Genomic DNA, 144,179 nt, shown 5'->3' with positions numbered 1-144,179 from the left:
CCGCTTCATAGAAGACATTCCTCCTCTCCCACTCACCAATGTAAATATTCGCAACACTAGGAGCACAGGAAGCACCCATGCTCGTGCCCTTTATTTGCTGAAAAAGTTCCTCATTGAACTCAAAAAAGTTGTTAAATAAAACAACCTCCAGACATTCCAGTACAAATCCATCCGGTCTGTCACCTGAAGTCCTGGATAGGAGGTCAGCCACTGCCTGTAACGCCTGACATTGAGGTATGTTAGTGTATAACGCTTCAATGTCAAGCATTACCAAGATCTCAGTCTGTGGGTTAAATGGCATACCTTCCAATTTCAAGATGATGTCACCTGTGTCGCGGATGAAAGAGGTATAGGTGCGCATAAGTGGGCATAGGAATGAATCCACAAACTTTGAAAGAGGCTCTGTACTCGAGCCAATTGTCGAAATAATAGGCCGCATCGGAGGATCCGTCACGCACTTGGGCGTTTTGGGAAGCCCATAAATTGTACAAGAAGAGTAAGCCTCTCCTAGATGATAAATATAACAAGTCGGGTCCCTTCTGTCTTTTGGGCAACATTTGAAGGTAAAAGGAGTCTTTGCCGGTTGTTAGTTTCAACATGTATTAAACATCGAGAAGGGCAAAACAACATATTGTTATTGTTGTGCTTTTTCTAGTAATAAATTCCTCCGGCCTCTGACAAGAAGAGTATGAATAAAGTTTCCCTCGATATCAAGTACACTCCGGAGGCAGTGACTAATCAGGTAACTCAGGCTGGTATCTATCTCCATTAGGTAGCTCGTTACTATTGAGACATATGCCAATCTGATGGTCATTATGGTTTTTCTATATTCTTCCTACAATTAGATCGATGATGTGATAAGGCCAATCCAATAGGACGAGGATTTACTCTGTGCTCCCACGAAAAGTGAGATAGTCACTATAGTGTGACAGATATAGCTTGTATTAAAAAGGTACATGCTCTACAAGCATAAGACCATGTGGGTTTATATGAGAACGATATTGTTAATAGAACGTTTTTCTTTTTCTATTCCTTTGAGGTACTGTGGCAACATACACAGATTCACCCTTTTTCTGGGGCTATAAGGTAACACAATGTGGTGCAAGGTTGTGTGAGTTTGAGTGTGTGGTGGTCCAGTTTGTTTTCTCAAATGTAAATGATTAAAAATAAATAAAAGGGCATACCAGTAAATCTTTTTTTACACGTATCTTTTCAGACTCAAAATCCAGGTCTAGAGATCCCATATTGAATTGTTTCTGGCTGGTCCTGATGAAGGTGGTCTCCATTGCTGTTCTTCCACCGAAACGCGTTGGCCATTTTCTCCATATTTAGATCAAATGACTACGGTCACATATTGGACAACAGATACAATGCGACAGGATGATTAGTGTCTGCTTTTGACGTGTTGTATGTTTAGAATGTATGTGTGAGTATGTGTGGTTGTGGCTCTCTACCTGGTTTAGTAGAATTGATTTTGTTTTTAGAATATATGAATTTGTGTAATTCATGTACTGGATATATACTGATGATCCAAATGTGTTGATATAATATCTTTAATGAGTTTTTGAGCAATGCACATTTAATAATTTTTGTACTTAGAAAAAGGATATAAAGAAATTAAAAAAGTTTTTAAAAAAATGAAATAAATGAGTAAATCCCAAAAAAAGTGAAGATATGTTTTGTGTATGCCTTGTGGTTAAGAGGTATTCCCTATGATAAAAGTATTTATAGGTCATGAGGGAGTCTCTTAGTTGTTGTGAAGACGGCTGAAATGCCAGAAACCGGTCCTAGGAAGCTTGTTTCCAGTCCAGGGAAGGCATGGCTTGGCAGTTCGGGCTGGACTGTTTCCATGAGGCACAGGGTCAGACTGATTTGCATATGGCCATGTCTGAAATGGGGTGGGAGAGTGGGCTAAAGAACGGTGATGGATTAAACCCAGATCTTTTGACTGGGTGTGAGTGTTTGGTTGGGTCAGATGCTCCGTCCATCACCACCCCCTTTTGTACCGCTTTGTTCGCCATAAGTTGGCAGGGTATGCTCAGACGTGAGTCCCTTGCTCACTTTGCCACTGGATTCAAGCAAGCCTGGCTGAAGACGGCTGAAATGCCAGAAACCGGTGCTAGGAAGCTTGTTTCCGGTCCAGGGAAGGCATGGCTTGGCAGTTCGGGCTGGACTGTTCCCATGAGGCACAGGGTCAGACTGATTTGCATATGGCCATGTCTAAAATGGGGTGGCAGAGTGGGCTAAAGAACGGTGATGGATTAAACCCAGATCTTTTGACTGGGTGTGAGTGTTTGATTGTTTCAGATGCTCCGTCCATCACCACCCCCTTTTGTACCGCTTTGTTCGCCATAAGTTGACAGGGTATGCTAAGACGTGAGTCCCTTGCTCACTTTGCCACTGGATTCAAGCAAGCCTGGCTGAAGACGGCTGAAATGCCAGAAACCGGTCCTAGGAAGCTTGTTTCCGGTCCAGGCAAGGCATGGCTTGGCAGTTCGGGCTGGACTGTTCCCATGAGGCACAGGGTCAGACTGATTTGCATATGGCCATGTCTGAAATGGGGTGGCAGAGTGGGCTTCAGAACGGTGATGGATTAAACCCAGATCTTTTGACTGGGTGTGAGCGTTTGATTGGTTCAGATGCTCCGTCCGTTACCACCGCCCTTTTGTACAGCTACAACGGGATGGGCAACAAGCGGCTAAACTAATGATTTGCTGTGGAATGAACACAGCTGATTCTGTAGGTCGGGTTAGGGCCTCTGCAGTAGCGCTACGTCAACTTGCCTGGTTGCGCACCTCAGGGTTTGTGGAGGCTGTTCTGGCTACCTTGATTGATATGCCTTTTGATGGCGTCTGTCGATCTGGCAGACATCTAGCCGCAGTTTCCTTAACCACATCGCTGCGGCGGCTATTCCGCCGCAGCGCTAAGGGGGCGCGCGGTGGGCGCATGCTGGTGACGGAACCGCTCCGTCACCAGCCATGGTTGAGCTGTGCTCATGATGGAGCGGTTCCGTCATGGCCCCACCCGCTCAATAAAATGCGCCGCGCTGGCGCGAAATCAGCGCCGCGCAGGCGCATCGGGCGGGCCATGACGGAACCGCTCCGTCATCAGCACAGCGCCACCGCGTCTGATGACGGAGCGGTTCCGTCATTAGCACGGAACCGGTTAATTTTTCACTGTGTTGTATAGCTTTGTGATGATGTCCACTCCGGTTTTGATGTCAGTGGAGCTAGAGCCATATAAGTGTCCCCTTTGGTCTGCAAATGTGCCAGTTTCTTCTAACACGCACCTGGAGAAGTTTATCTGGCCATTTTTCAGCCTGCTGTGAGGATTTTTCATCTGAAACAGTGTGTCAGCTCTCTATGCCTTTTGGGTTAAATCTTGAGGAATGTGTTGTATGCAGATGTCTGGTACAGATCCTCATTCTGTTAGCATGCGGTGTTTGGGCGAGCGCCACAACGCCGAAGAGTGCTGCCCCTACCAACGGCTGAAACAAAAGGTGCAGTGGGAGCGTCGAATGAAGCTCCAGACGGCGCGGTTGGTCGGCTACGATTCAGCAATGGAGCCGCTCCAGAGCCAATTCTCGTGGGCGTCGCTCTCCATCCCATGAACGGAGGAAGCAGTCCAAGTCTCTATCCACATCCCTCGGTAAGTGTTATAAGTGCTCGCAGTCGCGGTTTTCAGTGGCTTCTTCGACTCACTACGTGGTTTCAATCGGCACCTCATGCCCTCGTGCTGAGGACTCCGCGCTAGAGATGCTTCCATGCCTCCCTGCCTTTCCTGGACTGCAGGGACGACTCGGGCCCAGATAAAAGAGTATAATGTTCTTCCTATCATATTTGGGTCCTCACCTTACCCTGGATCGTCTTTGTGCCCCAAGGAGGTGTGGGTGCACTGACTGCGTTCTTGCCAACAGATTCATCCTCAGCTGCAGTTAGGCCCTTAGACACAGTGATGCCGGTCCAAAGCCCTTTGGGGTTCACACCTGTCGCGCTGACTGACTCTGGAGCAACGTCAGTTGTTCCTCCAGGATATGTTTCGGTGGTGCCGATGGGCTCCGAACCGGAGTCCGTGCACAACCCTGCTAAAAGTCTTGAGGCGTTGATTTCCCCTCTACTCATTTTGTCGGCATTGCTGTCGGTGCCGTCCAACTTGGTTCCACTTTCTCATCCCGAGATCTATACGGCGCCATGTCTGCATCAATCAACGCCATTTATGGAGCCAATAATTCATGGTTCTGTGGGGGCTTCACAAGAACGGTTTGTGGACGGAAATGAGGACGGGGTTCTTTTTGTGCAACCAGTGCCTGCAGATCCTCCTATGAGGGATAGCTGGATTAATGAGTTAGGCGAAGCAAGCGGGTTAGAATCATCCCCGTCTTCTGGCCTTCGGTCTCCTCCTGGCCAGTCCTCAGAGGCCAGCTGTTCCTTGGCAGATACGTTAACAAGCATTTACAATGCAATGGTCTCTGCATTATTAAAGGTAGAGCTATTGGCATTGCTCATGGCATTTGTTTTTTAAAATCATAAATAAATGGCATTGTCATTTACATTGCTAATAGCTTAATCCTTAAATAAATGGCATTGTCATTTACCATGCCAATAGGTTAATCGCTGGCAAATGCATGACCTATTGCATTTACACCCACACAGAGCCACACATACAAAGCCACCCACACACCCACATACAGAGCCACCCACACAGAGCCACCCACACAGAGTCATTCACATAGAGCCACCCTCACACAGACAGAGCCACACACACATAGAGCCACCTACAAAAAAAGTTATCCACACATAGAGCCACCTACAAAAAAAGCTATCCACACAGAGCCACACACACAGGGCCACACACACACAGCGCCACACACACACAGCGCCATACACACACAGCGCCATACACACACAGCGCCACACACACACAGCGCCACACACACCCAGCGCCACATACACAGCGCCACACACACACAGCGCCACACACACACAGCGCCACACACACAGAGCGCCACACACACACAGTGCCACACACACACAGCACCACACACACACAGCGCCACACACACACAGCACCACACACACACACAGCGCCACACACACACAGCCACACACACACAGCCACACACAAACAGAGCCACACACACACAAACAGAGCCACACACATACAAACAGAGCCACACACACACAAACATAGCCACACACACACAAACAGAGCCCCCACACACACCCAGAGCCCCCACACACACCCAGAGCCCCCCCACACACACCCAGAGCCACACACACACCCAGAGCCACATACACACCCAGAGCCACATACACACCCAGAGCCACATACACACCCAGAGCTACATACACACCCAGAGCCACATACACACAGAGCCACATACACACAGAGCCACACACACACACAGGAGAGCAAGCACAGCAAGGGGGCAGGAGAGCAAGCACAGCCAGGGGGCAGGAGAGCAAGCACAGCCAGGGGGCAGGAGAGCAAGCACAGCGAGAGGGCAGGAGAACAAGCACAGCGAAGGGGCCGGAGAACCAGGGGGCTAATGTTTCTTGCGACATTTAACAGAACGATCTGTTATTTAAGCAGTTGTCCTTTTACTCTGTTTCTGACAACAATTTGGGTGCCTTTGTCGAGGCCAGCTCACACCTCAGCAAATAACACACCTGCCAAAATTGTAACAGCCGAGGAACAAGCATCCAAGTGTCAGCGTGGGTGTGCGCACAGAGAAGGGCTATGCACTTGTGTTTGTGCCGCGAAGCAGGGGGGAGTGTGTCTGGGTTATCTCAGGGTGAACACAACCAGCAACGAATAGTCCTTTTCGCAAGCAACATAAGCACCAAAACACGTCTGTGCAAAGCAGCTCACACAAAGCAAACAGGGACCAGACTTTACACAGTCTTAATTGTGCACAGAATTGGTTTGTCCAATAGGCAAAGACCCCGACGCACGTATTTTGCAAAAGGGCACGCAAACAGCAGGATTCTACAGCAAAATATCAACAAACCCCTTTAGATGAGAAAAAACCCACTACCGGGCCACTTTTGAAGCGCTTTGAAGCTTGTGAAAGTGAGAGGCTGCCCTGCTTTTGCAACAGCGTCTAAACGTGAAAAGTGCAGGACAGTGTCTCTATGAAGAACTAACTTCTCGGCCCTATGATGCTCAGCAGTAGCTTTCCTTGGGGAGCACAGCGCCAAGTTCACCCTTGGCAGGCAGGGAGACGTCCCTCAGCTTTGTGGAGTGACAAAGAGTGCCGACCAGTACAGGGAGTCCTCTCAAAATTAACAACGCTACCCTATTCTTAATTGGGCCAGGGGGCAGTGCTTAGAGGACAAGTGCGCCCTAAATCCATGCACTCGGCTACGACCTCCCCGACCCCTCCCCCCGGATGCTCGCCAAGCAGGCTTCAAAATACAGTCATCAGGCTTCAGGGTAGGTTCCAGTAATGTTTTAAAAAATGCCACAGTTCTTATTTGCCAAATTAAGTTCTTTTAGGCAAGTTCAGTGCTTTTGGTAAAGTTCCTGGAATTGTCATCCCTACGTAGTTTTTCCCGCAGGGACAGGTGATCATGTAAATACATTTGGTGCTATTACAATTAGTGTGTTTTCGCAGCTGCCACACGAAGTTATCGGTTATTCTTACTTCTTTGGCTTGTGATGTCTGTGGACAAACTGCGCACCCACCACAAGGGAAGTGGCCTACCACTGGGGGAAGTCTCCACAACGTACTCGGATTGACAGTTGTGTTTCTCTTGGGTCGTGTGTGGATAAGGGCATCTTTGAGGTTAGGTGTCCTTTTAAAAGCGAACCTCGGACGCGTGATATCTAGTCCCCCAGAATTCACTATGGACCAATGTTTGTTGATAGTTTTCTTCAGAAATGATGAATTAGGAGTGAAACTCGTGACACATGTTATCTGGTCATCTCTACTTTTTGGATGTGGCTCTAGCAGGCACTCTCTAGGGTTGTTAGATGCTCTCCTATAAGATTTCTTGAGGAGTCTAGTAGGATAACCTCTTTCCTGTAGCTTGTGTTGCAGGAGCGTGGCTTCTCTTTGGAAGTCTGTTTTTTCTGTACAGTTCCTCCGGACCCTGAGGAATTGTCCAAAGGGAATGTTATCCCTCAGGGCACGGGGGTGGTAGCTTTGGTACAGGAGGAGACTATTTCTGTCGGTGTTTTTACGGTAGAGGGTTGTGCTCAAACCCGTTGGATTCCAATGGTTCCGCCTGAGATACTAACTTTCGAACGAGCAGTACTTAGGAGCCTGGACGACAGACCTAATACATCCGCTCATAAAAATCTGAGCTCGAATGAAAGACAAGCTGTCCTAGCTCTGGGGAATGACACCAGCATAGTCATTAAACAAGCAGATAAGGGTGGGGCAACTGTCATTCAAAATACTGGTGACTATGACAGGGAATGCAAACGTCAACTTTCCAATGTCAAGCATTACAGACCACTCACGACAGACCCCACCAAAAGACTGGCCACTACCATCTCCAGCCTTGTACTGGAGGGAGAAACGAATGAGTGGATTTCAAAGAACGAAGCAGCCTTTCTTATCACCTCAGACCCGGTTATCCCATACTTCTACACCCTCCCTAAGATTCATAAGGGAGTGGTACCAGTACCGGGAAGACCAATTGTTTCAGGTATCGGCTCCCTACTTGAGCCTCTATCTAAGTTTTGTGACTCTTTTCTCCAACCAGTGGTCAGAAAAATACCGTCTTTTTTACAAGACACCAGAGATGTGCTCCGCCTCGTCGAATCCATTGAGGGGAGGGATGATGTTGACCTTCTCCTCACTATGGATGTCGAGGCACTGTATACCAACATTCCCCAACAAGCTACTTTGGAGGCAGTTGAGATGACCCTATTGCTAGAGGAATGGTCCTCCGCCACACCAATATCATTCATCATGGCATGTGCTTCTCTAGCCTTGACAGAGAACTTTTTTCAATATGGCACTCAATTATACCACCAGATCCAGGGGACCTCAATGGGTTCTACCTTTGCTCCAAGCCTGGCATGTATTTACATGGCAACCTTTGAGGAGGGCTTCATTAGATCTGCACGTAATCCCTACCTGGACAATATTACCCTGTGGCGCAGGTATATTGACGACATCCTAGTCCTATGGAAGGGTGATCGGGCTACCTGTGAAGCATTTTGCATGTGGATTAACCTGCAGAACCCCTTTTTGAAGTTCACTGGGAGCATCTCAGCAGACAGCATCCCATTTTTGGATCTATGCATCAACCTAAATCCAACGGGCTTGAGCGCAACCCTCTACCGTAAAAACACCGACAGAAATAGTCTCCTCCTGTACCAAAGCTACCACCCCCGTGCCCTGAGGGATAACCTTCCCTTTGGACAATTCCTCAGGGTCCGGAGGAACTGTACAGAAAAAACAGACTTCCAAAGAGAAGCCACGCTCCTGCAACACAAGCTACAGGAAAGAGGTTATCCTACTAGACTCCTCAAGAAATCTTATAAGAGAGCATCTAACAACCCTAGAGAGTGCCTGCTAGAGCCACATCCAAAAAGTAGCGATGACCAGATAACATGTGTCACGAGTTTCACTCCTAATTCATCATTTCTGAAGAAAACTATCAACAAACATTGGTCCATAGTGAACACTGGGGGACTAGATATCCAGCGTCCGAGGTTCGCTTTTAAAAGGACACCTAACCTCAAAGATGCCCTTATCCACACACGACCCAAGAGAAACACAACTGTCAATCAGAGTACGTTGTGGAGACTCCCCCCAGTGGTGGGCCGCTTCCCTTGTGGTGGGTGCGCAGTTTGTCCACAGACATCACAAGCCAAAGAAGTAAGAATAACCGATAACTTCGTGTGGCAGCTGCGAAAACACACTAATTGTAATAGCACCAAATGTATTTACATGATCACCTGTCCCTGCGGGAAAAACTACGTAGGGATGACAATGAGACAAATTAAAGTTAGAATCATGGAGCATAAAAGCAACATTAGGTGCTTGAAGACACACACCAAACTATATGAACATTACTTCCAAAGTAACCATGCTGCTGACAGCCTTAAATGGCTAGTTTTGGAATCCCAGCCAGCAATCACGAAACGAGCCTTGTTCAGGATTGAACAAAGATGGGTCCATCGACTACAACTAGACTCACTGGGGCTAAACGACTCTGTTCCGTGGTATGCACTGGGTAGCTGAAGTGAGCCATTCTGTGAACATCCTGTGTGTTTGATATGAACTCAACAATATCTTCCTAATAATTAATTGGAATGTTACTCGTAGATAATCCCGGGGCAGGTGAACACACGAAGTAATCCAATTTCATATGTATCTCTCCCTTCTTACCCCCACCTTTAGTCCATATCGAGTGGTTATCCCCATGTGACGCTGCTTTTACCATTGACTTAACTCCCCTCTAAGATGGCCGCCACTCGCACCCCACAGTCCTGGGCTTCCATCCATGCGCAGTCACGGCTAGAGAAAGAGGAGGGGAAAGGGGCGTGTACCCGGCAGCTCAGGTGACCGAACAGAATGGGACATCCTAAAGGTTTAAAATCAGGGAGCTTCCCGGCACTCAGCTACCAGCTGCTGAGCGCCTCAAACGAGACGCCGTCCGGGGGTAGGTGCAACGGCCAGGACCGTGGGCTGCCGTAGGTAAGGTCGCCTTATTTGTTGTCGGTATCCTTCAACTGCCTGCCCCATTTCCCCGTGATAGATCTGCCCTATCTGGCAGAGGACATCTCGTCACCAGCGAGGGGAGCCGTAATCTTTCTTGACTACCCCCGAGTCAGTGGGTGCCGGGTGAACGGTCGTTACCTGGCCATGTTACTTACTGGGGGGTTTGATGGGCCGCTGTGACGCTCGCTCGTTGCCGTGCGTTCGGCTCTGGCGCGCTGTCCTGCACCGCGGTGCATTCGTGAGTAGGTGGTGCGGCGGCGCTAACGCGGGGTGCGGGTGTTCTGCACATCTTGGCGGCCATCAATGACCGGTTCGTTTCAAGCCATGGAGCAACGGCACTCCGAGACACATGTAGATTGGTGGATGCGAGGATACACGTTTACCTCCTGGTGTGCGCCCTCATAGGGGTCCTTTAAATTCCCAGATCACACCATGTTTACTCTGTAATAGCTCACTGGACTATCAATTTTCCCCCGTCAGGTACCATACCTTTTCCCATTGGCTCATCGGAAAGCAGACTGAGAAGCACTTCAGGGAATCTCCTGGGGTGAGCATGATGTCTTCGGTCTCCTTTTACCCTAACGAGCAGACCTTTTGCTTCTTCAAGTAGCTTTGCTAAATTTTCAGTCTGTTTACGGGCACAAACCACTGGTTGTGTGAATTTCTCACCAAATTCGCTATATCAAAATTATCGTTTTATGCCTGTTTCACCCTCCCACCAGAGGTGTTCGTGATGTGTGTATGTGTGTTTGTGCATGGATCGTCAGGGTGCAAATCGACCTGATGGGATTGGCACTTCGCCAGTTGTAAACCTTGTTTTATTTACTTCTTACAGGTCTAGGAACTTGAGTAGGACCAATCGGCCTGCTATTCGGTATTACCGCCCATAGAAGGTTGTATACCACATTGCAAGTTTCTTATATTTCATTATTTTTCATCACTTTTTAACTAATTTTTCACTGTGTGGTACACTAGAATTAGGTCCTGAAGAATTTCCTTCGCGGAAAGAAACATGTCGACCATACACGAGGGTAGTAGCTAACTTGCTAGGATAGTTCCAGGGCATTTAGCTCCCTTCCCACCCCCTTTTAACCAAGGAAATCTACCACAAGAATAAAATAGGTTGTGGACTGATTTACCTTTTTTAAACTTTACTATTCACTTCACGCCCACACACAAAACCCCTCCTGCCCTCTCACACGCATGCACCATATGGCCAGGACAAAAGATCTCCGATAAAGAGCCCCGGTTTGGGGAGCCCGTCAGACATTGCAGCGCCAGTCTGACGAGGAGCAGAACCCATATGATGAAGCATGACACCTAGCTTGCTGGGTGTGTGAGGGTTTTAGTCCCAACAAGGGGATTCCCCCCTCATCCTAGCACTCACACCACTACTACTTCACTCTTCCCGGGGAACTTTGTACTCTCTTTGAATTACTGTGCCTATATAACCCATAGTCTAAACAGTGGAAAGACAAAACAGTGGCACTTTGGCCTATCGGCCCGCCGCGCACCTTGATAGGCAGGTGGAGGCTGGAATGACGCGCGCGGCGTGCCCCGCCCGGGTGTCCAGGTAGGTCAAGTGCATGCGCAGAGACTTCCACAGCTGCGGAATGCGGGGCCACTTAACCCGAGTCCCTAATGGTGCCTATTGGATCAGGTGTTTCTGTAAATCTCCATTAACCACCTGATGAACCGGTCCCCTATCTGCCGTGAGAGGGTCGCGGTGCACCCTGGTTTGTGGAATGGGGCAGGGCAACGCCTGCAGCTTCCCTGGGAATGGTGGAGACCTGCTCCTCACTCGGGACGGTCGGGTTTGAGTTGGATAAACAAGGGACACAATTAAGAACAAGAAAAAAACGGTACACAAAAAAAATGGCGGCCGCAAACATCTGAAAATTTTCGGAATCGGGGGCGTTTTTTGGGCATTTTGAGTGACGGATGATGTCACAGTCCAAAGAACGCAAAAAAACACGCCCCCGAATCCAAAAGCGACGGGGCTTCATTGGAGTGACTCCCTTCTCCTCCAATGGCTGGCCTCCGTTTTGGAAGCCAGCCAATGGAGGAAAATGGAGGAGAGAGGCGGGTTCCAAGCCCCCTAACTCCAAAACATTAATTCTTCGGGACTCCGCCCTCACTGCTTCGCAGTGCAACGGTCCCTCGACCTAAAAAGGGTGATTGATGTTTTACATTTGACTGCATTCGGTGGAGAAATTTACAGACCCCCTCATTGTGGTTCTTCATCCGAGTCAGTCAGGGATTGAGCCAGTGCTACCCTTTTGTGAGTCACTATATGATATTTTACTTGAGCCATGGGCTAGGCCTGATACTGGTGTGCCTGTTGACCGTGCTATTGCCAACAATCACTGCCCTGCACCCTAACATCCTGCGTGCCTTCTTTGTCAACCTACACACCACAGTTTTGTGGTTCAGGCCGCTACAGCTTTCCACAATGTGGATAGACTTCCTCATACTCTTGATTAATAAAGATTCCCGAAAGCAAGACTCTTGTGGAAAATGTATCTTCTCTTCCACCTGTGCGGCGTCACGTTCCATTAACACAACTTGCGTCCTTGGACGTTTTTCTCATGTCTTATGGGATTCGTTGCAACAGCTATTGCCATTGTTTCCGGAGGCTAATAGGAACAAACTGAGTCAATTGATTACGGATGGGCAACGGGGGGCTAGATTAATCTTTAGGAGTGGAATGGACACCACTGATTCGATTGGTCGAGCCATGGTGTCTTGTGTGGCATTAGCCCAGTGAGCTTGGCTTCGTTCTACTGGATTTTCAGAAGCAGTCCAGTCAGTTTTAATAGACATGCCGTTTGATGGTATTTATTTGTTTGGTGCTCATGCAGATGCTGCAATGCTTAGGTTTAGGGATAGTCTGGTTGGCTCAGACCCTTAGCCCTGTTCCTTTCTTTCAACTTTTGTTGTATTTTAGGGGAGGTGTTCCTGTACAGAAGGCTCCTCTTGGTTTGTAAGTTGGCTCAAAACTACATTCTGCTATGCTTTTTGCAGTGAAACGTCACCAGATGTGATGTTGCTGCCTTTTCAGGTCTTATTTTTTAAAGTATTTTTTGCATTTGTTGACAGGTTAGCTTTCTTAGAGACCCTACATGGGTTTTTTCCTACCCGTAGGTAGGTTTTCGGTTATCTCTGCTGAGAAGATCCTCACTCCAGAGATTTGCTTCTATGGTATATTTTTCATGTGAAATTGATTACCTATGTTACCTGCTTGTAGAAGCATTTGCAGGAGGCTTGTTGTCTTTTCTTTTCCCTAAGTGTGGGTCTCGGTTGCTGCAGAACCTGACCTGTTATTTCATTGGAACGTCTATTTCTTGGATCTGTTTTCTTTTGGTAACTTCTTGTCTTATTTCAGCAAGTTGTATCCCTTAGACGTGATGGTTCACAGTTTTTAGTTCCCTCCTTTTGGAGTTCTTTTTTTCCTCCACTTGTTTCAGGGGTCTATTCAATCGTTGCAGATTGCGACATATTTATTCTCGATGCCTTCCATTTGTTTGGCATCAAGGTATTCTTATTCCTGCAGGTTGCCATGTTCCTCATGTAGGATAAAGGGTGTATCCATCCATGTGGATTTTTTGTGTTTCTTACACCTATGTTGTTTGTGTTTTATTTTGGTGGTTTTCTTTCTCAAGAAACATCTTTTCTAGTGTTCTTCCAATGAGAACACGTTACACTTATCACTCTTAAGTTTGAAATGTTAGGTTGGGAATTGGTGCCAATTAGCGGTGGCAGTTTTTCCCTTTCTTCTTGTGATCCTCATCTGATTTACTTATGGGCTAAAGCCAAATGGTTGTACTGGTATTATGTCCTGTTGTGGAGCTCCAACTCCTTTCTATTTTAGGAGTGTGTATTTCTATTATGTACAGACAGGTTTTCTGGTTGTACATTTTGGGTATAAATCTGCTCTTCGTAAGGGTGCAGCTTATGTAGCAATATGTTTGCCTGTCTCTGGTTAGGAGACAGCGAGTGTCTTCTTCCCTGTTCTTTTTATGTATGGTGTCCATATATTGATGTACACATAAATTGGGCAATGAATATGCAGATTTGATAGGTGTTTTGTAAATATGTGGATACACATATTTATGGCTGTATATCTGTATAATCGTTACCTCTCTGTTGGTGTTGTACTTTAGAAATGTGTTTTTTAGTTTGAGCGTATTTATATATGCTGTTGTTCTTCTTTCCCACCTCTGTATTGTTACATGCTAGGTGAGCCTCGCAGTTCACTCTGGCAGTCATTCTTTTTTTTCAATGATAGGTCTTGATTTTAGCTGTCCTTTATCTTATATTTTTTCTCTGTCAGACATTTCTATGCTACTTCTTTATCCATCTTACACTAAAACCATGTTTAGAAATACTTTGTCTGGGGGGTCTCTCAGACTCATGGCTCTTAAGTCTATCCTGTCAGTGATTGTTACACATGACAAAATATGATTATCCATCTTCAGTTGTGATTAAGAGGGTACTTTAATTTTGCCATATTTTTGTTGGAGACACCATTGTTTAAAAAACAAATAAATAAATAAATGACTGTGGTGTCTTCCACTCTGTTCATCCTGTTCCTGCTGATTTTTCTCTAGATCAGCGGCCCATTGTGAGTCCCTAGTTCTCAATGTCTTGCTGTCGGGAAGCTTACATTGGATTGGCGTTTTTCACCTTCCTAATCCATGGTTTCACTTCATCCATGGTGTCATGTAATTGTTGGTACAACTGATCGTTGGGTTTGGATGAAGTTTATCTTCCTCAGGAGTCACAATTTGCTGAGCCCTTAGGTTGTTGCACTTGATTTATCTGTGGTCATTGCCACGGTTCATATGAATAGTCTTTCCTACATGTGTCTGATCTCTCTTTAATTTAGACTGGCTGGTCCTCTATGAGACCTTTTGTAGGACTGACTTGCAGGCCCACCTCCAGGTTGGGTATAGCTATGGTATTGAATTCAAAAGTTAAGGAACTCTATCAGATAGAAAAGTTACATTTTTCTTTATAGTTTTAACTAGCGCGAATTAGACCCGAGACATCTGGTATCAGAGCGCTTTACATAGCACCCGTTTTTTTACAGAAGGACACATTCATTTTGTTAGTCACGGGAAGATTAAGTGATTTGCCCAGAATCACAGGATGTTGAGCGTCGTTGCAGAGGTTCCCCAGCTTCGAGGTTGACTGCTCTAGCCGTAAGGCTACATCCTCTCCTTTGGTAATGATTTATCTGATAGAGACATAGTCCAGTTGCAGATTCCTTAACGCCCTGCAACTCCCCCCCACTCTGCAAACGACCCGTGATGTAGGAGTTATTCCCATTTTCAGTAGTGTTTTTATACTCCAGTGATCACTGTTTCATGTGGTGGTGTGACTCAACAAACCACATAGTCTTGCCTCATAGGTCTTGTTCTGGTATTACCATACCATTCATTTCTATTTGTGAGTGACTGGTAGAGTGAGTGGTGTTTTCTTTTGCAAAGCTGGTTTATATACCAGTGCGCAGGGTTCCAGATAGCTTGTGCTGCATTGAATCATTTGCTCTTTTCCTTAAAGTCCTTGACTGGTGGTGACGTACCATTTATTGCTACTTTATCATTATTATTTCAAAGATTGTTGATCTTTTTGGCACACTGTTTCCACAGGCAGTTTCTATAGTGGCTCCGCATTCCGTCGCAGAAGGTTTGACAGAAGAAACTGACGTCAGCGCGCCAGGGGGGACTTATATGGCACCACTGACGTCATAACCGGAGTCAACGTCATCACGGAGCCATATGACTCTGTCCCCCGAGGTCCGGAGGTACTGCTGAAAAATTTCTGGATCCAGTCTGACGCCTGAGGAGAATTCAAAAGTTAAGGAATCTACGGCTAAACTATGTCTCTACCAGATACATCGTTACCGAAGGTAAGTAACTTTTCCATTCGGTGCACATAGTGACTCTGCTTTATGGAGATTTAGAGATAGTCTGGTAAATCAGATTCTTTTCTAGTACTCTTGTACCTGGTTTGTTTAGGGAAGCTCTTTTCAAGGGTGATGCCCAGTAAGATGTTCCTGCTTGCTGCAGGTACCTTTATTCTCCTTATTCTGTCAGTGACAGATTGTTTCCATTTATCTGTGACGTATGTTATTTTGTGACTTTATGTGCATATGTTCTTACAGGTTTCTTACTGAAACTACTGTTTCTACCTGAGTCCTTATTCAATTGAGGGTATTTGCTTGCCTTGTTTCCTTTTATCTGGGACCACCCCGGTATGCCTTGTAGGAATTTTAAGATCTACTTCTGGTGCTTCGTATCTCTTATAGGGACTTCAGTTTATCTGTGCCTGAATATTAGGTGTTTGTGACTTTAGTAGTGCACCAGTGCGATAGAAACCTCCCCCTCCACCCACGACCATCATAAGGATTATCTCTTACATCCATGAGGAATGTATTCCTTTTAATCGGGTCAATCATTCCATATAGGGGGTAATGGAATGAGGGTCAGGATTCTTGGCCTAGGTAGAATTGTAGCTTGGGCTAAGGCTTTTTTTAGTGAGTTGGCTCTTCTTGTTGTTCGACTTTCATTATACATTAACAAGAAGGTTTCCTACCACTGATTTCTATAGTTCCTTGTAGACTATAACTCGGTGATGCATTGGGTATTAAAGGCCAGTGGTTAAGATCCCACCAGGTGACCTTGGTCCTTTGCCACCATCCTTGCTGTCTGTTCTCTGCTTCACCCCTGCAGTTGATGTTATATCTTGTCACATTCTGGAATGCATTATTTGTTTACCAATTCTGATTACAGCCATGGAATTTTCTCAAAGTATTGAGAAGAGTTGTTTTTCAGATGTCGCTATCTTACCCCTTTTGTTTACCTATAGACGTAATAAAAACGTACGCGATTCGGTGGTTAGAAATGATGTCACTGTATATCCCTCTAATATACAACATGGCCTAGTTGGTTCCTACCCATGCGGCCACTGCAAGGACCTTTGGACCTGGGGCGCTTGCCCGTATTGGGTTTCGGGCCATTTATGAGGAAGGAGATTCATATGGGATCTTAATACATTTGTCTACTTTTTTCTGATATACTTGATAGAGTTGGCAGTTAAATAATAGTGGGGCACTGGCCATTACACTGTTGCAGTATACATTAAGATCAGGCATGTATTTTATATGCTATGGTTCAGGTGATCACTCTCGCACACGTACTAAACGTGCCAACCTTCACGTATTCTCTAATACTTGAGAAGCATTATGATTCACTTTGTTTTTACTCCAGGTTTTGAGTAATCCTTTGTGTGAGTGACATTTTATACTTTATAATTTATTTTATATTGTATACTGCATTGATACATTATTCATTAATGTTTGTGCACATTGCTTTCTCTAATAGCACTATTGTGGCCTCTCCCTGATATTTTACCCTTTCAAATATGGCTGCCACTGTGGCAAAACGAGTGGTCCTTTGTCGATGTTTATATAAAACTTTATCAGTGCGAGTTTGTTTCCAACACATCTACACGTGAACAAGCTGCAAGGCGAAACGCGTTGTGTGGATTAAACCTGTGATTTCCATTTCGTGGTATTTTCCTTATTTCCTGAGAGCGCATGGTGTACTTTTTTCAAAACACTTTGGATATATATATATATACATATATATCTACATATATATCTTACCTACTGGCGGTTGCCAGTGGGTAGTTATAGTTAGGACCTTGTTTCTATTCAGAAAGCATTTTTTCTTTTCCCAATAACTTTGGCGCCAGTTGACGAATCTTCCTGAAATTTTCAAAACTAGTGGGGCACTCTAGTCAGCTCCTATCTTGAAAGTTTCGGGGTGATTTGGCAAGCGGAGGCCAAGAAAAAAGGGGGGTCCCAAAACGTGTTTTCTCCATGATAATTCCCGTAGGAAACTTTAGACATGGCTACAACCCGAACTGCTGAATGGAATTACACTAAATTTGGCAAAAAGGTAGCCCTTGGTTCAGAAAGAGACCTTTTTCTTTAATGGTGTAAATCCGTTCAGTAGTTCCGGAGAAATTCAAAAAATAAAAGTAAAAAAATCAATTTCCCATAGGAAACTTTAGACACAGTTATAGCTGAAACTGCTGAACAGAATTACACCAAATTTGGTACAAAGGTAGCCCTTGGCTCAGAAAGAGACCTTTTTTGGTGTAAATCCGTTCAGTAGTTGCTGAGAAAATCCTAAATAAAAGTTTCCATATTTAGAGGCACAGAGGATCCGCGTACCCTCCCGACCACAAGCTTTCTGCTAATTGGCTGTCAACACTCCAAACCAGTAAGTGTTGGCAGCCATCTTGTGCCTCTGTAGAAGGCACAAGAAAACAGTAAAACAAACGTGCAAAACAAGAAAAGAGGGCAGGGTAGAAACACCCTGACCCCTAGGCCTGCTCAGGGGGTCCCACAAAGACCCCCACGGCCCAAAAAAGTATTTTCTTTTTTAAATATTCGTCCGAATTCACGCTGGGTGCGCAAATCTGACAGAGACTTTTTTTAAAAAAAGGAAGCGCGGGCTCCGGAGCTTCGTTTAATTGGCCAGGTCCCGGGGCAGTAAAAAAAATGTGTGGGGGGCCCCAATACCTCCCACACTGCCCCGGGGACTGCCACCCCGGGGCTTTTCATAAATATTTGCGGGTGGCACACGGCCCCCTGCAGCCCCGGGGACCGCCACCCCCTGGGGCTTGCTTATTACTCTGTGGGAGGGGCCTTGGAGGCCCTTCCAAGCTCCGGGGACTGCCACCCCCGGGGCTTTTATTAATTAATTAGGGGGGCACACAGCGTCCCTGCTGCCCTGGGGGCCGCAACGCCCTGGGCTTTTTTTTTTAAATCAAAACACCTGTGTGGAGGGGGCTTGCCACACACGCCCAGGGGACCCCCACCTCCCCAGGGCACTTATATTTAAATGTGGGTGTCCGTAACGGACCCTGAGCCCCGGGAACCACCACCCCTGGGGCTTTGGCAATATTGGGAGGGGGGCAGCATGGCCCCCCCTCTTGGAGCCCTTCATGGCCCTAGGGACGCCACCCTCCAGGGCCGGCTCCTGCAGTGTCCCGGGGTGCCCACCCCAAGACATTGCGGTTTGCAATGACAGGGCAGGAGGCCCCGGGGGATGGGGTCCCTGGGCCAGAAGTGGCCCGGTAGGGGGGCCACGCGTCCCCCCCATATGAAAAAAAATATAAAATTAAATAAATAAATAAAGGCCGGCCCTGGGGGGATGGGGTCCCCGGGGCCAATAGAGGCCTCAGGAGGGGGCCACGCAGCCCCCTCCATAAAAAAAGAATAATAATGTGGCCATGCCCCGGGGGATGTGGTCCCCGGGACCATATTTGGCCCCAGGCGGCCCCCTTCCTGTTCATTGATTTATTTTTTTTTTAAAAAGGGGTCAGGCCCTGGGGGATGGGGTCCTCAGGACCCCAAAAAATGGTAAAAGGGGGGCCACACAGCCCCCTTCTAAAAAAAAAAAAAAAGACACAATTGGGTAAGAGGCCCGCCCCCTCCCACCAACACTCTGCAAACGCGCCCTGTGGCATGTTTTAGGTTGGGGAATTCATACCCCTTTCAATCCTGAGGGTTCCTAGGGGCCAACTAGCCCATCTGGTACCTCCAAAAAGCGCCAGAGGCCTGCGTTGTAGAGAGGTGGTCCAGGCCACGTCCCTTTTTACACCTCTCTTCAATGCAGCTCTGTGGCGCTTACTGGAGGTACCTGGTGGACTAGTTGGATCCCAGGAACCCTCAGGATTCAAGGGCACTTTATAACCCAGCTTAAAAGGCGCCATGGGGCGCGTTTGCACAGTGGTGAAGAGAGGGGGCAGGGCCTTTTGGCACCTCTGACTTAGAGGTAGTTTTAATCCCTCTGCCTTATTATGTACTAGGGCATTACAGAGGAGGTCATGCTAATCACAGGGGTACCCCAACGCATAGTGTTCCTTAGTGTATGTAGGTGTTTTTATGTATTTTAAGTGTCTTTTAGCATAGCACTGGCTCTCGGCCTGGTTAGTCAGAGTCAGTTACCACCAGTACCCGTCTGAAAAAATTGAGGGCACAGGATGATTTTGCAACAAGGCCTCTTTCTGCTCCTCTGTTTGTTCTTTCTGCACGTCTTGATTCTTCCTGCACTTTTCTTCGTCTTTGAGGACTTCTGTTGCTTCTTTCTGCATTTCTTTTGCTTCTTTCTGTGCATTTTTTCTTCATTCTTCACATGTGGTACCTCTGTTGGCATAGTTAGAAACTAGCATTTAAAAAACTTTAGAAATTCACTGACAAAACTATTGGTTTCAGGCATGTTATAGTACGAAATTAGCATTTAAAAAACCTTTGAAATTTACTGAAAAAACCATAGGTTTCAGGTACGTTATAGTTAGAAATGAACATTTTAAAAATCTTTGAAATTCACTGAACAAAACCATAGGTTTCAGGTACGTTATAGTTAGAAATGAGCATTTAATAAACGTTTGAAATTCACTGAAAAAAACATAGGTTTCAAGGGTGATATAGTTAGCTGGACATTTCACTCGTACAAAACCATAGAAATTCCTCAGTTTTAGTTTGTTCTGCTAACTATAACTCACGCGCCCACAATGCACTGCTGATGATGTCACATATTACATCATTAATGACATCACTGATGATATCACTGATGACATCATCCATGTGACAATCTGATGCACCTCATCACACAGTAGTATAAACTTTGTTGACTCGTAAAATACAGAGAACTATTTTTGAAACCATTGACACACCAATAACAGTTACTACATACCCACTCACTGATTCCTAGATCTACAAACACAACTACCCATTCCCCCACAGAATCCCTCATACATGGAGTCACTGATCAATAGAACACTATCAAATGCACTCATACACCTATATAGACATTGACACACCAGCACTCATCCTAGTTGTTTATATAGTTCTCCTACTCACTCATGCAAAGAATCAATCACACTTCTATTTACTCACCTACACAGTAATACACACACCACCTCATGTATTCATATAGTAACTGATACTTACTGTGTTATAAAATTACTATTACAAGTATACACTCATCCATACAGTCACTCTCACAATCACTGACTCCTACATATTGTTATTTATAAACACCAACTCTCACAAACACTGCCTTTTATATTTGTACTTCGTTGGAGATCTACTACTGAGACATATATTCACTCACGAACACACCCATACACACACACACTCACCCACCCATACAACTGTTTCCACATGCACTCTTAAACTCATACAACTAGTCAATCAACCACTCACACATCTATGCACAGAGTTACACCCCCCCACCCAACCACACATACACTCACTATTCCATGCAAAAACTCAGCCAATTAACCAAAAACTGGTATAGACACTCATGTAGTTAGTAACCAACTGATGCAGCAGGATACACAACAACAGAGACAGTGATGCACACATTCACATAGTTTAGTTACTAACCCATGTATTTAGTAAGACACTTTTAATTACTCACTTAAACAGACAGACACACAGCTACTAAGTCCTTCATCCAGACACTTACATATCCACTCATTCTTCAAAACAGTTTGGTATATATATATATATATATATATATATATATATATATATTCAAGCTCAATTCTACCAGAGGTCTCGGGGCACTCATCGGCAGGTGCTATGGCGCGCTGGTATCCGCGCATCAAATGGCAGCTCAGTAATCAATTTCCCTTCGTGGAAATGACAAAAGCACTCCGGGTAAGTGGCAAAGTTTTTATTTCGCCAGCAACAGCAGCAGTGATACAGACAAACGCGTTTCAGACAGCAAATCCTTCCTCAGTGTCAATTAGCATGCTGCGCGCGGCTCTTTTTGTATGTACGTATATATATATCCTGCTCCTTCTTTCGCCATCAGCGGGGCACTTCGTGGTCGGGTGCCAGTACGCGTGGCGTTCCGCGGTCAATATACGGCTCAAAAATTCCTTCTCGACAAAGGAAAAGGATGGCACTCACGAGGTTTCATTGGTTCGGCAGCAGTTTATTAGACAAACGCGTTTCGGATTACATCCTTCGTCAGTGTCGTATTTACAAGTGTTTGTTACTAGCGGCCATTTTTAAGGAGAAACGTGTCACATAAGGTAATCAACAACGGACTGTATCTACCCTTCCTATGGATGGGCGCCATCTTTAAACAGTAAATGCTTTGTTTATATGCATATGCTTTGTCGAGAGTCGGTTTGGCATACCGGCATATCGACAAAGTTTCATCTTGTTTTTTAAAAATAAAAAAACAAACGATGCAATTCCAGACAATACAATTAATATTGTTTCATGATCTAGCCGTCGATCGGCAATTGCAGCCTTTTTGTGTTAAGGCTGCTTGTCCTAGATAACCAGATGAATTATCTAGGACAAGCAGCCTTAACAAACGCTTGTAAATACGACACTGACGAAGGATGTAATCCGAAACGTGTTTGTCTAATAAACTGCTGCTGAACCAACGAAACCTCGTGAGTGCCATCCTTTTCCTTTGTCGAGAAGGGAATTTTTGAGCTGTATATTGACCGCGGAACACCACCGCGTACTGGCACCCGACCACGAAGTGCCCCGCTGTTGGCGAAAGAAGGAGCAGGATGTGAATAGCGGAGGCACCGCTTTAACACGGACCCTGGGGAACGCCGAATCAAATCAGATCATAAGGACACCGGGAGGAATCCGACTAACCGTGACATACTACGGTAAGCCCATATGGTGTGCCTGATGCCAGTGCGAGTCTGATGCGAGAGCGGGTCGAGAGGATCTAGTTCGGCGGAAGATTTATTGAGCCAACAGCGGGCTCCAGGCCTTTTCCTTTGTCGAGAAGGGAATTTTTGAGCCGTATATATATATATATATATATAAGATTATGTCCGACCTGATCACATTCTAGTTTTGTGCTTATGTCGTAGGTTGGGTATTTCCCAACAGTTTCTGCTGTCTTAGCCATGCAATGTACTATATTTATACAGTACCTGGTTACTTTTCTTAAGACACCAAGACAGCCGATACACGGCAGTATTTACATGTGGTACAACTCACGAGTTATCAAACGTTATATATGTTAAATGTATACATTCAAAGATGGCGCCCCGAGCTGCAAATTAGAATCAGTCCTTTATTTGTTTTCCTTAATGTTTTGAAAACATTCATAATGGCGCTGCGCACGTCTTGTCTGATGAAAAGACATTGAGAAAGGGAGGGCTCTCCCGAAACGCGTCTGTCTTTAATAAATTTGCCCTGTGAAACGAGCTGTGCCGTGCCTGTGAGTGCTTTTTCTTCCTGGAACCCGGCTGGGTACTCTCAGGATCTTTGGGAGCTTGGATATATATATATATATATATATTTCTTGTGAACACTCCGATTTTCGGAGCTATTTAACCTGTTCCAAGATGGCGCCCACAGTGGTGCTTGAAGGGCTAGTCCCTCGTTGGTGTTTAGTTTTGTTAACACATGTCTATTTAACCGGAACTGCCTGTGTACGGTGAGAAACACCGAAGAAGGCTAACGCCGAAACGTTTGTTTGCTGATTAAATTCGCTGTGACTGTTCCCGCCGGAGTGCTGTTTCCTTTCTTTAAGGGGGAGGATTGTGAGCGTTATATATATATATATATTCACTGAAAAAACCATAGGTTATAGACCATATATAGTTAGGAATTAGCATTTACAAAACCTTGAAAATTCACTGAAAAAACCATAGGTTATACACCATATATAGTTAGGAATTAGCATTTAAAAAACCTTATTTTACTCACACAAAACCATTGAAATTCCATATATAGTTAGTTGTACTAACTATATATCGCGCACCCGCAATCCACTGCTGATCATGTCACATATTACATCATTCATGACATGGTCAGTGACATCACTGATGACATCACTGATGACATCTCAAATGACATCACTGATGACATCACTGATGACATCTCAAATGACATCACTGATGACATCACTGATGACAACATCCAGTGACTGTATTTTTCTGTAAAGTTAAAATATGTCTTACATATTTAAGAATGAGTGGATGTATAAATGTCTGGATGAAGGATTTAGTAGGTGCATGACTGACTGTATGAGTGAGTGATTAAATGTGTCTCACTGAGTGCATGGGTTAGTGACTAAACTGTCTCAATTTGTGCATCATTATGTCTGTTGTTCTATAAACTGCTGCATGTGTTGATCATTAGCTATATGATTAACTATATGGGTTATTGATTGGTTGCCCAAGTATTTGTATGGGAGACTGAGAGTGTGTATGGGTGGCTGGGAGGTGTATGACTCTGTGCATAGATGTGTGAGCAGTTGATTCACTAGATGTATGGGTTCAAAAGTGCATGTGGAAACAGCTGTATGGGCGGTTGACTGTGTGCATGAGTGTATTGGTGAGTGAATGGATATCTCAGTGCTACATGTCAAAGTAAGTACATATGTAAAACACAGTACATGTGAGAGTTGACATATATAAATAACTGTGCAAAAGAGCCAGTGAATGTGTGAGTGGCTGTATGGATCATTGTGAACTTGTATCAGGGATTGTATAAGAGAGTAAATATGTGTTAGTATATGTTTGAATAAGTAAGGTGTGTATAACTGTATAGTTGAGGAAATGGAGGTGTGATTGATTCTTTGCATGACTGACTAGGTGTGTGAGTAACTCCATGGATGAGTGACAGTCTGTGAGTGTCTGTTTACACTGAGTGTATCTAAGGTTATATTAGAGTCTGAAGAGCTTCATCGTATTATCACATGAATGATGTCATCAGTGATGTGATCAGTAATGTCAAATGAGATGTCATCAGTGATGTCATTTGAGATGTAATCAGTGATGTCATTTGAGATGTCATCAGTGATGTCATCAGTGATGTCATTTGAGATGTCATCAGTGATGTCATTTGAGATGTCATCAGTGATGTCATCAGTGATGTCACTGACCATGTCATGAATGATGTAATATGTGACATGATCAGCAGTGGATTGCGGGTGCGCGATATATAGTTAGTACAACTAACTATATATGGAATTTCAATGGTTTTGTGTGAGTAAAATAAGTTTTTTTAAATGCTAATTCCTAACTATATATGGTGTATAACCTATGTTTTTTTCAGTGAATTTTCAAGGTTTTGTAAATGCTAATTCCTAACTATATATGGTCTATAACCTATGGTTTTTTCAGTGAATTTCATTGGTTTTTTAAAAGCTAATATCTATAGCTGTAAAATGTATTCTTCTTTAAATCCAAAAATATATTTTATATGTTTATTAATAATTTTTTTTTAAATATTTTTTTGTTTCGCTCCCGGTCCGCGAACCGGAAAGCTTTCCGTTAGCTCAAATTGATGCCGCGACCCGGTCCGCGAACCGGTAAGAAATCAACATCGTGACGCGTCGCGAAAGCGCGACGTATCGCCTTTCCGCGTAATGCGTCTTATGACGTACCGCGGTAGCGCACCCGGAAGTGCCCCGGGGCGCGGACCGAGGCGCGAAACGCAGCTCCCCGGAAGCGATCCGCGGCGCGTCGCGAAAGCGCGACGTATCGCGTTGCCGCGTAATGCGTCTTGTGACATACCGCGTTAGCGCACCCGGAAGTGCTCCGGGGCGCGGACCGAGGCGCGAAGCGCAGCGACCCGGAAGCTAACCGGGGCGCGTTCCGCAGCGCGTAACATGAGCGTGAGAGGTCATGTGACTTGTTAATAAAACTTTTCATTGGTTCATTTCACTTTTGGTTTCATAATCATGTAAGGCTAGGTCAGGTGACCTAAAAATAACACTTTTCATTGGTTGAGAACTATTGTTTTTCCCAAATGATGAAAACCCCTCCTTCTTTCCTCACTCTGACTTTCATCATTGTGAGAGGAAGACCTTTATTAATACTTCAGAAATGGCTTCAGCTGGTGCACCCCCACCACCACCTCCACCTCCTCATGGGAAGAGAGGACCACCTCCCCAGGTCATGACCAACACAGAGGAGGAAGAGGAAGAAATGGAGGAAGAGGAGGGAGAAGAACCACAGTTCTTGGAAGAGGTGCCCCGGGTTTCCCATAAGAAAGCCAGTTTCATCTGGCAATTTTATTCAATCCCTCCTGGCCAAAAAAAAGTGAATGCGAGGTATGTCACCTGCCTCATCTGCAAAGATAAATTATCAAGAGGGACGGATAAGAAGTATAGTTATGGGAACTATACTATGCATAGGCACATGACCAGGAAGCATCCACTTAATTACAGCCGGGCGGAAATACGGGATTTGGAGGAAAATCCAACATCAACTCCTGTGGCCAGATCAAGATCGTCAATTTCATTGACACCAGCAGAGGCACGGGAAACTGTGCCAAACATACAAGAGAATTTTGGCCACATGAAACATACTTGTATGCACTGTGGTGCGTTGATAGCATGTGGTAATATGAGTATAAATGCTATCAACCTGGCTTATGAACATCATAATTGCCCTAACCGCCCCCAGTAATTTTTTTTTTGCTCCTGTTGAGCCCTTTTCAATGCCTGTTTTTTGTTGTTTCCCCCCCCCAAAAAAACCAAAAAAAATATAAAATCGTTCAAAAAATACAAAAAAAACAAAAAATGTTCAAAAAATAAAAAAAAATATAAAACAACAAAAATATATAAAAAAGTTCTTTTCAGAACTACCTCCCCTTTCAAAAAAAATTGCTAGAATGTTTAGCACTCTGGCAAGCTCTATTTCTTTTGGTTCGCTTCCCGGTTAGCTTCCCGGTACGCGGACCGGGAGCTAACCAAAAATTTATTTTTAAAAAAAAAGAGTAAGTATAAGGAAAGTAAACAGAGAGTGATGTTAAAAGAAAGACAGCTATAGGGAGTAAAGAAGAGATACTGTTTAATAGATCTATTTACCGAAGAAAAGACGGAAGAGGGTATAATTGTGAAAAACAAAATAGATAAGGAAGTGAAAGAAAAAAAAAGAGAGTATAACATTAACAAAGAAGAGTTTCTTGGAGAATGTGAGTGAATGTTCAAAATAAGATTAAAACATGGGGAATAACAGAGAGAAAAAATAGAAAACAGAAAACAAAAAATAACAGAAAAAGATTAATTGAAACAGCAAAGAAATGTAAGTAACATAGAGCCATATCATCAACATAGGCAATAAAAGTTTTGCAGCTTTTATTGGCAGAAATGTGTCGCTAAAGCCGCTTTTGCGGCAGAAAACTGCCGCTAAAACCACTTTTGCACCAGTTTTCTGCCAATAAAAACAGCAATAATTTTATTGGCTGTGTTCATAATATGCCCCTTAGTGTGCTTCAACTACACAGAGAAAGCATTATGAACAAATAGTGATAGAGTGATCAGTCAAAGACACTAAGAGTAATAGAGACGGAGTGAGTGAACAAGAGTGAGGAACTATGAGAAGAGAGGGACTGAGAAAAAGAGTGGAAGGAGTTGAGTAAGTAGGTAATAGAGAAAGGAATGAGGGAAGTAGCAAAGGCAGGAAAGTGAGGGTTAAAGAAATGAAGCAGTGGAACTAATAGAAGTTAAATGTGATAGAAATGTAACGAAAAGAGTACAAAACATTTACCCTATAATTGTCGTTAAAGTACTCACTTTTTGTTTTTATACTTTCAATCTGTGAAAGAGAGAACAAACATTTGAAAAATATTAAAACATTTATTTAAAAATTACAAAAGACAAGGGAAAAGATTGAATGACAAACAGTTTTTCAACAACTTTGACACTTACAGAAGCTTCTGCTTCTCCAGGCCCCCTACACAGTCCTAAAGATATACATTTTAAACTAACAGTATCTTGATGCAGATGAAGTGAGGCCTATCTTAAAACATGGTGCATCTTTTGCATTGCTGTTGTCTCAGAAAAGTGTCGCAAGACACTAAAATTTTAAATGATTGCTTCAGGATGCCAATAAGATGTGTCCTATCCAGAGGTTTGTTTGAGGTGAGGCCTACTCAGGGTTGCAGATGAAATTTCGAGTTGTTGAAGAGAATAGAGGACATAATACATGTGAAGGTCTACCAATGAAGTGAGTCATGTCCACTGCACTCTTGAACAAAGTCCAAACCTCCTATGTTTCCCTGGACAGACCTAAACTTGATCTGCACAATGTGATTCGTAATGATAGGAAACACAGGTGATGTAATTGAAATACGTGCAATTTCTTTTGCTCATTTCACAATCACATCACTTGTGTTTCCTTTGCTTAGGTATCTCATTGTGCAGATGTAGTCCAGCATATGAAAGAGTACGCAGAAGTGCAGCACTGCATGCAACAACTTTGACACTTACAGAAGCCTCACCTTCTCCATGCCTCCTACACAGTTCTACATATACATCATAAATGCAAACAGTACAGAATTAATTATACATGTTAAATGGTTTATTTTTGCTGTTCTCAGAATGTATCAAAATTCACTAAAAACAGTGACTTGAAGGTATTCATCATATAACAGCGGGGGAAAAAAAACACAATCAAAATGATTGTGTTTAAAAAACCCATACAACATAACAAATCAGAATTCAGAACTCCTTAAAGTTAACTTACTTTCCATGACGTCAAAGGATGTCCTATGAACAGCTTACACTCTGTTGTGCTGTTATTACTTTCAGCCCGCCACTTTCTGAAAGAAAACCTCCATCGTTTTTAAAAACATGTTACATGCAATAAATGACTTCTTGCTCTCTACCACAAGTTTCCACAAAGCCAAATCTTGTCAGAGCCATTTATAACTCTTGGATTTCTTGTAAGCCAATCCCGTCATTTGGCATTTCTGCAACTTTCAGAATTAAAATGTTGAAGATCATTTTCACAATCCTGGAATAGTAATATCTTCCCCTTCTTGCTCAGTCATGTTCTACATTTCCTATGACACTGATACTGCTTACTATGAAGCAGACTTACACTACCTCTATGACTACTACAATTATTTAATTCTCTACATCACTTTTAATCACAAAGCAATGTAAAACAGTAGGCAGCATTGCAGACTTACATTCCCTCTACTCTATGTTTTGATTGGCTGCTTCAATTAGCTTATAAAAAGAAATAGTTTTTCTGAACTCATTCAAAGTGCACTTATTTCTCCATGACGTCCAGTCTTATGTTTAGAAGTTATGTCTCTGAACTACACTTATCCTCAAGGCCAAATCGTGTAGGAGCCATTAGAACTTCTTGAAATTCCACAGAGCACATCCCGAGATTCTTTCCCTAAAATTTTGGTTTTAAAAACACCAGGTAAGAGTTTTTAAGGTCATACGGCAATTTTTTTTTGAAAATTAAAACAGAATCATTGCAAAATGACCAGCCATTTCTAGACTTTAAATAAGCTGTGTAATGTCCTGATGTTATTGAAGGACCGTCATGATATATAATTGCTGCAGTTACAAAAGTCCTTCCTGATATTGACAACTGCGAAGCCACAACATTTTTAATTAAAGTTGTCAATTTTGTTCCATCAGGCCTACATCGTTGGAACATTAAAATGACATACTGGCCATATGTTCGTATAAATAATGTGGACATCATTTCAGATTTACATTGGCTACACTCCATGTTGTGATCAGCTGCTTTTACTAGCTTATTAAAGGAGACTGATTTACTGTGTGGCAAAGTTAAATATATAAATCTTTCTGAGTCTACACTAGTAGTACTTGATACCATACAGTTCTCGCAGTCATGCTGCCATTGATAAGAAAGCCCAAACAGCTGATCTACATCTACACCTTCAGCATGCAATACATCAAGCATATACATTAAAAACTCCTGACAATCTTGCTGAATATTTTGAGAGAATTGTGTTTGGCCTGAACATCTGTCTAACAGATTTCGAATTTCAGACACACTTTCTATGTTTGTTCTATCAGTGCTACATTTCTCTAACACAGAATTTAACAAACTGCAAAATCTTTGATCAGAATTGACCACAATCTCTTCTTTTACATTTTCTAGAGAAAACAAAACATTAACCACTACATTAGCATAGCAGTTGACACCAGAACTGTTTTCAAATTGAAAACCAACAACATCTTCAACAGAATTCTTTTTGTTTCTGCTTATAATTTCAGGTTCATCGACTTTTCGTCTTTTTGCTACAACCTCCCCAGTATTGGTTACATTTCTTCGTTTCCGGCCTATCACACGTTTCTCAAACAAAGGATATTGAGGCAAATGTGGCGCATACTCTCTTCTTAACCTATTGTATTCCTTAACACAATCTAGATCCGCACAAATGCTTGTGACATCACACTCAATCAAGTACAATCCCGATAAAGTTCTAACTCGTGACAATGCCACATATGCCATACCCTCCTTGAACACAGAACTGCCAATATTCACCAATGCACTGTCTACACTTAAACCTTGCGATTTATGGATTGTCACCGCATATGCCAAGCAAACAGGAAACTGCTTACGGCGAACATATAAGTCTTTTACAAGCAAAAATCTAGCAGAGCAACGACCAATTAGCTGTACTTCCTCAATGCCATCAAATTTAATTTTTAAAAATTCAATTCCATCTCTATTTCTGTATTTTACAAAATCAACAACATTACCCATTGATCCATTTACCAGACCTCTTTCAACATGTAAATTCCTTCTTAAAATTATACGGCAGTTCAAGCACACATTCAGAGTCTTTTCAAAACCTGCAGTTTTAGATATACTCTTCTCTAATGAATCCAATTTTGTTTTCAGATTCTCAGACAAAATAATTGTTGATCCCATATGCTCTACTCTGTCAATAGCTTCCAGTTTCACAATCTCTTGCTTTTCTAAATGCAACATTGTGTTGTTGAATTTGGCACATTCTGCAAGAGTTGGCATCAAACATATTCCAGATTTCTTCTCAGTAATTTTCTGAAAAATATTCTCAGGCACAACATCTTGTTCTGGATATAAATTTGACAGTAATCGTGCATGCAAAGCTTCTTTCCCATGCTCGGTCACTTTTCCAATTCTAACATCTTGTAGAATAGTCTTGTAAACTTCATCCTTCGCCTGACGCATATTTTCATGCAGTTCAGCATAATTGAAGTTTAACCATATATTGACGTTGCCAATGCTGCCTAGGCACTTCCTGGTATCTTCATGCCTGAGCATTTTGAACACAGGTTGCCCTTTCACTGGTGTCAGCTGCAGAAGATCTCCGAAAACAATGATGTGTTTGCCACCAAATAACACATCATACTCTGTTTTGAGAACTTCTTGCATTCTCAAATGCACAAAGGCAAGCATGACATTGGAAACCATGCTTACTTCGTCAATGATAAGAAGTTTCATTTTCCTCAAGATTCTTGAAACTTCAAAACAAGCATCTCCAGATAGCTTGTGATATTGTAATTTGTTGTCATGCTCCACTGGCAGCATCAGTAAACGATGTAAAGTAATCCCTTTAATGTTATGTGCTGCCAGTCCAGTTGGAGCGGTGACAACACAAGACAGCGATGACTCTGTCCTTTCCTGCAAATAGCATGAAATTGCTTTAATGAGGAAACTTTTTCCAGTTCCCGCTTCTCCACTCACGTACAGTCGGACAGGCTTCAACGACGTACATGAGCACTCTTTCTTGTCATGACTTAATCCATGATCAATTTGCATGGTAACTTCGTCATATATTTTCCTCTGCTCAACGTTGAGTTGTCTTTCCAACTCTTCTAAGTTAACCGCATCCTCCTGAGCATGTGCCATGGCTCTTTCCACTTCATTCATAGCAGTGGCAGCTTCATTTTCGATAACAGGTCCTCCTAGTGGATCCTGACTCAATGAAGCAGAACTCTGACTGTCCTGAGAACTGTCTCTGGCAATCTCGGCTGCAATCATTGCTTCCTGCTCAATTTCCGCATTCAACATTTGTACATATTTGGGAAAAGCAGGACATTCTATGGTCTCCTTGGCGGCATTGAAAGAGTCTTCGTAACAGAGAAAATCTCCAAGCAGTTCCTCTTCTGCACGCCAAGGCTTGAAAAGTTGCAAAAGTGCTAAATAGAAAAACTCCTTTTTTTCAGGAGATTCGCCACTCAATTTTCGATGGTTTACCAAGTGGCATTTTCTTTGCTTGACCAGACATCCCTCACTTCCTATTACAGCATACACTCCTTTCTCAGTATCTTCTTTGATGTTCCTCTTGAATATGTAATTTTGCAGAACCTCATACAGACAAACATTCTCGAGGTGACTGCTTCGATTTGGATAATATGTATCCAACATGTTGGTCTTCAAAATGTCGGTACTGTTTGGCTCCTTTTCCGCCAAATACTCAATTTCCCGCACAGGTTTGAGAACTCGATTACGCGTTGCAGCAAGACCAAGACTCGCCCAAATGATACTCCTGGACTTGGCATAGAGACTTGCTGAAGACAACCGGTCAGAACATTCGTACGCTCCAATTTCTCGATGCGACAACATCTTCAGACTGAAACTGTACAACTTCTTGCTGAGGCTCTTTTCATGGGAAATGTCCTCCCACATATCCTTCAATTCTGTCTTCTCTTTTTTGGTGATGTAAGACGTCACATACCGAGCCACAGCCATACAGTTATCAGCCACAAACTGTATATCCATGTTAGCATTCCACATGGACAAAATCACCGGGTTGTAGTCGTTGATGTACTTGGACTCTTCGTTCCTCTTCAAATTGTATGTGTTTTAGGTGATTTCTTCATCACATTATGTCGCAGCGAAGACATCAAACTGTTTACTCTTCCTTTATAAATCACCGGTCGTGGAAAACCGAAACGACATTTGGTGTAGAACTTGTCCTTGTTTCGGAATTTACGACGACAGTACTTTCCACATCGATGGCTTTGGAAACGCAGAACTTTTTCTCTTAGGCTTTTCTTCTCCTTTGCGTTTGGAACAGCACACGTAGAATACTGTTGTATAAAACTCATCACTGAGTCTTCTGGATCCGTTCCAAATTTAGGTGCATCCTTGATCCACAGCAACATATGTATATGAGGAGCACCTCTTGCTTGGTACTCCTTTCTCCAGAAGAAATCCAACACCTCTCCAAGAGGTGGATTCTTCTTATTCATGATGAAAGACATCATAGCTTCAAATCTATGATTGAAGTACCTACATACATTGACTGGATCCAAAGAGCACAGTTCTCCGGGTGTCTTGAATTCGATGTTTTCTACGTTAGCATTTGCCTCTCGTAGAAATTCAAGTAAGTCTTCCCAGCCATACTCGGCACAGCTCAGAGTGAGGAACCATGTGGGAGTACCTAAGTTCCTCAGCATACATTTTAAATCACCATGACGACGGTACCAGTACTCATTAGTACCACGCTGACACGCCATGAGATTAATCAGGTGAGAATCCAAAATACTGTCTTGGACATTGACTTTATCCATAAAGTCACTTGCCGAGATGTTTTGCATTTGTATACCACTTTTCAAGATGTGGTTCACTGCATATGACAGTCCAGACAGATCGCTTTCAAACAGGAGATGAAACAAATAAGGAATGCATTGTCGAAACCTAGCATCTCCTGCATACAATCGCAAAGTCCGGTATTCAGAAGCAGGAATTTGATGAGGTCGCTCATCATATCTTCCTCCCTGACCTGTTGGAAAAAGCTGTGGGAAACACCGAGCTTCCAAACTTTCCTCCCAAACACTATTGGGACTCCCTTTGGCTTGTTTCATTTGAAACAACTCAATAGCATTCCCCGTGACTTCCTTGGAATGCAAAGGATGAACACTATAATGTTCATATATTTCTTCACTAGTAGAAGTTTCTACTTTCTCAATTTGACCAGCACACAAATCGCTATCCTCTTCCTCACTTACTTCCTCTTCTGCAACATATACATTCTTATAGTATTTATTATTTTTTTTCAAATACAATGTTGCCTTTTTAACTTTCCTAACATCTACTAAATCTTGCCATATTTTCTTATTCTTTGTCAGAACCCCATTAACTAAGATAACCAGAGGTTCCTCGTCCACTTTTTCTACTCCAATTGTGTTAATGTTTTTCTTCAAATCTAGAGGCAAATAAACAACTCTTCCCTTTAATCCTCTCTGTAAATCTGATGGAGGCAATTTCCCTGTCTTTGGCTCCATTCTTACAATAGCCTGAAAGGGATGGATACTTTGAATCAAAATAGATTCATAAGTATTTAAATCCTTCAATTCAGAAGGAATCTCAACCAATTCCAGATTATTATGAACTGCTCTAGCAGGCATCTGGTTTTGATTTAATTTGCAACAACAATAAGTACACACACGTTGATCCAATCCCAAATCAAAACAATTTTCTACCATCAAGTATGTTGCGAAATCCTTCCATTCACTATTATTTTCCCTTTCACTTTTTGCATATAAATCCACTAACTTAGTCTGATTCTTATAATAAGTGCGTCGACAACACACACAAGTGAAATTGGGCCTCTCACTTGATTTGACCTGAAACGTGGCAATTTCCCTCTGGAAATTATCTGTACTGGAAACCTGTACACTATCTTCCACATTACCCGCTTCTTCTTGGTCAATTTCAACATTCTCCTCTTTACTTCCAAAGTAACAAAACTCAATTTCTTCACATCTATTTCAGAACCATGCAAAAGAGCAGCACATAATTTTTTAAGCATAATTGCTGGACTCTTAGCATAATACAACATTCTAACTAATTTCCTCACTTTATTATGATGCACTGCTAGCATCCTGAAATGATGAAAAACACTCTGGCATACTCTCCTGGAAAGACAAGCCAGTGAATGACCATGCAAACCTGTCACTTCTCTCACTCTGCAAGGATCTAATTCTTGCAACAACCTTATTTTCTGCTTCAAACTTTTCTTATTAAATGACCGTACAAAATCACAAAGCAAATTGATGGAATCCTGTCGCACACTGCAAATACTACTACACTTCCAGGTGTACACAGGACCCTTAGCACGTCTTCCTAAAACCTCATTACCTAACACCTCTTCTGCCTCTGTTGTCACAAGTTTTTCTTTTTCAACTGGACAACCATCTTTCACTTCATAAGCACGACCACTGGTGTCAACTGCATGCACCAAATCATTATCCTGGAAATAACTCTCCTCATAAAAAAATGCCTCACAGCTTGAACTATGCATCCATTCTCCAGAAAAAACTTCACAAAAATTACTACGATTAACTATTCTCTTCCATCTACTATTTCTTTTGAAATCATAAATTGCCTTGTTTAGCTTCCTAATTCTATTGATTATCAAAATAAATAACTTACGTTTAATTTCAAATGCCTGATCAATAACTTTCTCAACTTTTTTTTTTCTCTTATAAAAAACCACTTTCTGTTGACCTTTCTTAATATTTTTTAACAAATTGCCAATTATCCTGTTGCGGAATATTCGTTTACGAATGTCCCTAAACTGTTGTTTCCTTCTACTATCATGCACAGAGTTATCTCTTGCTCTAGCAGTAACATTTTTGATTGGCCTTTCCTTTCCATTTGAATTGCTTCTCTTTTTCTGGACTGAAACATTTTCTGTAGTAATATTTTTTTTACTGCAAATATTTCTTATGACTGTTTTTGTACTCTTACCCGGTGCTTTCTTGTTGACTTGACAAATCTTTTTGTTAGAGGACTGCTGCTTTTTTTCAATCACCTGCTGTCTTTGACGTTTTGCAGCCTTTCTCAGTCTTTCTTTCGTTGGCATGGTGAAATGTTGAAATGATCTGCAGTTGAATCTGTGGTAAAATATATTAAAAAATGTTATTAACCACTATTACCCAACAGTACATCAATAACAGTAATCAAAAACTTAAAACACTACTTTACATTTTTACATATAAGATTTTTTAGTGCATGGCAATTTTAGAATACAGAAATAGCAGAAAAGAAATGGAATTTATAATCATGTTACCTGTGCTATCTTATATGTGAATCTGATCTAATTTTATGAGCATATTTTAATATTTTATTGAAGACACTACACATAACCTGTTTTTGAAGGTGTCTTTATTTTTAAATTAAACGGTTTACATTTTTACTTTTTTTTTATTATAAATTTTTAAAATAAATGTTTATAGTTCCATAGGCTCAAGCAGGTCAGCTTCCCACCCTATGTCATATAATTCGGACAAATCTGCATCCTCATCACGTTCTTCTTCATCCTCAGGATTTAAATCATCCAAGGGATCAACATCCACTGATGTTTCAATTACAAGTTCAATGATGAGGTCAAAATCAACTGATTGCAGATTATCGCTCATGTTGATGTTGTCTTTATCTTTAAAAAAAGATAACAACAATGAGATGTTGCAGAGTAAGAGACAAATCTCAGAGATTATAATAGTAAAATTGTTTAACAAGAGTAACATTTTGCAGCTACTATTTAGCCATGTCCAGCGATGCTGAGCAGGTGAAGCCTATGTCTAATTTTTCAGTGAACAGGACTCATCTCTTCTTAACCTTGGATAAGCCTCACCGACTCTGTGTCCCCTGCACATACTTAAATGTAAAGGGGCAGATTTATGTTAAATGGCACATCCCCAGGCATGCACCAGTTAACGTGCACCGCTGCTCTGCCACCCATGGTGTGCCGCATTTACAATCAGATAGGAGAAAGCTGCGTCAAAACCCTGCGCCTGCTTTAAGCAGGCATAGGTCTTGACGCAACATTGTGGAGATGGGGCACCCCTGAGCCTTGCTGGAGCTGCATCACACTTGCAATACAACTCCAGCAATGCGCCACCTTTACAGCACAGATACGTCACGCATCTGTGCCATTTTTGCCCCATGCTGCGCCGCATTGTAAATGCAGCACACCATGGGTGGCGGAACAGCGGCGCAGGATGACTGGCACATCCCTGGTGATGCGCCAGTCATCATAAATCTATCCCTAAGCTTCTTATCTTGTTACAGATGAACCGCCATATGTATCATCAAACTATTTTGCATTTCCTAAATAGCGAATTTTAAGGAATAAATAGCAATTCTTTACCATTCCTAATTTGCAATGAGCAAATTGCTAATTGCAAATTACCCATTCATTTCCATGGGCTAGGAGGCTCATAGGAATGAAGGTGCAATTTGCGATTAGCAATTAGCTCATCGCAAATTAGGAATTTTTTCAAGGGTGCAGGGGTGTCTCAAGAACACCCTGCTGCACCCCTGAAAAAGAAATTTGGGGGCATATGGTGCACGGGCATGTATTGGCGTCATATGGCACCTTTTGTTTTTTGGAAAAAAAGCTTTTTGAAAAGAATTCGCAAATTACCACAAACTAGAAGTTGGTGGTAGTTTCCAAATCCTTAATGTCATTTTTTACATATTTTTTGTTTGATACATTGCATTTAAGGAATCGCAAAATTTGCAAATCCTTCAGTGCAATCGCAAAATAAGGAATAGCAAATTTTGAATTAAGGACATTTTAAGTCATTTCCACATGTGCAGTGTTTTCAAATTTTGATTTGAAAATCGTTTTTAGGGAAAAGGAATGGTTTGTAAATTTATGACAAGGACATAATGGTGTATGCTTCTTTATAAGGCATTTCACTGTCTCTGATGTCATTTTTCCCATATTACATTATAAGACCTTTCCCCATGGAGCACATTCCTTGTAAATATGCTCCCACCTGTGCATGGTGAATTTAGATTTTGACTGTTTGAGTCACATAGCCATGTTAAAAGTGACCCAAAAAAATTGCAAAGGCTTTAAAAAAACACTTTCATGTGTCTTAAGGACATTTTAAGTCATTTCCCCATGGGCAGTGTTTTGTAAGTGGCGCAAAAGAGGCATACACCTATCATAAATCTGTCCCTAGCATTTTAAATGATTAATTCATGATGACGATAAGGTGTGGCCTATCCAGAGGTTTGTTTAAGGTGAGGCCTACTCAGGATTGCAGATTAAAGTTACGCTTGATGAAGAATACAGAGGAGATAATACATGTAAAGCTCTACCAATGAAGTAAGTGATGTCCACTTCATTGCGCCAGTCATCATAAATGTATCCCTAAGCTTCTTATCTTGTTAGAGATCAACCGCCATATGTATCATCAAACTATTTTGCATTTCCAAAATAGCGAATTTTAAAGAATAAATAGCGATTCTTTACCATTCCTAATTTGCGATGAGCAAATTGCTAATTGCAAATTACCCATTCATTTCCATGGGCCAGGATGCCCATAGGAATGAAGGTGCAATTTGCCAGTTCGTACCGGGTCGCTCCCTGGGAAGCGCACCATCAAAAAAGGTGGGAAAGTAGTTTACAGAAAAGCGACTGGAGACAATTTCACCAAATATAGATTAGCTCATACTACATACCAATCCCTACCATTTTCACAAATTTGATTGGAATTCCATTTAGCCATTTAGCCTGTAGACCTCTCTAAATACCCTGAGGTAAATTACTTCTCAAAACACATCTGAAGTGTTGGAATTGACAACCAATTAAAATGTTACTTTCATTTTCTACTTTTTTTACCTGACATTTGATTGGTTATGTACCTGAATATATATAAAGAAAGAGAGAGAAACACAGCCATTTTGACTACTACTTCCTGAATTACGTTGCAAGATCATTTTCACTCACAACTTAAACTTGTTTTTAGAAGGTGAGATATTATTTTATAAATTTGAAAACATTTTCAGATAGTTATATACTATCCCTCTGTAAGAGTTAGACATTGAGAAAGGCTTCTTTATTATAATTATGGATTGATTTATGTTTCTGTGGTATAAATATGAATTTACTTAGGCTTCTTCACAGGCACTTTTTAATAGTACTACTTCACGCCTGAAACCATACAGTGCCCATAGATTACTTCTCTGTTATAAACTCACAAGTACCTGTCTGAACTTAAACCCAACAGTGCCCTATCACTACTGATATATTTATTTTTTATGCAAATTACAGCAATAAAATGGAAGGTGAGCAGAATGTTTCCTTCGAAATTGTTCTGGACAGCAACAATGAACAAGTTATGGAACCCATTGATGACTTAGAATTCATGGATGAGTCACGGGACTATGAATTACTTCAATGTGTAGAATCTGTCGATCATTTACTCCATTATGATGACGGTCAAATGTGGGAACTTATGTTCACTCAACAAGAGGACATATCGGACAGTCAAATGCTAGACGTTCTATTAAATTTTGAAAAACAATCTGAAAAATAAAATTGTATGTAATATTAAAAAATTGTTTGAGTCTTTAATCATTTTTATATGTAATTCATAAACTAGTTAAATGTTAGAAATGTTATTAAATTTTGAAACACAATCACAATAATAAATAATTGCTTAAAAAATAAAAAAATTAAAAAATAATCAACAAAACCAACAATCAATTAACATACAGTATTTGAAAAGTCTATCATTCATTTTTCATTATAGTACGCTGCCCAGAACGCTTCCCGGTTCGCGAACCGGGCGCTACCCACGCAAAAAAACAAAAAAAAAGCCTCCACATTAAACCTAGGGGGTCAGGGAGGATATACTATGCCCCCTTATGGTCATTTCCCCCTTTGTTTTGGCCTCCTCTTGTCTCTCAATCCTACCGAGAGACAAGATGGCGGCCGCTCCGGACTGTTTAGAATGTTGACAGACACCGGAGAGCCAATCAGCTTCGCTACGCGAAGTTCCGGTACGCGTAAAGTCCGCGAACCGGAGCGCTGCCCAGAGCGCGCTTACAGATATATATCTTTTTTTAAACGTTAATTTCTCAAAATCCACTGAAGCACATATATTGAGACCTAGCAAAGGCACATCGGGCTACCAGTCCCTACAATTTTGCCAAGTTTCGTGCAAATCCATTCAGCCGTTCGGGCTAAAAGTGAGGCCAACCGCCCTATGGAAAACTCAATGTTAAAAACACGTTTTGGGACCCCCCTTTTTTCTCGGCCCCCCCTTGACGACCCCCCCCCCAAATTTCCAGGGGCTGCTCAGAAACAAAATGTTCCATTTTCCAGAAAATTTCAGCCAATTCCGTCCATAAACGCCAAAGTTATTAGACATAGAATTTTCAAAAATCCCATAGGGAAAAAATCCTAACTATATATACCTACTGGCGACCGCCAGTAGGTAATATATATATATATATATTTATATATATGTATATATTTATATATTTATATTTAATACATATTCAAATTTCAAAGAAAACCAGGTTCACTGGATGATGTCATCAGTGATGTCATTTGAGATGTCATCAGTGATGTCACTGACCATGTCATGAATGATGTAATATATGACATCATCAGCAGTGCACTGCGGGCGCACGAGTTATAGTTAGCAGAACTAACTATAATGGAGGAATTTCTATGGTTTTGTACAAGTGAAATGTCCAGCTAACTATAACACCCTTGAAACCTATGGTTTTTGCCGTGAATTTCAAAGGTTTTTTAAATGCTAATTTCGAACTATAACGTACCTGAAACCTATGGTTTTTTCAGTGAATTTCAAAGGTTTTTTAAATGCTAATTTCTAACTATAACGTACATGAAACCTATGGTTTTTTCAGTGAATATATATATATGCAGAAAAGAAGCAGAGAACTCTGGGTAGTTCTCAAGTTTAGGTGTGAAGCAGCTCCTGTAAAGAGCACTCTCAACACTAGCGACACTCTAGATCTGCTCACCTCAAATGTCTGCTTTTCTAACAAAGTCTTTAAGCATAGGATTAGCACAGTGCCATCCACGCCGAGATAGAAAAGGACAAAGTATTTTGCCATGTCTACAGCAAAGTCTTTAAGCATAGGACTAGCACAGTGCTGTCCTTGCCGAGCTGTAAAATGACAAAAGCCATTTACCACTCCAGGCACAGTATTACAGCTTTGAATTGGTGAAATACCAACCAAGCCAACCTGAAATGAGTAAAAGCAACCCCTGACACAATGTTTCGCTCTAATTAGAGCTCTTCAGAGAGGTATAGCTTTGTCCAAACACAAGGGAGCACCCAGTATAAGTAAAAACAAGCATTGGCATAGCCAATAGGTCTCGCTTTTGGGACCTTATAAATATTTAGTTATGCAGCACAATATGCTTGGTGCAATAACATCAACTGTTGCATGGCTAAAAACGTATAAGGTCCCAAAGGCGAGACCTATTGGCTATGCCAATGCTTATTTACATTATAAATGGAATGGAGGAGCTGCAGCACAGAAGACGCCCTTCAAAAATCAACTTTATAAACATGTTTTTACACAGAGATGCCAATAAGGAAGCATGCAAACACCTACAATAAAGGAGTCAGTGAGCGGCCCAGAACCAGAAAAGCCTCACAGTTTTAGTGTGGCATAGGCAAGTGAGCATTAGTCTGACTGAGTCAAGGGTCACTCTACACTGGGAACAGTCATAACCACAGAAAGTGAGCTTTGTATACACTTGATGTTCACAATCTGCTCTCTCCACTTTCACACTCACATGCCACTATCGCTGAAACTCGAAGGGCTGGATGGTCAAAACTGTTTGATCAAATTCTGGTCTAGCCCTCCAAAACCAGCTCTTAATGCCCTGGCATAATATCTCAGTGTAGCACTGCCTGAGCACATGCAGGTCCCTGGTGCTAAACAAACAACCCTTACCTGGGCAAGACACTGTTGGTCCTCCAGTCGGTCTCCCCCTGCCGCCGCTGCTACCGAAGATCATAGCGCGGCCGCAGTGCGGGGGGGGGACCACAAGCCCCAAGCTCCTTTGCAGCAGGAAGCCGCTCCCAGGATTTTCGCGCCAGGAGGCGCTTTAAATTGAGAGCACCCCCGACGGAGCGGGTCCCTGGTGCTAAACAAACAACCCTTACCTGGGCAAGACGATGTTGGTCCTCCAGTCGGTCTCCCCCTGCTGCCGCTGCTACCGAAGATCATAGCGCGGCCGCAGTGCGGGGGGGACAACAAGCCCCAAGCTCCTTTGCGGCAGGAAGGCGCTCCCGGGATTTTCGCGCCATAAGGCGCTTTAAATTGAGAGCACCCCCGACGAAGCGGGTCCCTGGTGCTAAACAAACAACCCTTACCTGGGCAAGACGCTGTTGGTCCTCCAGTCAGTCTCCCCTTGCCGCCGCTGCTACCGAAGATCATAGCACGGCCGCAGTGCGGGGGGACCACAAGCCCCAAGCTCTTTTGCAGCAGGAAGCCGCTCCCGGGATTTTCGCGCCAGAAGGCGCTTTAAATTGAGAGCACCCCCGACGGAGCGGGTCCCTGGTGCTAAAAAAACAACCCTTACCTGGGCAAGACGCTGTTGGTCCTCCAATCGGTCTCCCTCTGCCGCCGCTACTACCGAAGATCATAGTACGGCCGCAGTTGCGGGGGGGACCACAAGCCCCAAGCTCCTTTGCAGCAGGAAGCCGCTCCCGGGATTTTCGCGCCAGGAGAAGCTTTAAATTGAAAGCACCCCCGCGTCGCGGGACAGCGCGCGGGCAGCGCCAGGCTAAGCCTGGGCAAAGGGCGGGCCGTCTGTGGCCGTCCGAGGCCAGACGAGGCTGGGCTGGGCCACCCCTCTAACGCCTTGCCAGGACACTTAGGAACTGCTACTGAGGTGCTTGTAACTATGCATATTTTACTGGCCAATTGTTTAAATATTATATAACTTTAGTAGTAGGACGCTTTTCGACCCTAAATGTTATTGTTTGTTTTCAGATTTTACGACTATTTTGGTGTATAAGTTTGGGCAAAGTGCATTGTGTGACCTTTAACATATTGTTGCTTTGAGTGACAAGGGTAACATGCCTAAGTCCGCTTCCTCTCGCCGTATTACTAGGCTTCAGGTTGCTACGGCACAACCCCTCCCAAGTCTTACTGCCATTGATAAGATGTTACAGAAGACTATTAGAGTTGTGTCTTCTGCAATAGAGAATACGAAGAGGCGATTATCTATCACTCCCGCTATTCCCCCTCTTCAAGCCGTTGGGGATTTTTCAGCTGGTACAATTAACCCCCCAGACTTTAGTTCTTCTATTATGTGCTCTTTTGCTGATTTGCCTTGTACGCAAATAGTTCAAGATGTAATTGATATCCCAGAGGCCTCTAACTCTCCCCCACAAGCCGTAGCTAGAAAAGCCCCTAAGCCTCGTATGAAAAGTAAGAAAAGTAAAAATAAAAAACTGGTTAAAACATCTGTAAATGTATCGGATGATGTGCAGCCTGTCGCTGGTCCTCCCTTACATAATCTGGGAACTCCAGTCTGGGTGACGCATCTCCTATCTGATTTAGAAGCCCATATTGAGTGGATTATTGGTTCTTACTTTAAACCATTGTCATCTGGATTAGATAGATTGATTTCTACGAGTAATAATGCAGGCTTAGGGAAAGCCCAGTTGAATAGCCCGACTGGGAACCCCAGTACTAGTAAGCCTACTGTTATCCCCGACCCAAAAATATTACCAGGCGGCAAAAATATATCAGCCCCACTGGCTCAGGGAATTGCTAATTCTACCCATGATTCTGTGTTACCCTCGACTAGTGCTGGTATAGTTGAGAAGGGGAAAAGCACTGTGGTCTACACAAAACAGAACAGATGCAGCAAACCGCCATCCAAGATCTAGTAGAGTTAGTCTGGAGGAGGGGACCAAATTAGTTCTGCCTAACTTGGGCATTCCGGCCGAGTCCCTACCATATGATGTGGTCCTTGCCGGGGTTCCCCCTCTAAGTCAGGGGGAAAGCGAGGATCACACTGAATTAAAAAACAAATGCATACAATGGTTTAACTCAAACAGGCTACTTCCCCCCAACACCTCTGGTGAAATATTGAATCTAAGAAGGGTGGACTGGATAGGGACTGGGCCTAAAACTATCACGGGAAACTGCGTAGTAATTAATTTTAGGGGTACCCAGGCAGTAGAATACATTTGCAACAGGTCACAATTCTGGTCACATACCCAAATTTTCCCTCTACATTTAACATATTTCTACCCTACCCACCATTGGAGACCTGGTCAGAGGAGAGGTATCCTACAGAAGGAGGGTCAGATTATTGTGCCAGCAAAAACTAGACAGGGAATAACACCTTGGGAGGTCTACCAACCGCATTCCTCTTTACTCTTTCAATTTCCACAAAGAAATAGGTACAGCGTGTTGGATCAGGTCGAATGATGCCGGGCGTGGCAGAATCCCTTACCTCAAATACGTAGCTGTCACGGGGAATTGGTAGGTAATGTTGCCAGTAGTATCCCACAGGATCAATTAAGTACTAGCACAGATAGTGTTGAATCAATTCCAAGTGGGAGAGACGGGAGTAAGGGAGTTATATCGGCTGTCCCTGCAATGAACCAGAAGGTGATACAATTACTCTCCTGGAACATTGCAGGGCTACAAAAAAAAGTGGTCTTACCAGAATGGAATAACTTCATCGACAAATTTGACATTTGTATGTTCCAAGAGACATGGAGCCTGCTCCCCATATATAAATCTGGGTATTCTACTTTTTATACCTCTGCAATAAGTTCAGGGAAGGGTAGACAAGCAGGGGGCTCCATGTTTGGATTATGATTGCATTAAACTGGAACATCACTGTCCACAAATCAGCATCTGAGGATATTTTACATCTTTCATTCCAAGGGCGAGATAGGAACAGCAAGATAGATTTATACTATGTCTATGCAAGGGGATCGCTGGGGCCCAAATGTCACACACGATAACAGTTCTAGAGTCAGAAATAGCTAATAGACCTCCGCTATCTAAAACTATTGTAGGAGGTGACTTTAACTGCACCTTTGAACCCCTTAAGTAGGGAAGATTCCCTGGGGATAGAGGAGGAAGACTCTAGACGGTTTATACCTGCCCTGACATTAGAACCAATTAAAAAATGGTCCCCGAGGGCAATTCCGATCAATGCCCTGACCCTGGAATACATTCTGAGAGCGCTAAATGGAAGGACAAGCTCTGATCCAGACGGGGCAAATACCTTTAACAGGCTTATTGGCCCATCAAAAATAGACTATATCTTACTGGACATTGATCTGTGGCGAGATCTAATTGATATGGAGGTAATATCATCCCAGGATAGTGACCATAACCCATTGTGCATGAAGCTAAGGTGGGGGACAAAAAATGAAACAAGAATTAAAGCACCCCTAATGCAAACCAAGGAAGTTGTTCCCTTTAATTCCAACCGCAGACTAAAATGGGAAAGGGTGCAATCCCAGGAAGGGAATTTGAGCAAGATTAGTGAGCACTTAGTAGAGATGATCGCTGACCTAGAGCAACTTGCAGTGGAAGCTGTAAGTTTACAGGGCCTTTCTTTCCCACTAGTGTACAAAAGTGCAATAGAGAAAGTGGGCCAATATTTCACCATACAGGGTAGTAGCGGCAGACAGATCCACACTCAGGTAAAATCAAGTAATTCCTGGTACTCGGCTCATTGTAGGGATAAAAGGAAGGCGCTAACTGCAGCTTTGCTTAAAAAAAATCCTTCACTAGTTAGAGCGGCTAGGAAGGACTATGCCAGGTCCTTGGTGCTAGCTAAAGAGGAATGGGAAGAACAATATTGGCAGGATCTTAAATCCGCTTCCCAGATGAAGAACTCTTCCCTATTCTGGGATCTAATCAACAAAGCCAGGAGGAGGGGCCCAGAGCCCATCTCGAATCATATAACGGAACAACAGTGGCACTCACATTTTTATGAGCTATACGGCGGATCAGTCGAGCCATGCTCTCTACCATTGGTACTTGATAGTGTTGGCAGATTACCCATGGTTGCCGAAGACCCCTTCTCCGTTAATGTGGTAAAAACGGCCATTAAACATCTGGCCCCGGGAAAGGCGGCAGGGCCCGATGGGCTCCCCGGGGATCTCCTTCTAAATGACCCTGTAACATGGGCAAACCTAATTTCCGTAATAATGAACCTGATTTCAAGGGGCCACCCAGTCCCGGATTCTTGGAAGGGGGCTGAGGTGGTAACAGTGTTTAAAAAGGGGGGGAGAGATGACCCTGCCAACTACAGACCAATCAGTCTGATAGACGTGATTCAGAAAGTGGTTGGCAGGGTCATTATCTCCAGGGTCCTGGATAGAAGAGGAGAACATCCTTTCCCATTTCCAAGCGGGATGTAGACAGAAGGTGGGCACGATGGACCAGGTCTTCCGATTTTTTGCTATTTATTGGAAGACTGTGACCATCGGGAAGGGTAGCCTGTATTTGGCATTTATAGATCTTAAAACAGCTTTTGATCTAGTGCCATGCTCCAGATTATGGAATTTTCTACAAACAATGGGGCTCCCTGTCACCTTCCTTGATTTCATTATGAAATTACACAAGGGGAACTATGCAAGGATTAGATGGGGATCCCAGGGCCAGCTGACAGAGAGGGTGACTGTGAGTAGGGGAGTCCGTCAGGGATGTGTGATGGCGCCGACTTTGTTCTCCATCTTTGTGAATGGCGTGGTGGACCATTTGAGGGAGGACCCAGCCGAAGCCCCATCCCTGGCGGGGGAAAAAACACCTACCCTGCTCTTTGCGGACGACACCCTCCTGATTTCTAAAACCCCCTCTGGCCTTCAAAAGCTGTTGGACCGCTTCAGCTCATTTTGTGAGGATAGAGGTCTTACCATTAATACCTCTAAGACAAAGCTTATGGCCTTCTCCCCTTCTAAGAGATTTAAGAATAATGTCTCCCTTAATGGCACCCCACTGGAGTTGGTAGACTCATTCGACTATTTGGGGGTACGGGTCAATAGTTGGATGAATTGGAGGGACCATTTGGCCAAAATGCTTTTAAATCATAAGCGTATATCTGGAGCGATCCTGCGGTAGCAGCGAGAGTCAACAAGCAAACCTGTAGCTCCGGCCCTTTCTGTGTATGAGGGTCAAGCTCTGCCCTCGGCACTTTACGGATCAGAGTTGTGGGGGTTCGAGAATACTACTGACCTAGTGAGATCGGAAAATAAGTTTTTCCGTGAACTGGTGTCACTCCCTACCTCCACTCTGTTAAAACCATTACGACAAGACATGGGCAGGCGGTCATTAAGGGACATAGCTTGTCTGCGCCCTTTACTTTACTGGATTTGATTAAGGAGGACCCCAGAACCCAGATTACGCGGCTGTCTTGGACGAATTACTCACACTTAATTTGAGCAACAAGATCAAGTGGTTGAATAATCTCAAACAGCTGGTTTTAAAATTAGGATTGTATGAAGTATGGGCCAGCCAAGCACCTCCGCCCAAGCAAGTAATGAAGAAATTATACTGGGATTGGGTACTGGTGGCGGATCTATGTAGAGGGAAAGGGGGTACCCTTTCAGAGCGGTTCCTAGAGTTTAAACCTGGAAGGAAACTTGAACCGTTTCTTGATTTTATACAAAAACCCCTGGATAGATTACTCTATTTAAAATTAAGATTTGGGACCCTCCCGGTTAACGAGTTTACGGAAGAGTGGAACAATTTAAGCTCGCCAGCTAAACCTTGCCCTGAGTGTGCTGCCCCTAAAGAGTCCGTGGCTCATCTCCTCTTTGCATGTCCAGCATATAGGGGTGCAAGAAAGACATGGCTAAAGCCAATATGTAAGGAGCTGGGCCTTAGGTGTCACCGGATGGCCCTGCGAGTATTTATTACTGATACTTCCTCCCTAGTCCTGATCTGTGGAGTAGCAAAGTTTTTGGGTAGTGCATGGCAGACTCGCATGCGCAGGATAAAGTTCATGCCCCAATAGACGACTCTTTTTATGGACATTTGTACGATGTTTTTATGTAATTATATATTTTACCTTTTTAAAAAAATTGTGTGTAAAATTTTTGTATTTTTAATCTATAGCTGAATGTATGTATGGTTTGGTGGTCTTTTTGGTACTGTAACGAATGTCAACTTTTATGATAAAAATTTTATCGATTAAAGTTACTACTACTACTACTACTACATGCAGGTCATCAGAGATCATGTCCTGTGCAAGGCGCGCTTCAATTCTCTGCCCGTGCAGGCCACACTTTTCTGTATTCCGCACCACAGCCAGCGAATTCTGTTCGTACTGCCTGGCAATGCGGATTCGCTCCTGGCATGGGACAAATTGTGAAAGCCTGATCAAAAGTAGAATGGTGGCCCCGCACATGCGTCGTTCTCTCAGTGCGAACTACTACAGGTGGACAGGTCTGCTTGCATCACCGAATGACTTCTGGTCACATTCTCCTCGAGTGACTATGGCGCAGGCACAGTGTGGGTTAAGTTAATCCATTCTCCATCCGCCTGCTAGTCCGGCCAAAAACTAATGTACTCATAATTCAGTGAGCACCCAGGAACCTTCGACCGTTTTTAAAATGTATATTTCACAACTTCGTCTAAAGGGTGTGTATTACACTGACCACAAGCTATTGATTTGTGACAGTATCTTCAACTCATCTGGCGTGAAGATACTGTCACAACTCACTATCAGGCGTGATTGTGAGTGGTGCCTGAAGGACGTGGTAATTATTGTACCGGTTAAATCTGACTTTGAGGTCTTCGGAATGTATAACTTGATAATTATCACTTATTCCAACTTTTTAGGAGTGACATGCAGATTGTGATGCTTACCACACCAACATCTGCATGTCCCAGTAAATACCGGGCATTTACCCCCTATTAATCATCACACCACTTACAACTGAAACTGTTTGCACACCACTTTAACAGGCCACCTACAATCAGGCTGACTATATTGTGTATTTTAAAAAGTCCTATACAGTTTTCTTGGCCTGGAAGATGGACAACATTTCTTTAGATCAAATATAAGGCGAGCTGCATGCCTATGACCATGTTAAAAGTTGTTCATTATTTTGACAGGGAGACCACCATAGATAACATTGTAATAGTCAAGCCAGGAGATGATGACTGTTCGCACCAGGGAACACCTTTGGGGTGCCAGTACAGCAGAGAAATCCCCTGCTTGAGCCTCAGATGCAAGAGGGAAGGGAGCACCTTGTTCATATAATGCCATTTCTCCCAAAGGCTTTCTGGCTATTGCAGTTCATAGTTTCAGATACATACACGTATAAAGTGCTCTCAGTCAGTGTTAGCGCACCAGTGCTTGCTTCTATGGACAAGTTTTGCTTGATCATTGTAATACATCAGCAGAGGTTGGCCTGTAGGTTTTGGGAGTGTTTGAAATGCTGCTTGTAATCTCTCGTGTAAAATACCACGGCATATCATGCAGCTGCATCCCATTATTCGTCAGCGACATGGCTTCCGGAGGAGCTTAATGCTTACAGGGAGAAGCATACTGCAGACATGTCAACATAATTTATCCCAAATGCATTGTGGCTATTGTAGTTCATGATAGTTTTAAGTACTTACAAGTAGAAAGTATTCATTGTCCGTATTAGTGCAGAGGGTGCTTACATCTCTGGATGGCGTTTCATTGTCATTCATCAACAAGAAGATGCTGGGATGAGCGATAAGAGCGTTATATATAGTGATGTTAAAGGTAGGCAGCAAGATCCAACGGCAGGAGCAGGACCACTCTTTTGGAAGCGTTCAAGCACCAGTGATGGTCAAACATCTACCTCTGGGCATTTATTAGGTGATCCGCCTCCCTTCCTCAGCCACTGGCAACTTTAACTGTAGCAAAGAGTTAGTTAGTGGGCATACAACATCTTATCCCATAACTCCATGAGAAATTCACCAGTGTGTTAGGCAAGCATGGAAGTGAGTCAGTGATAAAGCTATTCTTAGCGGCGACAGCAATCAATGTGTTAATCGATAATATGGTGCGACCAGAAGTTGCAAGGCTTTCTGTATGAATGAGGTTCATGCACTACCCCTCTACTACCTTTTTAGGTCTCGCTGAGCCAGCGCATGCGCTGCCCTGCGAGACATTTAGTATGTGGGCTTTTGGCTGGCATAGAGAGTGCGGTTACGCACACAATGACGAGCAGAGGCGCCATATGGCTTTCCTCTCTCGTCATGGTGCACGCACACCACTCGTCAGACTGCGTGTTTTTTTTTTTCCTTTTTGCATGTGCGCGCACACAACTCCCAGTCGCGGAAGGACATCTTGCTCGCGATCACTTTCGCGCGCACCATTTGCTTGTTGTTTTTAGACATCAGTTTTTTCAAAGCTTTACGATTTGTTTTGTGGCAACCTAAAATCAGCACATCTGAGTTTGCACAGCTGCAGATACTCGGGTACCTTGTGTTTGCGAAATGAAAATATTGATTATTGGTACCCACATTGCTCCGAAAAGACCTATAACCTTCCGAAGTAAAGGAATGCATATTTAAATTGTCTCTCTGCTTGTTACCAAGATTTTCATAGAGCAAACACTGACCTCCAGTGTTCATTTTGTGAATTGCTTTTCTGTTATTGCAAAATTCATTGCCAGCTACGCGAAGTCCGAGAATTCTAGTCCACACACAGTTTAAGAAGTAGGAAGTGAATGAAAGTGTCAGAAAACCATCCCCGCCTAGCAAGAAATTAACAGAGGTGGCTTATTTCTGCAAACCTTTTTTATTAGAGTGCCCTTCCTGGACGAGATCTAAATAATCAATGTACTGGTGAATAGCTAGCTTGTAAATAAAATACTTAGATTTCCGCTTTGTTTTTTTCTCTTTTTAATGTCACTTATATTAGGGATTTCTTTACAATCCGTATTTGAGGCGCATGTCCACCAGTTACCCTTTTAAAGAAAGAATTTGTGTACATAACTATGTTGTATGGTCTTCGAATACCTGAAACAAGCATACACGAACACCTAGCTTCGGTTTTCTTGTTACAGACTATTTCTGACATTTCTAATCAACTGTAATAAGAAAATGTGGCATTCCATTGCGCTGCATTCTGCTATTCCTTGCTGCACAATTTAAGATGACATATGCTTGTTTAAACAGAGGAGTCGTTTTCAAATGTCTACACTTGGCATTGTCTTGCTTGTGCGCAAGTTCCCAGATAGGTTGAGCTATATATGAAGCTCTGGGCCTAGAGACTGCCCTTTATTCGCATAGACGTTGCAGCCCTCGGGTGGTCAGCTCAGAAGGTGATGCTCACTCAGGCGGAAGGACCTGCCAAGGAGCTTTCACGTCGGCTGTTCCCTGAATAGCATGAGTTCTCGGTGATCTAAGACGCGTTATGAGTCCGCGTGAAAATATTAAACTTACATTTGTTTTTGTTTAGGTAGCTAGTGCAAAATCCAAATGTTGGCTATGCTGGCTGGATGTGTGCTTTGGGAGCGTCTCTCTTGTGTCTTTTTTATGCAGCTGCTGCAATTTTTGGGTGATGTTTGGCACCTCGGTGAACTGCGAACTGTAATTATTTATGTGGACAGCATCCCTGTGAGATTCCGTTCAGCTTGTTGTATTTGATTTAACGTTGTGCATTTCTAACACTGGTGCCGGAAGTATGTGAAATGCTTTCAATTTGAGATTCCCGTATATTCATATTAACCATTATCAAGGGAGTAATAAACCACATCCATTAGAATATTTAGTTTTCTTTTATTTTCTCAACGTAAAAAAACTCTTATATGTTCATAATGCATAATGTGCTGATAGAGTAATTTAAAGATTGGCACCCTGCTGGCTCCTTTGTCCATAGTGGTATTAGCTTCAGGAGAAACAAGCATTGGCATAGTCAATAGGTCTCACCTTTGGGACCGTATAAGTGTTTAGCCATGCAACACTTGATGTTGTTGCACCAAGTATATTGTGCTGCATAACTCAAAACTTATACGGTCCCGAAGGCGAGACCTATTGGCTATGCCAATGCTTGTTTCATTCTTGTTACTGTCATTCTTTAAAAGTTTTTTTCCAGTTTCTTTTCCAATTCAATTTACTTTCAATAGATCCTTTCAAATTGTACATATAACATATAAATAAACAAACGTATCTGAAAACAGAGCTCATAATCAATATACTATCCCCACACTATGACTTACCCTCCCCACAGCCTCTGGAGCCACCTCCTTCATCGTCAGATTCTTCACAGCACCACTAGTCACTGCTGCCGGCAGCACAGATCCATTTCTATTTCCACCATGACAAATTAAACTCCAATCTCTAACATGAGCACCCCAAAGAGAAGATAAATCCAAAATGTTCACTATAGTTCGAACTATTAAGGCAATGAAGTTCATTTAATTACTTAGCTAGGTAAGTACATAGTGTGCCCCACTGCTTCTGAACATTGAGATGCCCTCACTTGGGCCTTCCAATGCCGCTTTTTCATCCCTAAATTCTATACTATCCTCCACCACCAGCTTCTTCTAATGAAAAGATCTTCGATCCCCTTTGTGACAAAAACATTTTTTTTCTGCTAGTAGCATATGGCATATGAGTTTTACATTTTTGAGACTAGAGGGTATTTTACTTTGGATGAACAGCCCAGCAAGATTAATACCAGACAATCTGCCAGGTACAAAACCGTGCCTCTTTAATAACATGCTATATCCTTGCCTAGTAAGGAGCTATATATGTAAAGCACCATAAAGTGTGAGTTAGAGGGCACTCCGTCTGCATCCCAGTGAGCAATCAGCAGACGTCACTTTATCAGTGGTGAGAAGACGTGACGGAGTGTAGTACCATCTGCAAAGAATAGTGTACAATGTCTCCTTCACACATCTTGCATATGCTGCGGAATGTTCTCCATCCACTAATCGTAACCCAGATGGATTTATAACTCCTTCTCCCACACATTTTGATACAGCACTTTTCCTCTTTTGTTTTGGTGAGATATATATTACCTACTGACGGTTGCCAGTAGGTAGTTATAGTTAGGACCAAGTTTCCATAGGTAGAGCATTTTTTGTTTTGCTTATAACTTTGGCGTTGTTTGTTGAATCTTCATGACATTTTACAAACAAATACTTTGTTCATATCAGCTCATATGTTGAAAGTTTGGGGGTGATTCATCAAGGGGGGGGACGAGAAAAAAGGGGGTCCCAAAACTTATTTTCTACATGCAATTTCCATAGGAACAGGAACAGGGGTGGGAGCAAACCATAGGAAACTTTAGACAAGGCTACAGGGTGAACGGAATTACCCCAAATTTGGCAGAAGGTCTTGGTCTAGAAAGCACGCTTTTTGTTTATTTGGTGTAAATCTGTTCAGTAGTTTTAAAGAAATATCGAAATTTACAGATGTCAATATTTGGGAATTCTGCCATCTGATTGGCTGAGGCGTTACAAGCACAAGCTTGCTGCTTATTGGCTGCGAACGGTTGCAACTAGGAAGTGCTGGCAGCCATTTTGTGATTCCATTGAAGCGAGTAAGGGGAAAAAAAGGGAAAAAAAGTAGGAAAGAGGAGGGTAAGAGCGCTGTGAGCTCTGTGGTGTGGTTAGGATGTGCTATACAGGGAGTGTGAAGCAAAGTATTCACCCCTAACAGTGTGAAAGTGCTGTTTTGCTTAGAGTGAGATGGTGCTGAGGTGAGGTGCCGGTACACTTGGGGATGAAACTGTGCGCCTAAACCGTGAGCTGAATGCTGTAAACCGATTTGCTCTGGGCGCTGTAGCATAGCTGTGCAGGAGGTGTTGGTATGCGTTTAGACTATAGCGGGAGTGGGAAGCAAACTACTCACTCCTACCGGTCTGAAGACTCGAGGATGAAACAGAGAGCCTAGGCCGTGAGCTGATTGCTGTAAAGTGATGTGCTCTGGGCACTGTAGGATACTGGCCGCTGTAGCATACCTGTGCAAGTAGTGTTAGTATGCGTTTATAATATACCGGGGGTGGGAAGCAAACTAGTCACCCCTACCGGTGTGAAGACTCGAATGCAGTGTTTTAGCAAGCAGGAATAAAGAAATAATCGTGAAGAATATAATGCAGAATGTTGCAATGCCACAGAAGACAAATGGTGAAATCAGGTGTGTCTAAGAAAGTGGCTGTGTGTAATAAAGCGATGGAGTCTGCAAGTTATATAAAAAGTGTCTTTATTTAAGTGCCATAAATGGACCCACTGGTGTAAGAGCTAAGGCATCCAGCAGAGGCAAACTCCAACCGCTTCTGCTATATTCAAACGTAAGCTCCTGCATCAGTGAATTCCACATTACATGTTACAGTTCCATGTGACATAAACAATACCTATTGGACATGAATGACTCTAAATTCTATAATGAAAATAAAGGTAGGATATGATTACCACATGTATCCTTTAAGAAAAAAAATATATTGCAAAATGTAATCAAACTTCTTAGGTACCCTGGTACTCCTTTTTGTAACACAAACTTATCAACAGTAGAACAGTCAGCAATCTATTCTACAGTAGATTCAATCTGTTGCATGTCAGAATTGGTAAGAGTTCTACCCACATCAGAACTTTGAGGAGGAACACAAACATTGCGCTTCTCAGAAGCACATTCGGTACCCTTCTCGTCAAACCATACATTATTGTCTTCAGCCCTTTCAAAAAAACATTCTTGTGCAAGAGCTAAGGCATCGAGCTGAGGAAAACTCCAACCGCTTCTGCTGTATTCAAACCTAAGCTCCTGCATCAGTGAATTCCACATTACATGTTACAGTTCCATGTGACATAAACAATAGCTATTAGACATGATGGACTAAATTCTATATTGAAAATAAAGGTAGGATACGATTACCACACTGTGCCAACCAGTTCCTAAACAATGTTGTTTTTTTTTATCTTGATCGCCAGCTCGTGAGCAGAGGCTGAGGATGAGCTAATTTGTGTGAAAGGGCTTTCTGGCTAACAGGCAGGCAGAGAGACGTGTGCACAAAGAATAGACATAGCTTCAAAATGGAAGTCGGGTTTAGGCTAATTTAGCAAATAAATAGTGTATTTGCATAGGCCATACATCACCCATCCCTGGTTAGGCTGGAGACGTAAGGGGCAATATTGAAAACAGAGTTCAAATGCCTGAGCATGCTTGGAAAGTTATTATATGAAAATAGTTCAATTGAAGTGTATTAAAAAATTTTATAGGAAAAAGTCAAAAAAGTTGGAAAAATTAAATCCAAGAATAACGTGAATTTCTTACAAGTCTTGGAGATTGCAATCCGGAAGTTCTTCAGCGGCTTGAGATGCATAATGTTCCAAGAGGTGATTGTTGCCATCATGTGAGAAAAGCGAAGTGATCCAATTCATATCCTCGAAGGGACAGTAATGTTCCTCGAATGTTGGAGCGGCAATTTGAATTGGCAGGCAATCTCCGATGTTGTCAAAGGTCGCACGTTGCAGGAGATCTCTCGTGGCTGCGCAGAAATCCCATTCCGCCACAATATCTTTTTGCGTAGCATCCGCCATTTCTCCACTGCCCGAACAATCAAGTTCATGGTTTTCAAGATACTCTATTACCTGCTGGATATCGGGAGCGATTGTTGGGATGTTGGCAAGGCATAGATCCATTCGCCAATCGAATGGGCAAGTTTTGTAATAAAAAAGATGGTTGCACGCAGATTGCATATGTGTAAATAAATGTCATGTTGTAGCTGGCTCTGACAATAGATAGAGGCAGGCAGCCGAAAAGTTGTTCCAGTTTTTCACGGTATTGAGGTAGGTTCATGTAGAGACGTATTCTGTCGGACATGCTTGTTACCACATGGAGCGTAGCCATTTTTTACAAGCAAAAATAGTAAAAGGATGGCTGCAAAGAGAGCAAGAATTATGGGCACTGTTCCTGTTATTCCAGAGATGATTGAATGAATGAAGTCTGGTATTATACCAAAAACAGTTTGAAAGCCTGTGACAAGGCCGGAGGAGACCGTGTTAAAAAAGTGTGCCAGAGCTTGAGTGTCAGATGTGCTGAAAATTGTGTAACAATTCACAAAGTGTAATAGGAGGTTTGTATTTAAAAGGGACTGTATTTTACTTGAAGTTCGTGCTATCTGCAGTCGATACATTTCTTTTGCAGAAGTGAGGGACACTTATGTTTGAAACAAAAGCGCTTTTAGTTTGCTCAGTTTAATGAAATCTGTTTTCAAAGTAGGTGTTGAAGGCCAAGTTGAACTTTGGGAGTTACTTTGTGTGGGTGGGAATAGACATTGCCACAGGAAGTTACTCGGTTTGAAACAGTAGGGACATACGGTATGCCAGCTCACATTCTGTAGCAGTCCATGGGCCTCATTTATGAGGCCTTGCGTCAGTTTTGCGCTTCCGATGCGTCACTTTTTGTGACGCATCGGCAGCGTAAAATATGCCTCCTGTTGCGCACTATTTACAAAGTGACGCATCTAAGCAGATGCGTCGCTTTGTAAACCCCTGCGCTACATTATACCTGCGTCAGGTATATTGTATGCAGAGGAGGCGTTCCTCCGCAAAAAGCCTCGTAATAGTGACGCAGTGAAATCTATGAGATTTCACTGCATCACTTTTAGGGCGCTGTTGCGTCAAAATCTTGCGCCTGTCTCACAGCAGGCGTAAGACTGACGCAAGCCCTTTCACATGGGGCTTTCCCCATATGAAAGGAAGCATTGCTGGAGTTGCGTCACTTTTGTGACACATTCCAGCAATGCGTGACTTTTGCGCTTACAGATACGTCAGAAATACTGACGTATCTGTAACTCCTTGCGCCATGATGCGTCATACTGTAAATATGACGCATCATTGGTCTCGCAAGGAGGGCGCAGTGAAAAGTGATGCATCGCTGTTTTCACGCAGTGATGTCTCACTTTTCATAAATGAGGCCCCATGTTATTAAGAAGCAGATAACTGCCATTAGAATGCTGTGTGAATGTTGGTCTGATTGTGGGAGTTGGCGTGCTTTTAAGAAAGCACGCAAGATTGGGGACTGTAAGCTTAGACGCGTCGTGCAGTTGGACAATCTTGCATAGTAATGAATGGCTGCCATTGTGGTCGCACTTTTCACCTGTGAGAAAAACTTCTGTATCCACTTTAAGACAGCAATATGTAAATGGGAGAAATCACTGCTCGTGAATAAACGTGCTACCTTATATAATCACATACAACATGACAAACATGTACATCTAGCAGACACAACAACACTACGTACTGTGGGAACCGTGGCTAGCCATGTACACAAACCAAACATGGCATGGTACCTCTGCCACACAATGCAGAATGCAGGGAGAGATGGGGCAAAGTATGTGCGAAAGTGGCAAGTGATTCTCAATTATAAAAATATACAATGCAAAGTGTTGAGGGGATGTGCTGGACAGACTTGAGTATGCAGGGCACAGGCATGTACATGTCAACATACACTGATGGTCTATTAAGTGAAGTGGACAGTGGACGCAACCACGATAGTACAGTCAGTAGGGAAGATTACTAAAACATAGCGCGTATGTGCCCCCCAACCCCCAAATCTTTAGAGTAGTGGGCTGGCTCGCAGTACGCAAGGCTAGCGTAGGGGTATGAATAAAAGGCACATTTCTCTGGGTGAGGTTCTCTTCCAGAATGGCGAACGTGTCTGCCATGTCTGCACAGCTTACACCACCACTAGGCTGATGCCGTGAGCAAAGGTGGCTGTGTAAATAAAGCTCTCAGCCTGCTGGTTCTCAGAAACCGTCATGGCCTCTGCGACGCACATATGCCCCACAGTTCACCTTTTGACACCGCCGTATGTGAAAGAGGGCCCACCACGTGTTGGCGGAAGCTGCTGGGCCGAGGTCTGTGAGCTCAGAAGGCTCATAAGCTCAACGCTGGCTACTGTGACACAGGAACACAGCACCCAGCCTTAGGCCCAGCACCATGGAGTGCTCTGTATACTACTAACACAGTAGTCCAACAGGTACCAACAGTGTAACGGTGTCTTGATCCCACAATGGACGATGTTAGAACTGCATCTGAGAGTGGAGATGACGGTACTCCCTTCGACCAGGTGCAACCAACTCTAGGTCCCAACAGTAGAACGGTGTCTTGATCCCACAATGGACGATGTTAGAACTACATCTGAGAGTGGAGATGAAGGTACTCCCTTCGACCAGGTGCAACCAACTCTAGGTCCCAACAGTGGAACGGTGCCTTGATCCCACAATGGACGATGCCCGATATTACCTGCTGCTTGGTTTTCATACAACTCCCTCCGTTGAGGTGCATCACTCTCTGTGCTTCCGTAGCTAACTGTTGCACATGATTATTGGGCTTGGCCGGCTGCAGTGGCTGGACTACACCGCGGTACAGCAGGTCCGAACAGTGAAACGGGGTCTTGATTCTATGATTGCGGATGTCAGAAGTTAAAGTCTGTGATGATTTCTTTGTACCGCCTCCGATCAGGTGCAACCAACTCCGTGCTTCCGAATCCAACGGCATGTGGCTGTGAGGCGTTAATAACCACTGCCTGTGACCTACACTGCGGTCAGCAGGGCTCAAAATTCAGATCGAATGGTGATTGTTTAATTACAGATCCAGTAGGAAACTAACTACAATGTCTATTGAAATATACACAATATCCTTTTATTATACTTGCTTGAAGAACTTTTTTTAGATAAGTTATAGGTTTACTACAATGACCAAATTCGTCTTGGTAGTAGAAAAGAACACTGACTAACAGTCTACACTGTGGACAGCAGAGATTGCAATTCGAATTGTTTTGATTTATTTATTGCAGAGTTTTTTGTAATTTATGTTGTATTTTGTGAAGAGGAAGTAAGAAAAAGTATTCATGGATGTCTGTGCTGACTACTGCCTTCAATTTACACTGCAGACAGTAGTGTTCCCAATTCAGACTGCGTCACTATTGTAGATGACGTAGTCCTGTAGGCAAAAGACATTGCTCCAGTGCACTCTGTCCACATCACGCATACGCATCATCTCAGGCTCCGCACACGCTTTTTTTTGTTGCTTCGTATATTACAAACTGGGCAGCTCAAGTCACCGCCACGTGGCTATGGGCCCTTGCTTATTGCTCTCTCTGGCCTACACTGTAGACAGCAGTGTTCACAATTCAGATCAAGTCGCTATTGCGGAGGATGCAGACATTGCTCCTAGTACGGCCCACCCGCAGCACACATCATCGCTGGCTGTGCACATGCTGAAGGCTTTTGATGTGGCTATCTGAGTGCACTAGAACTGATGGACCCTTTATAATACAATCTTTTTGTGTATTATTTCAGATCTACTGCCTGTGTCTCGGTATACCACAAGTTATGGTTCTTTTACGATAGAATCTTTTGTGTATTATTTCACATCTACTGTCCCTACCTTACTGCAGCACAAACTATTGAACCTTTTATTATTGAATCTGTGTTTGTGATCCAATGATTACTGTTGTAGTTGATGCTAGCAGCAACCATTCCCTGAGGGCTGGTTTACACTCACCGCACACGCATCCAGTACAGACATCACTGGATATGTGACCCTGGTAATAAAAAGGAGTTGAATGCACATGCCCGTACCCACTTCGACTATCTATCTGCGTCCGTGTGTTCATTATCTATGCTTGATACTGCCCCTGGGCCTTACCACATTACATTATGCTGTGGAATGCGTATGCAACCATGTTACCTCTGGCAGTGGGGAACACTTCGGTTATGGAATTTTTAGGTGCATGGCTATCACAGGTGGAAGGCTACTTTAGAGACCATGAATATTGATGACGATGATGGTTGCATGTTGTGTGTAGTGTAAGATATGTGTACATAGCAAAATGTTTTCAAAATAGCTCTCCAAGCAGAAGAGGTGTATCTCATCAAACGCTGTAGAGAGATTGACTAAAATGGGTGGCGTTCTCCAACTGCTACAATGGGAAATGTTATGAACCAAACAAATGCTTTTTTTTTTTAAGGTCACATGGCAATCGCACACCCAGCACCCAAGGAGACCGCACCAGACGCGACGTTGAGAAAATATATTTACCATAATATACGTTTATTACAGTTAGAAATAAATAAATGTGTAAAATATTTTAGATTATCGCTTGCTCTCATATACACTTTAAAGTTATTTAGATATAGTTTTGAGACATGAAAAAATGAGGGGATGGTGTACCCAGCGCGACACAATACGTCTATGACGTAACACAGGGCCTGGCAGCGTGCACTTGTCGCATACGCAATGCGCAGTGGGCGCGACCCCATATGTACATGACGTAATGCACGGCCTGGTACTGCGTACCCGTCGCATACCAAAGTAGCACCTGGTGCGACCTCATACATATATGATGTTATGCGGGACGCGGTGCCACGAACCTGTTGGATACGAAATGGGCATCATTTAAGAGTTTAGCAATATAGCGTATAGGATCCACCAAGTGATGGAGCTTAATACACTACCGGTACGGGACTCCAATTTTCTCAACAAAAAAAAAATATACATTATTTTTTTAAGCTATAAAACATTACATTATTTTTAAAGTTAAAAAAGGATAATAGAGTTCCAAAATGTTACAAAAAAAATAGAAAAAATATAGATTTTATAAATATTAAAATATGAAATTAACATTTAAAAAAACTTTCGAAATTCACTGAAAAAAATATAGGTTTTACAGACGTTATAGTTAGGAATTAGCATTTAAAAAACCTTTGAAATTCACTAAAAAACCATAGGTTTCAGGGACGTTCTAGTTAGTTGGACATTTGACTCATATAAAACCAGTGAAATTTACCTGTTATAGTTAGTTGAGCTACCTATAACTCGCGCGCCCGCAATGCACTGCTGATGATGTCACATATTACACCACTCATCACATGGTCAGTGACATCACTGATGATAACTCAAATGACATCACTGACAACATCATCCATGTGATAATGTGATGCACATACTGATGCCCTAATATAAACTTTGATACACCCACTCTAAAATCCACTACTATTTTTGAAACCGTACACACAACAATGCCAGATACTACATACCACCCACTATTTCCTAGGTCTACACACACATCCAGTCACTTATATATGCAGTTACTCATTAATACAGTACTATAATATGCACTCATACACCTATGCATACAGTCACACTCCACCACTCATCCATAGAGTTACTCACACACCTAGTCAGTCATGCAAAGAATCAATCACATACCCATTTACTCATGTATACAGTTATACACACCAACTCAATTTTTATACACACACCACATCACTTATTTATGCAGATACTAACACATACTTACTGTCTTATACAATCACTGATACAAGCAGACACTCATTTATACACCCACTCTTCAAATAACTTACTCTCACGTATAGGCATGTATATACTCCAACACTCACATATACTGCCTTAAAACATATGTAGTTACTCACACATATACCACTGAGACATTCATTCACTCATCAACACACTCCTACACACACTAACTCACACATACAGCCTTTCCCTGATGCACTTTTGAATCCATACAACCAGTGAATCACCCACTCAGACATCTATGCACAGAGTCACTCACACCCCCACCCACCCACACAGACACTCATGCACCCATACAGATATTCAGAAAACAAATCAATAACCCATATAGACACTCATGTAGCTACTCACAAACCCATGCAGCCGCTTACACACCAACTGAGAGACTAATACAGACTTTCACACAGTTTAGTCACTAACCCATGCATTCAGAAAGACACGTTCAATCACTCACTTATATAGTCAGTCACGCACCTACTAAATAATCCCTTCAGGCACTTGTAAATCCACTCATTCTTCAATACACCTTGGCATAGATATATATGAAAAATATTTAAACTTTACAGAAACACACATTTACTGGATGATGTCATCAGTGATGTCACTGACCATGTCATGAGTGTTGTAATATGTGACGTCATCAGCAGTGCATTGCGGGCGCGCGAGTTATAGTTAGCTCAACTAACTATAACGGGTGAATTTCTCTGGTTTCCTATGAGTCAAATGTCCAAGTAACTATAACCTCCCTGAAACCTATGTTTTTTAGTGAATATATATATATATATATATCAACAACTAAGGCCCCTCAAAGAACAACCGGGCACACACTCAGGGTCTCTTCTATATATATATAGGATTTCCTGTTTTCGCTTTCTATTTTTGGTAAATTCTTGTGTTATTATTTAGTGCTTTCAATACCTTGAAAAAACAGTGGTTATAAGTGGTTACACATTTTTGAGCCATTAAAAACAACAGAAACAGTGTTTTTCCGTTGTTTATGGAATGTTTTGTTTTTAATTATTGCTTGCTTTCTGCACGGATAGTGCATGTGAATAGACAGCATGCGTTCTGGGTCAAACTTATTGTAGTACACCATACAATACTTCTTTAGTGAGTCTTTGGTCATGCATGCTTGCTCTTTCCTTCCTATGTGAATGTTTATCTGTGAAAAGGCCCTCTCAAAATTGGCACTTGAGACGGGCAATGCCAAAACAGCCAGTACACAGTTTGCTAACTCTGGCAAAAGTGACATAGCTTTCCTTACCAATTATGTTGCATTTGAAGATTGTGATTCTCTAGGACATGTTCTGCAACATATGCGTTGAATTGGGTGCATATGCCCTCAGTTATTGAAGCAGTCAAATATGAAGCAGTACTTTTCAAATTCTGGCGAAAATTCGGAAGGGATCTAGAGCTTGTGAAGGGTTCCTTAGTGAGGCTGCATTAACGTCAGGCCAGGCCCGGACTGGCCGTTGTGGGCACCGGGCAATCCCCCGGTCGGCCGCAAGGGTGGGGGCCAGTTTTGGGCCCTGGGGGCCGTTTTTGTTGCAGAGCCGTTTTTGCAGCATACAAAAACGGCCCTGTAACAAAATCGGCTGAAAAGCGGCCCTGGCAAAGCGCTCGCCCCCCTCCCCCCCCCGGGGGGTGGGTGGGCTGGCCGAGCACTTTGCCAGGGCCGGTTTTGGTTCCCAGTCCGGCCCTGATTTACTTGAAATGCCACGGTTGGTGAAGGGACATTGTTTTACATCATTGCAAGCCCTTTCCCATAGACAGTAAAATAACATTTCCTGAATTGCTCCTCAACATTTCTTTGCTTACCAAATGGCAAGAATTGTTAACATGGAGCATGTTGCAGTGCCAAAGTCACTAAAAGTGTCACCCAGCCTACTCTCAAGGAGATGTTTCACATCTACACCAATTTCGCTGAACACTTGGTAGACAAGAGTGTTTTCAGGCTCTAGTATTTTGATTATCTCCACTACAACAGTCATGATTTCCTGTAAAAACCTAAGCATGTAGTAGGCTGTATTTTTTTCACATCACTATCAATATGTGGCCAAAGATCATCAAGTTCTTGCCTTTGGCATCACCACTAAGCAAACATTCTGTCAACAGTTGCCTCATGAATAATATAGCATTCACACCATCTAGGACTGAGAACCACTGGCTAAATGACACAGTTCGGATGACTCTCTCTTTGGTGCCATACAAAGCACAAAATAAGAAATATTTGCATTTTAGTTCCCGAGCATAACGAAACAGTGCACCAGAATGGACTACGAAGTCAATATCATTCTTCGTTCACTCTGAAGATTGTCAAGATGCTTTCAGAATACCATCTAGCAAGTGACAAGGATCTCTTACAGGGAAGCACTTCAGCTCAAGTATCGATTTTGACAGGTCATCATTTAACTTTTTCATATATGTAGCTGAATTACTGCAAATACAGACAATATCCCTCCAATCTTTATTGAAGTTGGTAGGAACTTTTTGCAGCAGTATCCCAAGTGACACTGGGCTCCATGTTTACCAAACGTCTGGTGTCATGTTTTCACCACTATCTCAGATGTTTGGTGACAACACTCTTAACACATATACCTGCCATTTGCATTGAATGTTTAAATCCTGGGGTGTTTGGCAATTCACCTACAATCAATACTGACTTGCTAGAAAAGGGGGCAGATGTATCAAAGGATTTCACCCATTCTCTGTCATCAATCACAGAGAGTTCTTTCTGGGCTGGCAGCTTGATAGTCAATCTTACCCACTCTCACAGAATGGCAGTTCAGAGTCTCTGGCTGCACATGGCAGCCCAGCAGGCGGAATGTTGTGGCTGCTTCGGCTGATGTCCTCAGCACTTCACTGATGTGTCAAGCTTGAATCTATGACATAATATCGACAGACAGAATATAGACATACAAAAATATCGACATCAAAAATATCGAAGTTCTATCTACATAAAGGTAAGTACAAAAATATCAAAAAAAATATCGTAGTACAAAAATATAGAAGTAAAAAAAATTGTTTTTTTAAATGTATTATTAATAATGTAAAAATTATTTAAAAATACATATAATTAAAATAATTATAGATATAGACATTAAAACATATTTAAAACATAATAACTAATACATATACATTTAAAATAAATTAAAAACTCTAAATATAAATTAATACATATACTTACTCTACATATTGCATCTGTAGTGAAAGCGTTGGATAGCGTAGGGGTAAAAATTACTATTCCCACTCCAGAGGGTGTAACAGTAGGGAAAGCGCTGGATAGCGAAGGGGTACAAATTACTATTCCCACTCCAGAGGGTGCAACAGTAGGGAAAACGTTGGATAGCGTAGGAGAAAAATTACTATTCCCACTCCAAATGGTGCAAAAGTAGGGAAAGCGTTGGATAGCGTAGGGGTAAAAATTACTATTCCCACTCCAGAGGGTGCAACAGTAGGGAAAGCGCTGGATAGCGTAGGGGTAAAAATTACTATTCCCACTCCAAAGGGTGCACCAGTAGGGAAAGCGTTGGATAGCGTAGGGGAAAAAATTACTAGTCCCACTCCAAAAAGTGCAACAGTAGGGAAAGCGTTGGATAGCGTAGGGGTAAAAATTACTATTCCCACTCAAGAGGGTGCAACAGTAGGGAGCGCGTTGGATAGGGTAGGGGTAAAAATTACTATTCCCACTCCAAAGGGTGCAACTGTAGGGAAAGCGTTGGATAGCGTAGGGGTAAAAATTACTATTCCCACTCCAAAGGGTGCAACAGTAGGGAAAGCGTTGGATAGCGTAGGGGTAAAAATTACTATTCCCACTCCAAAGGGTGCAACTGTAGGGAAAGCGTTGGATAGCGTTGGGGTAAAAATTACTATTCCCACGCCAGAGGGTACAATAGTAGCAAAAGCGCAGAATAGCGTAAGCGTTATATTAACATACTTCTCAATTAGATATTTTTTTAACAAAAAAAGATATATTGTATTTACAAAAATATATTACTAAATACCAAATATTTATAATTAATATTTACTTAAATAACAAAAAATTACTTCCCTTGCTACTCTCCCTTTAACACACAACACACTACACATACAAAAAAACAATATAAATATCAATTAATCAATTAATAACAATCAATATTATTAAATGTATGTAATTATAAATTAACTAATTGACAATTAATTACCAATTAATAATTAATTACCAATTAATAAATAATTAACAAGATATTTACAACAAAATATATTAATCAATTATTTATAATTATTATAAAATAATTTAAAAAACGAATTACCAATTAACAATTAATTAATAATAAATACCAATAAATAAATACAATCTCTTTAATTAATTTAAATATTTCACAACCTATTCCCCTATAAACACACAACCCACTACACATAAATAAATCACATAAAAATGTAATTATCATTTAATCACTTAATAATAAATTACCAATTAATTATTAATTAATAATAAAAATAAAAACATTACTACATGAACTCTAATTTAATTAACTAATTAATAACCAAATATTTATTAATTAACAATTAATTTTTAATCAAACATATTTTAGAAAAAACATAATTATAATTAAATTACTTCCCACCCCATTTCCTATAAACCCACACCCGCTCTGATACTAAAATGCAAAATGTAAACAAAATTACTAATTTCTAAACATACATTAAAAACATGTTTAACAAACATATAAAATACATAATAAAATACATAACACTAAACAAAATTTCGATATTAGTAACATACATACCTTAAAATCGATATTAAAACATCGATATTATTGTATATCGATATTTTAATTTCGATATTTTGTCTCCCTACTGTCAAGCTTATTCTGGAATCAAGGAGCAGGCCTACGAAACTCCCGGATGGGGGAGTGGAAGTAGTTGCTAACACTCTCCATGGGTCACAGTCAGCAGTATCTTTTCAGCTTCACAAGGATTCAGGACAATGACCTTCTTCCTCCTTCACAGCCCCTTCCTCCTAACATGCATGTAGGGTCGCAGCAGCATCTACAGGGCAAAGGCACTCTCTCTTCACTGCCATTCCCACCTGGAATGTGGGGGTCACTGGTGGCAGAAATATATTGATGGCCCACATTGGGTTACACTGCTTTCTTAGGCAAAAGCCTTTCTTCTTTCACAGCGCAGTGCGAAGGGCGATAACTGTTGTTCTTCACTGCAGACCCCACATGGCAAGGGAGTCACACACTTTAACACACTCTCCAGCATCTTGATCAGTGCGGCAACCCCAACAGAGCACAATTTCACACTCCACTCCTGAGATCCACAGAACAGGATCTCCATTGGATTTTGCTTCCCCTAAACAATCTCCTTCACCTCACTGAGTCCACTGGTCTTAGGTCAAGCAGAAGCTAGTGCTATGGGCTCCAGGGAAGCTTTTTTTGATGCTCCTGGATAATGTCCCCTCACTCAGCATGAGAGATTGACATGCCCATGTCCACAGTCCTGGTCACAACAGGCAGAACTCATGAAGACCTTCTCCAAGCTGATGTACAGTTTCAGTGCCCCTTTCAATAATCCATTTCTAGACACACGTGATTTTGGGTCTCTGCCATTGACATTTGTGTTCTGGGGATTGCTCACATTAAAGTGCCCATTTCTTTGTTGTGCTCTTCCTCTACAGAGCAGTCTTTCACAGCAGGACAGTCTCCATTCTTGATTCCTCCAAACACAGGCCTAAGGAGAGACGAGATGGTTTCACCTGGATATCTCAGCCTCCGTGATATGAGCATCAAGTGATTACCAAAGAGCTGCCATGCTACCTCTTTATGATTCTTTATCAGACCCAACTCCCTTCTCAGACATGCCCAGGCCCCTTTGACCAGTGACCTACTTTCAGATCCAAACGTCCCTATTGAGGTGCACCAAGGAGGCTGGCTCTTCCTTCCTCCAATGTGTGTCTCACCCAACTCTCATTAATGCAGCAATCCACAAAATTGTCTGAGGGAAATCTCTACCTCTCCTTGCTCCTCCAGCAATCCCTGGGTCTCCCAAAATGGTACCCAGAGTCTTTCTTGTGTTGTGTCCATTGCAAGAACGCCTCTGTGCACACACCCCTGCGCTTGCCTCCAACGTACTGTACCTTCGCATGGGCAACCATACATCCCAATGCTCTCAAGCAACACCATAAAATATCTCCGACATGCGGTGGTTTCAACTCACAGTTGCACTGTTCATTCTCACAAACACACATGTATCTCAGAAAGCAGACACACCCACACAGGCCATTTCCAGGTGCACTGTGCAGTCTCACAGGCACACATACATCCAGGCCCTGCACACAATCAGGTCCAGTGTGAGTTAAGCACACAAACCTTTACCAGAGTGAGCTAGCAGGCGCCACTCCTTTGGCGTGGGTAAATAGGACATGTTCACTCTACTGATCACTAAAACATAATATGTGGTATGCTGTCACCAGTGCGCTCATGCTACTTAACTTCCCATTAAGGCAGAAGCCTTCCACCACTTGAGAACAGTGCATTGGAGAGGTGTCTCCTCGACTAAGCAGACCACAATCGATGAGAGAGGCCAGAGTCCTAGCACACAAATATGATCCGTGTTTGCCCATGACTAAAAATTGTTATCAAGTATCCAGATCTCTGCAGTTTGGCTACTCAGGGCAGGGGTACACAACCATTACAATGCAAAGGACTCTTCTGACCCAACAACCTACCATAGAAGGCCCAAGTGGATCGCTTAGACATAAAAGAAATCTTGGAGAGGATGGTTGTTTTAAATGCTGCCTTGCCTGTGACATAGCCACAACATGTTCTAATGTTTCCAGATTGCCAGTTCAGACTATATTCAATAGGAACATTGTATTAGTATTAGTCAAGCCAGTCAAACTTGACATCAGTAAGGCCCCCAGGTGTGTGACTGAATCTGTTGCCCATCAGAACGGAGTATATTTCCGCATTGTAGTTCAGCCACTATCGAGAGTGGCTTCTCAAGTTCCATGATCATCAGAAGGATGTCATTGGCAAACACTGTTCATTTGAAATTGCCCTTTTACCCTCCCCCTCCCCATTTCATGTTTTCAGTGCAACTATCTGCTGTCATGGGCTCAAGAGCGAGGGCAAACAAAAAGTGGTGCGAGGGGACATCCCAGGCTAGTGCCACGGATCATGCAGATCCAATCAGAGAAGAAACTTTTCAAGCCTATCTTAGACTTCAGTGTCTGATATCTGAGAGAGCCCAGTCAAGAAAGGGAGTACAGAAGCCCATCTCTGCCAGGTTATCCATCATAAACTCCCAGTACAGGTGCTGAAAGTTTTTCTCTGTGTCAAGGGATGGACAGACTATTCGCCGCCACCCTTCTCCACACAATATAAAGGCAGAAAGTGTAGGGCCTTCTTAGTACTGTCCCCAGCCTGCCTACCTATTATGGATGGACCAGCAACTGGATTGCTCTTTAGTTGTGTGCCTTCTATTGATGTCAGCAATTTCACGATTGTTTAATATGAAAATAGTACATGCAGTTCAAGGAGGACTTGTCTGGCTTATGAATTAGAAAAACTGTAGATTCCTTCAAGTTTGGATTAACTATCTTCGTCTGGGAAACGTTGTTGAATACCCTTCCTGCACAAAAACAATCCTTCCTGGAACACAAGTCCCCTCGTACCATGGCACAAGGGTGCCTGCCTTGGCGCTAGACAACACATTGGGGAGAGACCTGCTCTTTCCCTCTGCAGCCCTGCTGCTGTGCTGTGCCGCTGCCCTGTGCAGGGCTTAGTGCAGGAAAGGGTTCGAGCCTCTGTCCAGATTGTATCATGCCCGTTTGTTGTCCCTCTTAGTTTTTGACTGTTGCCTTATTGTGCCTTTCTATTTTGCCTTATTGTGCCATTCTCGGTTTGGTCTTTGTTGCGCTCTCTGCCCGTTTTCCCGCTTCCCTCTCCCACCACTGCTGCCCCCACGGCCCCTCCCCCTGCCGATTTCCACCTCGCAGCTGTGCCTCACTACCCCTTTCCCAATTTAATGGCAGCCACTGTGGGGGAGCGTGAGCAAGACCTCTGACCTGACAGCCAGAGACCTGCGCTCTCCCTCTGCAGCTCCACTGCTGTACCGTTACCCTGTGCAGGGCTTAGTGCAAGTAGAGGTTCGGTCTAAATTGTATTGTGCCCATTTTGTTGTCCCTCTTAGTTAATTTCTGTTGCCTTATTATGCCCTTTTTTTTTTTTACTGTTGCCTTAGTGTGCCTTTCTGTTTTGCCTTATTGTGCCATTCTCGGTTTTGTTTTTGTTGCGCTCTGCCAATTTTTCCCGCTTCCCTCTCCCGCCACTACTGCCCCCGTGGCCCCTCCCCTACCGATTTCCACTCCCGTCTCCCAGCTGTGCCTCCCTTCTCCCTTCCCTATTTAATGGCGGCCGTTGCGCAGCTACGCTTAGCGGGTGCTCCAAAAGTAGGCTCATCTTTGCTCGTCCGTGAACCAACCGTGACCAGCACTAGGGACCCTGGCTCACCGCCTATCCATCCGTAGGATTCAGCTGCCCTCCTCGCACTCAACCCCGGAAGGAGCAACAACTGCCAGCTGTCCACGCTGAGCACCAGACACGGACAGTTCTCCTACCGTCATTGCCGCCAGACCTTCACCACGGTCCTCACCCAAACGGCCACCGCACCGAACACCAACACCTCCGAAGCCCTGAGGTACATCCTCCTCAACGTGCACTCCCTGCACAGACCCGCCGTTGAGATCTGGGACCTTCTCAACACCCTCTCACCAGACGTCACCTTCTTTACAGAAACCTGGACCAACACCTCCTCCGCCCCGACATCGGCACCGCCATCCCTGATGGATACCAAACCCAGAGGAAAGACCACCACAACGGATCGGAGACATGAACTTCCACTTCGACAATCCCAGCGACCCCAACTCTACCACCCTCCTGGACTACCTCCCCAACATCGGACTGAAACAGCTCATCACCACGCCTACCCACAAGGCAAGACACACCCTCAACCTCATCTTCGCAGGCGGTAACAACATCCAATTCAGCCACACCACATAACCTCCATGTATGAACCACCGCTGCGTAACTTCCATGTCGACAAACCCATGCTGCCCAAACCTGCACCATGCCCTCCACAAAGGAACTGGAGAAAAATCACTGAGGAGCAGCTCAACTCCACCCTCAACTGCAACGCCCCCACCACATCAACCGACGCCAACCTGGCAGCCAACGAACTTCACAGATGGATCTCCAACTGCGCAGACTAGCTCGGACTCTAAGTAACCACAACAGACAGCGCCCCAGGAAGGTGACTTGGTTCACCGCCGAACTCCAAGAATTCAGACGCACCTGCAGACATCTCATGAAGAACTGGAGAAACAGCAACACGTCACAAGATCGCACCAACGACAAGAATGCCATGACTGAATACCACCAACACATCAGATCCACCAAAAGGACCTTCTTCCAAAACAAGATCCTCCCCAATTCCAGCAACTCCAAGGAACTATTCAGTGTCATCCAGGAATCCACCAAGGCCCCCAGTGAAACCACGGATATCACTCCTTCCCAGGACCTCTGCAACAAGCTCGGATCCTACTTCCATGTGAAAATCAAGGATCTCTACGATAACTTCAACAACCAGACATCTGACTCCGAAACTACTTCCTCCTCCAGCAATGCCAGCCAGCCCACCATCTCCTCCTGGACCCCAGTCACCACCATAGACACCACTTCGACCATGATAGGCAGCCACTCAGGAGCCCCCACAGATCCCTGCCAGCGGCACATCTTCCAAAGAGCCACCACCGCCATCGCTCCAGAACTACGGCGCACCATCAACACCACCTTCAAAACTGGCATCTTTCCCGATGACTGGAAATGCGCAGAAGTTAGACCCCTACTCCAGAAGCCCTCAGCAGATTCCACGGACCTCAAGAACTACCGACCCATCTCCCTCTTCCCCTTCATGGCCAATTCACAGAGAAGACCATCAATGCACAACTAACAAAATTAATCGAAGAAAACTCCATCCTCGATCCCTCCCAATCAGGAGTCCGCAGTAACCACAGCACGAGACAACTCTACTCACCGCCACAAACGATATCTGCACCCTCCTCAACCAAGGACACACCGCGGCGCTGATCCTACTCTACCTCTCTGCAGCGTTCGACACTGTCTCCCACTGCACACTCACCGCCAGACTCCACGATGCTGGCATACAAGGAACCACCCTCAACTGGCTCTGCTCGTTCCTCACTGGCAGAACCCAAAGAATCAGACTGCCACCCTTCCTCTCCGAACCCAGGGAATTCAACTGCAGAGTATCCCAAGGATCATCGCTCAGCCCCACGCTCTTCAACATCTACATGATCCCCTTCGCCGCCATCGTCAGACACACGGACTCAGCATAATATCCTACGCCAACAACACCCTGCTCATCCTCTCCCTCACCGAGGACCCCATCACCACCAGACTCAACTTCTAGGAAGGAATGAATGATGTTGCATCCTGGATGAGCAGCAGTTGCCTGAAGCTCAACTCAGAAGACAGAGCCCTCGTACTCGTACCCTCCTCCTCTGCACGGGACAACACCTTGTGAGCTTCTGTCCTTGATAACCCTCCCACCCCCACGGACCACGCCCGAAACCTCGGCATTGTACTCTACTTCTCCCTCTCCATGACCCGACAGGTAAACACTGTCGCCACCAGCTGCTTTAACACTCTCCGCATCCTCCGAAAGACCTTCAAATGGATCCCCCCCGAATCAAGGAAGGCCGTCACCCATGCACTCATTACCAGCAGACTGGACTACGGAAACACCCTCTACACCGGGATCAACAAGTCTCTGCCCCACAAGCTCGAAACCATACAGAACCCAAAAAGCCAGACTCTTCCTCGGCATCCCTTGGCATGAACACATCACCCAACACCTGCCGAACCTCCACTGGCTCCCCGTTGAGAGATAGTTACTTTCAAGATACTCACTCAGAACTACAAATGCCTCTACAACACCGGACCCCAATACGTCAACAAGAGAATCTCCTTCCAAGTACCCAAGAGAAACTTCTGATCTGCTGGCCTTGCCGAAACCCCGCGCATCCACAGAGCCAGAACAGGTGGAAGAGTCTTCTCCTACATCGCGGCCAAGACCTGGAACAAGCTCCTGATCGACAGACTCCCGACTCCCTGAACATCTACAGGAAGACACTCATGACCTGGCTCTTAGATTGAACGGAGCTACTTACCCCCCCCTCCCTCCTTCTCCCTCCCCCCGTAGCGCCTTGAGACCCTCACAGGTGAGTGATTGATAGTGCTCCAGCACAGAGAGAGCGAGTAGGAATGTGCCATATATTAGAACATATGGTAAATTTCTGAGCTCTCCATTTGACATTTCTGCTCTCTCCATCTGACACAGCACAAGAAGTTGTCTTGCTGCATTGTATCGAATCTTAGTAAATCCAGGACTGTATGTCTTCCGAACCACGCAGTCAATGTAAGGGACAAACCTGAGTAGAACTAGTACAGTTAAATTTTGAGACAGTAAAGTAGTAACGTAATCGTACCCTCCCTCTGCCCCACCGCACTGGATCTCAGCATTGTTTGTATATCTCTAAAGTCCATCCACCCGGCGTGAGTTGTCCCAGCCGGTCACTTTGCTTCCTCAGGGGCCACAAATCATCTGCGCTGCTTTGAGGCACTTGGCAGCTGTTGTGTCAGTTCTCCACTTCTGTCTCCAGCAAAGGCGAGGCACTAACAGTGCGGCTCTTCTGCAGCTGTTCAATGACTCCATGTCAGCCCTTTAGGCCCTCTCCTTGTTGAGGACCTTACTCCTTTGTGCATGCCCACCTTCTACCACTCAGGATGCCTCGAGGTGATGTCTCCATCAGGCCAGGTCTAGCCATGGTCTCCGAGTCTGCCTCGAGCCCCAGTATATCTCATGCTCAAGGAGAGGGCTTCGTGGAACACCAATGATCATTCCATATGTACGTGACATGGAAGGGGTGGCCCCAAGTATCTTACAACCTGCTTTTTAGGTCTCTCATAGGCAGCGCTTAAGCTACCTTTTCTAGACGTGTTCTCAGAATATGGGCTTTGAGGTCCACCCATGTTTTTTAATTAGCGCCTTTGACTGTCGTTTGAAAATTATTTTTTTTTCCTTGAGTAGGGTCTTTAGTGGTCCCTCCTTTTCTACTGTAGTACCCTCGCATGAGGACTGCCCCTGTTACATGTGGCTTCACTGGATACGTTTTATTTTCAATTTCTGAGCACTCTTTTCTTAAAGACTTCTTGGTCATAGCTGGGATGGCAGATACAGCAGCTACACATTTCCCAGACCTCACTTTCCCCACTCGTCGAGTATTTCTGACCGTTTTTTAATTCAATTATGTGCGAGGGCTGCAAGGTTTATTTAGTTGAAATGCTGTTCTGCAGTCACACATAATATATAAAATAAAAGTTCCAAAACCTGAAGCATACATTGCAGCCCTTTCCACTCCCCCTTGTGCCTGATGCTGCCGTCCCCTACAACAGGGCCGCCCCAGCCACCATTCAGGGATGGGTTGGTAACGGCTGTCTCTGCACCGTTTCCTTTCATCGGGATGCCGTGCACATCGTCTAGCATGTTCGTGTATTTCTTTCCCACAGCCGTAGTGAGTCTCAAACACATTAGCGCCACTTTACAGATTTTCCAGTGAAGCGCTACTTTTGTTTTCTTGCCTTATTTGAACAACATTGTTTTCCCCGGGTGCATAATTGCACCATTCCTGGAGATACTGCAATTCCTGGTTGATGCGTACAGTGGAATATGTTTAATGTGAGGCTTATCAGCGGTTTTCCTTTTTTGTGAGTTTAAACGTGTTACAACATCCTGCTTGCTTAATGTTCCCTGCTTTTCTGCACATGCTTGAAGCCCTGAACACCCTTATGCTGCATACAGGCAGTAATCCCCCTCACTTTGAAACACAAAAATGAGTTTTAGGCATTTTCTTCAACAGTACTGCAAAAATGAGAGCTTGTGTCCTCTGCCACTCCAACCCCACCTCGCCTACAGAGTTTGATTTTTCTTTTTTTAAGGCAATGTAGTGGTAACAAACTAAACTGGCACTGTAACTGCTATTCCCCCCCCCCCCCCAAGATGTACATGTAACTCAATAACAGAAAAAAAAATTGAAGCAAGAATGTTTTATTTATTTGTATATATTTGGTCACAATGCAAGTCTTTGGTCCACTCACAATAAACCCAACCAATCGCATGGATTTATCTGCCTCACCAAGGTGTAGGGCCCCCACTTCTCAGTATAATGAACCCCACCTCCCTCCCCCCTCACCACACTCATCTCACACCACCCACCGTCCTACATTGATCAATTCTCCTGCTCTGCCGCTGACTGCAGCTCCACCCCCCCCCCCCATCTCTTTTCTTACGCTTATTCCCTCTCTTTCTGTCTCACTCCTCCTCACGTGCTTAAAAACTTCCCTTTAACAAATGGGTCTTACCCGCTCTTTCCTCCCTCTTATTTATGACCCTGTGAAATGGATCCAAAAAATAAAGAAACACTTTTGTCACAAATGTTGTCTTTTTCTGACATTGTTCTATTCCAAAGTGCAGCCTCAGATAGAGAGGAAAAAAATGGTGGAAAAAAATGGTTTAAAATATAAAAATAAAAACGAAATAAAGCAAGACAGCAGGGTTGCAAACAGGCCACATTGGTGTTATTCACACTCTTACACAGCGCCACTTTACAGAGTTTGCCAGTGAAGCGCTACTTTCGTTTTCTTGCCTTTTTTTAACAACATTGTTTTCCTCAGGTGGGGGAAGTGCACCATTCCTGGAGGTACTCCAGTATCTGGTTAATGCGTAGAGGAAAACGTTTAATGTGATCCTTATCAGCGGTTTTCCTTATTTTATAAAATGTGTACCGCTGCCCTGTGTTCAGGGATGTTATTTCAAAACCATACTGCTTACATTTTGTAAGAATATAAGCGATGGACATTGAAATTACTCACTAATTTGTGTATAAGCGTTAAATTAACCCTGCTGTTTCTGCTTACCTTTCACATGCTTACTTCATCTTGCATTCCCTACGAGTGTTTGCTTTTTTCAGGATGTTGTTACTTTTTTTTCTTCGAGAGCATATTACTCTTGTCTCCCCACCCTCATAACCAATTTTCTGGTTCTGCAGCCCTGTGAGGTCATAAGAATGGCAATAGCGCTATGCAAATATGATTATTTCACTGAATATAAAAAAAAAAAAAAAAAAAAAAAAAAAAATCACAAAATTAAAAAAAGATGGTCATGTTCAACACCAAAAGCTTTAACTTTCGCAAATGCCAGACAGATTTCAGTGCAAATGCCTGTTCAAGAATGCAGTCACCTTGCAAAAAGGTTGCCTTTTCTGGAATGTTATGAGGGACAGATCTTGATGAATGCAACGGTGTTTAAAGTAAAGTACTATTTATTTATTTTTTTAAAACATGATTTAGCGAGAGGACTTTAATAATAATTTAATTGGCACTCAACACCGAAAAATAGCGAAACAATACAAAAGGAGAACCTGTACCATGTGCAAATTACAAGGCATGTTAAGACTAAACGGAATGCAAGCTGAATCAGAGTAAGTGAAGTTCACTCTACAAAACTTTGTGAGGGAGGGCACACCGTCAAAAATATATTATTTACAATAAAACAAGCTCGCGTAAACACAGTTTATCTACAAGGTGATAACATGCACTTTCATTACTAAAACTGTACATAAAAGGACTGGTTGCATACGTGTTCGGACACCTGCATTGTCACTGCACAGCAGTGGGATGTCCTGAGGGGAATGCCGACACTGCCTTTCTCTCAATAATCCATTGGTACAATGGGTTCATCTCAAACATCATTCACAAATGCTGCAAGGTGGCCGTCCATGCTCTGCTGATTTATGATCAGCTAGTAGAGTTGTCCTTTCATAACACTGCGATCATCCTGTCTCAATCAAGCTCTATAAATTATATTGTTCAATCAGAGTTACAGGATAAACTTTGAGAGTAAAAGAGAACGAAGGGTGGAAATACGAGAGTGCAGGAGTTAAAGGGGTGGGAGAGATGAACCAGAGGCATTGAAAAGGAAAAAGAGGATTAGAGAGAAAAGGGGTGAAGAAGATGAGATCATCAAGGAAGACAAGATACATTAATGTAATCAAATGGTGAACAGGAAATTTAATAAACCCTATATCCAAGTGCTGCTGGGTAGCACAGTTTCTACTGTGCACACCCTAATAATCACTCATTTTTACATGGTCTACCCCTAGCTGTGAGGTTACAAACAATGATTCCAGTCAGACTTTCTTCAGTGGCAAGCTAAGGCCTTCTCCATTGAAACATGGCTACCCAGGTTTCCTCAATTGGCATAAGCAGCTTAAGATGGTTTTCCACCCTTTGATGAAGCCCCCAGAAGTGGCATGCTCTTTCTCCTCATGCTGATAACTAAGCACATGGAAATATAATTTAGTAATTGAAGCTTTACAACATGATATTCATTATGAGAGCCATGAACTGCTCCCCCTTAGCTGGATTTGGAATCACCATTTGAAATGCACCTTTGACTTCACACGTGTTTATCCACTTGACTCTTGTCTTCACGATCACATGCCATCAAGGGTTAATGAGGCAGTGTAAACAGATATCACTCCATGTGCACTTACACTGGGTCACAGCACATCTTCAGTGGTTGAGGAGCAGAGTGCCTCTGCTGCCATGTTCTTGAAGAGAAATGATGCAACCCATCAATCTAAAGGAAGCAGACAACTTTTGTTATCAATGTTGCTCAAGTCCAGAGGTGAAGAGAGGACGAATTGCGTTTCAGCTTTGCTCATAAATGTTGCCTGGAGCTCCACTTTCGTTACAAAAACTTGACACTTAAATGGAGGTGGAGGCCGCTGACAATCAAGAGTTTCTTAGCAAATCATCCAAAAGTCTTGTAACTAGCTGTACCCTTTAGAAGTTCTCTTTGTTGAAGTAAAACTGGACTTTTCTAGGGTCAATGCTCGAATGCTGATGACAAGCCGTCTGCAGGGTCTTCGCCAAAGCTGTTGGACCACAAAGGAATACACCCACCACCGATCTGCAAAAGAGGTGAATTACTGGTGTGAAAAGAGCATAGACAATTATACATGGCCCTTCGGCATTGCTGGGGTAAATAGGGTGTCTTCATCAGTGTCAATTAGAGGTAACACTGCCACCCCCGACTACCCCACTGTTATCCCTGGCTCAGTCTCTGCCACACCTGATCTGAGCACTAAAGAAGGCAGTGCCAGAAACAAATAACCAGTGTTTCCAGAGCCCTGATTATTTCCAGTGGTTTCCATTCCGCTGCCCTTTTAAACAGCCAATCGGAGGGTGTTGGGGCACAGGATCAAATCTCTTATGCCACATGGGGGTCAAAGAGTGTGCTGTGGCTCTTCCATTACTCCTGGAGTTTTGGTGAATTGGCATACATAAGCTGGCTTCTTTCCTAGCAATGATGAGCTTTTGTCATTAGAAAAAAGGCTCTGTATTTGCTTGGTTACCATTTTGGTCACAGCCTTTCCTATAGCTGTGAATACATAGTCATCATACTCCATGAAGCCCATTGTTTTGTGTTTTATTGAAGGCAACAGTATTTGTGTATCATGGATTTTATCACAAAAGTAATGCAACACAGAATAGTGTATAACACTGCCTTGCGTTACTTTTTGTCTGGGAGGCGTTACATAGGTGTAGCATGGGCGTTCTGTGAATCCAGACTTTGATATAAACCCATATTTGCTAAAGTCAGTAAACATGGGTTTGGGGCGATAAGGTACCTGTGACTGGCCTAACAAGGAGAAATTTATTTATCCTGCTTACTGTCTCTTTGCATGGGTGGCACTTTCTGCAGCACATATGCAAAAAGGAATACGCCTTCAGGAATAGATTGTGCAGGAAGGCTTACCTTCCTGCACAAAAACTATTCTCACAACACAGGTATCCTTGAGTCATGGTGCAAGATTTCTACATTGGAGCTAGGCAGCTAGAAGTGCCCCAGGGGTACAACAGAACAGAATTGTGCCATATCTTAGACATAGTGCATATCTGCTTTTTCTCCTTCGATGCAACGCAGTGCAGCAACTTCTCTTGCTGCGTTGCATCAAAGTTTAGTAAATCTGGCTTCTGATTACCCTCTTACCTCTAGCTTCTATTCTGATATGAATAAATCACCATGTTGTCACAGTTTTCTATGCATTACCTTGTATACATTAATGACAAGCTATGGCAAAATTCTTGTGTGTATTGTACTGACAGACCTTTGGCCCATATTTATAAGAATTTGCACTGTTCCGAGACATGCAAGGCAACACAAAGGCTTATTTGAGATTCAGAGAAGTGGAACGCAATGCAGTGGCTTACACTGCGTTGCATTTCTTCGTGGGAAGCATTCAATGTGTGAAGCATGGGCGTTCCCGTGCATCCACCCATGGATTTCACACAATTCCAGATTTACTATGGTTTGTAAAGTGGAATTGTGTGAAATTGGTAAGCGTAACATGTAGAAATATGTTTATTTCTCCTACGTTACTTCCTGTTTCAATGCATGATGCACACTGCATTACACATAGAAAAATTAAAATGCCTCTTTGCATTGTTTTTGTGGCGGAAGGTATTCATGAACCCTTGCAGCATGGTGCAAGAGTGCCTGCACTGGTGCGAGGGAGCTACAAATTCGTCAGCGCAGGGAGAGAGCTAAACAACACCATATGTTGGTAGATATGGTGTACTTCAGCTCTCTCCAATTCATGCAAAGCACTGCAGCAACTTGCTTTGCTGCAGTGCGTTGCATGAATTCTTAGGGCCATATTTATCAAGGGTTGTGTTGCGGTTGTACGACCCTTGAGATGAGATTTATCAAGCTATGCAGGCCATGAGTGCATTGATAAATCCAGAGTAATGCAACACAGAACAAATTGTTGCATCACATTACTCTGCCCAGGGGAGGTATTTCGTGGGTGGTGCATGGCTGTTCCCTCACAAAACCCATGGGTTTAGACGCATTCCTAAATTTACATAAGTGGTAGTCCTGGGAATGCGCCAAAGCTGCTACTCCTCCTGAGGTGAGGCAGAACAAGGAGAAATGTTTATTTCAGCAGCACACATAGAAAGAGGAATATGCCTCAGACGATTATTTTTGTGCAGGAAGGTTACACTCCTGCTAGCAATGCAGGCACCCTTGCACCATGGTGCAATAGAACCTGCATTGGCGCTAGACAGCACACTTTGTGCCAGGTTGGGAAAAGGCAGGATTGCACCATACAGTGTTAAGTATTGCGCATTCCAGCCCTGTCAGGCAGCGCAGCAAGGTGATTTGCGGCGCTGTATGATAGAGTGATTAATAAGCCTTTATAGTTACCACCTAAATGGGTCTATAGCTAGGTAACAACTTATGGCCTGGTAGTAGCTGTAAAGCATGATCTTTGTAACCGAGAAAAGAAAACAAAGTGGGGTTGAAATAACAAAACAAAGGAGCGCCTTGCGGGTTCAAGGTAGAACATAGTGGTCACTGATGGTAAAGATGGCTGTTGGTAGATGGTGCGACAAAACTCTAATTGTTCTATGATGGCAATAATTCTTGAGATGACCATACCTCTGAGGTCATGATGTTATTGCATACTTCGCTCTTGTAGTTTACAATACAGTGAAGGAAATAATAAGAAACAGACAAATAGGTCAAAATAGGGAAGACATCAGCCCAGGGGTTGGACAATTAATTGAGGAAAGCTTCGAGCACTGCACAAGGAGGTGTTGCACATTAAGAGGAAGAGTTATTGTGCTAATTCTGACATAAGTGTATGCCATACCTACATATCAAAGGCATGTGAGCCATATATTAGGAGAGCACATGATATAAATGCTCTATTGGGGAAATTTCAGAACTCACCTGGAGCTTTTCCTCTAAGAATACAATGTCTCATTGGTCTGCCAGTTGTGTGCAGCTAATGGAGACAACTATGTGTTACATCTTCATCCCTCTATCTCCTTTGTCAACAGTGGGGCAGTGCTGCCATTCCCTAAAGATGGGCAAGATAGCTTGCTAATTACTAAGGTAGGCGCTGATGCCCCTCTGAGCTTGACATCTAAATTTTAATTCAGTTCCCGCCTCTTGCTGTGAAATAATGTTTTGTTGATTTTTCGAATCAAGTTCTCAAAGTCTGGCTATTTAAAAAAAAAAAACCTGAAGACAAGCTTCTTCACAGAGGTTTTCCATTGCCACCTCGAAATCACCAGAATTATCCCCATCCTCAAAAAAGGGCGCGGCCACTTTAAGTGCAGTTTTAATTTCAGAGCAGCTGGGAACAGATCATTCGTTATATGATCAACAACCCGCAGCAAGTGTGGACCTTTGATCAACCAGGAAGGGGTTTGGCTAACTTAAGAATGGCCTCACCACATACATCAACTCTAGAAGTGGCAATCTGGCCCAAACCAACAATTTACAAAATAGTTACATAAACGTCCCACTCACAATCCTTAGAAGCTTATGAAACAACTTACCACTAAAATACCAAAACACAAATCAACATTTTTTTGTAAAGCGCACTATCACCCGTTAGGGTCTCTAGGCGCTGGGGGCCGTCGGGAAGATTAAGCAAGCTATTGCCCAGAGTCACATGGTGTGGGCTAGTCTGCCGCCAGTGCCGGGAATCAAACCGTGATCCCCAGATTCCAGAGTCAGTCGCGCTAGCCGCGGCGCCACACCTCTTCTGTGTTTACAATTTACAACAACCTGCTGGGAGAGATCACCTTAACACTTCTGAAATGACCCTTCAGACTAGTTAAGATTGGAAATGAGGTGAAAAGCAGGTTGGTGAGGGAAAATTTCTCCTGTCGGTTGCCAGCCTAATTCCAAATTTGACAATAGTGAAAAGGCACTATCACCTCGCAGCCCCTGTTGATGTGCTCGTATGATAGGCATTACCGGTCTCAGTGCATTTTCCATTAGGCAACAGCCATGTCACTAGAAAGAGTACAAGCAATGACACTCTTTACCAGCCTAGAACCACCTGAGCAATGAGTGAACGCCCTCTGGAATGATACACGGACGCGGCTGTATAGCCGGGTATCCGTTTCAGTACGTCACTTTTTGTGACGCACTGGCAGAGCATTTCCATGTCCCATATTTAGAAGGACAGGAAAAGTTACCCTGCGTGGCTTTTCCTGTCCTTCTAAATAGGGCCCCTTTACACGCAGCACTTTGCATGAAAGGGGGCGTTCCATGCGTGTTGCTGTGGGTGTTCCCACGCAACACCCATGGAATGAGACACGTTTCCAGATTTATGAGGAATTGTAAACCTGGAAATGCGTCAGTATGCTAGGCTGCTCTAGGGGTGGCGTAGCGAGGCGCGACGAGGAGAAATGTTTTTATTGTTCCTCGTTTTTTTCCTCTTTCAATGTGTGCGGCATTCTACAGCACACATTGAAAGAGGAAAATGCCTGCCGTGATTGTTTTTGTACAGGAAGGTGCTCCGACCTGCACAAAAACAATCTACCCATGACGCAGGCATCCTACCATAGTGCAAGGGGGCTTGTGCCGGCGCATGGCAGCTATTTGTGCGCCAGTACAGGGGAGAGCACAGGAATGCGAAATATCATTGTAAATAGGATAAAGAGGTAAAGAGGATCAATAGAGTGAGGATGGGGGGCCGTGCGTTCAGTTTCACGGCCGCTACTCTTTGGAACACCCTCCCGATGACACTGAGGAGCAGACAAGATTTTATTTCTTTCAAAAGGGACCTTAAGACCTTCTTGTTCCCGAGAATAATGTAATGGTAGTCCTGCCTGTAGCACAGATGTAGTCTCAGCGCCAGAATACCCTTTGGGTGGCAGCCGCGCTTAACAAATAAATACATACAAATACATAAATATGTTGCATTCCTGTGCTCGGAAAGTGCTGCAGCGTGGCGCAGCCAAAGGGCTTGCGGTGCCGCCCTGTGGCACTTTTCATGTGGGTCTGCCCCTTAGTCTCCCCTTGCCTAAAAATTAATGTGTCTGTAATGCAACTAGTGCTCGTGTAAAAGGCGCCCTGATACCGTCGGGTCTACTTTGCGCTATATAAAACTGCACAAAAAAGTGCTCAGCTGTACATGGCTTCTCACCTGGGGTGCGCTTCTGCGACTTCCGCAAACTCTTTATTCCACTCAGGCCGGCCATAGGAGGTTTTCTGTTTGAGGCCTGTGACTGCGTCAGTGGCGTTGTCAAAGTTGATTACAGCATGTCCGGCCTAGAAGGAAAGAGGACACTCAAGTCACTGGGCGTGTCGGTAAAAGGCGTTTCAGCATCACCGCTGATTTTTATTGTCAGTTTATGACTGGACACTCATCTCACAGAACTCCAGGAAGTCGCATTCCTTTACTCACAGGTAACTGCGGTTAATATTTGAATAGGCGATTAGGTGTCTGGGAATTTTTGGGCTTGGAGACTATTTATACTGATAACTTTTCTTCACCTATTTCCGCCTACGCCTTTCCAGCAGTACAAAAGGGTGACTCACAAGGTTGTTGTCCCAGCTGGTGAGGAAGAGTCTGTAGTTCAGAAAGCCCGCTTTGCCGGACGAGTCCATTTCTTCCTCCAGGGAGGCGAGGAGGTCAGCAAACCAAGCGAAGGCGGCCGTCTCTCTGCAGAGCCAGTAGAAATAAATCTGTGGTGCAATTCCAGAGAGAAGCAAAAGAAAGGTGCAGAAAGTAAGAACCAAAACCACGTTTCAATAGCAAACAAATACGCCGGGTTACACGATTAATGCAGAGTATTTACATTTTACCTTCGTGCAAAGTTTCAGAACTCTGGAGAAGGTTTACAAAGAAATAGGGCAACGTAGCAACCGAGAGCTCTCTTCTCCTGTACTGCGCTCTTTAAGGCTGCCTAGCGCCATGCACACTCTTTTGCACCACAGTGCAAAGGTGTGCACATGTTGTCTAGAATAGGGTTTGCACTGGTAAGATACCGCCTCCAGTACAAATTCCTATGCTTACACATTTGTAAACATGTTTCACATTGTAGGTGTAGCACACATAATGTTGATAAATTCAAACATTTCTCTGGTTTTGTGCCTGCCTCAAGGAGGTGTTATGTGTTTTACTCAAAGCATCAAAACAATGGGAGTTAGTCAGAACGCCCAAAAGCACCCATGGGATGCATCCTTGACACAATGTACCACAAATCACTACAAAAAGGGCAATCTTTCTGTGCAAAAAATGTTTTGTACTGGAAAGTAAGTAGCATATAAAGTCTCTCTACTTTGTGTGACTTGATAAATCGGCCCCCTTGTCTGAAACTCTCCAAAACACAAGAAATGCGACTCTATTTATGTGAAGATTTGTAATTCAGGTTTTTGAATGCCTGTAGTTTCAAGACCGATGTAAGGTACCAAAGGTATAAAGACTTTTTTTTTTAAATGTATATTTTTCACACACTTGAAAAACTAACACCCAAGATAAGCAGAGTAGCACACTCTAATGCAGCGGCTGGAGAACTAGTGGGGTGTAAACACCTGTCTGCATTGTACTGAGCCGGCTTGCAACGCAAGTGATCTAAGTTTTCAAAGTGCAGTTAATGGGGAATCTCCTGAGAATTGTTTTAAGAACAGAAGTTGAATTGCACTTCACATTTTCCCAGAAAGTTGTTGTGATTTTGATATGTTGGATGAGTTATTTGTTCAGCTAGTCTGATCCCACTCCATCCACACCTCAAGGTGCTCAACAGAACCACATAAAACTACACAATAAATACACAACACACAAACTGATGAAACACATCTGGATTGGTCCGCAACATAAGGCTAAAACAGAAGAGGTGTGAGAACGTTTTATAGCATGGGTACTCACAAACTTTCTCTCGGGGGCCAAATTTACAGTGTGGTTTTTGTCCGAGGGCTGCACCGGTGGGGGCGGGGTCAGTGGGGAAGGGGCAGGGCTAGAGCAACAAAAAAAAAAACTGACCATGAGGTTGATCATAGGTCCCTGCAGCGGACGCCTTCGTCCACTGAGCCACCAGACCCAGCATAGACACACATCTCTCTCCCTCTCCCTCTCACTCCCTCCCTCTGACTCTCGGTCTCCCTCCGACTCTCGGTCTCCCTCCGACTCTCGGTCTCCCTCCGACTCTCGGTCTCCCTCCGACTCTCGGTCTCCCTCCGACTCTCGGTCTCCCTCCGACTCTCGGTCTCCCTCCGACTCTCGGTCTCCCTCCGACTCTCGGTCTCCCTCCGACTCTCGGTCTCCCTCCGACTCTCGGTCTCCCTCCGACTCTCGGTCTCCCTCCGACTCTCGGTCTCCCTCCGACTCTCGGTCTCCCTCCGACTCTCGGTCTCCCTCCGACTCTCGGTCTCCCTCCGACTCTCGGTCTCCCTCCGACTCTCGGTCTCCCTCCGACTCTCGGTCTCCCTCGGTCTCCATCTCTCCCTCTGTCTCACTCACTCTTACTCTCTCACTCCCTCTCTTCCTGTCTCACTCATTCTGACTCTCTCCCTCTCTCCCTCCCTCTGTCTACCTCCCTCCCTCCCTCCCTCTGTCTCCCTCCATCCCCCTCCGTCTCCCTCCCTTTCCTTCCCCTCTCTTTCCCTCCCTCTGTCTCCCTCCGTCTGCCTTCCTTTCCCTCCCTCGCTCTCCTTCCCTCCCTCGCTCTCCTTCCCTCCCTCCCTCGCTCTCCTTCCCTCCCTCCCTCGCTCTCCTTCCCTCCCTCCCTCCCTCGCTCCCTCGTAATGGAATTCATTTTTCATATGGTTTTGTCTGTGTTTAATCCTTAAAACAAAAGCAATCACTGGCAGTGGCGCAAGGCTAATAGCTTGTTTTTAAACTTGTTGTAAGATGCGGAAGATGCGTTCCTTCTCTCACCCTCACCTCTCCCCCCAAAACACACAAGCTGCTCTCTGGGGACCCGATCTCCCATGTCAGTGCTTTAGTGGATGGAAAAGGTGGTGGTGTCTCCAAAAGGGGTATTTAGGTGTAACTAGGAAATCTTGGAAAAATTATGGGTTGGGCCTAAACGGGACCTAAACTCTGCATGCCACCTGACAAGTATTCAAGGCACCTTTATGTGTGACGTCGGGTAGTGCTTATAAAACCATCATACTTCAGGTAACACAAACACCTAAAACATGCCCGATCCATTACCTGTACCAATGCTTGTTAGCACAGATTTTTGTTCTATGTCACATGAAGGAGTAACTCACTTTCTTCCGGTCACATCACTTCCTGCTGCAGGCCCCCTCGCTCTGTCATTCACGTACAACCTGTGCTCCACTCATCTTTTTGAAGTCTCTCCATCCACATATTTCACACCATCTGCACCACTGCCTTTCACTCTCTCATACACATCCTTCCTTATAACTCCTCCCCCTCTACTTCGCCTCTCACACGCTCCACATTTTCTTTTCCATTGGCACTGTCCTTATTTTGACAGCTGCATACCACCATACACTTTCCCATAGAATCGCCGTTACAATTGGCACACATGTGGCCATCGTTCTGGGCGGCCAGCAGAGAGGCCAAGGATTGGATGAGCATTTAGTAAGAACACAGTTATGCGAGTCTCCGTCAGAAAGTCGAACTGCCTTCAGCCTCAGCTGCAGTTCTCAATCATGCCCAGTCATGAACAGTCACCCACACCCTGAACTCACACAGACACCTTGAGGTGACCGGGCTTGCAGTGCGGTTATACAAGATTCGTGCATTGCATGACAAACAACATTACTGAAACCCATCTGAGATATGAACATATTCTAAGGAAATAGAGGCACACACATAGTTCACCATTAAATAAAGCGAACGAACTTTAACAGGGACTAAGTCGCTGACTTGGATCTCCTGAAAGGTTCTTGCACACACTGGCAGAAATTGGTGTTTTCCTTGTAAAGTTAATGGCATGAATGATGGGTGGGGGGCGGGTGGGGGATGGGGGAATGCCGTTTCATTTACTGGGAGTGCGGAGCACTGGCAGGACCCGCCCAACTTAAAGCCATGCCATGCTCTGCTTCTTCCTACTTATTTTCGGTTACCGGGCCCCTGGGTTGGTTCCAGCAACAGCAGGAGACAGGTGTGGGTGTGCCCTACGGCTCTCACTCAGAATGCAGCGGTGGGTACACTCTTTGCACCAACTGGGAGCATCTGGAAGGCGGAGGACTGCTACAGCTTCACGAAGCTAGCCATGTGGTCCCTAGGCTCTGAAGTGAGGCGGGTGTAAACTCGGGACCCCCCTCCAGCACCTGCTATCACCCCATACTCTCTCACCCTGGAGTTATCGTATCCTGGCATCTCTTGAGTGACTCTCCCATGCCAGTTTACACGTGCTTGTGTTGTTAGCGGAGGGCTCGCTGTACTGCACCGTGTCTCCTAGCAGAGCCAGCCTGGGCTTGGGGCATAATTAGTTGTGTGCTCTGCGCCAAACCCCAAAAGGGATATCTGTGCCAGTTTACAGTTGTCGCCTGTAGGGGGTATGATAGAAGTTCATTAGTGGGAAGGCGCACCTGCTCGCTGGACTTGCCCACACCGCCATCTCGTGATGACTTCTTTGCCCACTTTAGAATGAAGTACCCCAGGGCACGAGTGGCACGTATGACCTTTTAAAGTGCCCCATGGAGCACGCAGTGCATACGAAGAGTGGGAGCTGGTTCACTGCCCTGTTGAAATGACCGTTGGCACTGCCAACTTTGTACCAGTATATATAGGAATAACAGGAGAAAACCCATAGACCTCGTTGGGATGGGTGTATCGTGTAAGCAAGAACAATTCCCAACAGGATTTATGTAAAGACAATTTCAAAAATGTATGCAACATGCATTACAAAGGAGAAAGAGACAAGGAGTCAATTGATTTTTAGAGGAGGCGGTATAATTTACCAAGAGGCAAGGGAAAAGATCTTTCATATGTCAATACAGTTTAAAGCAGCACTGTACAGAGCGGATCTTGTGACAACCCAGTGACACTTGGTGCAAGGTGCTATATACAATTTAGTGATAGTGAATGTGCAAGTGCTAAAAACAACAGCATTGGCGACGCATTAGCCGAAGTATTTACATCAAATAATGGCTCCGAAAGACAAGTTATAATCACTTGAAACACAGTTATTTATACAGGAGCACAAGACGTGATATGCGTCGTATAATTCAAGCTGTACAGTCGACGGCGTTTCGATCCCCTTTAGTCGGGATCGTCATCAGGACAGGGTTGTCGATGGAAACAGTGCTGTGGGCAGAAAGGGCAATTTTGAGCGGGGGGGGGGGGTCAAGGGTTAGGACAGGGCAGGGGGTGAGGTGGTGGACGGGTTGGAGATCAGGTTTACATTAAAGGTTTAATGTGCATAGGGTGTGGTTGGGGTGCGGGCCGTAACGGGGGGGGGGTCACGGTAGTGTTTATAGGGGTGACTAAAGTTGAGACATTAGGAGATGGTTGGTATATCTAATTATATCCAGTGAAATAAATCACGGTGTCAGTCGGTTTTAGGAGATTTGGTACGTGAATAGTGAGGGCGTACCGGGCAAGGAACGGACAGGAAGAAACTTACAGTTATACCCAGGCCGGCGAGCGAGGGTACTTGTAGTCCGATTAGTCACTCAATGATCGATCGCTGCAGGGGAGTAAAGGATAAGGAATTAAGAAAAAGCGACAAGAGTCGACCTGTCACTCAGACTAAAACCACGGGTGGTGGTATTACCTGATAGATGCTTTGACTTGAACAGCGGGTGGGACTTGCTGCGCCTGCGGGGAGGAAAGGTACTGGGAGTAAGACCGCGCCGGTGGTGTGAGAGAACATAAATGTCTCAGGTTTTTTAAAACACCAGACGTGTAGAAAATGTCCTGGATTTACCGGATTTAAGCAGGGCGGCAGAAGGCAAGCGGGGCTCTTCTGGAGGGTGGGCTGCCGGCAGTGAATGCGGGAGCTACCTAGGCGCGTGTACCAGGGCACACAAATGCAAGGGTATCTCCACACAGATTCGAGTGAGAACTGGGTAGGAAAGGTGGCCAGCAGGACTTCATTTCCTGATATACAAGCCCCTTGGCACTGCCAGGATCCCCCGGCACAAGAATCACAGACGTGCCAGCTGATCAGTTATTACTTTGAAGTGTCAGAAAGGCTGTAGGGAGGGGCTCCGTCCGTGATGCCCCTTGCCCATCACTATACGCCTCTGCCAGCTAGAGACGTGCCCCCCTTCATGGAGCTGGCGCCTGGGCTGCCGTGGTGACCCCACGCCCAGCCTCATGGTTCCCGAAGACTGTGGTCGCAGGCTTGTTCCAGCCACGGAGCTGGTGGGCACTTGTACACGTCCTCCTCGGCGGGCTTGGCATCCGCTGGGCCCTGGTAGACGTCACCGCTACATTCTCAAGTGCCGCGAAGCAGCTCCCGGCTGCACGTGGCACTATACCGAAGGAATTATATAAACGGGTGCAGTAAGGAGAGGGCTGAAATGGTGATCTGGTGGGGCCAGAGATGCCCCGTGACATTGTATCTGTGCGTGTGGCAGTGCCGAGGGCACCCTTTCCAGGAGGTGGGTATCAGCTGAGAGGGCAGAGGCATCTGCGCCAGGGTTACGGGGAGCTCGGGAGAAGGGAACCTGAACTCCCCACTGACATCCTCCGTTTTTACGACTTTTCTTACTTTTTGGCCTCGCTGTTTCTTTTTAGGGGCTCCGAGACCCCCGTGTGCCATGTAACGCTATGTACAATTAAATGTAGTTATTAACCTGTTGCTAATGCCTGTGCCTCATTCAGTACCTCCACCTTTTCTCTGACTGCCTCCTTCTCGTGACCCTGCCTGTGTGCCCCCCCCCCCCCACCCCCCTGTGACAGCTTCCAGGCGCGCGCACACAGCCGCACCCAAGCATTTCACAGGTCTATAAAAGACCATTAGCATGTTAATGAGGCTATTTTCACCTCTCAGCGCCCCTGCAGCCCCACTCTGACTACGGCGGAAATTGCCCGGCCCCCACAGGCAGCAGAGTCTATGAGTCGAGCTCTGGTTGCAGACAGCCTTCAATAAAAATAAAAAAAACTCTGGTACGATATCTGCAAGGTCCGCGGGCCGCCAGGGAAGGCTTGCCGGGCCGCCAGCGGCCCGCACTATGAGTACCCCTGTTTTATAGACACGAAGCAAAAGATGCAATAGATAGAAGACAAAGGTGATGCCACAGCAAGCACCCAACAGTTTTTCCGAAGTCTACTTAACCTGCCTGAGGGTTTTGCTTTATAAAACTATGGGGCATATTATCAAGGGCAGTATCGCGGCTTTAGCTGCACTTTTTATTGCCCTATTAACAAGGTGGCGCTAACATGCAAAGCATGTTAGCAGCCGATTTCATAACGCATCTCATGACAGCGATACATATCGCTAATGAGATGCAAAGTAAGCATTTCCTCCTACGACAACATGTGAAATGCTTGCAAAACCAACATCGCTTTATCAGCAACGCTGCCCCTGAACAGCAAAGCGATAACAAAACGCCCGCTAAGCCCCCATTATCGCATGACTCCAACGCCTGAAAAAAAACCTGGCTTAGCAGTATTGCCTATGGGAGGTGGATTGTGTGGTTAGGTACAGTCCCCTATTAACAAGCAGTTCATTAGCACTGTGAAATCATCGCAGGATTTCACATGCTAGTGAGGATTATCGCAGTCTAATCACTGGATTGCACTTCACCGGTTAGCAAAGCGCTGCTAATACGCCGCTAACAAGGCGATGTAATGCAGCGATAGAGGGCGATAATGAAAAACGCGCTGTTTGTAGATAATATGCCCCTATGACTGAAAGCTCCATGAATTTTCAGTCCATGTGTTCGAGTGATGCACGTATTTCGGTAGCAAGGACTAACAAAGTTTGCACATGCGATATTGGTGTGAAAGACTGCCTGAGGTACAGGTCATCTGCTAGTTCTTATATTAACATAACCATTGCTTCATGGATCATAGCACATGGTGCGAGACAAATGGAGGGACTAAACTTCACAAGGACAGTCCCCGAATCAGTAACACGCTCTCCAGGCATATCTTCAACTTGAGTGACCAACTTCTGAAATGACCCAGTCAAAATAACAAATGCAACAAAATGGGACCATTTCCAAGATAAGACTGTACAACACCAGTAGGTAACAGCCATATTGTTGTGGTCTGGTTTGGCTACTAAGTACTGGAGACTAAGGGGAATATTTACAAGCCCCTATCGCCTCAAAGTCACTTTCCACAAAGTTATGGTGGTGATTGGGGCTTCACCTTATTTACAAGGCTGTGCTAAGCCACTTAGCGTAGCTTAATGCTGCATTGTAAATAAGCTTCCTTTCACGCTATACTTCGCGTGAAAGGGGTGGGCAATGGGTGTTGAGGTGGGCTTTCCACCGGAACACCCAATGATTTTGATGCTGCCCCCTATTTTCAAGGATGGCGTAAATAGGAGGCAGCGCCAAAATTAAGACCAGGGAAAACCTGATCTTAACATGGCACAACAAGGAGAAATGTTTATTTTCTCGTATTTGCTTTTTCCATATGTGCTGAATTTTCCAGCGCACATGGAAACAGCAAAAACGCCAATGATGGTTTATGTCCAGGAATAAACAATCTTCCCCCTGCAACACAGACACCCTTGCACTATGGTCCAGGGGTACCGGCGTTGGCGCTAGGCTGCTAAATCTAGCGCCAGCGCGGGGGGGGGGGGAAACGCAGGGCTGCACCATGTTGTAAATATGGTGCAGCCCTGCATTTCTGAAGTGGCGGAGCGCAGCGTTAAGCCAAGAAGGCTAACACAGTGCTCCGTCACTTAGTAAATATGCCCCTAAGGCTCACATTTTGACTTCAAATAAAAAGTGTGAGATTACTAATTTCAATGTCTTACTGTGTTGGACCTTACATGACTTATCACAATGACATATGTACTACAGAACGAAAACAGCAGTACCATCAAATGAAGCGATCATGAAGACATGCATACCTTTTTTGATTTGAGGCTCTGGTCGCTGCGTTGGAACTTGTACCAGATGGACTTTAGAATCGAGGCAAAAGGCGTGACCCCAATCCCTGCTCCAACCAACATGCTGACTTCGTACTGGAAAACGTCTTCACTGGCTGTGCCAAAGGGGCCATCCACCTCAATCCTGGCAAGGAAAGGAAGACTTCAGTAATGCCCATTCTTTTATATGTTTTTCGATCTGAGGGTTTTCAAACTTCTTCAGAATAACTCATGAATGTAAACCAAAGTCAAAGAATTTGATATTCAATTTCTGTCATAAGGCTGATAGTCATACTTGACTTTGTTGGGTTTAAAGTTTGTAAAGGAGGGGTTGTATAGATCTAGAACAGTAAAGGCACTGGTGATGACCTGGAAATGGTAAGGAATGGTCATGCTGCTTAGTATTGCGTCAATGATCATTGTGAGCTTCTTTAGATGACACTAGTCAAACTGATGCCATTCCCAAAGGAAACCTGTACATTTTGTACCTGTACGACATTCAGTAGATTCCGTTTTACAAAGGTGGACTTCTCTTACTGTGCCAATTTGTGTTTAACTGACAAGGTCTTACACTTATTGGTTCACTTGTTAATCCATGAAGGTGGCAGATAAGACCTGTTCCTTTGAGGGGATAATTGATTAGCTAGGATTAAATACTGTTACTTTGCAAACAAGCATTGGGGTTTAATGCATTGTAATATGCACACTCTCCATATTTGCCATTAAAGAAAAAAGATTAAATTGATACCTGAAAGTTTGGTTTTTATTTTTCTACATATAGATTTGTGGTTCATTATCAAAAGGACTGTGCATGACTTAGGTCACATTTTAGCTTTCATATCAAGACCTACAGAGTCCTGTTTGTCTAAAATACATAATTTAATTTACACAGTCCAATATGATTTTACATTGTAACGATAAAAAAAAAAAAAATCTTTACATTTATTTTTGCCACTGAAGGGCATGCCACATTTAGGGGCCGGTTACGATGCAGCCCGTAATGGTTCCGACCGACAGTCGGAGCTTTTAGGGATACATCGTAACCGACCCTGCGGTTTTCTTTCCAACCGGCCAGTCATTCTGGCTGGCTGCCGACAGGCTCCAGGAGCCTGGCAGCCAGTCGGAAGCTGGACAGTTCTCAAGGGTGGGCCTTTCCACTCTTTAGATTATGATGCACGGTTTCCAGCATGGTTTCCATGCCGGCCTGTCCGGCATGGAATCCACTTCGGAAAGTGGGTTTGGGGGCTCCCAGCAGGGCCCCTTGTTTGTGTGGCCTCCAGTTGGGGGCTGAGGGGGCACCTATGGTGTCCCCCTGTTGATCCCTGCACCCTAGAGGTGCCCACCACTGGGAGAAAGGATGAAGCACACCTCCCATTTCCCTATGGGAGCATGCATTACGTCCAGTTTACGGCTGTAATGCATGCTCCCATAGGAACATGTAGGAATGCGACTGAACAGTGTTCGGTCGCATCCTAATTAGGCGGTTGGGACCGCCAACCGGGTGTCAGTCGGTCCCAGGACAGAGTCAGTGTCAGGCAGAAGCAATTCCGCCTGGTATCCAAATCAGCCCCTTAATGTCACATTTTCTTTGTGATGAGCAAAGTACTTTAAGGAAGTGATATAAACCATCGCAGCTGGTTCAATAGTTCAGAAGTGATCTACGGTATTTCATTTTGTTCTAAATTTCTTCCTGGTTCAGACATTATTGCTCAAGTTGAGCTTTAGTGCAGTCTGTGCCTCTAATTGAATAGTCGGGGTTATGATCCAAGTATCATCTCTGCATAAACAACTAAAAATGAGTAGCTAGTAACCATATCCAAGTGTGTTGAGTGAGGTCAGGTGATGAAACGCTATAAAGAATAGTAAATATTTGCTCGAAGAAGTTGGTATTGGCTATTCAAAAATCTCAACTGTTGCATTGTTTCGAAAGTAGCTTCGGTCTCCTCAATAGTGCATTGCAAAATGTTCCTGAAGACAGTTTTCATTTCCAACATATTTCATCGGTTATTCACATTCATACCAGTACTTCTCTTCTAAACTAAAAAGAAAACATAAAGGCAGGCCTACAAATCCCTTTTGTAATGAAAAACTCTGAGATTTGTAAAATTACTACCTCTATAAAATCAGTGCCACAATAGGGATTTTATGATGTTCAGAAGCCATTTTACAAGTCGGAAATTTTTCTGGCTCGTAAAAAGAATGGTGTAATACTTTAATAAAAAAGTAGTTTTCCTGCAAGGGGGGGGGGGGCTGTAAGGCTTTGTGAACTGGATTTTTTTTAAAGCAGCACTAGTCCCTTTAATGAACACAGGCTGCTTAAGGAAAACTGTTTTCCCTTTCGACAAGCAAATGCAGAAACATGGGTCGGCTGTGCCTTCCAGATCTCCATTCCAGTATTTGTAGCCAATCACCACGGGTCACAAATTGTGATCTGCCTGAATGATATTCATTAGGCAGGTGGTTGTGCACAATGTGGGATCCAACCCATTGGTGCATAGGTCACATCACAAACTGCATTCACATACGCAAACCAGTTGTTGTGCAAATTGCACATTCTTGGTTTGGGAATGGGACGAGTACACACAGTAATTAGGTTTTACAGTATGTAGCATCTTAGTAGTCAGGGCCTCTCTTAGTCCAATTACCAAACAAACTCTAAATATGGGCCACCACAATCAGATTTGTCCTCACTTATACATCTTAAATAGCGCATGACAAAAAGGTAAGTGAGAAAGACAAACCGCAAACCATGAAACAATTTGGAACAAAAAACGGAAGCGAGGGATGGAGGTCTCCCTCCATTTCTTTGACGAACAGAACAAAGAAAACGGACCCGCATACCATAGGCCTCCCAGCAGAGCTTAATTTGTAAAAAAATGAGTACCGATGCATGATGCCCTGCTCCGAAGCACGATGCCAGCACGATTAAATGTCAGCGCTCCAAATACCTAGGGTATGTAATCTTGAATCCACCTCATGCCTGTTTGATACACTACCAGACACTCCCTGTCCCTTTATCTCCCTTTTGCAGGTTCCTACTTCCCCCTTTATAACGTGCTTTCATTCGTTCTCTTCCTCCTTTCCCCTTTGTGTGTTTTCCCCCTCTTGCTCTCGATCAATGTCTGATTAGGAAAAATAAGTGCTGGTGGTCCCCACTGGCAACCACCTGCTCAAGTTAAGCACTTCCTCCCACAATTGCCTAATGCATCAGTTTCGGCTAAAGCGTTTTGAGAAAAAGCTCATTGGGGGTATTTATTGCAGTAAAAGTTACATACATGCACACGAGTGAGGCTTTGAAAACAACTTTACAGAAAATCCGGATTGGAGATATTTCCATACGAATAAATGTCAACTCATGTTTTTCTCATGGAAGTAGTTCATTCACATAAGGTTAACATAACCACGGTTATAAGTGTAGATATTTGCCTCCATTTGCAATGCTTTTCACACACATATATTTGGGCCTTTGTACGTAGACCTAAATTATCCAGTCGGAATTGCTGTCTTTAGTGTGAGAAAATTTATAGAAATGTCAAGTTTCAGCAGATCGTGTGAAGGAAGGAAACACTTTTGTACAAAAAAGGTTTTGCATATGAAGGAAAAGGTACTCTTCACATTTTTTGATACATTCATTTATAATCTGCTTCCTTCATAAATAGTATCCAAAAGGTTGCTAGTACAGCCCCTTTAATACCATGCATTTCGAGCAAGGGAGTAGCCAGGAAAATACAATTTGAGCCACACGAAACAAAATATCCCTAACAAAGTTAGTGAACCTGACACTCTCTATTAAAGAGCCAGTGGAATTTGTTCCCCTTAGTACAAGGCTTTAAAATGATACAGTTTACAGCATTATTTTAAAAGAATTTGGTAAAACTGCACATTTACCAGTATTAACTTTTTTTCATTCTTTCCTTTTTTCTTACCCTCTATTCCCCCCATTTCCATTCTCCTCATTACTTCTTTAATCTTCTTTTCCTTCTGTCCAATCTTTTTTTCATCCCAGGAGTAAACATCGTTCTAGTTTTCTGCCCTTCTCAATATTCTTGATAATTTCTTTGCTGCTTTCGGTCTTCCCATTCTTTTCTTGTTGTTTTGTACTTTCTTTTTATCGCCCTCCTGTCCTTTCTTCACCCCGTTTTTCTTTATTTTTGTATTCCTTACATTTGTTATTTTTTTCTTTTCCTTCTTTGCCATTCCATCCGCCACGATCACATTACATTCTCCCATTCTATTTTACTGCTTTCTTTCTTTCCTTCTCTCCTTCCATCTTTTACTTGTTTCTTTGTTCCCTTTTTTTCTATCCTTTCTAAGCTTCATTCTCATCTTCCCTCTACCTTCCTTTTTTCATGCTCTTTTTTTCTTTTTCTTTTGACATTATGTTCCGTCCTGCTTCCTTTTAACTCTCCTTTACTTATTTGCCTTCTGCTTTCCTTCCGTCCTGTTGTCGCAGTGCCTTTGCGTCTAACTTATTTTTTCTTTTCTATTTAAATACATGTTCTTGCTTTTATTACTGTGTTAAGCTTCTCACGCACAGTTATATCCTGGTACTTTATTCTTCCAGTATTTCTAAATTTCTCCTTCTGACTTCCAATGACATTCGAGTCACAAATGAAAGTTAAGCAGGGCAGTAAAACAATCTGTCACAAGCACCCCCTGCTTAAGCTGGTATAGCGGGTGCTTCCCTACGCCCTTGATGGCGAGTAGAAGTACTACTTTGCCTTTTTCCTGACAAACTACATCAGTTTTGAAACCGATATTCCTTTTGTAAACATAATAATAATACTGACAGTAGAAACTTTTGTTATTAACATAATCGATGTTGTTAAGGCTGTCAAAAGTACCTTGCACACTCTCAATCAATTACCAGGGGAGTACTCTCATCATGACCTCTTTGCTCATCATGTTGCACTGTGTGGTTAATTGAATGTATGTTATCCAGACTGTCTCATGCAGTATTAACTGCGCCAATAGCTAATTTTCAATATTTTTATTATTCATATCACAAACATTACTTAATGACAGAGAACAATACAACTTACTTTGGTCCATAAGGTGTCAGCTCTTGAAAGGCCTTGTTAAGGTTCTCGGTCCAGTCTCCCGCTGATCGCATGTGCACAGAGAAGAAGTCCTCTTCTGGGGCAGAGGTTAAGGTGAAAGGATGCCATTCCAGGTGGGATATCGAGGGACAGTTTATGAAGATGTACTGTCCAACTTCCATCCGGAAGCCTTTCTTTTTCATTTGCAACTCTAGCACTTTGGATGGGTGTATGACAGCCTGTAGGAGGGACCACAAAGTTTTGATGTGAACAAGACAGCATGACAACATCTTCCTGTACACAGAATCTTTCCCAGAAAACTGGGTATCTTGATCCTACTCTTCCTATAACCGCGGCGGCAATTCCGCCGCGGCAGTTTAGCGGAGTGGGCAGGGCCACGTCGGCCAACGGATGTGCGCAGCACTACAGAGGTAGTACGCGTAATGGCCGCTGGCCGACAGAAGAACCCCAGGGGTTAAAAAAAGCTCATCTTACCTATCAATTTTAGGCTCTGCTCATCTTTCAGCGTCGTAATGGTGAAGTCAAGGGCAAAGAAGCGTGCTCCTTGTGGTAGAGCAGCTACAAGTGCTAATACTACCACAAGGCCTTCTGCTTAAGTGTTCCTTACACACCTATTATATACTCTCAGCACTGATAGTAGATGCTGTCTTACTAATCACACATTCATTTTTACCCACACGATCTTACAATACTCACTACTCAAACATGTTCATAGGTTCAGACCTGTCAATATCTAAAAGGAAGCTTGGAAAACTGGACTGACTCCCACTAGAAACCAGGTACACACTACTTCCTTAACCAATATCTGTTTTGTAGATGCTGAGCTTGGAGAGCAACTGTACACAGGCAGTCATTGTTATTCCTAAAATTGGATCTTTGCTGGAAGATTGCGACCATGGAGTTCAGATGTGCACAGGCAATGGTTTGTACATTATTCTTCTGAAGTGGCTCCTGGAAATTCTGTGCTGGAAGTGTAAGACACACTAAAAACTCCAAGTACATTATTCCCATATTGTGACTTCTTCTGGAAGATCGTGAACCTGGAGTGGAAGTGCACACTACCAATTAATTCAATGTTTAATCCTAACTGATCTATAACAGAATGTTTCTGGAATGGACACATGCTAAAGTCTAACGTGTCATACTTTAAAACATATCTGCACTGTCTATCATCTTCCTCAAATCCAAATCTACCTTGAACACCCAATAGCTATGTAGGAGATGTTTGGATACCAATTTTTCCTGGACCATGCATCGAATTTGAGACTTCGCTGATCCCCCTCTTTACGCAGCTAAAGTGCTACTGCCCATTCATTTAGGAAGAATATCACAGATCTTCAAGACTTAATAGTAAAGTCAGTAGAGAATGTCTGAACAACATGTTCTATTGACATTAGCCTGTCCATCCATACCAAGGGCCTCAAATGGCTGATCGCGATTTATTATATGACAGTCTTCAACATCAGTAAGGTAGTATAAGTGATACTATTCTATATGATTCAAATATTATTCATGTGAGTTCTTTTAATAATCATTATATGTTAAATCTATAAAGGCTGCTGAATATATATGTGCTTGAACTTAAACATCTATTAAGAGCCAGCTTGCAATAGGTTTTAGGGTAAATTTGTTTGGTCATTGCGAGAATTATTTTGCTTACCACATTCCTTCTATGCGGAGCTCATCTTTTATGAGCAGCAGCTCTACATTTGTTCCATAAACCAAATGTCCTGTATTCGTCCCTTGAATGTACTTTGTAAAAGTAAACCACTTTCTTTCCTATGGTGTGGAATACCAACACTGAGTTGCAGCAAATGGAGGGTAGTCCTTTGAATATGTGCTCACAAGGAACCTACCCTCCTTACTCATTTAACCTTCAGAATACCCCCCTCAAACCATAAACTTAATTTCTACACTCTTGGAGCTATTCACAAAGTTAACTTACACATGTACGTTCACTCTTACACAATTGAGAAACGTTACTAATTTTGACTATTCACCATTTACAGTGTAGACTTACACATCTTAAACCCCTAAAACCGGGTGGAGCCAAATGTATGTGTGCTATTGCCAAAAAGAAGCATTATTTACTATGGGAGGGTGTTGCAGTTCCAGTAGTTGGCCATATCGGATGCCGGACTTACTCCAGCTTTGAGCTGGAGTATATTTGCTATTGTTTTGGGTCCTTTTTGGTGGTAGTAAATTTAGAAGAGCAGTTTGTTAATAGAAGTGGGCTTTTGCTTTTGTGAGGGGGTGCATGTCCTCTCTGAACCCTACACTCCTTCTTACTCCTCCTTAAATCCCTCCCATTTAGTAGTAAGGACCCCTATTTTCCCAGACATTTCCCTCAGTCTCTTCTGTATTTACTACTAAGCATGCAAGTATCACTCCATAAAAAAGATAGGTGTGGTGGAGGGGAGATTTACTCTTAGAGGTTTGTGAACAGCATTTTGTAGTACTTTAGTAGTGGTATTATAGCACTACTATAAAATGTAGTTTGTGAATAGGGCTCTATGAATATAACTTGTGAATCAGGCCCTACGTCATCCCCTAGGGGATAGCCTGCAAGGTAGTTTGAAATACCTGTTCTCCAGATATGCGAGTGTTCATTCAGCGTTACCAACATCACCCAGGACAAAGACTCCCATTGAGACAGCTGGAGCAGCTGTGTATCCCTTGGTCAGGAAACATGTGTCTATACTTAAGTCAAGACATGGATTCCTCAAATGGGCTGTGATCATTGGTCCATGCATATTTACATGTTAGTACACGCTGCTACTTATTCACATATGAGGCTGATTAAGGGACGTCTAGAGTAGCCGTTAACTGCTGGTGAGAATATCCCAACTACAGCCAAACACATCTAGGAGTCTCGGTAAAATAAGTGGTAGGAGCAGCAATAAAAACACATAAGCAGTTTGCACAGACTAAAAGTAAAGTAGGAAATTAATGTGGAGGCGTTGGGCAAATATAAATGAAATCTGGCTAGTTCTTACCTTTGTCACTACAACTCTCTGTCGGGAGCGAATAAAACGAATCAGTCGCTCAATGAGGTAGAGGATGATTGGGGCCAGGACCCACTTCCAAGTCTAAGGATAGAAGTAATAAGGGTGTTAATCAGAGATATAGGAAGGAGAAAGTAATAGCCTGACACAGTATTTGAATACATGCTATATACAATGTAATGTGCACTGCTCTTCATGATGTAGCAGAATGGGTGCACTCCTTCAGCCTGTCAGGATTCGAGGAGTTTAACAATCAGAGCAATCCTTCAAAGTATATCCAAGCTATTTACAACATGGAATGCTGATATTTAGCCAACACTGCTTCCAATCAGTCAGTGGGGAAACATGTGAGCAATAACCAGAAGGAAACGAGATCTCTGTAACATTTTAATTATGCTGGTGTAATTTTGTGAATTTCTGGTTACCCTTGTTAATGAAATTCACAAAATCACACCATTATGCCACGTTGTATAATTATGCTGCGCTTGTGGCGAATTTTTAGCAAAAAACAAAACAAATGACAATATTAGTAGGTCTTTTTCGTGGTACCTGTGTTTTTGGAGCTATTTTTTGCACAAAATTATATATATCACTAAAGGCCAGATTTGCATTTTGCATAATTATGAGTTCCTTTATGTAATTTCCCCGAAATTCCACATAGTTATACATATGCTATTTAAGCAAATTTCGTACACCCATCGACAAAACACAGGATGTGGTTCGCCATATATCCTGAAAGGAGGTTATTAGAAAACCAGTCAGATTCTCTGCATGTTTAATCCTAGAAAAACTTCAAAGGGGAGAACCCAACTAAAGTAAGGAAAGATGCAGAAAGAGTGCCAACTACACAGAGCGGTCCATAAAATCGCAATGTTGTCAGGTGAGTGGCAAATGGCAATGTTGCCTATATTGCCTCTCATTTTTCTAGCAATCCCCCCCCCCTTGTGCCATCTTAAAATGCCTACATTGACATACATATCCTCCTGTTGACCAGGCATGCACCTGTTAATGCCCAGCAGCATTGACTTTAAACTGAGACTCTCACATCCGTCACTTGCACATATGCTAAATGCCATTCAGTGCAGCACCACATCAAACATGGTGAATCTTGACATAACTTCAAGCTAGTTCTTCTATTTACAGTTTAGCACGTATGTCATGTTTTGTATATATGATAGGTGACGTCAGAAGAATGCAAGATCATGGGACTATTTATACATCATATGTTTCACTTGGTACTATTTTACCTATAAAGTTTAACAACATCATAAATGAAGAATATTACGCCAGTTGTACAACAACCAGTCTTTAGGATACAGCCAATCTGTCTCCCGCTCTGTGTGTCACAGTGACCATAAAGAACTGGTTTAAGGGCCACTGATCCCCAGAGCTTTTTAGTTGCTACTGTACACTCTGACCTAAGCCAACTTGATAGGCCTGGTATAACATTTTTATTAATTTATCTCGTGTCTCAAAAATCTGTTCATTCTGGAATTCCGCTCTTGTAGGAGGCATTGAACGGTCTATCTCCTATGAAGGAGGAAAGATGGAGGGATATCTATCTGAAGTTGCCTCCTTTGGACGAATTATTGCCTGGAGGTGGAATGGAAGAGGTGTGTAAAATAACTTTTCTACAGGGGTCAGCTTCCAGAAGGATGCTGGTCTAGCTCTCATTGCTCAATACTGTACCCGGGTGAACATTTTATGGGGAAACCTAAAGTTTAGTAGTTAATAGAGGGTGTAGCACACAAACTGGAGAGGGCCAAAGGAGAGAGGCTTCAAATGCAATTCCCCTAAAATCTTAGCGAACAACTTTCAAGGCGATTGTTATCAACTCAAATATGTTTAAATTGAAAAAAGTGAAACACGTGTCCTGGGATAGCACGGAGTGCGCCACGTGAATCCTGCCGTGGAGGTGAATGCTAGGGCTGCTTTGTTGCCAAATGTTAGAAAAACATGCATCTATGAAATTGACATGCACGCCCTGGAGGATGTTCGGAGAAGTACATGGTTTATTCCTTTAATGGTAAATTTGACATCAGGAACTGGGTCTAGTTTTCCTTGGATAGGGCTTGGCTGGGGGTCTCTATTACGGTATCCAGTTCAGACTGGGCAGACTGGAGAAATTCCTGGGAAGATAACCCTCCTAGAAGTGGTGGGAAAAAACACCCAGAAAGGAATGCTGATCGTCTGAGCAGGGAAAAGGTCACTCTGACTGCAATTTCCAATTAGAACCCCGAGACCGAAATACTCTTGGGTGGGGCAAACACAAGAATAGGGATGGGTCATTGAATAAAGAGCAGACACCTGAGATCTACTGTCATGGAAATAACAAACATGCAGATTTACAAGGACTGGCGCATCCCTGCATATTAGCAGGGATGCGCCAGTAAAGATGTGAGATGTGACACGGAAAACCACCTTGCGCCACCACGGATGCATCGCATTTACAATGTTGCGCACCGTGGCGCAAGGATAGTCAGATGCGCGTCACATCTTGTGTCGTAAGGGCAGCGCATTGCTGGAGCGTGACGCAACTCCAGCAATGCTCAGGAGTGACCTATACACAACATGCTGCGTCACTCCTTACATCTGCTTCAGCAGTCATAGGTATTGACGCAGCGGGACGTAAAAGTGACTCACGTTTAACGGGCTTCCTTGCGATGGAACGCCCACCCTGCATACATTATACCTGACGCAGGTATAATTTAGCGCAGGGCTTTACAACTAGATGTGTCAGGTTGTAAATATGTGGCGCACTGTTTACAATGCCGTTGCGTCACAGAAGTGACGCGACAATGTCGTAAAGATGACGCAAGGGGCTTGTAAATCTGCCACAACATTTTTTTCCAACAAGACTCTGTAGGGTCCTCAGGGGTGAGGAGTTTCAATTACTAGACATTCACGATCTTAAATCGTGCATGTGCTAGGGCAACCTTTAAGACTGCTTAGTGACATCAGATTCACCCCATCAGATGTAAGTTTGTACAGTCAATTCACCAACCTAAACCTGCCTAATTGAGGCCCACTTCGGAATTAGTGCTCTGGTGGCTACCCCGGAAGTTATTCAGAGAATTAAGAGTTAGAGATCCTGGCACACCGTGGAACAGTGTGCCTCCCGCACCCATATTTACTTTAGATATGATCAAGCAAATATAAACCATACAATCTGCTGCATCCGACACGTATTCATGCAATCTCTATATCTATGTAAATAATATCAAGAAATGAAAGTAGGAATTTCCCCATTAAGTTCTCTAAGACAAGGCCTGGAACTCAGCCAAACATTTTTGTTTTGCTGGCCGTGCAATATATCTATCCTTCCCAAACTCGCCAAACAATGACAATCTCACAACAGGAAGGTGTGAGTTATCCCAATAGTCCAGACACACAGGCCCTGAATCAAAGTTATATTTTATGTTGCCTTGACAAGGGCAAGAGACGGCCACAGTGCTACACCTGCACCCAGTGCTTTGAGGAGGTCATTCATGCACCACAGTGCAGAACAGGTATGTTGAAAAAAGTGGGTAACAAAAGGCTTTGCTGGTTTCTAGGCATTGCCACATGTTGGGCCCTAGCAGCATAGCCAAGCACAAGTAAGAGACCAGGAACTACATTCACCACAGCCATCACGGACCTCATTACACCCCACACCATTGCCTCCATGGACTAAATACTGCTTGGAGACCTGAACTTCCACCTCGACAACCTTAGCGACACAAACTCGACCGCCCTCCAGACAACCTCGCCAACATCGACTGAGACAGCTCGTCACCACCCATACCCACAAGGCAGGACACACCCTCTAACCCATCTTCACAGGATGGAACATCCACTTCAGCCACACCATGCAGCCCCTCTGGTCGAACCACCACTGCGTACACTTCTCGAAAAAAACACAGCTCACAAACCTACACCACGCCCTCCACGAAGGAACTGGAGCAAAGTCACAAAAGAGCAGGAGCTCTTGATGGGTGTTGTGTGCATAGGGAGTGGCAGGAAAGAAGGGCTAGGAGATGTAGCTCAGAAGGCAAAGAGCCACTTGACAACTGAAAGAAAAGCAAAGAACCTGGCGTTGTCGCCGACTCTCCCCTACATTGACAGCACTGAAAAAGATGCTGGACACCAAGATTTCCTCTCTTGAAGATAAGAGGCTTGTTAAATGTATATTTTTGTAATGAACTTTAGTAGCAAGGAATCTAGATCATGGAGGATCAGATGAGTGCCCAGACTCGGCACCTATCTCTTTCCATGAAAAGTCCATGGGCAGCACTGCCCTTGCTCAGGGCGGAGGGTGGTCTCACCATCCTTACTTTCTGGGCGGAGGGTGGTCTCACCATCCTTACCTTCTGGGCTGTCTGTGCCTTTGCAATGCCACATTTGCATGGTCCTATACACCAGGACTATACTATCTTCTTGGTGGTGTGGGCCCTGCAAGCGGTTCATGGCAAGGGAACTCACAATGCACAAGGTGAGCTTGCCGAGTGTGTCTGGAGTTCTTTGCATCATGTCCAGGAAGCACCATTATATTTCCTCCCTTTTGAATCTCTGGGGTTGCTAGGATGCTAACCCTATTGCAAACACCTACAAATATGTATATTTATCTGACTTGGTGCACAGAGTGTGAAGCGCCAGCTCCTGGGCTGGTGAATGATGACTTTGAGAACAATGTGATTGTTTCTTCCAGTGCGACTGGAAGAGCTTCAGTAGCTGAACGATATCTTCTATAGAAGAAGGGAGGTCTGTTCTGGTGCTGGATTGAATGTGGGTGTGCCGTCTGCTGTCTTCACCCTCTGTGTGAAGGCCGCTCTGTGTCTTGGGCCTCACGGTCATCAACATCCCAGCCTCGTAGCTCCAAGGAGAGCATGAAATGTGGGGCTCTGGTAAAGGAGGAGATTATGTAGTGAACTACTTTGTGGATATCTTCTCTACCAGTGTAATGGCCAAATGCTTGAAAGAGGCAAAACGACATATGCATTAAATGTAGGGTGTCCAGATGTCCCGGTTTTCCCCGGACGGTCCCGGATTTTGGGGCAGTGTCCCGACACTTTGCTGCAAATTAAAGGAATGTCCCAGTTTTTGTGTGGTGCCTGGGTTAAACAGATAAATGTCCCGGTTTTTAAATAGTGTCTTGCTTGGTGCGCCTGCTTTACTTCTCACAGGTGCTGAGACGGGTCTCTATTGGGATCTCCATTTTCGCACAGAGAAAAACTATAAAATAAAAAGCTTACTGCTGCAGCAGTACCACCCTTCACTGCTTTTTAAGAGACCCGTTAGTTCTTTCACAGTCTGTCTCTTCATTCCAGAACTGAGGCATTTTCTAATGTTATGTACAGCGAAGCCAAAGTTGTTGCTTATTTCTCATATGCAGCTAACAACCATTGACAAAGCCAATAGTCCAGACTTGTTCTAGGTGTGATGTTACACGTTATATTATTTATCTAGATACAATGACAGAAGCAGCACATTTTTCGGGCGGGACTCTATGCTAAGTACAGATAGCTTATGTGTTTTAAGCCACGTCCTAAATTACATCAGCCACGCCCCTTGAGAGACCACCCTCCCCTGTTTTTTAACCCCACTTAAAGCCATGGGCACTTTTGTCAGTCCTGCTTCTAGGTCTATGACACCGGTCCCGGTTTTTGTTTTGAGAATCTGGTCACCCTACTTAAATGACTGTTACAGTTCCCAATGACTGTAGAGTGGGCTGACCTGGAATGGCATTGGCACGTTCAACAAGTGAGGGGGTCTAGCCCATCGCTCCTTTCGTTGTGTATTGTGCATTGCTTGCATTAGTTCTGGCAAACAGCTACACCCGTCTCGAGCCAGACCTATAAACAATTTTGCCTTTGTAGTGGAAATATCTGTATGGTACCATTTGTGTAGATCGCCTCTTCAGTGTGGTGGTTATTCCGCCGCAGTGCTAGACATTCCAATCGCGGACGTGGTCACAACGGCTCCCGGCCATCATGAGCACTCGCCAACCGTGACTCATGACAACCGGAAGCCGTAATGAGCATGGAAGAGGTTAATAGAGAGTCAATCATAGTACTTTCAGTGCTTATAAGGTTGTGGTTAGGACATTTAGGCCAGTGGTCCTTAGCAGTGGTTATAAAGATGTGTTTAGGCCAGTGGTTCTTATCAGTGATAAGGATGTGGTTAGGCCAGAGGTCCGTATCAGTGGTTGCAAGGATGAGCCAATACATTAAATATTTGTTTTATGATTTGATCAAACAAATGATACAGCCACTTACAAATCCTCAACCAACCACATCAGTTTTTGCGGACCCCATGATTGGAGATGATTAATGGAGGCCCTTATCGTCACAATCACACACTCTTTAAGATGGTCAGTGGCATGAGAGGGGGCCAGTACACTGGTTTCTCTTTCCAGTCTGCTGGAATGAGCCACTCTATGTTTGTCTTGCAGGTATTGGAGGGCTGTGAGTGGGGTGGTGAGATATTTTTCCATGTTTGTCAAAATTGTGTGGCTTCACAGGGCTTAAAATACACTTGGTGCATATTCATCACATTTCCACTAAATGGAGTGCGTTTCCTTTGACATTCATTAAGCAATGGAATGCTGGGACCTCCATTGAAGACAAAGAAGTGGTTCACAGCCACTAAGGACTGGTATAAACCTTGTACTTTAAAAATTTTAATGCGTCTCAGTTTCTCCTTTATTCTAGAATATTCCACCCGCAGTGGCGGTAATCAGCCTCAAAGACCTTCCACAGTTCTTAAGGCTCTCTTCCGCGTTATAGGCCCATGTCTGTTGCATGGGCTTATAACTGATGTGTCTTTCACTTTATTCCCTTAAAGCCATCATGAAAATTCCCTCAATGTCATTATGTAATTTATCAGCCCATTTGCATTGAAGCTGCCCCATCAGCGTGAAGGTGTCACATTGACAACTGTGTAATCGTCCTGGTGGATCTCCACAAATTATACCTTTCGATTGGCCAAGTTTGTATTTTTGAGGTCCCTTCTAAATATAGTGGTCAGAAGCAACTGCAGCACTGAGATCTGCTGGAAATTGTACTTGGGTTAAAATTATTATAAACTGTTGAACACAACTTTACTTTCGAAACAAAATGGGCCATTGTACCCATTTTCGATGAGTATATGCTATGTTGCAGAGAGTTTCTTTAGCACAGCATCAATCTAAACTTTAATAAAAACGGAACATAAACAATTAAAGAGATCTTACCACAGGCTCATTCCCTGCAAATTTGGGAACGGCACATTCATCGTCCTCATCGTCTTGACCCCATTTCTTGAACTCATCCTTGCACTCATCGAAGGGCGAGTCCTCCATGCTCTCTGAGGTCTGCCCACGCACTATGCGCCTGAAAAAGAAAGGAGTCCTGTCTAGTAATGTGTCATTAATTGGATGCTTCCATCTGTCTGCTCCTCCTCATCCCTTCCCTCTTTTACCTTCTCTCTCTCCTCATTCTACTTCTTGCTCTCACTTTCGCCTTTTACTTCTCCCTCTTCCCTTTTGCTTCTCCTGTACCATTTCCCGTCTCTCTACCCTCCTCCTTCTCCCCTCCCGTCCTACTCTCTCACTCTCATCCACTCAACATCTCCTGTTCCCCTCTCTCTCTCCTGTCCCACTTCCCCCAACCTTCCCTTCCCCTCCCCTCATTTCACTTCACCTCTCCTTTCTTCTTCCTCTCCAAGCCACTTCCACCTTTCCTTTCTTTCTCACCGCCCCTCCCCACTCTCTTTTCTCTCTTACTCTCCCATCCGCCTCTCCTTCATATTGTGGTTGAATCCTCTTTTCTGGAATAGGCTTCTCCCATCTCATGATTGTATGAAGAAGCATCTACTCTGGGATATTATAAACCCTCTTTTCCATGTTCAACAGGGTATGGACTATGGAATACATTTCTTTTTTCCTCAGACATGACTGTTATATGACAATGAGTAGGCCTCTGCCATTTACCTCACCTTAAACCAGAAATAGACTTTTTTTTAGGTTGTATATAGCGAGAACTCAACCTGAATTTTATTACACAAGGACACATTCATTTTTAGGTATGGGAAGATTAAGTGATTTGACCAGAACAACATGGTGTTGAGCGTTCCTGCTGATTCTCGAACCCGGTTCCCCAGCTTCGAGGTTGACCGCTCTACCCGTTAGGCCAGAATTTTAAAACTAATGTAAGTGATTATCCTAATCTAGGCTCTGTTCCCCAACTCTAGCATGTTGGGTTGTACTTGTCCACTGTGTACAAGTGTTAAACGCAACCCACTGCACACTTACCCAACTCCGTGGATCAGGAGGCCGGCGAAGAAGATGATGAACAGGTGATGTGTATACCAAAAGACCTCAAAGTAGCACCTGCGGATGAACTCTGTGGATGACGTGATCATGAGGATCAGCGCCAAGGTGATGACCACCCCGGTGACGCCGGCGATGGTCGTGAAGGCCAGATACGTGGGGGTCTGAGGGCACACAAAAAATAGGGTTTCTTTAAGTACAGAGTGTTTGTGGCTCAAACAGCAGAAAGAGTTCCATTTAGTACACAGAATAGTAAGCTGCACTTAGCAAGACCTGGTGCACACAATATTGCATTTAAAAGAGGTTACATTTTAGGGGGTCAGAAAACATGTCTCCTTTCTACACATTCACGTTACACTTAGGATTGAATATGTTCATCTGACCCACGTGCATAGAAAATACAGGGAAAATTAACGGGTCTTCTTTTTATTCTCCATTTATTTCTCCCTAGATGGCAAACACCTTTCATATATGAAATATTAGCCCACATGGGGGAACATTATAAGTTCTCAAACTGCTTTGCAGCATATCACTGCACAAAAACCCCAAGCAAAGCTGTGCAGTATATTACTGCTGAGTATTACACAAAAACAGTCTTAACTCTGCATGAAAGGAGCGTTCCATGGGTGTTGCTGTGGTGTTCCCACACAACATCCATGAAACTTTACACATTCCCAAACGTACAACATTTTGTAAACCTGGGAATGCATCAGAATCCTAAACCCCCCCAGGGGCGGAGTGAGGAGATGAAAGAGGAGAAATACTTTTATTTCTCCTCGCTTTTTCCTCTTTTTATGTGTTTGGCATTCTACAGGATGCATAGAAAGAGGAAAACGCCTTTAAGGGTTGTTTTTGTGCAGGAAGGTATGCCAATCATTCCCTCAGCGCAGGCACCATTGCAAAATGATGCAAGGGTTACTGAGCAGGCACACGGCTGCTGTTTGTGCGCTGACACAGGGGAGAATGACAGGAAAGGCCTTTATCTTGTAGATACGATGCATTACTGCCCTTTTATTTTGATGCATAGCAGTGCACCAGGAAGGCTTGCTGCTCTACAGTGCGTCAAAAAATTGTCAATGAGGGCTAAGGTCATGAAGTCACGCAGAGTGACTTGACATGGCTGTGGAAGTATGGGGAAGCCAATGGAGCAATTGGCTTGTAAATAAGCCCCATAGTGTCCAAGCTGAGGCTGCATTGCCCACTCCCACAAAGGAGTACACCCCACACCAGGGGTAATTCACAAAACTGGAGTTCGAGCAGGACTGAGTTTGAGAGGTGTTTCTTTGCTCTCAAGTAGTAAAATACTTCTGGCCTAGCTGGACATAACACAGAAAAATGCAATAAAAACATTCACTTTAGTGCTCTCTGTCCTGTGTAAGTTTCCTGACATAGGGACTGTTGACCAAATGTTCTTTGCTTTTGTAAACATACATGTGACGAAAATGTTATAAAAAAAAACATAATTTACATGTACACTAATGTACGTGAGTATATTTAGCAGGAACAGATTTGACTTAGACAGTAAATGACTGATTAGTTTGTGAATCTGCCTAAAAATCAATTATTTTCTTCAAGACAATTATGTCAGTATCACGTTCTCAATGCAAGACAGATATAGTCATGTTGCACTTTGGGAATAGGCCCGCCTGCCACCACTTGGCTGCCGTGTTCCCCAGTCTCCACTTGGCTGCCGTGGTCCCCAGTCTCCACTTGGCTGCCGTGGTCCCCAGTCTCCACTTGGCTGCCGTGGTCCCCAGTCTCCACTTGGCTGCCGTGGTCCCCAGTCTCCACTTGGCTGCCGTGGTCCCCAGTCTCCACTTGGCTGCCGTGGTCTCCAGTCTCCACTTGGCTGCCGTGGTCTCCAGTCTCCACTTGGCTGCCGTGGTCTCCAGTCTCCACTTGGCTGCCGTGGTCTCCAGTCTCCACTTGGCTGCCGTGGTCTCCAGTCTCCACTTGGCTGCCGTGGTCTCCAGTCTCCACTTGGCCTCTGTGCACGGAATAGCGGCCTCACCTGCATTAGCTTTTCCTTTGTGTCATGTTTCACCCTTACCACAGACAGTGGCGCCACATGGTTACTGTCGTGCCGCTCGACCCAGGAAGCCACACAGAACGAGGTTTTGGTTACCAGGTATTTCTTTATTCTTGCAGTCACAGCATGTACATATCACGACCTCTTGCCCCGAGGTCCAGCAGCAGAGTGTCCCTTGTCCCCACCCCTTGACCGGATGTGGTGTCCAGTGTCCCCTCGCCTCTGTCCTGTCCCAGGGTCCTAGTGCCCTTGTCCTGGGCACGACAGTTACGAGACAGTGTCTACACAATCAACCCCAGTGCTTGTTGGCAGCTTACCTCAGACGGAGAACTGGCGGGGTTCAGCCAGTAGTTGTCCAAGCGGCCGATGGCAGAAAGCATGCCAGGCAGGGTGCTGTTCTTGTCATCTCTGCTGTCACAATACCACTCCACGTTAAACAAGTGCGCGATGGTGTGGACGGCTGCAAGAGAAGCAGGCATGGAATTTACATTTACAATAGTCATTAAATGCAGACGTCTCAGAGAGGTATCAGAATAGAAGCCCAGCTAAGCCCTGCGCACCAGTCCTGGAGTACATCAATCCTTTAGTGGTGAAAAGGTGCTGCAACTGCGCCTTCGGACCAGTTTCCTGCTTGTGTGACCGAGAAGGCAGCTTACAAGTTAACACCCTTTCCATAATATTGTGCACCAGGGCAAAACGTGGGGCAAGCGGTAAAACTTTTTTTCTCTGTTTTCTGCTATAGTTGGAGCATACAGAGCCGGCCCTTACTCCAGTAGCGCCCTGGGCGAAGATATTTTCCGCCCTCGCTATTGCTGGTGAGTAAAAGGTGACAGGCCCCTTGTCACAGGCCGGGCTCCAGCTGGCGACATCAGATCAGCGACTTTCCTCTAAACGCCTCCCCCAGCTTACCTGAACCACCCACAATGTAGCCCCGCCAGGCTGGCTGCATGTCGTTTGTTGGGTTATGAAGGGGGTGTTGAGTCCCCGCGGGAAATAGAGAGAGATGGAAGGGCAAGGAAAGGGGGCAAACCAGTGACCGTGGTACGTTAAAAATGATTAGTAGTGTTTAAACGAAATCACTAGAGCAACAGCTTTGCTGTTGCAGACTTTTACACAGACAAGGCCATACCTATCAAAAAAGTAGCGCAGCACAGCAAACCATCTTGTTGCTCTACGTTACAGGGAAGGGGCAAGATTGCGCCATATTTATCACAATGTGGCATATTCCTGCCTTTTCCCACAAAAGAAATCCCCTGAGACATTTTCCTCTTTCTATGTGTGCTGCAGAATGGAATATGCTTCTGAGGATTGTTTTTGTGCAGAAAGGTGCCCCTTCCTGGACAAAAATAATCTTGCTGACAATACACACACCCTTGCAGCATGGTGCCAGGGCACTAGACTGCCGAAGCAGCACCAGGACAGGGGTAAAGGACAGGAATGCACCGTATTGGATAAATATGGCGCATTACTGCCCTTACACTTTGGCGTAGGGCAGTGCAACAAGGTGACTTTCTGCCAGAGCTTGGAGTGGGCCGGGTCGTTCTAAAAAGCAGGTGCTGAGACGGGTCCCTATCGGGGTCTCCATTCCTCAGGATGTAAAAAATAATTCTTAACTCTGCAGCGGTATCACCCGTGCAGCCTTTGATGCAACTTCAAAGAGACTCGTTATCATTTGGGAACTGATGCACTTTCATTATGCTGCAACTACGAAGCCATGGTTGTTGCATATTTACTCTATGCAACTAACAGTCATTGACAAAGGCAACAGTACTGGCTTATTGAAAGTGTAATGTTACTTGCTGTATTATATATCTGGATGTAATGACAGAAGCAGCAGAACACCAGTCCCCCCACAATCTGGTTATTCCGAGGCTTGTTCTTATCACTGTGCAGCAGTTATCTAGAGTGCCTCTAGGTGTCGCCAACTAGCTGTGGCTGCAATCATTTATTAGCAGATTGCTTGGCTGTTCTTTCTTATGCTACTTCCGTGTGGGGAGCGCCTTGCTGAGCTAAGCTTGGACAAGTTACAATAGAAAGAGCCTTCCAAAAATCAGCCTGTGGTCCTTTATGTTATGCAGCTAAATGCCCTAAAGAGCTATGAAAGCAAGCGCGCTGTTGTCTTGTATTACATTATATGGTATGACATAATATGACAAATGATATGATTATATTATATGACCACAGAACATTTGTATGCTGTACAGCTGTCGCCTTCCGGAGATTGGAAGCCTGTTCTAAACTGTGCACATCTACGCATTCACAGTCCCGCGGGTGTTTGTCTCACGTGTTACCTGTCAGAAGAGCAATTGTGTATCCGAGCAGCTTGTGGAAGGCGAGATTATTGTCGAGCTGTTTCCTCAAGGTACGCCGACAGCACTGAGGAGGTAAGAGGACAGGGAGAGCCGTCAGACGTCTTCTTAAAACCTACTTTGTGGCAGGTTTTAATACATTACAGCGAGTACGTGGCAAGACAGTCCAGCGCGCCACCACCTGACCATTATACGACTTGGCTCAAGAACAACCTGCCATTAGGCCCTGTTACACAAATATTAACAACACCAATGGTCCCTATGCTCTGGTGTAGGCACAGCATCTATAATAGAGTAAAATAAAAAAGTGTATAAATCAGTCATTTCTTCATGTTGCTTGTGCCATTATGACCAGCAGGATACAAGCAACAACATGCTTTTTGATGCCCGCTAAACCTTCTGCCACAGGCCTGCTTTTCCATGCTTCGTATTACAAAAGATCCTTGTGTCTGAATATAGGAATGGCAGCACTGACCGGCTATTATCACCTCTTTATGAATGTTGCTCAACACCAATAAAGCAGTTGTTAGGTGAAACCTCCCCGCCCTGAAGACTTCTCCTGCTTATTTAAATGCAGCAACTTCTCACGCCACCTAGCAGTTTATTAGGCTGTGAGAAGCCTGCCAGGAGAATGCACACCGTCCATTCAGAGTGTTGAAAAGACAAAGTAATGTACACATTTAGTATTACCATGATGTTTCATTGCCCATATCGCCATTGCATATAATACTTTGGGGTTGAGCGCAAGAAAATGTAAATCCAGTGTCCAAAAACTCACTGTTGCAAATGCTGGCAGCGGAAAAAGTTAATGTAAGGGCTTAAGTAGTTCAAGTGTATAATGCAAAGTTCCCCACATGCATTAATAAACAACTGGAGAAAGACTAATCACAGGGGCATTGTTGGCCACCATCATTTACACTCTGGCCACAACACCACAGGTAAAGCACACAACAGCAACATCTCAAGAAAGACCTGTCTCCCTAGATCAGGCAAGTGGACTCTGTCTATAGGCCATGTTCCCGCCCCATAACGTAAATCCACATAAAGAGCACATCTGCACCCACACTTCCCGGCACTTCCTATGAGTTATTGCCGACCATGCAGCCACAGAAGAGGCAAAAAGGATTCTGAAGAACATTTTGTTTCGATATTGTACTTGGGACTTAGGGGCAAAGGGTCTGAACCAAAGAACCCCTAGAATGTGTTTCCTCTAAGCCCTCTCTCTCGGCTACATGCATACGACATGCTTAGGGCTCTTCCAAACATATATGCTAGTGTGGAAACCCCCATTGCTCAAGGGCAGGAAACATCAGTAGTTCAAGCGATGCTACTAATTGCATGGCCATCACTGTACTTCCAGCATGGTGAGGGCCTTAATGCGCTAAACGCCATGATCTTGGGTTGGGGGGGGTACATGGACAATATACACATATTGGTGACAAAGTAAGAACCTCAAGTGCTCCTCACTTTCTTTGGTGCACTTCAAAGAGGATGTCCTCTGCATGCCGGATATATTGCATTGAGTTGCGGTATCAGGCACATTCAGTCTTCAATGCCAGTTGGAGGTATATATACTAGGACCAATGTTTGCTGAATACATTCTATTCTCAAAGACCGATGTGAGCCCAAGGTATTACATCCTCAGGAGCAATGTGTGCCAAAAGCATTCCATTCTCAGGAGCAATGTGTGCCAAAAGCATTCCATTCTCAGGAGCAATGTGTGCCAAAAGCATTCCATTCTCAGGAGCAATGTGTGCCAAAAGCATTCCATTCTCAGGAGCAATGTGTGCCAAAAGCTTTCCATTCTCAGGAGCAATGTGCGCAAAATGCATTCCACTGTTAGGAGCAATGTCGCCAAATGCATTCCATTCTCTGGACCAATGAGAATCAAAAGATTTTCATTCTCAGAAGCAACGTGTGCCAAATGCATTCCATTCCCAGGGGCAATGTGCGCCAAATGCTCTGCATGCCATGCTCAAGAGAAATGTACGACAAACGCATTCCATTCTCAGAATCGATTTCTGCCCAGTGCTTTCCATTTTTACATCCCCACACTCCCCAGGCATCATTTCAAGACATATCACACAAGTTACTACAGAAAAACGATTTGTATCACAGTGGTGGTTGAGATTTTCTTTTGTACCTGTGCTGTTGCTGTAAAATGCTCTGAAATTGTTGTAGCTTGTACCTGTGTAACAAACAACGCCTCGGTGTAAATCACCCAACTGAAGAGCAGACATGTGAACCGAACCTCGAAGATAGTGAGGATCTGGAAGCTACTTTCCTATTCCGGTCTTTCGAATCATCAGTGAAACTTTCGCCAATGGCTCTTCGTGCAATAACTTACCGAGCAGGTGCCCCTCAGGAAAGAGAGCAGGTTTCGACACACAGGCAACAGGATCAGCATGCAGTTAAAGTTCAGGCAGGCCGCAGACCCACGTGCCCAGGCCAAGGCCGACTGCAAAACAAATAGTTTTCCGATTAAATTACTGTGATAAGTCATTGTTTGATTGTCTTTTATTCAATGATCTCACATTGTGCATTAAGGCAAGTAAGCGTCATAATGTACAGAAGATGTAGGTCATTGGTCAATCTTCAAAGCCTTCCATTGATAAGGAGTTAGATCAGCAGCGACAGGGGCTACAGTAAACTCCAAAAATGTAGGATATTTAGGGGAGCAGTAGCAGGTGTCTGTGAAAGGCAGGGCAGCTTCATGCCAGTCAGTAATCCAAATAACTGATTGGCCAACCGCATGATTGCATTCTGGGACTTGTAGTTTTATGTTTCCTATTATCAGCATAGGTGTTGAAGCCGGCAAAGTGATGGTTCATGGAATATGATTATTGCCTTAAATCCGTGGTGCTAGACTTTTTTTCAGAAAGGGGGTGCTGCTATCATATTACATCTCTGAAGTCATAGGGACTGTGAAAAAATCCAATTGTCACATAAAGAACAAGCATAGGAAATGTGTCACCCTACCAGGAGAGTGGTAAGAGTGTTGGATTTAGCCGGTTGTGCATTTGAGCACACTCTTGCAAATATATTACTAAAGCATGGTATGGTAATGCACCGCGATTTACAGACAGCACATTTTCCATTGAAAAGTCCTCAAAATTCGCACTGAATTCTATTTTTACTGGTTAAACGACATAGCGCACAAATGCTAATGTATGAAAACCAGGTTCCAGCAAATATTTACCATTTGCACATCAAGAACTAAAAAGTCTTTGATGGAAAGAAAAACATTCATACAATCAAAACAGTCTACAGAATTACAAAAAAACATGGTCCTCATTTTGGATTTCCAAATTGCTGATATATTTTGAAATATTTGTACAGTTAATTTACAGGTATTCAAATGTAGTTGTGCATCAGGGAAAATGTGTCATCCTGCAGCCTTTTCTTTCAATCTCCCTGTACCACAGCTAGATTGTCATATAGTTAATTTTACAATATCCTCTAACTCTGCTGTCAGAGAAAGATAAGTAAACACCCAGCTCCATGTTAAAAGAATAAGCAGCAGGTTGCATTTGACTTCTCTCGTTAAACACATAACAAATGTGACAAGATAAAAAAACATTTAAAAGTCATCTTCCTTGCTCATTCACCTTCTGAACTCCAACATGGCTATTTTGGGGGGGTTCTGCAGCACTCCCCGCACCCCTATTTCTAGCCCCATGCCTTAAGGTGTGATACACAACATTTGGTACATTAGCAGCTATGAAAAGGCTAACAATCAAAGTTTGGCCACCTCTTGCTGAGATATTCCCCTTATCATGCTAAGAACACCCTGTAATCCTCTTTGGTACCCCACTCTTTCTGTCGCTCTCTTTCTGTCTCTCGGGCTTAATCTAACTCATAGAATCACCCATTAACTCACTCAACCACTCAGGCACGCACAATTAACAGCCAAAGAGAAATATACATTTTCTGTGGTTTGAATGATGCGCAAAAACACACTTATTGTGAGAATAAAAACCACGAGTCTCCTCTGTTTTGCAAATGTGAGTTTTTCGCTGAAGAGAACTGGTTATGATGTAATTGCTGCAACTATTTAAAGTAATGACACTTACCCCGAGGAGCACCCTGGTGTAGGCATATGACGGCCCTTTCTCATACACTAAATAATAATAAACAAACAGGAAAATGTTCAGCCCCAGCCACGCGGTCTGTGAAAAAACAAAAAGGCCAAGAAGCGGATCAGGTAAAAGAATAACGATAATAAGCCATAGAGCATTATTCTAACAAGAAATGCCATTGGCTCACGGCGTCAATATCTATATTTTTCATCACATCTCAAATGGCTCTTGAATATTAACACCAGTACGATATCAGTCTTTGAAATTTGCGAAACCCATCACAATAGACACTTACGGTCATCATTATCATAACTGTGCGACGAGTAATGTTAGAGGATCTAATTTTGCTGTATAAGTGTTTTTAAAAGTATGGAAGACTGGGTGGAAGTGTGTTTGCGGTAGGCAATGTTTGCTTCAATTCCAGGGACATCAACAGTGAAAACCGGCCCAGTAGAGTAGACCATGAAACACACCCACAAACCGGCCCACACAGTGATCGGTGAGACCAGTCCATCGGGCAATGCCTGATTGTCCTATAGCCCAGGACTAACTATCATAACAGAGCAAGATATGTTGGTGCTGTAGATGTTGCTATACATTGTGAATCTTAAATCCCTCACGAGCCTTCAGTGCCATATACATTTTGTAAAATAAAGGATGCCACATTTTTCCAGTTTAGGTGGAGGCCATCCTGATAAAAAACATATCGCTAACACAACAGTGATTAGTAATACATTACATTTTATTTTGGGTAAATGGTGAGCATATGGAATTGTAAAATATCATCCTAACCAATCAAAAAAGGTGTGTATTTTCTTTCCCAAACTCTCTTCCTGTCTGTCACATTCACTCTCTCTCTTACACACACACACACACGCACACACACGGTCCATCTCACTCTTGCTCTCTTCAAACCTTTTTTTTGTAAGTTATTTTTATTATTGGAAGACCTTATACAGACCTCTGATTCAGCACATCAGAAAAATATGTCTCCCAATAACGCACTGTATATATTCCACTTTTAACAAAAGTACAATTAATTACAGCAAATATAAAAAAGAAAACCAATATTGCACATCGCCCCAAAGTTCACACCAGCTTATTCTTATATTGCACTTTTGCCCCAAATATTAACAAAAAGACTCCTCCCTCCACCAAGTCTATTCCAGTTCCCCCATAATCTCTTGAATGTATTATGTGGACCAGACATAAGTGCATACCGACATCCTAGTCCCTTCATTTTTAGGATGTTGAACCATCATTGTTCAAAAGTAGGGGTCCCTTCCAGTTTGAGATTCATCGACCTGGCTATCGGAGTAATTCAACAAAAGAGTTTTCTTCTGCAGTGATTTTATATTAGCTTCAGATGCATACCCAAACCTGCTGTCTGGACACCCAGTACAAAATCAATCTCTAATATATGTAGAAAGTATCCCTGTGTCTCAGCCCAAAACAGTTTCATTTTAGAACAGCTCCTGATGGTATGTGTCCAATTACCTCTGCCCTCCATTGAAAACGTAAAACAGCTATGTGAAATCTGGAGATTCATTTAATTCAAGAAAGCCAGTGTTCTAGACAGCAGTCATTTTGTGCAATATTGCATATGGCAAAAATTCGCCCCATTTAGTAATGAGATGTTAAACAAATTAATCTTATTCCAAGGCTCTACCGATATTAAGGCCCTCCCTAGACTGCCACTTCTCCAGAACTTTCTGGAATACGTCGGTGCCCCCATTTTGTCTAAGGATATTTAACCAATAACTAATAGACCTACATGTTCTAGTCTCTAACAGATCTTCAAATAAATCCAGGCTTGCCAGGATTCTTCTGAAATCAAATTTGATTAAAAAGTGCCTTAAATGGCTGACCGACGATTGTATCATCAATTTAGAGTACCTAATTTTGGATTCAACTTCAGTCCAATCCTCCCGGGAGTTCAGATTCAAACAATCCACAATTCTTCAATAGCCATTACTTACACGTCTGGAAGCAGTGTTTTAATCTATTAAGGGAAGATGGCCTATATAAATATCCAGTTCACAAAAAATCTCTAAATGTCAGATTAAAAAAACCTAACCCAGGGAATGGGGATTCCACTGAATACATGAAAAAACAAGACCCCTGTCCAAAGAAAAGAAAATGATTTTCTTGAGTCCCCTCACTCGCCCAGGGTTGCCCCTAGTTGACATGCTTCATCATTGGGGCCATCCCAAACAGCTGCTGCTGCTTGGGGCATGCTGCGACTTGCAGAACTACAATATAAATATCCGTTAAGCGGGTTACCCCACTAATGGGCAGTATATAGTAGTGTTTAAACAGTTGTTCCTTTCGTTTCAGGTGCCAATGCAAGATCTTGTATATGACTTTTTGTGATCTGATAAGCCTTAAGAAATCCTCTACCTTATATTCCTAAAAAATTACATTTATGAAAAAATCATCCATCCTTTTTGAGACTCATTGGAACTTAAAAAATCTATCACAGAATGCGTCCTTCACCGGCCTATAGAGAGTGCCTATTGCTAATCTATGTGTTTTATTAGACCAGATAAAAGCGAAAAACCTTCCCTCAATCTCTTTAAAGAACTTCATCTGAAGAGCGCAAGGGATAGCGGCGAATAAAAAAAATGCACAAAGGTAAAACCGACATGTGTATCAATTAAATATGCTCATTATTGAAATTTGCTAGATTGACCTAACTCGAAAAGGAGTGCCTTATTTTACTAATCATGGGGGAATCATTTAATGTGTATAACTGGTTAATATTCTCTGTTATGTATATCCCTATGGATTGGAATTAACTAGAGGGTGAAATTGGTTAAGGGGTAGGCATATGAAATTGTAAAATATTATCCTAACCAAGCAAAACATATTTGTGTATTTTATCTCCTACACTTTCTCTGCCCGTCTCTCATACACACACACACATCCACCAACCTCCCCACACACACACACACATACTGTCTCTCGCTCGCTTTCTCTCTCTTCAAAACTTGAGTATTTCTTCTCTCTCTCTTTCTATTTTGGAAGTTGTAGTAATAATGACAAATCTGTAAAATGCATTCTGTTGACTCGTCCTGCATCTCCCAAGCTACCGTGCACTAGTACAGTCATGTAAAACTGGTACAAATAAACACATTGGGGCATATTTATCATTTTTTTGTACAGCGCAACACAGCAAGCCACCTTGCTGTGCTGTGTGAAAGGTAAAGGGCAGAAATGTCCTGTAACATTATAATGCACATTCCTGTCCTCTCCTAGCACTGGCACACTTTTGGTTGCCTAACACCAACATAGACACCATTGCATCATGTAGCGAGGGTGCCTGCTTTGTAGGCAGGATTGTTTTTGTGCAAGAAGTGACACTTTCCTGCAGAGAAACAATTCTAAGAGGCATTCTCCTCTTTCAATGTTTGCAGCAGAAGGCATAACACATAGAAAGAGGAATAATAAAGATATTTCTCCTAGTTATACCTCACCTGGCGAGACATAGCATTTTGGCGCATTCCCAGGTCTACCACTAATGGTGAATCTGTGAATACGTCAAAATCCCCGGGTAGATGAGTGGGAACACCCATGCTCCACCCATGGAACGCCTCCCTTCCGCAGAGTAACACAATGCAGTAATTTGCATTGGTTTACTTCCCTTTAGGTTTGTCAAACCATGCAGAGCCTTGCAAGGTGGCCTTGCTTGGCTTGATAAAGCTCACTTAGGGTTTGCGTCGCCCTTGCGCCCTGTTGCAGCACAAAATATGCCTCATTGGACCTGCAGTGTGTTTCTTAAAAATAAATGCCTACAATCAAGATACTAAATAGGAAAATTAAGATGGTGGGAGGGGCAAACTGTGCCAGTAAAAGAACGAAAACACAAGCAACGCAAAAAATGAACTTTGTGGTTTTGACAGCCACGCCGCACAAAGTATCAAGAGCGTATTATGAAAACCCTATGAAAGACAATTGCTGCTTTTGCTCGTATGTGTGTTTGCAAAGAGAAATGAAGGAAAAATGGAGTAAAGCAGTTCTTCCAAAGCATATATACCAAGCGCAGTCCAAATTACAAAACAAACCACCTGCAGTGTGATCACAGGTAATCACTTGATCTACATTTCCTTCACTTTCAATCTCATTGGAAAGAAGTAGCTACCAGTCAGCACCAGGCTGCATACTTCCTTTCACCACCAAACACATGGGGGCAGCACCCTTAGACTGGAACTGTGGGGGTGGATTGTGGCTGGTGGGTTGGCGCAGTGATGGCTTTGGTGGGTCTTCTGGATTTCCTTGCCTTGCCCTAATTGGGTATTCCCCAGGGTGCCATTCAGTTGCCCTAAGCTAAACCAGGAGAATGTCATTGTCGTGAGGCAGGGCTGAGTGCGGATGGAAGGGTGGCTTTTGAGCTTTAAAGTCTCGGGAATTAGACGTTGTCACAGTTCTGCAATTCCGGCCTTGCTCTTTATTGCCTAATCTGGAAAACACGTGTTTCGCAACAAGGTTAGATTGCTTCTGCAGGGCCACATGTGGTCACAAAATAGTCACTTATTAATTTATGCATGCATCAATTACAAAGGAGGCGCCAAGTCTATTGCGCTGCTGATCTATTATGCACACCACTGCGCTCTTAGGAGGGGTAACGAATGCCAGACTCGAAAGAAACTAGAGCAACTAAATTAAGTGACTATGGTGTGAAAAGATGTGGCCCTGAAGAGGAGATCTAATTGTGAAACACATGTTACCAGATTACGTAACAACGGGCCCAGTCTGAGAAGTGGGCCCTCGCCTAATCATTTTAAACATTCTTACTTGGAACAACATTTACACCCAGCAAAAGTCAGGTAAAGGGTTTTTCAGTTTTTAAATACAGGACAGAGTCCCACAACGCTGGCCCTTATGTCGCCATCCTGGGAGGTTCTTGTTTCCTGGGCCAGGGCATGTAGGGACCGACCCAACATTTTAGGTGTGCAAGGGTTGTTTGGGCACTCCATGGTAAAAATGATGGGGCCGATATGGAAACGCCCGGTGCCTGCTATGGCAAGTCCGGCCCTGTGGCCGATGAAAAATCAAATAAATAATTAGTTTTCCCTCACACACAAGGTCCCAACACCCTACCGCTCTTACCTGCATGGGCCGCCACTGTGCGCAGTCCGTGCAGGTAACGGGGGGGGGGGGGGGATGTTTAATTTTCCCTCTGTATCGCCCCTCGAAATCCCACCCCACGCGGCCCCACCGCTGTTACCTTGCGGCTGATAAGATGGTTATTGACATTCACGTGAATGGTATTCATTTTATGGACCTCGGAAGGCTGAAAGGCTGAGAGAAATGCAATGATTCAAACTTATGACCATGAGGTCAAACATACCCACAGCGGATACATATTCTGTTGAGCCACCAGACCCAGGTCACTGCACCGTGTGCTCATAGCATGAACAGCAACGTCAACTCATCGTATGCAGGATTTTTTATGCGCAAGCACTTGGCTGGACAGTTTGCAGAGGAGTAATTTTGTAGAACATTTATACTGAATTACCTTGGAGGTGTTATCACTAAAATTCACTCTCAAATTATAAAACGAAAAGGTGTTATCACTAACCCATTCAAGTGGCAGACGTGTGAGCTTCCAGCCCTCTGCAGTGGGTGCATTGACCGGCTGAGTATCTTACCAGAGAGAGGCGTTTTTCAATGTGTCAATGAAATGCGTTGAATCAAGATTACTTTTGAGATTGTTGAGAGTGAAGGCTAGTGCACAATTCACTTCAGGGCGGAGGTCCCTTGTGAGAGCTATGTCGATGCTCAGTACTGAGTCAGCAACTGTCAGAGGCTTAAACGGTTTCACCCTGATAGAAATGTGCGTTCCAGTGCGAAGGCGAAGGAGTTGCCGTCAGTCCCTCCTATTCCACGATCCAGGTGTGATGGAAGAGTTTCTCCTCTGTGGCCCCTACCCTCTGGAACACATTGCTGTCGTCTGTTAGAACCTCTCCTGACTACAGCAAATTTAGGACAGCACGAACAACGTCCCTGTTTTAGATTTGGTTATAGCCCATTTGTGCTGAATGTGCGCCGATATACTCCGGTTGTGGTGATTCGTGCGCGCTATCAAATCATTCATTCATTGTGCAGGTTAGATAGACGTGCGTTGCGTGAGCTCTGTGGGTAACTGGGTCCTGGGGTAGCGGTCCATGCTTCAGGTAGAGATAAAGGCGCACTCTGGGAGATCCGGGAGGACGGCCCGTGAGGCAGTTCAGAATAGAGGCAGTGCTTTAAATGGGCCGGTACTCACCGTACCGGAACTTCTCCGTGGCCAAACAGAGTACCGGTACTCAAGGGGCAGCGAGCAACGCAGAAAGGAAATGGCTAGGTGCTTAACAGCAACACAGTGACAACGAGTGATAACTTTCACTGTGCTAATTAGGAAGCAGACCCAGGCGCGCAACGCCCATTGGAATCAAAAGGCTCCAACACCCCGCCCGCCCCCGACCACCCCCTCCCCCGTAGTGTGTGTTAGCTCGGGCTGAGACAGCTGCCTGTATCATTATGCACATTTGCACACCAAGAAAATCTCAGTAAAATTAGATATATGCTCCTGGACACGCCCCTTAGCACCGCCCCCAAACCCACCCCTAGTCCACAAATCAATTTGGTGAGTACTTGCACTTATTTTTTTCCATTTAAAGCACTGGCTAGAGGTAAGAGCTTTACGATTGTGTCCTTAATGCGGCCGGGTGCAGGCTGAGATAGGAAGATGGACAGCATTGTACCGGGCACGCCAGAGGCAAGGTGAGCACGCGCAGCCCTGTCCACCATGGAGCCCCCCCCCCCCCCCCCCGCCCGCCCCCCGCCCCCCGCCGTTCCAGGACCCGTTCCACGCGCAGCTCGGTGAATGCGCTACATGGGCAATAGTGGAGTCATAGGTGTCCACATAGTTGATCTTGGTTTGACGATTGGCGTAACAAACACGGAGGGGGGCCTCCCTGCACGGTACGTAGAGGGCCCCCCTCCGGGCTCAATCATGAGCTCTCTGGTAACACGATACTTACAAGAACTACAGCCGAGAACCAGTGATTGACCACCCAGTTGCCCATCCTCGCGTCTTCGGAGGGGGTGCTGCAGGGGAGTTCTTTCTTCTATGTCCTTGCTCTTCTGATGGTCGCGTGCGCGCCGGGTGTCCGCGCGGTTCTCTGCTTCTTTCCACTTCTGCCGCGCGCAGACCGGTCAGCGTCTTCAGATTCCACCTGTGCCTGATAGAGTGAGTTCCGTGTCCCGCCCCTGCCTTTATATCCTGGCGCCCAGCCCGTCCGCGCGCACCGCAACAATAGCTGCTCACCTGCAATCTTGACCAATAGTGCCCTGCCCTCACAGCTGGAAAGGGGTTTTCCTCTATCTTTCTTCCAGGAAACAAACCCTGTTATTTCCCATTGCCCAATTGTAAAAAAAAAAAAAAACGTGTCACACTCGTTCACGGTGAAGGCAGAGCAGGCGTGTGTGTGATGCGGCACATTAAAAGGCTGAAAATAGTAACAGAGAGACATGTCAATCATATAAGAGAGAAATTCATGACAAGGTATACATATAATTAGAATGACAGAAATATTTAATTATTTACAATGGATCGTGCTTGTTGTTCCTTGAAGACTGACCCAGAGGGTTTCCGTTGCTTTCAATGGGGGATACATTAAGCATGGCTGCTACTTGACTGTGTTTGAAAGTGCAGAGGAGCTGCTGTGGGAGCAGGGAGACACTGTCTGATGGTCATTGAAGGCACTCTGACACCACTAAGAGGAGACAATGCATCACCACAACCTTGACATTTGGTACAGAACGCTTTATGCCAGAGTTTGCTTGTTTTATTTTGGAATCTGTAGCCCGAAGTGCTTGTGGTGATCAACAGTGGGCGTTCACTATGTCAGAATAATAATGCCAGCAGGTACCCTCACTGAGCTGAACGCCCACTGCTGACAAATGCGGTGCCCCGGAGGCAGGGCACAAGTCCTAAAAAAAGAAGTCACAATGCGTAACTTTGCATGTGACATCACAGGAAGTAACCTCACTGGAAGTGACATCAATAGAAGTGACAACAGATATTAATACCTCAAACATATGTTTATCAGGTATATCATGAGTACATTTAAGCGCATTATGAGATTTAACAAATTAGTTTTGGCATTGGGGTTGTGACAAAAAAGTGGCGCAAACCCAACGCAAAATCTGGGCATCAACTTATACATTTATGTTTTTTAAACACTGCCACAAAGAAATTGGGAACAAGGAAAAGCATGGTAGGGGATCTGTTATGCTTAATTGGTTGCAAAGTCTACATTTTAAAATAATTGCTTGGGTTAAGGCATCTGCTGTGAAGGTGCCCAGTAAATCTCAGGGAATAGTAACAATGAAGAGATAACTCTGGTAGTTAATGCACTTGCTGGAGGGATCTGTGTTTTGTAAAGTCCCAGATTTTAATCAAAGTAGTAGTGAAGGTAAATGTGTCTCCTGCAAAGCACATCACCTAACTCACAGATTAAATATTTTTATTTTATATAGATAGTAAAGTGGGTTAATGCTTTTAACACAGAGATCATTTTGTTACCTGCGGTTCATAAATTGTAATCCTTCTAAAAGACCACAGTGAGGTATGAAGGACGTCACTCCTACACCTTGTAACCCTCACTGTCTCACGTAACTCATCTTGTACATTGATTTACAGATGTACATGATTTATTGTCAAGGTATAATGTGTATGTTATGTAAAGAGCTCTGACACCCTGCTTCGGGTTGCAAGCACTATAAAAGAAATAAAATAGTGCTATTGGAATTGTTATTTGTGTAAATACAGGGACAGACCAACACACCTGACATTCTTACAGATCATGCATCTACTTATATTCAAGGATGAACAAAGGCAGAAGCTGCCTCTCTTAAGTACTTGTGATAAAATAAAAAGCTGTGTGCCTTTGTTTCCCCTCCCTAGCATGTACATTTAAGTGTAGGTTCCAGGCCGCCTCCAGTCAGGATATTCAAACAAAAGGAGGCCTGATGGCCGCTTAACTTCGTAATCTTTGTAGGACTTAATCCTGAAAGAAAAAAGGAAGAAAAACAACAAGCCAAATGCGTTTGCGGTCTTATCAAAAATACCCAGAACAGATATTATGACACCGATTTTTCTTGCGGAGAGCAATGAGGTTATTGCTATGTATATCGATAGTTATGGACAACAGTTAATCAGTCCCTTTGGCCTAATTTTTCAGGACCACACCTTGGAATTAAAGGACTGGTGTTTTTTTTTGCTATAAACAATTATAAATTACATAAATTGTGTCTAGGACCACTTTCTTTTCTATGCTAAACTATACGATACCCAGGTCCTTTGACTTTGTCTGGGTTATACCCGATTTTCTTAATGGTTCCTTGTGCAGGGATTCCTGCGAGGGTTTGTTTGTGGTTTAATTTGTTGTGAGTAATTGATTTTGACTGTTTTGTATTTTCAATTCATTTAAGTGGCTTCACTTCACTGATTCTGAGACTTATCAGATATGTCTGAGAAGGAAACACTAGCCTATAGTGATGAGTACATTGATAGACTGCTGCTAGCATAGGGTATTGGTAGTTTCCTGGGTCGTACGACTCCCATCATTGATCTAACTCTTAATGATAAAGTTAACAAACTTGAGAGATTAGAAAAGAAGCTTATTAGGACTAGATTACACGGCCATGTCCTAAAACAATATCTACAAGCAAATATAATTCCAGTAGGGTTGCAGGTTCGTAATGAGCCTGCCATTTTTGTAGATAACCCGAAGTTCAAGGGGAATTTCAGTTTCACGCTTGGAATTGAAACTGCCCTTGAAGAGGTCGAGCGTCTCATTAAAGAAATTGCTGATCTCAGGAAGGAGATTATAGAGGACAAAGCACTTAACAACGCAAAAGAGGCACTTGAACGCCTAGAAAGAACACTGAAAGATTTTGACACGTTCACTCAATCCACCAAACTAGACAAACTTGCCAAGGATCTGAAATTCTTTGATAAAAAAATAGTGTACCCATACCTAGCGGAGGGCTACTACAAACAAGAGTCGCAAGGAAGGTACTCCACTAGGGGCCGAGGAGGTTACAGAAGGTACACTACTTTCTCAAACCCCTCTGTCAGTAGTGGATCTGAGAGTGAACAGCCCGGCACAAGTGGTGCTGCCCAACAGGAGTACCAAACTGATTTTTTAGAACAGGATCCATGGACAGAACCATGAGGCAGAGGCCGTACCTGGGGACGACCCAGGGGTCGAGGCCAACCAGCTTGGAACCAAGGCAGGGCCAGACCGGCCAAACAGGTCCAGTTCGGCCAGGAGATACACTGTCCAGTTCGGCCAGGAGATACACGGGGACATTCGGACACGCAAACAACACTACAGGTGGTGAACCCAAAGATTGAGACAAGATCAGGGAGCCCTTTGATCAACCTTTCTAACTATAACCTGACAATGGAGGAAGAGAAAATGCTTGGCAAGGGTCTATCTTTCGTACCGACAAGTCTACCGAATACATTCAACCTCAGGATTAAACTTCATCAGTTCTTTCGTAAGGTCAGACTGAAACACTACTTTAACAAAATTCCTTACCAGCCTGTGTTTAGTAATACTGGGCTTCGACCACCTTCCACTTTCACTCCACCTTCACAAATGATGCCTCAAAAGATTTTGGCTTATGAACAAGTGGTCGTGAGGGATGTTAATAAACTTCGGACAGAAAAGAAAAACACTAAGTACACCATAACTCGACAGGAACGACAGGCACTTGAGTCTTTGAAAACGAATTCTGAAATCATAATTAAACCCGCCGATAAGGGGGGAGCAATTGTCATTCAGAATAGGGAGGACTATAAGTCTGAAATTATCACACAGCTACCAGTTGAAGGTAATTACAAAAAACTGCCCACTGATCCAACAAGACAGATTGCAGCCTCTATTAAGGCTATTACTGAGGCAGCAGTACAGGAGGGTTACATTACCAAACATAAGTTTGAGTACTTAAACAACTCTCACCCTAGACTCCCAACAATATACACACTCCCTAAAGTGCATAAGCGGCTCAACAATCCCCCTGGTAGACCTATTATATCCGGCTGTGGCTCTGTGCCAGAGCCTTTATGCAAGTTCATTGATATATTTATCAAACCCATTGCAGAAGACACACCTAGCTACCTGAGAGACACAATGCAGGCGATACAACTAGTTGATGAACAATCTTACAATCAGGAACAGGACTTGTTAGTCACAATGGATATAACATCCATGTATACGAAGATCTACCAGGAGCAGCACTCAAGGTGATCAATAAAGTTCTGGATGAAAGGCCTAGACCACATAGAATCCCCACCAGTTTTTAGGTCTCGCCTTTACCATTCGGAAGGAATGGGAAATGGCGAGAATTCAAGTGCTCGAACTGATTGTGAAACCACCGCTTTTTTTCATGGCGTTTTCTTCGAGTGCACGTGGCCACAGGCACGCGCTTTTGGGCCATACACTTTCATGGCCATCTGTTCCCCAATGTCCCTCCCACCCTTCGTTTGATCTTGCCACGAGTTCAGGCTAATGGCCCTCCCCCCTCCCCAAGCACAGAGCGCGCATCGCGGCCGCACAGCACATCAAAGGGCTTCTCCCAGCGTGTGCTGTGCGGCTTCTCCTCCCCTAATTATGTGGCCGGCCTTACTTGTGTTTCCCGGCCGCTTCCCGGCCACTCTTGTATTTAATTAGCAGCAGCAGCATTTCTCCTGCGCCAGGCCACATCAAAGGCTCTGTGCCACTTTCACCCACACAGCAACACTTACAGACACGCAACGCCACTCACACCCACGCAAGCCCACTATCATCCACGCAACACCACACTCACCCACGCAACGCCACTCACCCAAGCAACACCACTCACACACGCAACGCCACTCATCCACGCAACCCCACTCATCCACGCAACCCCACTCATCCACGCAACGCCACTCATCCAAGCAACACCACTCACACACGCAACACAACTCACCCACGCAACGCCACTCACCCACGCAACGGCACTCACACACGCAATGCCACTCACACACGCAACGCCACTCACACACGCAACACAACTCACCCACGCAACGCCACTCATCCACGCAACGCCACTCACACACGCAACGCCACTCACACACAGGCAACGCCACTCACACACAGGCAACGCCACTCACACAGGCAACGCCACTCACACAGGCAACGCCACTCACACAGGCAACGCCACTCACACACGCAACGCCACTCACACACGCAACGCCACTCACCCACGCAACGCCACTCATCCACGCAACGCCACTCACACATTGTGGGTGCAGATTGTGGGTGCAGATTGTGGGTGCAGATTCAGAGTGCAGATTGTGGGTGCAGATTGTGGGTGCAGATTGTGAGTGCAGATTGTGGGTGCAGATTGTGGGTGCAGATTCAGAGTGCAGATTCAGAGTGCAGATTGTGGGTGCAGATTGTGAGTGCAGATTGTGGGTGCAGATTGTGGGTGCAGATTGTGGGTGCAGATTCAGAGTGCAGATTCAGAGTGCAGATTGTGGGTGCAGATTGTGGGTGCAGATTGTGGGTGCAGATTGTGGGTGCAGATTGTGGGTGCAGATTGTGGGTGCAGATTGTGGGTGCAGATTCAGGGTGCAGATTGTGGGTGCAGATTGTGGGTGCAGATTGTGGGTGCAGATTGTGGGTGCAGATTGTGAGTGCAGATTGTGGGTGCAGATTGTGGGTGCAGATTGTGGGTGCAGATTCAGAGTGCAGATTCAGGGTGCAGATTGTGGGTGCAGATTGTGGGTGCAGATTGTGGGTGCAGATTGTGAGTGCAGATTCAGGGTGCAGATTGTGGGTGCAGATTGTGGGTGCAGATTGTGGGTGCAGATTGTGGGTGCAGATTGTGGGTGCAGATTGTGAGTGCAGATTGTGAGTGCAGATTGTGGGTGCATATTGTGGGTGCAGATTGTGGGTGCAGATTCAGAGTGCAGATTCAGAGTGCAGATTCAGAGTGCAGATTCAGAGTGCAGATTCAGAGTGCAGATTCAGGATGCAGATTGTGGGTGCAGATTGTGGGTGCAGATTGTGGGTGCAGATTGTGGGTGCAGATTCAGAGTGCAGATTCAGAGTGCAGATTGGGGGTGCAGATTGGGGGTGCAGATTGGGGTGCAGATTGGGGGTGCAGATTGGGGGTGCAGATTGGGGGTGCAGATTCAGGGTGCAGATTGTGGGTGCAGATTAAGAGTGCAGATTCAGAGTGCAGATTCAGAGTGCAGATTCAGAGTGCAGATTGTGAGTGCAGATTGTGAGTGCAGATTGTGAGTGCAGATTGTGAGTGCAGATTCAGAGTGCAGATTCAGAGAAAACTCAGCAGCACCACCACCATTGCAATGCAATAGGTCTCGTTTTAACGCAAATTTAAGCTATAGGCCTTGTAAATGACAAAGCCTTTTATTTATGTTCCAAAAACCAGAACGCAAAAATAAAGGGCATTATCATTTACAATGCTAATAGTTCAGACTCGCGTTATTGCGAGACCTATTGCATTTCCAATGCTTGTTTAATAGATCTCCTTGAGATTGCTATGCGTAAAAACGTTTTCTATTTCAAGGGGGATTATTTTGTACAGACCAATGGAGTAGCCATGGGGGCAAGCTTTGCACCTGATTTGGCTATAATATACATGGATGCTTTTGAACATGAACATGTCCTCAATGACTGTAACCAGTACCGTGCGAATATCAGACTCTGGCGTCGATATATCGACGACCTGTTGTTGATATGGAACGGCAGTAATGAACAACTTACGTCATTTCATGTGTGGCTCAATAACAGGAACAGAGAAATTCAGTTTTCCCTTGACTATAGCAACAAGGCGATTCATTTCTTAGACATCACAATTAGGGAAGAGGAAGGCAAACTGCATACTACTCTCTTTAGAAAGTCCATTGAAAAAAACACACTGCTGAGATACTCTAGCCACCATCCTCGCAACCTCAGGGATAACCTCCCTTATGGGCAATTCCTGAGGTTACGTAGGAACGGCAGCAGAAAAATTATTTTTTTCACTGAATCAGCCATTCTAATGGAACGTCTATTGGATAGGGGATATCCGAAGAGGCTTATAAAAAAAGCAAGAAAAAGAGCATGGTTCTGCCATAGAGGACATCTTCTTGAACCAAAACCAGTGAAACCCAAAAACAATGAAAGAATGACTTGTGTTACCACTTTTAACACCCGGAGTACAGAGATAAAGCAGGTTATCAATAGCCATTGGCACCTAGTGGCAGACGAAATCGGCATGCCGGAACCCCCGATGCATGCATTCTGCAAGGGTAGGAGTGTGAGGGATTTTGTGGTCCAGTCATTCCTACCAAAAAGAAGTATGGACAATCAGACCACGCTGTGGAATATACCTCCAATAGTAGGTCACCACAAATGCGGGTCTTGCAAGGCCTGTACAATGGCAGTGGAGTTGAAAACATTTTCATACAATGAACATAGCCACGTGTTACAACACCATACCAATTGCAATACAATGGGAGTGATTTATGCTATCCTTTGCCCTTGTGGCTTCAGGTATATAGGCCAGACGGTGCAGAAAGTTAAAACACGTATTCTACAGCATTGCAGTCGAGTACACTGTAAAGTCCAGGGGGCACCCCTAGTGGAACATTTCGTGAAATTTGACTTCCCCCCTGAAAGTCTTAAGTGGTGGATAATCGAGAAGGTTACAAAAAAACCACGGGCGGTAATTTTGCTAGTATCTTAAGCACCCGTGAGTGCAAATGGATGCATATGTTGGACACAGTCAGTAGAGGTCTCAATGAATATGAAGAGGTCCCGTCCCCTACCTGACGGAAAGACAACTGTTTGTTTCTTTAGCATCATTCTCCTCCAGAAAAACGCCAGTTATACACGGAGTACCGCAGGGCTCCGCGATCAGTCCCATTCTTTTTAATATATACTTGCAGCCCCTGCTATCTATAATTAAATCTTTTGGAGTCAGCCTAGTTAACTATGCTGACGACACTCAGTTATTGTTCTCCCTAGAAGGGGAACAGGCGGTATCTCAGGATACTTTCCAGCAATGCATGCAATGCACGGCTGGCTGGCTCAGGAAAAACTCCCTCCAATTTAACAGCGGAAAAACCAAAGTGCTGTACTGCTCCTCTGCAAGGATATTTAAACCTCTACCGTGCGAATTTAAACTCACCCCTGAGGGGGAATCTATACTGCCGGTTAAGAAGGTACGCAACCTGGGGGTTTTAATCGATGACAACCTCCAGATGGAATCCCATGCTACTAAGACCGCTAATGTATGTCTCTCGTTAATTAGGCTGTTGAATTTGAATTAGATTTATAAAGCGCATAGCTACCTGAGGGCGTCCCAGCGCTGTGACTCGTCAGGTTAGATCTAGGGCAAGGTGGTTCAGGGGAACAGCCAGGTTTTCAATAGCTTACGGAAGACCAATAGATTGGTTTCCCTCCGGATGTCGAGGGGTAGGGCATTCCATAGTTTAGGGGCATTGTATGAGAAGAGACGCCCCCCCTGACCGCGCTCTTTTAATTCTGGGGACGCTAGCTAGGGAGAGGGTGTTAGATCTCAGCTGCCTGTTGACTTTATGTGGTTTGATAAGGGGTCTCAGAATAGGAGGGCCCTTGCCGTGAAGGATTTTGTGAGTGATGCATAGGGTTTTAAAGGTGATTCTTTCAGGAATTGGTAGCCAGTGTAACGAGATGAGGGCGGGTTTTGCAGAGTATCTGAGTTTAGTGCCCGTCAGCAGCCTTGCTGCTGCATTTTGGACATGTTGAAGTTTATTAATGACCAGTTTTGGGGCGCCCAGGTATAGGGCATTTCCATTGTCCAACCTTGATATGATGAGGCCCTGAATGAAAAGTTTCCTAGACTGAGGGGGTGTAAGGGGGAGTATTTTGCGTGCGATGCGCAAAAGTCCGAAGCATGTTCCAGCAGTTTTTCTAGCTTGTGTCTTGAAATTGAGGTCCTGGTCGAGCCAGATACCTAGGCTCTTTATTTCTTTTTTTGGAATGGGGGGTGTTCCCATGCAGGATGGCCACAGAAGGTTCGTGGGGGGTTTGGATGCATTACCAAGTAGTAGAATCTCTGATTTCTCCCCATTAAGTTTGAGGAGAGACTCACTCATCCATTTTGAGATGTTCGTAAGGCACGTGGCTAGGTTTTACTGACATTGAGCCGACTGGTTTAAAGAGACGACAAGTTGAGTGTCGTCGGCATACATAACTACCTTCATGCCAAAAGGTGTCACGATTTCCTCCAGAGGTGGCATGTACACATTAAAGAGTGTGGGGCTCAGGGAAGAGCCCTGAGGAACCCCACACTGCAGGGGCAATGCTCTAGAACGGACGTGTCCATCAGTGATCTCAAAGGTTCTATGCTCCAAAAAAGATTTGAGCCAGGCTAGAACAAGGCCAGTGACTCCAGCCCTACTCAGCCGGTGGATAAGAATGGCATTGTCCACTGTGTCGAAAGCGGCGCTAAGGTCCAGGAGGATCACTGCCACTGATCCCCCTGTGTCCAAGATGGATCTCGCTTCTTCGACCACTGGTATGAGGGCGGTGTCGGTTCCCTACCCTGGTCTGAATCCAGTCTGGGAAAGACGCAGAAGGCCGTTGGATTCGAGGAAGGTGGAGAGCTGTTGATTAACAGATTTCTCCGCCATCGTGCTGATTCCGGGTAAAAGGGAGATTGGTCGGTAACTGGCCAGGTCTGAGGAGTCAAGGTGAGGTTTTTTTTAGTAATGCTCTAACAGTGGCCTTTTTCCAATTGGGGGGACAATGCCTTGACCAAGGGATGAGTTTATTAGATTGATGAAGAGGGGAATCACAGTGGGGGTTACCAGTTTAAGTTTATTAATGGGTGCCGGGTCAGTCGGTGATCCACTCTTGATGGAATTGAAAATTGTGAGAAAAGTCTCCTTGGTTAGCTTGGAAAAGGAATCAAGGCAAGGAGTGTCTGGTGCAGGGGCAGGTGACGGGAAATCAGGGGAGTGATTACCGGTAGGGAGTGTTTTTAGGATGGTAAGGATCTTCGTGGAGAAGAACTCGGCCAACTGATTGCATCTTAGACCAGAGGGGTCAGTAATCGGTTGTGGATCTGGGACTTTCATCAGTGATCTGATGATACGGTACGTTTCCCTTGAGGAATTGGCAGCAGCTTGAAATTTTCCTTCAAAGAAGGCGGCTCTGGTATTTTTTAGGCTGGCTTTATAGAACCTCAAGGTTGATTTATAATCTCTTTTGCTCTTGGTAGACCAGTCCTTCCTCCATAGACGTTCCAGTTTTTTACATTGTTTTCTTAGGTCACGCAACTCTGGCGTGAACCAGGGGGATTTCAATGCTCCACTTTTATTGGGTAGAGGTGTTTTTGGGAGGACTAGGTCTAGGGATTTTCCGATCCAGGTGGTAAGTTGCTGGTCAGCTAGGACTGGATCCGAGTCTAGGGCTGGTATGGTGGCTTCAAGATTCTGTGTCCCGTCTTTTATATTTAATTTCGACCATGGGCGGGATGGGAGTGGAGAGGGGGGTGTATCTGGGGTTTCAGTGTTAATTTGATACTTAAAAGGGATTAGATAGTGGTCTGACCAGGGGATAGGGAGGGGCTCATCTGAGTCTAATTCGGGGATGTTCGAAAAGACAGGGTCCAAGAGATGGCCTTTAACGTGAGTGGACCGGTGATTTTTCAGGTGAAAGTTATAGGAAGCAAGATCTAGCATTAAATCTCCAGCCATTTTGTCTGTTAGGTCGTCGAAATGGATGTTTAGATCTCCCAGTATGGTAAAGTTGGGGGACACACAGGCATAGGAGGTGGTGGCTTCCAGCAGAGAGCTGCAAAACTGTCTTTGTGCTCCTGGAGGACGGTAGACAAGGATGCCAGAGAAAGATTTTAACGGGGAAAGCTGGATGGAGAAGTATACATTTTCACAGTCCTGAACAGGGCTTTCTAAAAAATGGCAGGACAGGTGATCTTTATAGATAATCGCAACGCCCCCTCCTATTCCAGAGAGTCTGTCATGTCGTTGGATTAGGTAGCCTGGCGGGAGTGCTTGAACTAATTCTGGTTCTGATGCTGAGGACAACCAAGTTTCAGTCAAAAATAGGGCCTCTAGCTCAGAATCTTGAAGAAGCAAATTTATTTCGATACTATGCTTGGGTAGGGACCTGCCGTTAAGCAGAGCCATCTAAACCCAGTATTTCTTAGGTGTGGTAACTGGTGTTAGGGAATAAGCACAGTAAGAGCAATTTATTTGCCACTCTTCTAAAGAGATCGAGTGCAACCATGGTGTAGGAGTCGTTTGTCTGAGCTGGAGGAGGGTTTTTCGTGCATAAATAATAGGGGCTATAGGGGGTGGTATATAGGATCTGGGCCCCTGGCCCGGTCTGGCTCGGACGGGCGCAGACGGGCTTGCCTTTGGCGAGCGCCGTCGGCGCGACCGCTGCGCGTCCTGGGGAGTGTGGCCATTTATGCGATGAATTTGGCGGGAGGGGCGAGCAACTAGTCTGCCGACCCACTCCTCAGCCAAGATGGCGACCACCCACCTGACAACAGCACCTACTCGGCTGCGTCGGTGGAATGAGGTGCGTGAAGCGCGTGAGGGTAAGTGCAAGCACAAACACGCTAGGGGGTTTCACAGCATCAATTTTAAAAGTTACGATTCAAATTTTAACAACACGAACAAAGTTACCTCCCCGGCTTCCGCCTCAGGGATCGCCAGTTAGATATCCTTGAGGTGGAAGCCGGGGAGGTAACTCTGTTCGTGTTTTTAAAATTGGAATCGTAACTTTTAAAATTGATGTTGTAAAACCCCCTAGCGTGTTTGTGCTTGCACTTACCCTCACGCGCTTCACGCGCCTTATTCCACCGACGCAGCCGAGTAGGTGCTGTTGTCAGGTGGGTGGTCGCCATCTTGGCTGAGGAGTGGGTCGGCAGACTAGTTGCTCGCCCCTCATGCCAAATTCAGTCGCATAAAAGCCGCGCTGACTCTTACGCGCAAGACTCGCCAGTTAGATATCCCTGAGGCGGAAGCCGGGGAGGTAACTCTGTTCGTGTTTTTAAAATTGGAATCGTAACTTTTAAAATTGATGTTGTGAAACCCCCTAGCGTGTTTGTGCTTGCACTTACCCTCACGCGCTTCACGTACTTCACGCGCCTCATTCCATCGACGCAGCCGAGTAGGTGCTGTTGTCAGGTGGGTGGTCGCCATCTTGGCTGAGGAGTGGGTCGGCAGACTAGTTGCTCGCCCCTCCTGCCAAATTCAGCCGCATAAAAGCAGCGCTGACTCTTACGCGCAAGACTCGCCAGTTAGATATCCCTGAGGCGGAAGCCGGGGAGGTAACTCTGTTCGTGTTTTTAAAATTGGAACCGTAACTTGTACAATTGATGTTGTGAAACCCCCTAGCGTGTTAGTGCTTGCACTTACCCTCACGCGCTTCACGCACCTCACGCGCCTTATTCCACCGACGCAGCCGAGTAGGTGCTGTTGTCAGGTGGGTGGTCGCCATCTTGGCTGAGGAGTGGGTCGGCAGACTAGTTGCTCGCCCCTCATGTCAAATTCAGCCGCATAAAAGCCACGCTGACTCTTACGCGCAAGACTCGCCAGTTAGATATCCCTGAGGCGGAAGCCGGGGAGGTAACTCTGTTCGTGTTTTTAAAATTGGAACTGTAACTTGTAAAATTGATGTTGTGAAACCCCCTAGCGTGTTAGTGCTTGCACTTACCCTCACGCGCTTCACGCACCTCACGCGCCTTATTCCACCGACGCAGCCGAGTAGGTGCTGTTGTCAGGTGGGTGGTCGCCATCTTGGCTGAGGAGTGGGTCGGCAGACTAGTTGCTCGCCCCTCATGTCAAATTCAGCCGCATAAAAGCCACGCTGACTCTTACGCGCAAGACTCGCCAGTTAGATATCCCTGAGGCGGAAGCCGGGGAGGTAACTCTGTTCGTGTTTTTAAAATTGGAACTGTAACTTGTAAAATTGATGTTGTGAAACCCCCTAGCGTGTTAGTGCTTGCACTTACCCTCACGCGCTTCACGCACCTCACGCGCCTTATTCCACCGACGCAGCCGAGTAGGTGCTGTTGTCAGGTGGGTGGTCGCCATCTTGGCTGAGGAGTGGGTCGGCAGACTAGTTGCTCGCCCCTCCCGCCAAATTCACCTGCATAAAAGCCGCGCTGACTCTTACGCGCAAGACTCGCCAGTTAGATATCCCTGAGGCGGAAGCCGGGGAGGTAACTCTGTTCGTGTTTTTAAAATTCGAATCGTAACTTTTAAAATTGATGTTGTGAAACCCCCTAGCGTGTTTGTGCTTGCACTTACCCTCACGCGCTTCACGCACCTCACGCGCCTTATTCCACCGACGCAGCCGAATAGGTGCTGTTGTCAGGTGGGTGGTCGCCATCTTGGCTGAGGAGTGGGTCGGCAGACTAGTTGCTCGCCCCTCCCGCCAAATTCACCCGCATAAAAGCTGCGCTGACTCTTACGTGCAAGACTCGCCACGATCACTGATGGTAAGGAGCAGCGTGCTAAGCAGGCTGGATTATTGTATTTCCCTGTATGCAGGTGCCCCACTCTATATCATTCAGGGTCTGCAAAGAATACAATTCGCAGCGGCAAAATTAGCACTCAGCAGGCCGCGAAGCTCATCTTCCACCATGGCTGTGAGAGAGCTGCACTGGCTCCCCCTTAAGGAAAGGGTCCAGTTTAAATCTTTATGTCTGATCTTCAGAGCAGTGCATAAGTTAGGACCTATCGATCTGCAGGAAAAGTTCAGGTGGTACCAACCTAAGAGGCACCTTCGCTCCTCCAGTGCTGGCCTTCTGGCAGTCTCTAGGGTCAAACGGGCCAGAGCAGGAGGGAGGGCTTTCAGCGTCGTGGGTGCACGCCTCTGGAACGAACTCCCCCTGAACTTGAAACTAGCAGCTACTCTATCAGAATTCCGGAAGAGCCTTAAAACCTGGCTCTTCCCTAAAACTTAATTCTCTGCCTCCTATATTTTTGGCTATGCCTTTTTCCATCTAGGTCCCTATCTTCATTCAGAAGCGCCAGGATGCCCGTAGGGCAACAGTCAGCGCTATATAAGTATCTAATCAATCAATCAATCAATCAATCAGACAAATGGCCTCCCTTCATAACTGTTGATACAATGTACGTATATATGCTCAATGTTACATACTTTCCTATGTACTGTTAAAGCTTCCTTACATCCGCCAGGCAATTTGTCACTGCTATGTTTCAACAAGCTGATATGACTCTATGAGTATGTTTGTTTTACTACCATGTCCCCTGGCGTTATTTTGTCCCGGATGCAAAGGTCTTTAGGATTACAGGGCCCTGTGATCATGCTTTCTCATTTATTAAATGTTATGTTGTCACACCTATGTGACATTTATTAGAATGTGGGACTCGAATAGTCGAATATGTAGACTTTGCCTGCATGATGTAGTGTGTTTTGGCCTGTCGTCTTACACATGCATATTAGCATTTCAATAATGTAATATATACCTGTGAGATCATGCATCTTATACATAGACGTAGAGATTTATCAAGCTAAATAATTACTTCCAACACCCTCTGCCTTGCATGATGTAATGTATGTTGAGCCTTCATCTTACACATGCCTATGAGCATTTTTCTTTTGTAAACTATCAATGTAATATATGCTTTTGAGATCAGGTTTTCATACATAGACCGAGAGATGTATCATGCTAAGGAATTACTCGAACATTTATTGTCTGACTGTGTCCTCTTTATTCTATGTCACACGCTAAAATCTCGAGCACGCTTGCTTGCCTTATCTCTCTCTCCTGACGGCACGCTTTTGCCGCGAGTATACATACAGTTTTTAGGTTTCGACCTGGCGAAAGGAGCACGAAGTGCTCCTCCCAGGCCGAAAACTTTTGTAAACAGTATGGATGTTCGGCACCGCCTCTGTTTGCCATTGGCTAGCTCCATAAATGGACGCTAGCCATTGGCAAACAGAGGCGTCCGTCAAATCCCGAGGCGATTGGTGGGCATTCCGGCAATTTTTTTCTCATCCTGCCTCTTTTCTGACATCATGTGGCTGTGGGCGTGTTTTTTTTTTTTTTTTGTCCCGTGATGTTTTCGTCATTTTTAAAGTGCCTTTAGCCGGAGTGGTTGGCGAGAGCTGCTAAGCGCTTTTGTTAGAACTGATGGGAGAGTATGTGCCTCGAAGTCGGTCTCACTAAAGAGGAGCAAGGACGCGCTTGGCGGAACAACTCACTGGGCGCTAGGCCGCTGATCCACAGCCCTCAGCAGATGGTCTTAAAGAGTATCCGGTTTAGGACCGTTCTCCCAGGGTTAGAATCCGTGCTGTGCTGTAGTAGTGTAACACTGCTATGCACTTGTGGTTGGATTTCCAGCCTGTGTTCCGCGATTCTTGGAAATTCACTCGGTCTCATTCTGTGTTTTGGAATGAGGTAACCCTGTCTCTGCCCTTTGGATTGTGCGATTAGCACATTCTGTTGTTCTTGTGATTTGTCCAAGTCACTTTTTTGTTCTTGCACAGCAGTCGAAAGAACATGATGTACAGTAATAAGAGCCGAGGTGAAACGCGTTGTAGGAGCCGCTGATGTAAGGTTTGGGTCTGCCCTCTGCATCAGGAGCTGCCTGCTGACGTCAGCCGGTCAGACGCGCGCTTAGGGTGGAGGCAGCTATGATTGGGCAAGAAGGACGTAGGGCCCAGCTCTCTGAAAAGAACTTAGACAATGGGGTGGGGGTGGGGGTGGGGGTGTTGTTCGGTGAGAAAGGTACTGGTAAGAAGAAAACACCCTATTCACTTCATGTTTGTGATTTCAAGATAGGGAATTTGTGACCAGCAACAAATTTCCGAGTCCAGCCTTCATTTTCTGTGACTTTAATATAGTCATATACGCAAAGTAATATATCGGAGCTGCTTACAATTTTGTTTCTACATAGAATGCCTCGGTTCTTTCCAGAGTATAAATTGAGTAATAGGTTTGGTTTGAAGAACCAGGCCTAATTGCGCTCTGCGTTGTCGTCAAGGCAAGGAGCCGGAGGAGCCGTCCGCAGGAGATGACTGCACTTACACAGCCTGAGAGGATGGTCGAAGATCTGGACACCCTGTCAACGAAGTGGGCCTGCAAGGGGCTACCTTTAGAACAAAACGTAAAATCTGCGGTTTTTAGTTCATCCTCAACATTCCACATTATCCAGGGGTGCTTAGAAGCACAGTGTTTAGTGTTATGCTGTACAGCCCCCTCAAACAGTATGACTTTTGCCTTCTTCAAAATGACGATGGATGAATTAGAACTGTTTTTTGGAAATGTAGCCATCATTTCTCAATGGTTCTTGGAAGCAGATTAGTTTGTGTTCTGTTTAAAATAACTGAAAGACACTTTAGTAATCTATGATTTGACGGCGTGGTTGCTTCTCATCATGGCAGAAGTTACGTGGGACCGGTGGATAGTTGGAAAAGAATAAGCATGTCTAGATTGCTAATCCAGTGTTTTTTTGAAGAGCAAAAATGCCGTCATAATCGAAGGAGTTGCGGAGTACAGCAAGAGAGATGAGACAATAATTGATACTCACATCTGCAGATGCACTACCGACTTACATTTTATTTTTTATATCCAGCATTCAACTTCTGAGCATGTTCTTGATTCGATATCGTAGTTAGGAAATATTCTCGTAGTTGTGCCGATTGGCCGTATGCAAGCGCTTTCCGAAAGCCTGCATCATCGTAAAGTCCGCTCCAGGGGCGAAACAAAGGCCGCCAACCTGCATTTCTGGGGTATATGAGCAATTTTAGGGGCCTCATCACAATTTGCATTACGCCACTGGGCAGCTCAGTGGACAAATGCACCCACTGCAGATATGGGCAAATTACCGGTTCCCATCCTGTCTATGCAGTCTTTCAGCTTTCCAAGGGTGTATGAATGAGTGCTAACGAGTAAGTACAATTAACAGGTATTATCCTAGCGCTTTTAGCCTGTTGTGACCATGACACATAGATCATCAACCTGTGTACACATACGGTGAGGGAGAGTAAAGTGTTCAAATCCCAGAATGCCTGATACAGCCACGCGCCCTTCCGAGGTTGGTAAAGTGAGTAAATATTCATTGGGCAATAGTAACATATGTTATTCCCAGTGCTTAGAAGCAGCGGGCGAGAGGTATGAAGCGCTGTACTAAACAAGTTATTAATATTACTAATGTCCGTCTCCAAGAGAACCCACCGGCCTCCGCGCCCCACCCCCCCCCCCCCTTCCATCCCTCGACGTTAATGGCTCAGCTGTCCAGCCATGTTCACGGCTCTCAGGGCCGGTTGACCCCGATGGCCTGTCTTCAGTGGTGTGCGGTACCCTGAAGTACAGCTCGAGCTGCTACGGGTGAAGTGAAGGCAAACCACCTGATATCTGCGGCCACCGAGCAGCGCTAAAATTGAGCTCAGTCCGGAGATATCCCTGCGCCGCTCGTTTTCCATTGCAAGCTTCGTACAGAGAGACAAGGTCATCAAGTGCATGTATTTTTGCTTCCGCGCCATTCTGTAGGTCTGGTATGCTGCAAGAGGATTACCACTGCCAGAAAACCAGTCCCCCTCATCCAAGTAAGTTTGCTTCTTAAGAGATTTGGTCTGTCAGCTAGTCATAAAGCTTATCCCTCCCACAACACTGGGAATCCGTAGTTTATTACACTCTGCGTATCTGCATATATGATTTATGCTATGGCATTTTTGTACTTGGTTTAACGAAAGCTATTTAACCAAAACCACAGGGTGCAAGAGTTAAAATGTGTGCAAATGTGACATTTGCACTGTAGTAATAACTATGTGGATGTGTGCACGTTTATTAGTAGAATTGTTGTACATTTTTGGCCATATTTATTTTCACCGCTGTGACATAAAATAAATGTGGCCCAATAACACTTTATTTAGAGTAACCTTATTAATAAATATGTATTTACATATTTGTTGCTACAGTGCAAAGGTCACATTCGTTTTATTTTTTTTACCACAGTACATTCCTGGGAGAGAATAAAAGTGACACGTGGAAATGCTTGAATTACTCTAAATCACTAGCAGTGCATTCCATGCTATCGTTTTAGCTCATCACTATCATTTCAGAAAGAACCAATCACTTGGGCCTTGGTTTTGTTCCTCGTTCCCCCCCCCCCATTTCTGTGTGTGTGTTTGTGCTCTGTGTGTGTGTGCAAATGCAATAGGTCTCGCATTTGTGAGAGATTAAGCTATTGGCATTGTAAATGACAATGCCATTTATTTATCTGTTTTCAAAACCATCACATAAATACAAAATTTGTCATTTACAATGCCAATAGCTCTAACTTTTACAAAGGCGAAACCGTTGCATTGTAAATGCTTGTTTACTATGGACTTTGATTTTGAAGCACAGAGCGTAGATGCTCTCTCTTGAGAGACTATTATTCTGATGCTGCGTGCGCGTTGCACGTCTCCTGGAAGCGTGCACGCCACGCACAAGGCGTATATCTTCTACAACGCTACTACCCTCGGGTTGTCTGCAGCGATGGCACCCGTTTAGGAGGTCTCGTGTGTCAATTACAGGTATGAGGATTGATTTTTCTTGCAGAGAGCAATGAGGTTATTGCTATGTATATCGATAGTTATGGACAACAGTTAATCAGTCCCTTTGGCTTCATTTTTCAGCACCACACCTTGGAATTAAAGGACTGGCGTTTTTCTGCTATAAACAATTATAAATTACTATTGCTCTCTTGGGTTGCCAGAATCGAGAATCACCGTTGGGTGAGTGTGTTTCTGAATTCTAGGTGTGCTTACACGTTGTATTTATGTCAAATCTAAGTTGTTTTGTTTTGTATGCTGGGCAATACATTTATTTTGCCACATGTTCTTGTCTCTAGTGAATTAGATACATTTCCTGCTTGTGACCTCTCCACTAAGGGATGAGTGAGAGATCAGGTGTTTGATTTTGGAACACTGGAGCACACCATTAATTAGTGAGTGCTTTTGTCTTATTATTTGGAATATGCACAAAGGAATTGTGCATTATGCAGATCTCAAGTGCCAGTAATTGGTTTACGGGTACTTAGCCCCATGCTTTTTTTGTCTTTAGGTGGCCACCCTCACTGTTGGGGCGCTTTTTAGGTAAAGTACGCAACTCTTTGACTGGGTGTTCTTAATATTTCTAATCCTTAGATATTAGTTGTTTGATTCTCTACATGGTTTTCTCCCAGGTCCCCCTACCTTCTGTCCGTCCTGTGGAAGACCCGTATCTGAGGTGTTGATACTCCCTCCACAGCGCTAGGGTCGAAACGTCGACGACCCCACCCCCCCCTTTTCTTGATGCCTGCACCTCTTCCCCCTTCTTTTGAAAGACTATAATCAAACGGTATGATTGATATACGTGGGGCAGGCTCAACACTAAGGGAATATAACCTTAGTCTTTGTCATAACCATTGGATTATCTTTTTTATTTATTAATTTCTCTCTCTTTGACTTGAGCACACATCTTTGCACTTTCTACTGCACCTGGCAGAACTCCCCCAACCTCTGGGTTTTTATAAATATGTATATATGAATATGAAATAAATTGCAAATTTTTTATTGCCTTACAGAACTCCGTGTCATAATATCTGTTCTGGGTATTTTTGATAAGACCGCAAACGCATTTGGCTTGTTGTTTTTCTTCCTTCTTTCTTTCAGGATTAAGTCCTACAAAGATTACTCAGATTCAAAAATGAATATTACATTTAAATGTGTTACATAAATTGTGTTTAGGACCACTTTGTTTTCTATACTATACGATACCCAGGTCCTTTGACTTTCTCTGGGTTATACCCCATTTTCTTAATGGCCGCTTAACTTCGGCCCAGCTGGAGGTGAAAAAAAGCTGCCTCGCTGCCCGCACGCTGTTGCTGGTAATCGAAAGCAGACAATGTGCAGGCGCTGCTGATTGTGTCCTGGTGTTTGAAAATTACACCAGGATAAATTTAGCACATATCTGTGGGTCCCAAACTTCTTGCCGCGAGGACAGCGTCCACCCTGTGAAAGGAGTGGGTGGACGCCGTGTACCTGGGTGTACTCCTGGTTTGTGCCCTGCCGGAAGTCATGAGTTCGAAACCTGGCAAGCTAGGCTCTGTCGTCTATCCTTTTGAGCTTGCTCCATAGAGTATCATACTTACTTTACAGCACATAGGATTACCAGCAGGATGATATAGAGTGCTATATTTAAAATAAAACATTTTTACTTGCAGAAATCGGGTGCAACCTGAGTTATTTACATAGATTATGTTGCAATGTTTTGGGCACACCCTCTTACCATATGTCCTCCGGTGAACCTTTTTATCCGACTGAGAGGAGAGGAGAGTTAACATTACATCAATCAGATCAATTAACATTGTAACCCATTTGACTACACAATAAGGACCAAGAATCAGTAACTAAGGTTAAGGACTTTTATTACAAATTAGTCATCACGTTAAGGTACACGAATGTCAGTACCATGCTATAAAGATACAGAATAACAACCTCCTAAAGAAGTTTAAGCAACTAGTATCAAGCAAACAAGAAGTTCAGTCACATCAACACAAAAGCTTAACATTAAAATCTGGTGCTCAGAGTAGAGTTTTCGATCCTCTCTTCTGTACATGAGTTAATCTAGAATAGTCTAAGTTAAAGTCCAAACTAAGAGGATGGTTCATTAGTCTAAGGAATCTCAAAATTCAGGAACTGCAGACAAATAGAAAAATCTAGGGGGCATATTATCAAGACAATTATCGCCGCTTTAGCTGCTATTTTCGGCCAAAAAGCGGCTATAATCCTAACGCGATACTAACAAAGACACGCTAACAGGCTTTAGCGTGTGTTTCCTTGTGTCATCACCCATTTCACTAACTCCTTGCATGTCATCGCTAATGAGATGCAAAGTAGGCGTTCCTCACATTCACTACATGGCAAAACATCGATAACGCAGCTTCGCCGCTATTAACAAGCATGCCCGATACCTGCGTTGCGACTATGAAAGTCGCAACGCGGCCAAGTAACGCTGGATTCTAACGTCAGGTAAATTTCTGACTTAGCCATATTGCCCTATGGGAGGTGGATTGCCAGGCTAAATCCACCATAGCTTATTAGCAAGGAATTCCCTATTGCTGACATTTTATCGCTGGATTACCAGCGATATTCCAGCATTGCGCCGCTATCGCTGGAAGTTTTATCGCTTTGGAGATAGCCGTTGATAATAACACGCTATCTCAGCGATAAAATCCGGCTATAACTTTAATCACGCTAAGTGCGCTTAGCGATATCGATCGGCCAGTTGCTAATATGCGCCTAGGTAAGTACAAGTTAGAAAAATGAATTAAAGGAAGGAAATGAAGTAGGGGGAGGTGCCAGCATTTCAGATGCTCAGTCAAGAGCCTTCTTGAGTCAGAAGACTTTTGAGTGTCTAGCCTAAGCCACACTCAGCAAGAATCAAACGGAATAAGCATAGAGAACTAAACCTCTCAAACGACAAGAAAAAGTTCTCTCTCATCAAGCAGTGCAGACTCCAGTTATTCACACCAAAATCATTCAGGTAACACCCCTCTGTTCGCACCATCAGGGGTTCCATTGTCCTTTTTCCATTCTCACGTTGTAAACTGAAACATCAGCAAACTATCCCACACTGAACATGGGAACATAGCCCTTGCTCCACCAAACCCATGTGGTAACAATGCTAAATAGGACTCTTCAGTTAACGCTCTGGCCCTTTATGTTGTTTCGTCAAGGTCTTCTTCTTAAGATCTCTCTCTATCACTAATACAGTGTTGTATCTATTCTCAATCTAACAATGCGCATGACTACCTGCAATGGAAA

General features: G+C 44.2%; 1 protein-coding gene across 1 annotated transcript; it reads right to left on the bottom strand.

Annotated features, from left to right (window-relative positions):
• Positions 1-74,998: 74,998 nt before the first annotated feature.
• On the bottom strand, positions 74,999-122,541 carry NOX1 (NADPH oxidase 1). Its single transcript, XM_078688413.1, has 13 exons — positions 122,331-122,541; positions 115,300-115,395; positions 113,574-113,684; positions 111,209-111,293; positions 109,235-109,377; positions 106,871-107,052; positions 105,812-105,950; positions 98,593-98,685; positions 95,579-95,814; positions 90,519-90,681; positions 82,102-82,248; positions 81,707-81,831; positions 74,999-76,662 (listed from the first exon to the last, which is right to left on the bottom strand). The coding sequence occupies exons 1-13, from the start codon at positions 122,373-122,375 to the stop codon at positions 76,536-76,538; spliced, it is 1,692 nt and encodes a 563-aa protein (XP_078544539.1). The 5' UTR covers positions 122,376-122,541; the 3' UTR covers positions 74,999-76,535.
• Positions 122,542-144,179: the final 21,638 nt, after the last annotated feature.

This window comes from Lissotriton helveticus, chromosome 4_1 (assembly GCF_964261635.1).
Source record: "Lissotriton helveticus chromosome 4_1, aLisHel1.1, whole genome shotgun sequence".
NCBI lineage: Eukaryota > Metazoa > Chordata > Amphibia > Caudata > Salamandridae > Lissotriton > Lissotriton helveticus.
The sequence above is the reverse complement of the archived record's forward strand: the minus strand, read 5'-3'. Positions and strand labels throughout refer to the sequence as shown.

Bases quoted from the DNA above. Each gene is read 5' to 3' on its own strand.
- NOX1 (XM_078688413.1), bottom strand. From the start codon at position 122,375: ATGGGCAACTGGGTGGTCAATCACTGGTTCTCGGCTGTAGTTCTT. The intron at 107,053-109,234 runs GTAAGCTGCCAA...GTGTGCCCTCAG, and splicing joins CCGCCAGTTCTCCGTCTGAG to ACCCCCACGTATCTGGCCTT. The intron at 105,951-106,870 runs GTAAGTGTGCAG...TTTCTTTTTCAG, and splicing joins CTCCTGATCCACGGAGTTGG to GCGCATAGTGCGTGGGCAGA.